At 50.3% G+C, this 142,864-nt stretch overlaps 1 protein-coding gene across 3 annotated transcripts; it reads left to right on the top strand.

The window, feature by feature from the left end:
- Positions 1 to 56,544: 56,544 nt before the first annotated feature.
- On the top strand, positions 56,545 to 127,126 carry ACSF3 (acyl-CoA synthetase family member 3). 3 transcript variants are annotated; one of them, XM_037040163.1, is made up of 11 exons: positions 56,545 to 56,631; positions 64,051 to 64,755; positions 66,139 to 66,294; positions 78,996 to 79,150; positions 80,821 to 80,969; positions 87,490 to 87,602; positions 106,615 to 106,741; positions 121,235 to 121,369; positions 122,088 to 122,199; positions 126,475 to 126,610; positions 126,880 to 127,126. In XM_037040163.1, exons 2-11 carry the CDS (start codon positions 64,075 to 64,077, stop codon positions 127,105 to 127,107), a joined length of 1,992 nt encoding a protein of 663 aa, XP_036896058.1. In that variant the 5' UTR covers positions 56,545 to 56,631; positions 64,051 to 64,074; the 3' UTR covers positions 127,108 to 127,126. The 3 variants fall into 3 exon arrangements, with proteins under 3 accessions (XP_036896058.1, XP_036896061.1, XP_036896059.1); XM_037040164.1 differs by lacking the exon at positions 56,545 to 56,631 and adding an exon at positions 58,717 to 58,757; XM_037040166.1 differs by lacking the exon at positions 64,051 to 64,755.
- The last annotated feature ends 15,738 nt before the right edge of the window (positions 127,127 to 142,864 follow it).

Below are 142,864 nucleotides of genomic sequence, written 5' to 3'. Positions count from 1 at the left end.
GGTCCACCCACATCCTGGGAACCTGAGGAGGTCCAGCTTCAGGAGACTCTATAATGTGCAGAGTTTCTGTGTGACTGTCCAGGGAATGGGCAAGTTCCCAGCTTACCAGGGTCCAGGAAGAATGACATGTGAGCTGTGGTGGAGGCCCCATGCGATGTGTTTTAGGAGTAGGGAGGCTGGGCAGCTGGGTGCCAGATTTTGGGTGGAAATTGAAGGGCTTCGCTGACGATGTTTTGGCCCTCTGTAAGGGGGATGTGGGCAAAGCCAGTGGGAGTAGAGGGGCTGGAGCAGGGGCTGGACTGCAGCCACAGAGCCAACGCTGCCCTTGGACAGGCTCATGGCCTTGTGTGCCATGAACTCTTTTGCTCGTGGATCTGGCACTCTGCAGAGGTGGCTCTGGGAGGGGCCTGAGTCCCAGCCTGCAGGGTTGGAGCATCAGGGAGACTCGCCTGACTCCCAAGCTAGTGCTCTATTCACAGCACCAGAAACACCCACCACCTCCCCAAGGTGAGGGCCGGAGGTCCTCTGGGAAGCACTCTCAAGCTGACTCCAGAGAAGAGGGCTGACAATGTGGATACACCACAGAAAGGCGCTTTTCAGGAGACTCATTGTTAGACAGGACTAGTTAGGGAATCATGAAGTCCACCTGTGCACTCGATTGGCTCCTTCAAAAATGTTATTCATAATATGTACCCCATTGCCTTCCAAAAGGAGTTTGGGACATGCAAGGAAGTAATAGAATTTTGCAAACAGAACTGGCAGGTTGATTACATAAAGTATTATACTCCACATCAGTCTGAAGTTTTATTCTGAACTTCCTGGTGCCTAAGGCAAAAAGAGAGGCAAGAAGAATGTGTTAGCTATAGATTTATGGGGTTTTTCAAACACTTTATTTATTTATTTTTAGAACAGGGAAGGGAAGGAGAAAGAGAGGGAGAGAAACATCAATCTGTGGTTGCCTCTCGTGCACCCCCTACTGGGCACCTGGCCCGCAACCCAGGCGATCAAGCTGGCAACCCTTTGGTTCTCAGGTGGTGTTCAGTCCACTGAGCCACACCAGCCAGGGAAGATTTATGTTTGTATGCTAAGGTTTTCAGGAAATTGCAGGAGAGGAAGGAGCTCTCAGTCAAAACCCATGAAAGGCCTGGAATGGGTCTCTTTTCTCTGACTTCAAGAAAATCAATTAGCTTGCCTAAAGCAGGAATAGTAATAGTGTCACCTGCTTTCCTAAGTGGTGGGCAGGCTTGGGAGTGCAGTACAAACTGTAAACTGATTGTGGGACTCTCCATATAAGTTACTGTATTACAGTAAGTTCCTGAGAGCAAGGATGCAGTCAAACCTGCTGGTCAGGCCAGCCACTCATCCTTGTGTTTTCAAGTCAGCCCAGGTCTGTGCCTATTGTCCTGAGGTAACTATCAGCAGACCCTCCTTTCCCATTCCAAGTGTCTTGGCTTAGAGGATAAACTTTATGGTTACCATATGTGTGTATGCATATATATTTGTTTTATTAATAATAGATCAATAAAATGGAGCTCCTGATTTCCAGAGGCACCGGTTATGAAAGAGTTACAAGACACTAAATCCAGAGGGCAGTCAGGGATGTGGTCTGAAAGATGTTGTGTTGAGAACATGAATTGATTCCACAGCTCACAGCGGCCTTTATTCTTCATCTTGAAGGTTGGGAGTAAGAAGGAGAATATGTGGGAAGCAAGGGCCAAGCAGCTCCTTGCACACGCCTTGCTGTGGGCACTTGGAGAGAGAGCTCTGCTACCTCCTGTGTAACCTTGACAAGAAATGGAACTGCTAAGCCTCTTGTCTTCTCATCTGCAAACCCAGGTTGTTGTGAGGGTGAGAAACGGTTGGGTAAATCACCAGGCGCCATGCCTGAAGCAGAAAGGGCAGGTGGCATTACGACTCCTGTCATTGTTACCGCATGTGCATTAACCTTTCCACAATTTTCTTCTTCAGCAAAACCCATGAATCACCCTTCCTGGGACCAGATGGTTTCCACCTTTTCCTGTGTGTGGCGGGAGAGGTGGTTAATTATAAATTCATTTTGTTATCAGAAATATGTCTTTTCAGAATTTCTATTTCTTCTTGTGTCAGTTCGGTAATTGGTATTCTACAAGGGGTTTGTCCATTTCCTCTAGGTATCAGATTGATTGGCACTAAAGTTGTTTGTAATATTCTCTTTTTTCACTTTTAATGCCTATAGGATCTGTGGTGATTCCCTATATTTTATTGCTTACTGGAAATTTGTGTCTTTCTCTCTCTGTGTCTCTCTAATCTAGCTAGGAGTTAAATTTATTAATATTTCAAAGAACTTTCTGGGTTTCTCATTTTTTTCTGTTGTTTGTTCAATTTCTATTTCATTGATTCCTACTCCTTATATTCTTTCTTACATTTTAAACTTAATTTTCTCACCTTTTTCTAAATTTTCAAGGTGGAAGCTTAGAGATTTAATTTAAAACTGCTGGTCTTTTTAAACACAAACATTTAAAGATATACTTTTACTTTAAGCACTGCTTTGGTTATAGCACACAAAATTTGATACTTCATGTTTTCATTAGTATTTAGTTCAAAACATTATCTAATTCTTTGTGATTTGTTTTGCTCATTAGTTATTGAAAAGCTTTTTGTTTAATTTCCAAACATTTCAGAGAATTTTACAGATATCTTAGTGTAAATGATTTCCAACTATAATTAGAGAACATATCTTGTATGATTTTAACTCCCTCCTATTTATTGAGACAGTTTATGGTAAATACTTCACGTGTATTTGAAAATGTACGTGTGTACTTTGCTCTTGTTGCGTGGAGCACCCTGTAATGTTGGTCAGGCCATGTTGTTTGACCGTGTTTACATCCTTGCTGGTCTTTTTTCTGTATATTCCATCAATTACTGAGAGAGTGGTGTTAAAATCTCCAACCACAATTGTGGATGTGCCTCCTTTTAGATCTCCTAGTTTTTGCATCACGTATTTTTTTAAACTAGTTTTTTTTGTTTGTTTGTTTTTTAAATATTTTATTTATTTATCTTTAGAGGGGAAGGGAAGGAGAGAAGGAGAGAAATATCAATGTATGGTTGCCTCTCATGAGTCCCCTGCCGGGAACTGGCCTGCAACCCAGGCATGTGCCCTGACTGGGAATTGAACCTCGATCGTGTGGTTCGCAGGCCCGTGCTCAATCCACTGAGCTATACCAGCCAGGGCTTGTATTTCGAGGCTCTTATTAAGTGCATACTCATTTATGACTGTTTTCGCCTTCCTGAAATATTGAAAATACCCATATTTCACTTTTTTTAAGACAGAGGGAGAGAGGGGAAGGGAGGGAGAAAGAGAGGAAAGGAAACATCAGTATGAGAAAAAAACATTGATTGGTTACCTGTCATACACGCCCTGACCAGGGACTGAACCTGCAACCGAGGCATGTGCCCCAACTGGGAATCAAATTGGCAACCTTTCACTTTGTGGGATGAGGCCCAAGCAACTGAGCCACACTGATCAGGGCTTACCTTTGTTTTTGAAGAAAACTTTTTTGTAGTATATAGAATTTTAGGTTCACAATTTTTTTTCTTAAGGATGTCATTCCACTGTATTCTTGCCTGCAAAGAAGTCAGCTGTATCTCTCATCTTTGTTCCCTTGTGATGTGTCTCTTTTTCTTTGGCAGCTTTTAAAGTGGTCTCTTTGTTTTTGGTTTTAAGATGTTACTCGGTATGTTTTTTTAATGTTTATGCTGCTTAGGTTTGATTGACTTGTGGGTTTATATTTTTCATCAAATTTGGGAAATTTACCAGTTATTATTTCTTCAAATATTTTTTCTGCTAACTCTCTTTCTTCTCCTTCTGGAACTTAAATTATATACACACATAGACTGTTTAGTATTGCTCCACAGGTCACTGAGGGTCTTTCTTGATTTTTAAAAAGGCCCTTTTTTTCTCCGTGCTTAAATTTGGATATATTTTATGGATCTCTTCAAGTTCATGAATTATTTCTTTCATAGTTTGATCTGCTGTTATGCTTCTCCAGTGAGACTTTCATTTCCGATTCTGCATTTTTCAGTTCTACACTTTCCATTCAATTCTCCCTTCTCATAGTTTCCATTCTGTTGAGAGTTTCCATCTCTTCACTCACTTTTATATTTTGCTTTAAATCTTTCTTTTGTCATTTTAATATTTTTGTCATTTGTGCATCTGTTCTATTGACCAGAGTTTTTTTTTATTTTCTAGTTAAACTTTCCTGCTTCTTGAAATATTTAATCATTTTTTATTGTATGCTAGACATTGTCAACCCTACGTTGTTGGGAGTCTGGATTGTGTTGTGTTCTTTACAGCAGGGGTGTCAAACTCACTTTCACTGGAGGCCACATCAGCCTTAAGGTCACCTTCAAAGAGCCTAATGTAAGTTTAGGGCTGTACAAATTAACTACTCCTTAACAGTTAAGTGAGAGCTCGGTGCTGCTGCGGGGTAGAAACAAGGGGCCGGGCAGATAAATCAAGGTGGAGGGCTGGATTCGGCCCACGGGCCTTGTGTTTGCCACCTGTGCTTTAAAGGGTGTTGAGTTTTGCACTGGTAGAGAGGTTACTGGAAGCTTGGCTTGATCTGTCAGAGCTTGATTCGGGGCTTTGTTAGGGCAGGATCTCAGGATAGTCCTACTCCTGAGTTCTGAGATGTTCAGTGTGGTCTGTCTGCTCTAGCTGTTTGGACTGCACAGTGTCCCCCAGCACTGCATCAACTTCAGACTCTCCAGTCCACTCGCAGCCCTTAGTGGTTCTCTGCCAGGTCTTGCAGAGTCCTGCCTTGCATATGCAAAGATTCAGGGAACACCTGTGCAGATTTCTGGGCCTCCTTTACATAGCTTCCTACTCCCTGTACTCTGCAAATTGCAGATACCTCAGAACTCTGACTTCCACCTGTGTTTCCTCTGCTGTTAAGACCACTGCACTGTATTGGAGCTCTGCATCCTCATGCTGGTTTCAGAAGGGCTTCCAGGCAGGAAGCTGGGGTGAATGTGAAGCTGACTCTGTGCATCACCTGAACACATTTGTAGCACATACCTTGTCCAGTTCAATAGTTATTTGTAGCAGGAGGGTACGTCTGATGCCCAGAAGCATGGCCAGAATTTTTATCAGGCCAGAAGCAAAAACCCACTATTTACTTTTGCAACCTATTGCCTTCCATTTGCAATGTCCTCTCTGAAAACACCCCAGAGAGGACAAAGCCCCTCTCATTCCTCTGGACCCTATCGAGATGCTCTGTCATCAGTTACTTTCCCCTCCATCCCTTTGTGGCAGAGCAGTCCCCACACCGAACCATATCACATTCTCTCGGGTGCATGGTTGGCTGTTTGTGCATCTTCTTCTGGACAGTGAGCACCTGGGAAGTCAGGGTCTCTCCACAGTGCTCTGGAAAAACCCTTCACAGTGTCCAGCCCACTTTAGCTTCAATAAATGCGAGTTCATTTAACTAATTACTAAAGCAGAGGAAACTGCTCTTCCTCTACCACTGACCTCTCAGAGCAGACATTGAAAAGAGTGAGGCTGAGAGTCCTCGAATACAAGAGAACTAGCCCCTTCGTTTTTTATATGAGGTAACGGACTCAGGGAAATTTGACGATTTACTCAATTATGTTGTTCATCTATTCATCATTTAACAAAAAGTTTTCAAACATCAACCATGTGCGAGGTGCTGGGGCTAGAGATAAAATAATTTGCCTTGAAAAATCTCTAAGACTAAGGTGAAGTGGGAGAAATAGAGGAAAACATAAGCGATGTCCACCCTAGCTGGGTGGCTCAATTGGTTGGAGCATTGTCCTGTACACCAAAAAAAAGTTGCCAGGTTTCAGGTTCTGTCCCCAGCTGGAGTGTGTGCAAGAGGCAACAGATCAATGTTTCTCTCACATTGAAATTCCTCTCCTTCTCCCTCTCTCTCCCTTCCTCTGTCTCTAAAATCAATGAACGTGTCCTCGGATGAAGATTTTTTAAAAAGTGACATCTACCCAGGGATCTTGCAAGGTCCACAGAGGTCCATAGAGGTCCATAGAGGGGCCTCGTCCAGTCTGGTAAAGACATGGGAGTTCTTCCAGAAGAAGGGATGCTAGAGCTCAGTTGTAAACACCTAGGAAGAGGAGCAGGATTCGTGCCAGAATAAGGAGAATGGACTTAATTCAGTGGCAGTGAGGAAGCATGGAAAGCTTTAAACCAGGGTAGCATGGTCAAATGCATGCATCACTCCAGCCACGGCGGCTAGAGGCAAAGAGAACTAGGAGGCAGGGGAAGCCATTGAGAATCCTTATGGCAAGGAACCAAGGTGGGGTCAGGGGGAGCAAGAGATAAATGGGAAAGATCTACCCACTGGATGCCAACCTGCTGTCCTCAAGCCAAGGCCAGCCCCAAGGGCACAGGGAAAAAGCAGAGCTTCACAACTTTTCATTCAACACGTGTTAGGGTGAACCTATTGTGAGCAGGTACTCCATGTGAACAGACAGACGTTTTACTCTTGGGGGTCACCTGAAGAGACTTGGGCTCACAGATAGGCAATATCTTGCCCAAGTTCTCACAGTCCAGCTGACTCAGCTGGGGCAAAATGCAGCCCCCTGACTCTCATTGGTTGCTCTGCTATGCACTGTCTCTCTTTGGGTGTCCATCCCCACAATAGAGGGCTCAGCAGAAACAACATGCAACCAGAACTCCACACACATGCTCGTATATGCACACATGTACACATCCTCATTGGCACACATGCACGTGCACATATATACAAATATGCATGTGTATGCCACCACACATACGTGCACACACGTGTATGCATACACCGTGTGCACATGCACTCACACAGGTGTGCTCACATCCCATGCACATGTGCATTCACACAGGTGCTCACACACTCACACACATATGTATGCTCATATGTGCCATGGTCACACATGCACATGCATATTCATGTGCACACTCTCATAGCTGCACACATATGCATGCATATTCACATACAGGCTTATGTGTGCACATGTGCACACACACACTCTTCTCTGCCTTTGTGAACACTCTACAGTCCATGCACATTCTCATACATGTACACTCATTCCCACAAATACACAAATGTGCACACATTTCACACACACATACTCACGGTCACACGTGTGTGCACACGTCCTCACAATGTGAGCTCACAATCCCATGCTTACATGCATGCACAATGCACAAAGGTATGTGTGCACACATTCACACATGAACACACATGTGAGTGTGTGCACACACCCACTCTGAGTTCAGGTGGAGAGGAATCATATGGGGAGCTTCCCTGGCCACTGAGTCTCAAGCAGGCAGTGGAGGCCGGGTTGGCTGTGGGCACAGGGTGGGAAGAAAGGGTGGTGGTGGGGTACACATGGGGAAACACCTGCCAGGTGTTGGTACCCACATACATATGCCAGGCTAGCTTTCCTCAGAGACCTGACAGAGTGTCTCACAGTGAAGTCCCCAGGTCACCCCAAGATAGCAGCACCATGAGGCAAGTGCACCCTGCCTGATGGTGGCCACCCCTCTTAGGAAAGATGGTGAGAAGGAGCTGGTCCCCACAACCTTGTCTGGCCCTGTGCTTGTGATAGTGAAAAACAACTCTGTTTTGACTGCACTTGTCAATAAGAGGGACAGGCACCCTCACATGTTCCCCTCAACATGTCCCTTGCCCCAGGGTGAATGTGCTCTTGGGTTGCTGGGGTGCCTGCAAACAAGCACTCCTCCCAACCCGAACCCTGCCCCTCCCCATACCCCACTCCCTATTCCACCTGCAGTTTCTTCTCTCCCTTTTCTTCTCTTTCTCTCTTCACTTTTGTCCTTTCCTCTTTCCCTCTCCCTTCAGACCCACCCTCTCCTCCTGCAGCAACAAAGAAATCGACTGTCAGCCACCCCTCCATCCCCACCCCATGGCTCTCTCCCAGAGACACTGATGCGCAGACCTGTTTATTAACTTGCCAATCTCCCTCCCCTCTGCTCCCCTCCCCTTCCTTTCCCTTTGCTTCTCTTCCTCCCCCACCCTCCCCTCTCCCTTTTCTTCTCTCCCTTATTCTTTCTTTTTCTTCCCCTTCTTCCTCTTTCTCTCTTCTACTCTTTCTGTTTTCCTCATTCTTCCTTTCTCTCTATCCTCCTCACCCCCTCCCTACCTCTTCCCTCTCTCTCCCCCCTCTTATAAAGGCATGAGGAATAGAAGTCAAGATCTTCTCTTGGTGATAATTATTGAAAAGTTCAGTGCAGAGACAGACAGCAATGCTGTGAGGAGGAGAGGAGGGGGAGAGAATATTAAAATGCATGTGCACAGCTTGGCTTTGCAGCAGATGTTGGCATAATTAGAGAGGAAAAAATTATGAAATTAATTTGTGGTTCAATGTAAATTTCAGCAATGGGGGAAAGCTGGGCTCAGTCACCTCATGTGAACAGATAGACACGCACACACGCACACACGCACACACACGCACACACAGCACACCCCAGCTGCTAGGGAAGTGGTAATTGTCAGAACCTATCCAGGGGGAAAGACTGGCATGAAAAACAGGGAGGAAGGAGGCAGTGGGGGGGGGGCGGGGGATTCCTCTTAAAGACACAGGTGCTCAGATGAGAACGAAGAGACATACCCCTCCCCCAAGGAGAGGGCAGGAGCTTGGAGGTACTGTCTAGCTGGTCAAGGTTGAAGCTCAAACCCTCTGTTATCACAACAGCCCAAGGAGGGCACTGCTGCCCTCAGCTTGGGAGAAATGCACACACAGCTGGGTGCTGCCTCTCGCCCTGCGGGTGTCCCTGCGCCACCACTGTGGCAGCTGTCCTCTGACTACAGGGCACAACTGCTCAGGACCATCAGCGTGGTGTGATATTGCTTCATGGCAGATCAGAAGGGAGAGAAATGAGCTCTGGGGACAGGGACAGCAGTTGAACTGGTTCTGGGGCTTCAGTCAGCCAGTCGGGGTAGGGCAGAGCCATCTAGGTACAAAGACACTGTGAGCAAATGCAGGGAGGCCAGATCGCGCACGTCTGGGGACAGCGTGCTGTCACTCCGTTTGGCTGGTTCTGAGGTGCACTGTGGGGTGGGTGCCCAGCCTGGGTGCCCAGTGTTCTGGTTCAGGGGGCCCTAGGGAGCTGGGGAACCCCTGAGCAGGGAGAGAGGTGTGAGCACACCCGCATGGTCCTTTCACCGAGCCTCGAGCTTGGGCTGCTTCCTTCTCTCCTTTACTCTCCTACTTGCCACCACTCCCCACCCTGCCACCTCAAAGAGACTGTGGCAGGAAAATGTGGCACAGGCTCCACCTCCCGTAGGTGAGGTCACCCCCGTCAAGCTGTCCTCTACCAGGCTGGGCTGGTTGAGACCCTCTGGGCCTCAGTTTACCTATCTGCTCAATGAGGGCTAGGCAGGCTTTCCACTTGCATCCTGGGTGCCCTAGGCCACGTCAGAGGTGGGAGCTGTGGCCCTGGGGGCCTCTGCCCTTCGCTCTAGCTGCCATCATGGCCTCCCCTGGCCTACAAATAATCAACTATTTGTAAACGCAGCACCTGCCATCTTACCAGGGCAATCCCCACCCCTTGCTAGCGAATCACCTCACAGCCCAACTCGGGAGCTGGTCCAGGCTGAGCCTTGGGCCCCCAGGGTCCTGCCGCCCACGTTCTGTGGCCTCTCTAGGATTCTAAGCCTTCCCATCACCTCCCTCAGTTTGGTCATTCCCAGCACGTCCCTTTGAGGCTCTCTGGTGCGTGGCTCTGAGACGGGACATTGCACCTCATGCCCCTCACTCGCTGTTCCTGCCTGTGCGTGCCTCTCCTGGATGCACTCTGAGTCACCACCTCTGCCTCGTCCTAACTCACCGGATACAACCCTCCACCGGCCTGGGTCATCCAGCCCTTTAGTTCTCCAGGCGAGTCCTCACCCCCATCCAGGAGGCCCTCCATGACCGTCCTCCCAAGAGCAGGCCCTCATCCTGCATTTTCAGTGATATCTGTGCCACTCCCCACAGGGCCATGGGCCTCTTCACACTCTACAAGTTGCACTGCAGGCCCAGGGTTCATGCCTGCAGGCTCCTGCTTCTGCTCTGTCCTATTGGGAGTCATGTTTGCACATGCTGAGATGCATTACAATGTCACTGGTTCTCCTGCAACCCTTCTGGGCCCTGAAGAGGCTGAGAGGATTGGCCTCCCCAAGACTGAAGCCTTGGAGTCCAGGGGGCACTTGTCCATGGGCATCTGAGCAGTGGCTCTGCAGGTGTCCAGCCGTGGCTCCAGCCCAGGTCCACAGGGTGGTTGCTGGTTGCAGAGTCACTCAGGAGTGGCTTTATCACAGCACAGATCAGGGGTTAAACATGGCCTCAGGGAGCCCCAGGCAAGTGCAGAGGAGACAGCTGGGCGGTGGAGGGCCTCCACAATTTGTCCAGAGCCATTCAGCTCATGGGGGCTGGAGCTAGGGCTTGATGTCAGGCCATGTGGACCCATACCCTGCCTGCTGCCCCCTCTGGATGGGGATAGATCTGGTGCAGGGCTCTGGGCAGATGCCAGAACCTCTCCTGAGACTCTCCTCGTAAATCAAGTCCCACCTGCAATCAGGCCTCAGACCTTTCACGGCCTCTGGCCCTGCCAGGCAGCAGAGCTTAGTCCTCTTACCACTACCCCCCCTCACCCCTGCCCTTCCTGGGATCAGGGTGCCCGGTAGTGTCTGGTCCTCCCCAAGGTGCCGAAGTAATACCAAGCTGGAGCAAGGGGCCTGGGAACGAGGAGCATCGATCGGCTTCCTCTCTTACTGCCTCTTATCCCTGCCTGCCCAGCAGACGGCTGATGCTACCTCCCCATTCTCTGATCTTGGCTCCCAAGGGTGAGGGAAGGAAAGAGCAGCTAGTCCCCATGCTGCTCTCACAGGACAGAGCTGTGTGACCTAAGACCACATCACCTGTCGGAATCTCAGTTTCCCCTGCTGTCCAGTGAGAGTAATGCCACCTACTTCACCCAGATGCCACAGAAGGAGGGATGATGGAGATCAGGGCTCAGGCTCCTAGACTTCCAAGGGGTGATGTTTGCTGCTCAGGCCTGCAGCTGGGGACCCACCAGCTCCCCCCCAATGCAGCCCTGAGCTCCCTCTAGTCCCTGGCCAGGGAAATAGCCTCACACTGTTGTTACCCTGGATTGTCTCATTGTTTCAGCTGCTCTAGACTTATATCCTTACTTATAAGTTAAATAAGAAGCTACAGAAAGGGAGGTTGAGCTGGTGAGGAATGTATCTGTGTGTCTCGTCCATCTCAGGTGGGAGCCTGTAGCCTTTTTGTGCACATGGGCATGCCCTCACTTGAGGGTAACCTGGAGTAGGCTGTATGTAGCGGAATGAGTGTGCCGGTTGGGTCATGGATCTATGCATCTATTTGTGCATGTGTGTTTCTGTAGACATGCATGTTTCGGGGCTATTCCCAGCAGCCCCCGCCCCACTCCACTCCCCAGCTCATTAAGGCTCTCCCATTATTCTGACATTTGTGCACATCACGTACCAGCAAGAAGTAATTTACTTAGAAGAAATTAAAAGTTCATTTTAATTGAGCTCACACTGCAGTATGCAAATGAGCACATTATGCACCCGATGCAGAGACAAAGCTATAATCAGCAGTTAACCCTTCACATGCCGACTCCTCAGCTCCCGCACTGCCTCTGCTCTGGGGGTGGGTGGTCCTGCCTTAAGGAGGTCTTCCTCTTCCCAAGTGAGTAGGGACTGGCTAGGCCGGGAGGGTCACATCCTCCCAAATCCTCTATGAACTTTTTCCAGATGTTGACAACAGCATGAACCCCAGCACCCTAGGCTCTGGGCCCACCGCAGGCTCCAGCCAAGGCCCGGGACAGCAGGGGCTCGGCCTGTCCCTGGGCTCTCCATGGGGCTGGCCTCACCCTGGCTACCAGCAGCCCTGGCCAACAGCAGAGAATGCCTGAGGCCTGATGCTCCTGTCCCATCACAGAGGGATGGCTTCAGGGTGGTGAGTGCTGAGGACCCACTTCCCAGATCTATGACCTGGGGACCAGCTTCCTGTGTACACTGCGACCCCATGAGAGACAGGGATGGTGGTGGGCTCCTCCAAGAGCTAAGTGCATCACTGCAGCCCAGGGCCTGGTGGAATGGAGCAACTGCAGGACCCTGAGATGATTTGTAGGGCCAGTCCCACCACACAGGCGGGGACCCGACACCCTTCATGTGCCCACACTGGGTACACCCACCTGCCTGCCACCATCTACCGTTGTGGCCCTGGAAGTTCAGAAGGGACATGTGGCTTGCCCAAATGATGGAGAAATCTCAAGAAACAAAGCTGGCATCTGTTCTTGTGATCTCCATCAGTGTCCCAAATACCCCTAGTACCGGGCCTTCTCTAATACCCAGGGAGGGATATTCCAGGTTTTTCCCCAGGGCCCTGAGAGACCCCCAACAGAAGATCAGGAAGACCTCCCCCAGACCTCCCCCCCAGAAGATCAGGAAGTCCGACAGCCTCAAGGACAGGCAGGTTTTAGCCATGTGACTGGTGCAGTGCACAACCTCTAACCACAGGCAGTGTGATTTGCAAGTGCGGCCCAGGGCAAGTCATTGCTTGTGTTCGCTCTCCTCCATCCCCTCCCTCTGCCTTTTCTCTGTGTCTTTTCTTTGGTCCTATTGTCTGATGGCAGGCCAACACCTGTTTAGCTTACCCAGCACACCCCAGGATAATGGGGAGCTGGGCAGTCTCCCCACTCGTCTCCCAAAGGGGCTTGGCCCTGGGCTGGAAGTTAGGCTTCCCCTGGAGCTTCAGTTGGTCCCTGGGTGGTTGTTTTTACATTGGATTTTCTCTACCTGTCAGACCTGGGATTTTTAATGACAGTGAAAATGAAGCTGGTGCACAGATGTGAGCTGACAGCCAGCTGCAGGAAGCAGACAGATTACCTCCAGACCCAGCCCATATCACTGAGCCAAACAAAGGAGCTACCCTGGCTCACTGGGATGAGCGGGGACGGCAGGGGGCCGAGCAAGCTGCTCCCGCCCCCCCGCCGGGCGGCACCCACACAACCAGTCACCGTTCCTTGAGGGCCTGTGTCCACATGCGCAGGGGCCCAAGCCCCACTGGCTTCCCTTCTCTGGCAACAGCCCCCCTCCTCTGCCCACGGCTCAGCTTTTGAGTCCATTGCTTTTTCATCTCACAGGTTCCCTGAAGGAAGAGATACAGGAGCGGGAGGCTGTTGCCCCACACGAGATGTGAGAGAACTGGGCTCTGGGAGGAGACAATCAGTCAGTGGGGCCATGACAATGGTGGATTCACTGGGCCTAGGTGGGCTGAGGAAGCTGCATCCTCAGCAGATGTTTAGGGAACTCCGTGAGGGTGGCTGGGGCACCCTGCAAAGCCCTGTGGACACCCTCCCTGAATGCCACCTGCTGACCCTGGGCCTCCTCACCTTCCTTTGCTGGAGGCAGAGGATGAGGGGTGGTGATGCTGGCCTGGACCAGACTAGGTGCAAGGCTGGGCTTTTCTCCCTCCCCCTCTACCAGATGCAGCAGTGATTTCAGCCATCCCACATTCCGTTCAGTGACTTTTCCCAGCCTGTGTGGAGGGGATGGAGCAGCTCTTCTGCCTCTGTACCTGCCAGGCTCCTGGGCTGTGCCCTGAGAACTCCTAGAGCACCAGCCCTCTCCAGAGCCCCTGCAGATGACACCCTGAGGGACCAGGGAGCTGGGGCAAGCCACTCTGCACTCGATCTGTGCTTTGGGCAGGTTGTGCCGCTGTGCCTCTCTCCTACACCTCAGACACACCTCTTGGCAGCTTAACCAAGTGTATAGGGAGGGGCTCTGCAGTGGCTGTATGTCCCAGCCCTATGCCTCACATCCAGCAGAGAGGTCTGGGCTGAGGGCCAGGTCAGGGGGATCCAGGACTTGTCCAGTTCTGACTCATTCTCACCGGCTCTGGGGTGCCTTGTTGCCTGCCGCAGTGTGGCCAGTGGGTGGTCCAGGGCCACCTCTCTTATGCCAGCCCTGCTCCTCACACCACAGCCAACAGCGCTGGTTCTGCCACTGCTCCTTGCTGCCCACAGCTCCCAAGTTCTGGGCCAGCCCCCATGTTTCCTTCACCCTCCTTTCCTGCCCCACCTCATCCCCACGTCCTCAGGCCTCACGCGCTGGGAGGGGCACATATCCAGGCCCCACTTCATGGCCTGCTGGTTGTTCTGCAGCTCTTCATTGTCAGCTTCATTGGTTGAACATGTGTGTCGATGCCCGCTGGCACTGACTTCACTGAGTGTGTGATGTGTGCCAGGCACATACATACCCCTTCAGAAGCCTCCCATCTGGGCCATGGGACAGTCAATGGTAGAGCCCAGGCCCCCCAGACCCCAGGTCTCTGACCCCAAGCCCGCGTTCTCGGTCACAGTGTGCTGCTGAGCCAGGAGGTGGGCAGCACGTGGGGCGGATTTTGCATCTGGTTCGGGAGGCCAGCCCGCCAGGTTGCAGACCCGAGAGTGTGCCGTTTGCCAGCTGCTTGCAGGTCTGGCAGCCATGAAAAAGCTTGGAGGGAGCAGGATGCCCACGGGTCCCTGGTCCAGACCTTCAACGCTGGCAGACATGTAGACTCCTCAGAGACCTGCGTGTGGGGTGTAGACGAGCCCTGAGAGCGGGTGTTTGGAGCTCATCTAACTCAGGTAGCAAAGACCAACTCTGGGAATCCCTAGGGGGTGTGGGAGAGATGCTGTGATTGATTAGCGATGTCTGTCCTGGGTCAGGATGGGCCAGGCCTCTGGTGATACAGAGAAACAGAGTCTTTAAGAGGGCAGGTGTCTGGCCCAGACTCTGCCCTGTGGACTCTGGTAGCCATCTATTTGGTCATCCTCTCCAGAGCCCTGTGTGTTGTGATTCATGCCCACAGCCCCCATGGATCCTAAGGGTGCTGCACCAGCTGCCCTCCAGCCCCCCACCTGGCCCCTTCCTGACACGGGGCACACCGTCTTGACGCTAAGGCAGGTGAAATGCTACATGACCTGCTATGGCTGAGGTGTGTGTGTGCACGTTAGAAAGAGCTTTTTGTTGTCCCACGTGTGGCTTGTGCTCCTAGTTGCTGCCAGGCACTGATAATGGGCCACTCTCATCCAGGCCACCACATGTGGGGTGAGCATGAGTGGGCTCTCCACAGCTTGCCTCATCTGGTCCTCACCAGACCCTGGGGGGATGAAATACTGTGCCCGTCCTTGTGTCTGCTGTGGCGAAAATCAGGCCTTTGGCTAGAAACATTGCTCCCATTACACATCGTCTCTGGGGACACGGAGCTGCCTGCATTGCTGTGATGCATTGCATTTTTTCTCAGTGGTCGCTGCTGTCCTAGTGAGTGGGAATCTCACCTGTAGCACACGGTGGCCTTGCCTGAGGACACAATCCATTCGGACCACACCGACATTTCAGGGTGTGTTATTCCTTCCTGCAACAACCTCAACGTTATTATTATCCACCTGGCAAACCAGACAGAGGTGCAAAGTGGTTCAGTTGCTTGCCAGGGTACATGCCTTGCTCAGTCCATCACCAGGGGCCTTTCTTTCCAGCTTCTGACACCTCACAAGCCCTGAATCTGGTCAGAACAAAGACTTCAGGTCCCCAGACAGTTCCCTGTGCCCTCTGCCTCCTGGGCACTTCACCAGCTCCATCACTTAAAAAGATATCCTTCCCTGCCAGTAAGAACACTCCTCCTGCAAGGCCCAGGGCAGATGCTGCCTCCTCCAGGAAGCTTTCCTTGACCACTCCAGCAGAAGCTCACCTTCCTCTTTGACATTAGAGGGCTCTCACGATTGCCTAACCTTCTGCTGGCCTACCTCTGGAGACGGGGGAGAGGATATCGATGAGTACCCACCATGGCCCCCACCACTGTGCTGAGACTGGTTTTGATGTGCTGTGGAGGTTGTGGAATAAACAAATGAAGATAAGGGGAGGCTAGGAGGACCCTGGTACCTCCAATTCCTGAAAACCATAATAAGGGCCAGCTGAGGAGAACAGTTTGGGGTCATTAGCAGATTTATTCCCAGTGCCTGTATCATCTGGCCCCAGAGGTGCCCCCCACATGGAACCTGACAAAAGAGCCGGAGCTGCCAGCCACCCTGGATGTGAGACTCAGCAGGAAGCCTGGGTGAGCCAGGAGGCTTTGGGTGGGCTGGCTGCGTCCTCATCCCACCCTCTTTCCAAGGCTCCAAACAGCAAACAGGAAAGAGTTAAGTCCTCTTTGAGCCTCTGGAGAAGGAAGTGGTAAACAATTTTTCTCTCCCTCGGCTAAATTAATATGCAAATTCCTAAACCCCCTCCTACTCCCTTCCCCTGCCTTGAAATTAGCGAGGTAGACTGCTCAGCTAATTATGCATTCAAACGAGCAGGCTGCATTCTCAGAGCTAAGAGGATGCTGAAATGATTGTGAGAAGGTGGAACTGACATTCGAGCGTGGCCCTTCTGGTACATCTGGAGCCGCTCCTGTGTGCCCAACAGTGACCACCAGTCACCCAGGCTCAGGAAGGGGGTACAGGGTCCCCTCCACACTCTGACCCCGGCAAGGGGAGACCACGAACACCATCATCCCTGAATGGAGACCCTGAATGGCCAAACCCCACCTTCTTCTCTGAAAACAAGAGTCTCCCCAAGATCCCAACGGTGCCTGTGGGCAGGACCAAACAACAGCCTAGAGCCGGGCAGGGTGGTCAGCTCTGCTGGACTAGGCCTAGGACAGTGGTTCACGCTGTGTTGGATGTTCCCTGGTGCTGCCCCACAGGCCTGCCTACGGGGTAGGCAAGGGTTGGCTGAACATGCGGGACCCTCACCCCCAACTCCCTCTCAGTGGTATGCCTCTCACAAGCTGTTTCACATGTTGTGGTTCTAGGTTAAATTTCATTCCAAAAGGTGTTTCCCTGCAAAGTGGGAGTTTGAACAGCAGGTCAGAGGAGGGAACAAAGACTGGGGCACCAGGGGTGGACGGTGTCATCAGGAAGCAGTGAGGCTTGGAGCTAAAGATGGGCCAGACCACCCCTGCCCCCCTCACCTACACACATACAGTTTCTCTCTCTTTCCTTGAAGGGCCCCATCCTTCCTCTGCCCATGAAGCCTGGGCTTTCTGCCCGTCAGTCCCAACCCTTCTGACCCATCCTTGCAGCCTCCTCCCGTGCCTGTCAGCAGCCTTGCCTTCCTCACCTCCACCTCAATCACCCCCCTGGGCCAAGCACCAGACCTAGAGCCCCATCCTAAGCCTCTGTCCCTCCCTCCCCCCAGGGTTCCCTAGCCCACTTCTCCTGAGAAGCCTTGTGATGCTGAATTTATACATGTTGAATATGGGGTTTAATGTCCTGCAGTCTGAGAGAGTCTCCCCAACTGGTCTGCAAGCCCTTGCCAAACAGCATCTGTGCTGGACTCTAACAACCAGGGCCCTCAGCTCTGCATGTGGAGGGGGGGTACAGTCTGCCCACAAAGAGGCCTGTGAGATGACTGGTTTGGTGCCCTATTCTGCTGGACACACTGGGAACCACAGAGGAGGCTTTTTCTCGCTGGCCTCAATTTCCCCCACCTGTGCTATAGGACTGTTGGACTAGGCGCTCTCCAAAGATCCTTTCTTATGTAAAGTTCTCAGTCCAGGACTCTGTTAATGAATGTGTCCATCTGTTCATCCATTACTCCATAAGCCCTCTGGATGCCCAGCACTGACCTCAGGAAGAAGAGGTGGGTGGGGTTCTGAGGGACAGGCAATTCCAGAGTGACCCTCCTCTCCATGGAGAAGGGGGGTAAGGGATGCAGGGAAAGCAAGGCCAGAAGGCACAGGTGCCCTCAACTCTGCCTGTCATGGGCTCTTCGGTCCCTCAGGCCCAGTGAGAATCATCAGGGCAGGCAGACACATCTTCCCTGTGCACCTGCCTTCTTTCTACCTGTCCCAGGAATCGCCTAGATTTCCAGAGTTAGGGGGTTCAGTCCAACAGGTAGATGGTCGACATTAAGTGTCCTTTGGTGCAATAAAGTGGCTGGCCTCTGCCACAAAGCCATGATGTGTGATGCAGCTTCCCCCTCACACCTAAGGCAGAATATCATCAGTCAGACAAACGGGGGGTGGGACGGAGCAGGGAGCTGAGGAAGACGGATTGCCCAGGAGAAGTTGGCCGTCTCAGAGCCGCTAACGTCACTACGGATCAATAAGGACCTGCAGCTCTAAGCAGCGACAGTGAGGAATAAATAAATAAGACAAATAGGCAGAAGGGTCAACGGAGCCTTGTGAGGAATGGGGCCAGAAGCTCAAACCTAGGGTGACAAAGGAGATAGGAGCGGGGGTGTCCGTCAAAGCCCCCAGGGAGAGGGGGACTGTGAGTGCAGTGTCCAAGCCTGAATTCATTTCTGGAGCCCAGTTGGTGATCGGCCATTGACAAAAGACAAGGCCGCTCTCCCTGTTCGAGGCTACCCAGTGAGACAAGGATCCTGGATGAAGGGATCCGATGGCCAGCTCCACCGGGCCACACAAAACGGATCCCACACCAGACTGTGCTGGTGCTGTTGGGTGGGCCCAGCAGTGGGCACGGGCCACTCCAGATGAGACCCCTGGCGGGGCAGAGGGGCCAGAAAGCCGCTCTTTTTGACTCCCGGGAACCAACCTTCTCCAAGAGGTGCAGGTCTGCCTGAGTCAGGGTTGGGGTGCTTTGAGTCTCTGGGGGTGATGCATGGCCCCACTAATTCACTGCACATGGCTGTTAATTCTGGCGCAGCTGCTGCCCCCACCCTCTAGGCGCTCAGTAACACCAGGCTACAGAGCGTGCTGCAAATTAACACCATTTGTTCTGCAGAACATATTCTATTTCTACACTACATGCATAGCTTATTACCTCCCCAGCAGCATAGGAGAGGGGCTGCTGGGCCTGGGGGCGCTCCCCCGAGCTCACCACCTGCAAAGGGAGGGCACTGATCCTAGAGCATCGGACCATGATCTTTGGACAGCTGGGGTCCAGCTCTGGGGGTCATTCCTGCAGGAGGGTCCCAGCTTTTGTCTGCCCATCTTGGTGACAACACCCAGGGCTCCGGGCCTGACACCCCCAGGCTGCTTCATCCCTGCACTGTCCAGCTTTGTGGACTTGGGGAGGTGCCTTGACCTCCCTGAGCCTCGAGTGTAAAGCCCTCACACCTGCCTCTCAGATGACGAGACAAAACCACTGGGGCAAAGCTCCAGCTCGACTCTCAGTAAGTGGCCCTGTGACAGAGTTTTTATCTTGTCACTCTAAGTGACAGAACCAAGCCCTGGTTCTGATCTGACAGAGTCTCCTAGAGCAGGGGACTCCCTGAGAGCACCCAAGGGACACATGTCACCTGAGGAAGCCTATGGGGCAGGACTTGGGCTTCCCTGTGGCCACCACCTGTGGACCAGAGCCCAGGCTCTGATGGACCCTCACATAGTGGGCCTCCTGGAGGATCTCGGGGGCAGCTATTTGTCCCCACTGCCCTCCTTTAGGCCGGGGAGACCCTGGTGAGCAGAGTGATTAAGTGAAGGAAGGACCACCTCTGGGTAAGGCACATGGGCAGGCCCCTTTCCCTCCTCCCGAGCTCCTCAAGCCACCCACTCTCGTGGGACTGCCCTCGGCCACTCCAGGTGTGGGGGCCAGAGCAAGGTGGTGCTTGGAAGCTTGCACACAGCACCCTATTCCCCCGATGAGAGTCAATGGGTCCCTGCAGAGGAGCTGGGTAGCCTTGATGGCTCCTCAGGAAAGGGTGGCCTGGTACAGAGTTCAAAGGTTCCAAGTCCCTCTCCTTGCCAACAGCACTAATGGTTCCTAAAGGCAGCTCAGGAACTGGAAGTTCCTCTGGGTCCATGCTCCCCTGTCTCCTTTGAGGGTGGACCCAGAGGACAGGTGGCTGAGGGGTTGTGTAAACTCAGGGCTGCTGATGCCAGGGGCCAGCCTTGGCAGAATGGGGTCTGGTCACTACCTCTTGGCATTCCCTGAGGGCAGTTTGGGCCAGGCACCAAGCCAAGACTCATCCTTCTGTGAATTCTAGTGAATTCACCATTTTACAGATGGGAAAGTGGAGGGTCAGAGGGGACAAAGCTCACACAGCAAGCACAGAGCTGGGGCTTGACCTGGGCCCAGCCAGCCCCAAGCTGTGCACTCAGGGTCAGCACTGCCCACCACACTCATGGTAGGTCATGTGCTCCTTCTGCTCTCCTCTGCCCCTGGTCACCACCCTGCCCCTGACTGTGAGCAGAGCACTAAGTGAACATGGGTACCGAATTGCAGAGAGGGTTTGTAGCAACCACCTGAGCCCTGAGTGTGCTATCCTTACCCTCCTCTCCTCTCTATTCAGCCCCCACCCTCTCATCCATCAACCCAGCCTCGAAAACCAACTGAATCTCACTCTCCTGGACAGACACACCCCATGGGTCCATGAGGAGGGAGGAGCACTGTGGCACCTTGGAGCATGAGTCAGATTCAGAGAGAGAAGGGTAGGGCACCCAAGTTCAGTCATTGCCCAAGCGGAGGTGCAAAGGTGCTGGCTGAAGGGCTGGGGTGGGGCCAAACCGGAGGATGTGGGCAGCCGGCATCAGAGCTGTCAGGGATGCACCTGGCACCACTGGGGAGTGTCTGCCCAGGGCTCACCCAGGCAGGTGGCTTTTAGCTGGCCCCCCACAGGCATTGACAGCGGGACTTGGGCCTGGAGCCCCAGCCACCAGTTAGTTCACTTGTTTCATAGAGAGCTACAGCAGGATCAGGGAGCTGGGGGGGGGGCACAGCACCCTATCTCCCCCCAGGCTGGGATGCACACGTGTGCAGCACCTGGCCCACATGTGGGAGTGGTTTGCACAGTGAGGGGGCCTGGAGAAGTGACCCCACCAAGGCCCCTCACTCAGCTGGCCCCAGTGCCAGCCCCCAACCACAGCCCCCCACCTCCCTGTACTCACTCTCCCTAGGCATGGCTAGGGAGTGGGCACAGCCACTGAGGTCCTGTTCATTGCATTTCAGAAACCTGGGGCGGGCACCCGAGCTGGCCACTGGCAGGCTGCAGACAGTGACTGGGACTCTCCGTGGGCTTCGTGAGGCCCTGGGGGATGCCCAGCATGACTGGAGCGTGAAGGATATCACATGTGTCTGGCCCAGAGCCCAGGGCCAGTCCATTTCCCTTGGCATTATGGCGCCTAATCTCCATGTACAGAAACTGCACGTAGTAGGCTCTCAGCTGATAACATACAAATAAATGGACAGATGGATGGATGCGTAGATGGATGGATGGGTGCCAGTGACTGAAGTGCCACCACAAAGCAGAAGGGACTTCAGTGGGCTGTGGGTTAGGTCTTGCTGGGGTAAAATGGGGCCATTGGAAGCTATGGGTCTCCTTCCTGCTGGGCCACAGAGTAGGATGGCTTGGCACCACACAGAGTGACCAAGGTTTGGAGAGGACATGGCGGGTGGGGATGGTCAGTGCCTGCTTACTCTCAGGACCCTCTGGGACGTGTGGGAGCTGCAGAGGCTTTTCTGTCAAGAGGCAGAGAGACTTCATGAATATTTCATTAGGAAAGCAATGTGGCGGTCGAGGAACATCTGGTGGGACTCTCCAGGGAGCTGGGAGCCCGCGCAGGAAGCAGGGCTGTGAAATCGGAGGTGGTATGAGGGGCTTCTGGCCCCCACCGCTGAGGGCAGCTCTCTCCCTGTCACACACTGGCTCGGGTCATCCACTCCAGTTCTGGGCACAAAGACCTGCCACGGGGGTGGCTGGGGGGGTGGGTCATGGGGTCAGCTCCCTAGTTCCCCCACACCACAGCTCCCTGTGCCCACTCTCCCCACCCAGGCCTGTGGCCAGGTCAGAGCTGCTCAGGGGAGAAGGGGTGGGGTCTGAATTTTCAGACGAGGCCACAGGCTGGGGCAAGACTGGGACCAGGGGCAGCCTAGGGAGGTAGAGGAGCCCACCTGAGCTTGATAGGCTTTGGGCAGTAGAATGAGGCTGTGGTTGGGGCTCTCCTGCCTCCCATAGCTGGAGGCACGGTGATCAGTCACCACTGCCTGCAGCCCCCCTGGTTCCAAAACCCCTGCTGGGTGCTCAGACCAGGGCTCAACTGGAATAGGGCAGCACCTACCCTGTAGTAGGGGTGTCAGAGACAGAGATGGAGAGTCCTAGGGGCTGGGCCAGGAAGGAGCCCCCAATCTCAAAGACCTGGACAAACCTGCACTAGTGGCAGGGCATGGTCCACGGGGCCGTCCTGGTCCACACCAGCCTGTGTGCTAAGGGGCACCCACCCACTTCACAGCCAACCAAGCTGAGGCTCTGAGACCTTAGGTTGCCCTCTTGTGTGCAGACCCTGAACTCAGCTCCTGGCCAGCACCCAGAGCCTTCCCACTGCCTTCCAGGGACTGGCCAGGCTGGGCCTGGGCACCCTCTTTGGAAGCCCCTTCCCTTGCCAGTCAGGGAGGATGGCCTACCACTGAGTCCCTGCTCTCTGCCTGCGTAGTCTTGTGGCTGGGCCTTGGCCTGAAGCCCCAAAGCACCTCTTGTTCCATCTCCACCTGCCTAACTCGAATCTTGTGTTCCCCGCACCCCTCAGCACTGGGTCACCCCCACAGTGCTCCCCCTCAGCCAGCCCAGACCTTGGAAGCTCCTCACTGGCCTCCTAGGCTAGGCTCCTTGGCCTTCACGCTCTAGCAGCCCAAACCCCTTCCTCTGTGGCCGAGCTGAGACTGGCCACTGCCCAGGGCACAGGCCCCTGGGGTCCATGCCTACATCCTTCCCTGCCAAGGGTACCAGGCATCCTTGTGCGGTACCTTCTTTCTGGATCTACTCTGGCTGCTCTGAGCGTCACACAGTACAGCATCCAGCCTAGACTCCTCTAAGAGGCAATGATGTCCCTCTGCTCCTGTGCCCCCAGCCTAAGGCATAAGTCCCTGCACCCTTTGCCTGGTGTGCTTGGAAGCTCCCTCCCACCTTCACTGTAGATCTTGCCCAGGGAGGGGTGGCTTGGCGCCGTGGCTGGCAGCACTCCACATGAGCCCTCTTTCCACCACCTCCCAGCAAGCAAGAAGCCCACAGAGCCTCTCCTACTCCCTTGGCCCTTTCTGTCCAGCAGGGCTTTGTCCGAGGAGCTCCCCCATGCATGGCTCCTCCCCACCCAGGCAGCTTGCCCCCATGCCCTCGGCAGCTGGGATCCTTGGCACAGCCGCCTGAGCTCCCTCTGATGGCCACATTTGGCTGTGGTCCCGCCAGTCCGCACACAGGCACAGCCGTGCCAAGCCAGGCTGCAGGGCTCTGGGCAGATGGGAGGGAGGGGAGTCAGATGCTTCTCCTGGGATCTCCCAGCCTCTCCAGGTGTCACCCTCCAGCCCTCCTCCATCCCCACCTGAGTCCCTGGTTTGGACGGCAAGAAGAAACAGACAGACATTCAAGGACGGTTTGGGGATACTGTTCCAAAAATGGGACAAAGAGGACCTTGCCCTAAGAGCCAGCGGGGCGTAGGCTGGAGGTGATAGAGCCACAGGACCCCAGAGGGAGGGGCCCAGGCTCTAGAGGCAAAGGCGCCCGTTGTGCCAGGGCCCCTGGGTGTGGCTGCTGTCCCCTCAAACCCTGATGCTACGCACACCCAGCCAGCCAGCCCTGCTTTGTTTCCTCCGTGCAGGAGCAGCTCCTGCACGATGTGAAGGGCTCCCGGCCACCATACTTGGCCAACGTGGGGTGCAGGGTGGTAGGTCACCTCCTGTGCCGTGGCAGTGCACAGGGAGCCAGAGGGGAGGTTGAACATGCTGGCCCAGAACCCCACTGCACAGAGGTGTCCCCTGCAGGCTGCTGGGCCACTTCACCCACACCCAGGCCGAGAGCCAGCCACCTGCCCAGTGAGCCCCCATCCGCTGTACCTGTGCCTCGCTGGTCACCACTGTCCACCTGCTCCCAGCTGGGTCCTCCACGGCTCTACTGCCAAGCGGCTGCTGCCTCCCCGGGATGGGCTGCTGGTGATTTTCTGTGGTTTTTGTTTATGGGTTTTGGCCCCGTGAGCCCACAGGCACCCAGGAGGCACCCGGCCCGCTGCTCGTCCATGGCAAGCGTCCATCTTCTCTCCGTGGCAGCGCTCACCTCTCCCTCCTCCTGTCCCCACAGTGCCAGCTCAGAGGCAACTGGCACGGACGGAGCCCGGCCAGCCTCTCGCAGCTGGGTGTAGCCACGCTTTTTTTTTTTTTTTGTATTTTAAACACACACACATACTCACACATGCACACACACATGCCAAGCCCCCCGCCCCTGACAACATGCATCCCTTCTGTCAGGAGCAGCCCCAGCCAAGAAAGCCCAGAAGCGGGCGGCGGCAGAGAGCCGGGCTGCCGAGCAGTGGAAACCCCAGCCCCAAGCCCGTCCCTTCCTCTCCCATCACCCTCCTCTTACGTAAGAACTTCACATTCGTGTCATACTTCGGAGCTTCCTGATTGGGTCCACCTTGTCACCATCCTGGTCTTCCATCCGCCCTGGCCCCAGCCACTCTGGCCTCCTGCCCAGCCCCCAGCCCCTGCCTTCCTGCCTCCGCTCCTTCCCTAGGTGTGTTTATTTATGGGGTGCCCACTGCAGGCCACATGCTGAGCAGCCAGCCAGGTGGACATGGGCCTGGCCTCCTGCAGCTGGTAGTCTAGCCAGGGCCGTGATTAAACAAGAGGGCTGTGAGGAAACATGATTGTGCCGAGATGCACAATACTGGCTGTGGCCAGAGCCTTGTACAGAGTCTACTGAGAGGTCAGAGCAGGATCCCAAGTGGATGAGAGGGTCAAGGCTAACCTCTGGCCAGGACAGACATGCAGGAAGAGGCCTTGATCTGAACTCCAGCTAAGAGGGCAACAGGGGGGTGGCGCCAGCTGTCCACTCAAAACCATGAGCGGAGTTGCTTATACAATCCCAGTGGGTGAGCCTACCCTCTGCCAGGTCCCTGGGGCAGGAAGTGGCTGATTCCAAGGATGAGGAAAAATTGAGGGCAGATGCCCCTGTCATGTGGCCCCACCCTCCCCACTCCCTGCTCTGAATAAAGTCTTTGTACCTCTAGGTAGAGCCAGAAGGAGTGGTCTGGGTGACCCTGGGAGGGGCCATTCCACAGACTTCCCACCTCCCGCCCTTCTCGTCATCCAGGAAAAACAACCCTGATTGCAGGTCCCCTTGCCAAGCCTCCTGTGAGCCTGGCAGGCGACCGACATCCTTGCAAACACAGGTCCGAGGGAGGCACCCATGGAAAGGTGTCGACACAGCCAGAGGGCAGGTGTGAGGGGTCCTCTCAGGGTCTAGCTGGGCCATTCTGCTTGTGGTCCATTTGGAAACACCAAGGCCAGGTTGGCTCTGGGTCAAAGGTCACCCCAAGCCAACTCACCTGCTGCAGATGGCCTCACCTGAACACCTCCCTGCAGCTGCAGATTGGAAGGGGTGGTGGATGGACCTCTGGGCTCTGGGTGGTGGAAGCCTCTTGTAAGCCTCCATCTTCAGGCATCACTTTGCTTTTCTGGGTATTAATTTTTTTCTTACCAGTTACCCTAAGGACTTGATAACCTTAATTATCTTCAAATCTCCTTGAAGTGCCCCAAATGGACAAGAAGGAAAAGCCACCACAGAATGCTCATTCTCCCATGGGGCTGAGGCCCAGTGACCACAGGGAAAATTCTAAATTGAATAAGTGCTGATTTGGGGGACTGAGTCAATGCCCATCCAAGCTCCAGCTGCTGCTGGTCACAACTGGCATTTAGGCTCTGAGGTGACCTCCAAGGGCAACCTCTGACCTCTAGGCCACTGAACCTGCCTCTCTGTAGGGTTTGCCCAGGCCATAGGCTAGAGGAGGTTCTAGAAGAAATGGCCTCACCTGGAGGCCTCCTGACCCTTTAGCCTCGCCTCCCTGAAGCCCCTCCCACAAACTGCCTCCCAGTGCTCACTGGGCCCCCTTTCTCCTCACTGCCTTCTTGCTGCTTCTGGAACATTCTGACAGCTCCTGCCGAGGTACCAGCTATTTCCAGATGTTTCTCCTTCATAGGGCCCAATGCCCCTTCTTCGTTCAAGGGTCCCTCACATGCCTCTCCCTTAGGAGGTCTTCCCCGGCCATTCTTTTTTTTTTTTTTAATTGTGGTAAAACACATGTAACAGTCACCACTGTCACCATTGGAAAGTGCACAGTTCAGTGGCATCTAGCACATTTAGCATTGGGCACCCGCTAAATGAGGGATCCTCTCAGGGACCTGGGAGAGGGTAGGCTCACCCTCCTAGTTCCACAGCACTTCTGTCACCCCAAAAGGAAATCCATCCCCGTCCCCAGTCACCCTCACCGCCCCGCCACCACAGACCAGCTTCCTGTCCATGGAATTCCCAGCTCTTGGCATTTCGCATGCGTGGAATCATCCACGTGCAGCTTCCCTCTCTGGGGCAGCACTTCCACAGCTCGTCCAGGCTGTGGCCCGTGTCAGAGCTTTCTTCCCTTTTTTTTGGCAGCCGATTTGCCTCCTTTATACGTGGCCCAGGCTGCTTATCCTCCTGGGCCTGGCCCGCATTCCCTCCAGGTTAGCCAACCTCAGGATTAAGCCGGGTTGGGGCCAGACTCATCTGAATGAGAAGAGAAGCAGATCTTTTATTTCTTTTTAAAGACTTTATTTATTTATTTTAGAGAGATGGGGAAGGGAGGGAGAGAGAGAGGGAGAGAAACATCAACGTGGGGTTGCCTCTAGCACACCCCATATGGGGAATATGGCCCGCAACCCAGGCATGTGCCCTGACGGGGAATCAAAACGGTGATGGAGAAGCGTTTTTAGAAACAGAGCACGCTCAGTCCCTTGAGAAGGGCTCTGGGCATGGGTTAAGGGATGGGAGGACTTCACACATTTCCCATGTGTAAACGCAGAGACCCAGGCTCAGTTGGGGTTGGGATGGTCATCCTATGCCAGTCCATCCCCCATCAGCCCCGTCCACCCCACCAAACTCTGTTTCCTGCATCCTGCAGGCACAGGATGGGCTGGAAGCGCTCCCGGGGCTGCAGCAGCACCCAAGGTCTATGGCCATGGTAGCAGCTGCCACTCTGCCGGGAGGGGACACCTGCTGTCTAGCCGTGGTAGTGGAAGCCAGGACTGGGGCAGGTCTCCCATCTCCCTGCACCCCTGCCCATTCTCAGTCATTGCAGAAGTGAAGGATGGACAGCAGCAGAACATCCTGCTAAGATGAAATAAAAGGAGCTCACTGATCTCTGAGCTGGGGAGAGCGGATGTGGACACAGGGCAATAAAAGACCAGGCGTCCAGTGGGGTTGGGACTGGCCATGCTTAGGGCAAGACTGGGGAGGGCAGCCACAATCTGACCACAGAACTACACCAGGCACAGAATGACCCCAAGCCCTGTCTCCCTTGGATGCCTATGTGTGAGCCTGCTGGTAGCGTAGCTACCCCCACACTTGCCTACCCCCAGCCCCCTTGGGATCCACCCATCACCCTGACAGTTGGGCTGAGACAGAGGACCCCCAGCTGGGGTCAGCACCCTGCTGGCTGAGAGGTTCATGCCTCATCCATCACTGGGGGCTGCTGGCAGGGCTGGCTACAGCAGCTGTCTGAGCCATGTAGGTGCATGCCTTTGGAGGCTACTCAGTGGGTACCAAGTACCTCTCACCCTCAGCCCCTCCCAAGACAGGGTAAGTGGGTGGGTGGCTGAGCCACACCTGCCTCCCTTGGCCCCCAGAAAACTGGCCAGGTGCCACCTTGGCAGAGGGGCTTCTTCTAGTAGTGGGGGTGCAGGAGGGTGCCCTGGCTTGCCTACTGCTTACGGCCCTGCAGCCACCCCAGCCCTAGGGCTGTGCAGTGGGTAGAACTGAGAGGTGAGGGGGAAGGGGCTGTCTGCACTCTGGTGACTGCATGTGCAGAGACATGCTGGCCAACAGTCTCCAGCCAGATCCGGTTTCTCTGAGGTGCAGCCTTGTAACATTGCACCCTTTATAAACTTTTGTGCCTCAGTTTCCCCTAGCCTATAATGATGGTACTCCTCACTAGTTAGGTGAGGCCTCAGTGGAACTCCAGACATAAATGTGGGAGCAGGTGAAAACCCCTGTTTTCACATGTAAGTGCAGGGGTGTGCCTGCCTGCCTGCCTGCCATGTGCTCTCGTGAGCATGCCTGGGCATGCCCTGGAGTGTGTGCATCTTCAGCAGAGCACGTGGACAGTGTGCCCGGGTCTTTCTTTCGCATCCTCTGCCCCTGCTCCTCTTCACCAACGGGGTCCCACACGTTGGAAGAGATCCTGGGGGTTGACTCGTCCAGCCCTGCAGGTAGTCATCAGCCCTGAGGTCGCCCTACCCCTGCCTTGGGCCCTTCCAGCTCTGTTGGGTGGGAGCAATGACACATCAGGGTAAGAGGCTACTCCCTAGGGTCTTGATGCGTGTCCCCACCTCCCCCACCCTAGATAGGACAGTCCACGTAGCCGTTCTGGCTTCCTAATCTTGTGTTTGCTTCTGTCCTCGTTTTTCCTGAAAGACTTGAGGAAGCATCAAGTACAGTAGTGACAGAGACTAAATGCAGGCTTTCCTCCTCCTGTCCTGTCTTCTCCCCTCCAGCCACTCAGGCCTTTGTGCTCTTCCTAGAACACACACTCCCAGCTCTGGTACCACCCAGGGCCTTCACTCATGTTCCAGAAATCTGCGTGGCTCTCCTCACATCTTCCAGTTCTCTGCTAAAATGCCCACTTTGCAACAGCACCTTCCCAGAGGAGCCTTCTCTCTATTTCACACGTGCTCAACCCCACACCTCTACCCTGCTTGACGTTTGCAGTGCTGACTCATCTTCTTTGCTGACTGTCCCCCACTAGAACGGCAGCTCTGTGAGTGGGAGGGTCTTAGTTCTGCTCTGACTGCATCCCCCATCACACAATGGGTGCCAGGTGGAGACTGAATGAGTCGTACAAGGGAGAGCTCCCAGACCCGGTGGCCAGTCCCCATTCATGGAGCTCCCACCCCTCACAGACCCCGACCATTGTAGCTATAGGGACAGAGCTCCTGAGGACAGTGGTGACCCCCCTGCCCTGCAGGAAGGCACCTCAGTGTGGCTGCCCTGGGGCTGGCCTGGGCGAGGCCTGTAAGGTGCTCCTTGGGGCTTGCCCTGAGGCCTGCTTGGTGACACACAGGACTCACAAGAAGCAGGCCTGATGGCACCAGCTCCTGGAAGGATGACAGTTAACATCTGTGGGGCACTCACCATGTGCCAACCATGCCACCCCCTACCCTAGGTGGGCTTTACCTGCAGTCAGTTTTCCTACCATCCCTGAAACACTAGCATGCTGTCGACACATGAGGAAACTGAGGCTCAGAGATTTGGTGAGGGTCAGACATGAGTTCAAAACTCAGGAAATCTGTCCTGGCTGCTGTAGCTCAGTGGATTGAGCGCAGGCCTGTGAACCAGACGATCGCGGTTCGATTCCCAGTCAGGGCACATGCCTGGGTTGCAGCCCAGTTCCCAGCAGGAGATGCATAAGAAGCAACCATACATTGATGTTTCTCTTCTTCTCTCCTTCCCTTCCCCTCTAAAAGATAAATAAATAAATATTTTTAAAAACCTCAGGAAATCTGACTTCGACACACTCCCAGCACCCCAGCCCCCTGCACCTACCTCCATGAGCAGAGCCGCGTGGGTGCTCTCAGCTGGGGTTTATGGTTGTGTGTGCACATGTGTGCACTGGTTTATGTCAGTTGGATTGTGGTAGCATGCTGGTAAGCAAGCATTGCAAAAAAAAAAAACCAAACATCAAAATGCCACTTTGCAGCATTTGCCAACTTCCAGGTATAAGTCCTCCCAATGTGGCTGATTTCAAGCCCCAAAATGATGTAACTGAACTTGGAGAGGAAGGGGATGGACACCAACAGCTCTCCCAAGCCAGTCTGAGCAGGCTCCAGGACCACAGGCTGCGTGTGCCTACCCGAGTGCGAGTGCGTATGTGCCTCACAGTGCAGGCAGCGTAGGCAACTTCTGCAAGTTGGGTGTGAGACTTCGCCCAAGCCTTATTTTATGCCTGTCAGGAAAGTTTCATACTTGTCTGTCGCATATTGGTTCTGCAATCATATCTGTGCTGGAAGGTTACTAAGGAGGTTGTTGTTTTATCTTAAAAAAGGAAGTTACGTGAACATGTTTAGGGTTGAAGAGGCATCTTGTCTGCAACTTACTCTCAAGGGTCAGAAAAATATAATAATATGTTCATGTTGAGAAAAACTGATAAAGAACTACAGTAAATTAACAATTGAGGAAACTGGGTGAAAGATGCATAGACATTCTTCATATGATTCCTCTAAATCATTTGTAGTTGAAAATTATTTCAAAATAGAAAGTTAAAAATAATAAACAAACACCCCCCCTCCAAGTAGTGAGTGATAATGTTATGTAATGGAATTTTCTCCTTTGGTGTGTTGATATAATGAATTATTTGAATTATTTAAATAGATTTCCTAATGTTGAACTACCCTTGGATTTCTGCATGAACCACATTTGATCACACTACAGTATTCTTCACTGCACTGCTAAACTCAGCGTCTAGTATTTATTTCCAGTTTGTTGGGTTTATATCCATAGGAAGAGCTGTCTATGGTTTCTTCTTTTTTGTGTGTTTGTTCTATTTTGATATCAGAATTAGGCTATTTTCATAAAATAAATCAGAAATTGATGATGTTCCTTGCCAGAAGAACTTGCCTATGAAAATTTTCTGAGCCTAGTGCCCTTTTTGGAGTAACTTTTAAATTATTTTTTCAGTTTCTTTCTTGATTCTGGTTCTGGTTCTAGTGTGTTTGCACTTTCTACTTCTTAAGATCCCCTCCCATGTCTACCAAACTATGTATTTTAATAATATTTTAGAATATATTAGGATAGAATTACACATATTCTCTTGTGATTTTTAACCTCTTAATTGGTAGATATATCCCCTTTCTTATTCTGTACTTTGTGCCCCAGTTTCTTATTTTCTGGATTAGAGTAGGTGTAAATCAAACTATTTGATTGTTTGTTTAGTTAATTTCTCAGTCAAAGAGCTGCATTTATCAATATGACTTTTTCTGTCTCCTAACTTATTTGTGTGATTTATTTATTTATCTATCTATCGATCTATTTTGCCTGGGTTTATCTTCTCTTTTATAACTTTTAATTCAGATGCTTTTTACCCCACACTTAGGTATGAAAATATTTCAGGGAACTACTATGTCTCTTTTAGTCTAATTTGAACTATAGCCTATAAGTATAAAAACCTAGGAACTTCATTATTTACTAGATATTTTGTAATTACAGTTCTGGTTTTCTTTTTGTTAAGATAATCAGTTAGGTTATGTTTTAAGTTCCAATTGAGAATTGTAAAAACCTTTTAATTATTTATTTAAAATGGTCACTGTTGGTAAGAATGCAGATTGCTACAGCCATTGTGGAAAACAGTATGGAATTGCCTCAAAAAATTGAAAATGGAACTGCCTTTTGATCCAGTGACTCCACTGCTGGGAATATATCCTACAAACCCTGAAACACCAATTCAAAAGAACTTATGCACCCCAATGCTCATAGCAGCACTATTTCTAATAGCCAAGATTTGGAAACAACCTAAGTGCCCATCAGTAGATAAACGGCTAAAAAAAAAACCCACCTGTGGTATATTTGCATAATGGAATACTACACAGCAATAAAAAATAGGGAATTCTTACCTTTTGCAATAGCAAAGATTGAAACAGAGACTATTATGCTAAGTGAAATAAGCCAGTTGGGAGGAGTTATGGCCAAGATGAAGGCATAGGTAGATACGCTTCACTTCCTCACACAACCAAAAGAAGGATAACAACCAATTTTAAAAAAAGCCAGAACTGCCAGAACATCAAATTGCATGGAAATCCAACAGCCAAGGAGTTAAAAAAGAAACACTCGTCCAGACTGGTGCACAAAGACAAAGAAATATGGCCCAAATGAAAGAATGAATCAAAACTCCAGGAAAAGGACTAAGCCACAGGGAGATAGACAACCAATCAGATGCAGAGTTCAAAACACTGGTAATCATGATACCCACAGGAATGGTTGAATACGGTCACAAAATAGAGGAAAAAGTGAAGGCTATGTAAAGTGAAATAAAGGAAAATCTACAGGGACCCAACACTGATGGGAAGGAAACTGGGACTCAAACCAATAATTTGGAACAAAAGGAAGAAATAAACATCCAGCTGGAATAGAATGAAGAAACAAAAATTAAGAAACATGAGGAGAGGCTTAGGAACCTCCAGGACAACTTTGAATGTTCCAACATCTGAATAATGGGGATATTATTATCCCCATTATTCAGAAGGAAAAGAGGAAAAATAAGAAATTGAAAATTTATTTGAACAAATAATGAAAGAAAACTTCCCTAATCTGGTGAAGGAGCTAGACTTGAAAGTCTAGGAAACTCAGAGACTCCCAAAGAAGTTGGACCCAAGAAGAAACACACCAAAACACATCGTAATTACATTACCCAAGATTAAAGATAAGGAAAGAATCTTAAAAGCAAGAAGAGAAAAGGAGAGAGTTACCTACAAAGGAGTTCCCATAAGATGGCCAGCTGATTTCTCAAAAGAAACTTTTTAGGGAAGAAGGAGCTGGAAAGAACTATTTGAAGTCATGAAAGGCAAGGACCTACATCCAAGATTACTTTATCCTATCATTTAGAATAGTAAGGCAGATAAAGTACTTCCCAGATTAGGTAAAGTTAAAGGAGTTCATCATCACCAAGCCCTTTTTATATGAAGTGTTAAAGGGACTCATCTAAGAAAAAGAAGAAGATAAAAAATATGAACAGTAAATGACAACAAACTCACAACTATCAACAACTGAACCTAAAAAGACAAAAACAAAAACTAAGCAAACAACTAGAATGGGAACAGAAATTAGAACCACAGAAATGGAGATCACATTGAGGGTTATCAGTGGGGAGGGGGAGGGGGATAATGAGGGGTAAAGGCACAGGAAATGAGCATAATTGAAGCATAATTGGTAGGCACAAAATAGACAGGGGGTGGTAAGAATAGTATAGGAAATGGAGAAGCCAAAAAAATTATATGTATGACCCATGGATGTGAACTAAGGGGTGGAGGCAGAATGCTGGAGAGTGGGTACAAGGTTGAGGGGGATAAAGGGGAGAAAAAAATGGGACAACTGTAATAGCATAATCAATAAAATATACTTAAAAAATAAAAAGTCCTCTAACTGAAAAAAAAAAAGCCAGTTGGTGAAAGACAAATACCATATGATCTCAGTTGTAAGTGGAATCTAATGAACAAAAAAAACCCTAATGAGCAAACTAGAACCAGTGGCAGAGATGCATGGAACAGACTGACAGCTGTAGGAGGAGATGGGGGAGGTGGGGGCTGGCTGAAAGAAGGTGAAGGGATTGGTCAAAGAACATATATGCATGACCTATGGACAATGGTGTAGGGATTGGCCATGGTGGGGAGGATGGGCTGAGTGGAGGGGGTAAAAGGGAAAAAATTGAGACTACTGTAATAGCACCATAAGATATTTAAACTTAAAAAACAAAAGTGTTAATGTACTGTGGTCTCTAAATTCTGCCTGGACAGTATCTGGCATGCCCATCCATCCTGGTCTTCCTGAGAGTGAAGGGCTTCCCAAGACGTACTGTAGGTGCTTTAGTGACAGGTAAACTGGAGTGAGCTGGTCACCCTAATAACCAAGGCTTTCTTTATCACCTAAAATGTGAATTGTTTTAGTACTTGCTACAAGGGAACTTGTAAAGAGTGTGTTTCCGGATTGTAGGGTGCAGAGTTTAAATTTAGGTCTACTTAATTAACCTAATTAATAATAGTTCTCAGTTCCTCTATATCTATTTTTTGGCTAATTTGATTAGTCCGAAATTGAGAGAAGTATACATCACACCACTGCTATTCTATCCATCATTTTTTCACACTTTTAAAAACAAACTTTGCCTTATATAGTTTAGCACTGTTATTTTCACATAAAAGTTTATTATTGTAAAATTGCTAAAACTCTAGCAAGACTGAAATCACCAATATCAGCAATGTACTAGGGAATAATACCACAGACCCTGCAGCCATTAGATAGTCAAGAAATAGGTCCTGGTTGGTGTAGCTCAGTGGATTGTGCACGGGCCTGTGAACCAGACAATCGCGGTTTGATTCCCAGTCAGGGCACATGCCTGGGCTGCAGGCCAGTTCCCAGGAGGGGACTCATGAGAAGCAACCATACATTGATATTTCTCTCCCTCTCTCTTTCCCTTTCCCTCTAAAGATAAATAAATAAATCTTTTAAAAAAGAAATAGTACAAGTCCTGGCCAGGTGGCTCAGCTTATTGGAGCATCATCCTGTACATCAGACTGTTGCCAGTTCGATTCCTGGTCACAGCACATACCTAGGCTATGTGTTTGATCCCCAGTTGGGGCTTGTGTGAGAGGCAATCAATGTTTCTATCTATCTATCTATCCAGCTATATCTATCTCTCTGTCTCTAAAAATCAATAAACACATCCTCTGGTGAGGATTAAAAAAAGAAATAATACAAAAAAGCTTACACTCAAACATTAGACAACTTGGAAGAAATGAACCAGTTCCTTGAAATGCACACACTACCAAAACTCAACCAAGATGAGATAGACAATCTTAATAGCTATACAACCATTAAAAAAATCTAATTCATACCCTAAAAGCCTGCCAAAAATAAATTTCCAAGCCCCAGACGCTTTCACTGGAAAATTCTATCAAACATTTAAATTCTCTCAAACTCTTCCAGAACATAGAAGAGAGAGGGAGCACTTTCCAACAAATATCTCTCATGAACTTGGATGCTAAAATTTCCAGCAAAATATTAGCAAATCAAATCCAATAATACATAAAAATAATTAAGCATCATAACCAAGTAGAATTCATTCCACCTATGCAAGGCTGGTTCAACATTAAAAAAAATTACTTGACAGGCTTTAAAAAATCATGTGATTATATCAATAGGTATAGAAGAAAAGCATTTGACAATATCCAACACTCATTCATGGTAAAACTCTCAGCAAATTAGAAATAAAAGAGAACTACTTCATGTGACAGCAAACATCTACAAACACCTACAGCTAACATCATACCTAATGGTGAACACTGAGTCCTTCCCCTGGGATCAAGAACAAGGCAAAGATTTCCACCCTTACAAATCTTATTCAACAGAGTCCTGAATGTTCTGGCCAGTGCAATAAGGCAAGAAAAATAAAAACCAGAGGCCTAAGTAAATGGAGATGCATACCATACTCATGATTAGAAGATTCAATGTAGTGAAGATATTAGTTTCCCCCACATTGATTTAGCACAATTCCCATCAAAACCCCAGGAAGGTGTTTTGAAGACACAGACAAGCTTATTCTAAAATTATTACATAAAGGCTAGAATTGTTAAAAACAACACTGAAAAAACTAGAAAGTGAAGGAATCATTCTACCTGATATTAAAGCCTAATATGTAGCTACAGCATTAAGAAAGCATGATGTTGGTGAAGGGATAGCTCATAAATCAATAGAACAGAATAGAGAACCCAGAAATAGACCCACACAAATTTGCCCAACTGATTTTTGACAAAGGTATAAAGAGCAATGCCAGGGGCTGGGGTAGGAGGGAATGGGGAGTGACTGCTTAGTGAGCACAGAGTTTACATTTGAAATAATGAAAAAGAATTAGTTGGTACCGAAGACTGCAGCACACTGTGAATGTACTTAATGCCAATGAATTGTGGACTCTAAAACGATAAATTTTGTTACCAGGATAAAAATCATCTCAAAATCAATCACAGACTTAAACATAAAATGTAAAACTATAAAACTTTTAGAAGAAACACAGGGAAAAAAATCTCTTGGGGCTACCTGAAACTTTTCACTCTTAGAGCTGACACCACCCACAAGTGGGAAAAGTGGATAAATTGAACCTCATCCAAATTAAAAACTTTTCCTCTGTGAAACACCTTGTTAAGAGGATGAAGAGACAAGCTACACACTGGACAAAATACTTGCCAGCCACAAGTATGCAGAACATACAGAAAACTCCCAAGAATCGACACTGTGGAGACCATCTGATTAGGAAAGGGGGGAAAGAGACAAGGAGGACAGCCCACATAAGCACAGGAAAACGTGCTCAACATCATTAGCCTCGGGGAAGTGAAAATTAAAGCCGTGGTGACATTTCACTATGCATATCTCAGGATTCTTGAAATAAAAAATAACGACCCCACCAAATGTTGATTGGTGAGATTGGGGAAAACTTTGGATCTCTCAGACAATGTGGCTGGGAATGTCAAATTGGACAGCCTCTCAGGAAAACCGTTTGACAGTCTCTCCTAAAACCAGCATGCAGCTTCCAAACGATCCAACGTTGCACTAGCAGGGATTGATCCCAGAGAAATGACAACTTACGTTCACACTAAAACCAGTGTTCATAGCAGCTTTCATAGTAGATTTATTTGTAATAGTAAAAAAATGGAAACAACGCATCTGTCTTTCCATAGGTGAAAGGTTAAACCAACTGTGGTCTGTCTGCACCAGTGCAATGAAAGGAACAAACAGGAGATGTACACAGCAACGCGGATGGACCACAAAAGAAATAGGTTGCATGAGAAAGAGCCAGTCCCAAAAGGTCCATACTGCGTGATTTCATTTGTATATCATTCCTGAAACGACAACATTAGGGAGAACAGGCTAAGTGGTGAAGGTGGTGAAGGTGGTGAAGGTGGTGAAGGAGAAGGTGGGAGTGTGAGGGAGCCTGAAGGGCAGCACCAGTCCTCCTGGGGTGGGGATGTTCTGTGTCTTGACTGAATCCATGTCACCATCCTGCTGTGGCCCTTATACTCCAGTTTTGCAACATGGTACCACTGGGAGAAACGGTATGAAGACCGCACAGAGCCTCTCTGTATTATTTCTTACAGCTGCATGTACATTTCTAATTACCTCAAAATAAAGAATTTAATTTAAAATTTTTCCTTAAGGACTAGAAAACATTGAAAACAGTCTATTTTGGGTGCTCTGCCTTCAGGATTGTCAAACACTGGATATGTAGTCTATGCAACTCATTGTCCATTTAATACATATGAATGAATACCCTTTGAATATCAATGAACATCTTTAAATATTAACGTGCACTGGTTTTAAGTGGTTATCATTGTGTTATATTTATACCCTTCATCCATAAGAATGTATCTCTGTGTGTTGTTTTAAACTCTGTGTGTGGAATTCCACTTTTCACATTGAAACTTTTTTTTCTTTCTGTTTGAATCTCCTGGCCTGCCTCATCTAGCTTACTAATTTCGATCTTTCTGATTTGCTTTCTTTTAGATATTTTCTTGTAGATTTCAGGTAGGTTTTCATTTTTCAAACCTGAGAGGCTTTGTCGTTTTAAAAGATGAGTCAAATGTATTTGCATGTATTGTCCCACAGCCAGTGACATGTTCATGACTCCTGCCATCCTAGGACTGTGGTTCCGTGTTTGTTTTGGGGGGGGCGAGCACACATGTATGTGCCCATATGGTTCCTTCCCCCTTCGTTTTCTAACTACTGGCAGATAGACTGTTCTTTGTTTATTTTCATTAGTCTCTTTGGAGGTATTCTTTCTGTTTTACATTATCCTCTAGTTACCTTATTTTTAAAAACATACTTGACTTCCTATTGTTCTGAGTAGCGGCATCAGTTATGAGTGCTGGAGCCGTGCTCTGAGGAAATTCACCCACACAGGCTCCTGCCCCAATCCAGCCAGTTTTGCCCTTCCCTAGTGTGATGGGTATGTTAGGAAAAGGAAGGCTCAGCGCATGTTACTTGTTTTAATATATTCAATTTTCTTTTAAAATTATTTTTGGCACTTGTATCCTATTTTTTATCCACACTGTAATGATTATTTGGATTTCCTTCTATTTTTAAATTTTTTGCTCTCAAATGGTCTTCAATACTACCATCTCCTTATTCTTATATGCTCCCCCTAATTAATTTCCTTGTTAGATTGGGGTTCACCTGTGGCATAATTTCTGCATTTTAGCATAATTGAGAATGTCTTTGTGCTAACAACACACAGGATAACATCTTGGTTTTACGTAAAATCTTGTATCAGGATTATTTTCTCTCAGAACTCTGATCGTATTGCTCTGTTTTCAAAAATTATTGTTTTAAAGAAGTGATGAATTTAATGTAATATTTTAAATGTTTTGGGCTCGAAAGTTAATAGAATTATCTTTTTAATCTCAACATTTAAAATAATTTTTCCTTGGCCCTGGCTGGTGTAGCTCAGTGGATTGAGCGCAGGCCTGCGAACTCCACGATCACGGTTCAATTCCCAGTCAGGGCACATGCCTGGGTTGCAGGCCAGTTCCCAGCAGGGGACTCACGGGAGGCAGTCATACATTGATATTTCTCTCCTTCCCTTCCCCTCTAAAGATAAATAAATAAATAATATTTTAAAAAAATAAAATAAAATAATTTTTCCTCTAAGAATCATCTAAGGTTTTTTAAAAAATATATCTTACTGATTATGCTATTATAGTTGTCTCATTTTTTTCTCCCCTTTATTCCCCTCCACCCTGTAATCCCCCTCCTACTGGCATTCCCCCCACCTTCATTCATGTCCATGGGTCACACATATAAGTTCTTTGGCTTCTCCATTTCCCATACTATTCTTATCCTCCCCCTGTCTATTTTGTACCTACCATTTCACACTAAAATCAGTGTTCATAGCAGCTTTATTCCCTGTACCTTTTTCCCCATTCTCGCCCCTCTTCCCCCCTGCTGATAACCCTCCATGTAATTGTGATTTCCATTTCCATGATTCTGTTCCTGTTCTGGTTGTTTGCTTAGTTTATTTTTATTTTTTTAGGTTCCAATGTTGATAGTTGTGAGTTTGTTGTCATTTTACTGTTCATAGTTTTGATTGTCTTCTTTTTCTTAGATAAATCCCTTTAACATTTCATGTAATAAGGGCTTGGGGATGATGAACTCCTTGAACTTGACCTTATCTGAGAAGCTCTTTATCTGCCCTTCCATTCTAAATGAAAGCTTTGCTGGATAGAGCAATCTTAGATGTAGGTCTTTGGATTTCATGACCTGGAATACTTCTTTCCAGCCCCTTCTTGCCTGTAAAGTCTCTTTGAGAAATCCGCTGACAGTCTGATGGGCACTCCTTTATAGGTGACTGTCCCCTTATCTCTTGCTGCTTCTAGGATTCTCTCCTTCATTTTAATCTTGGCTAGTGTAGTTATGATGTGCCTTGGTGTGTTCCTCCTTGGGTCCACCTTCTTTGGGACTCTCAGAGCTTCCTGGACTTCCTGGAAGTCTCTTTCCTTTGCCAGATTGGGGAAGTTCTCCTTTATTATTTGTTCAAATAATTTTTCCACTTGTTGCTCTTCCTCTTCCCCTTCTGGTACCCCTATGATTCAGATGTTGGAACATTTCAAGATGTCCTGGAGGTTCCTAAGCCTCTCTTTGTTTTGGCTTTTTTAAAATTTTTGTTTTTTCATTCCATTCTGGTTGAATATTTATTTCTTCCTTTTGTTCCAAATCTTTGCTTTGAGTCCCAGTTTTCTTCCCATCACTGTTGATTTCCTGCACATTTTCCTTTATTTCACTTTGCATAACCTTCACTTTTTCCTCTATTTTGTGACCATACTCAACCTTTTCTGTGAGCATCCTGATTATCAGTATTTTGAACTGTGCATCTGATAGGTTAGCTATTTCTTCATTGCTTAGTTCTGTTTTTGGAGCTTTAGTCTATTCTATCATTTGGGCCATATTTTTTTTGTCTCGTCAGGCCTGTTACGTTGTAAGGGGCGGAGCCTTAGGTATTCACCAAGGCAGGGAAACCCACTTCACTGCATCGTGGAGCTGTAAGTTGGGGAGAGGTCAGAGAGGAAACAATGCTGCTTGCTCAGCTCTCAGCTGGCTTTCAGTCACTTCTCCCGCTACGCAAAAGCAAATTGGGCTCTTCTGATGCTGATTCCCAGGTGGGTGGCTTTGTGTATGTTCTAGGACCCTGTGGGCCTCTCCAGTGAACTCTGCTGTGAGGCTGGGAGTTTCTCCTGCCTGCGCAACTTCCACAGATTTTTAGTCAGATGTTTTGAGGCTTTCCCTGTGCTAGAACCCTGGATTGCTCAGTCTATCTAGCACCCCAGTTGTTCCTCCTGGTTTATCTGCATGCAAAGGTGGGACACCTGGTCCACCAGCCACAGCCTTTCAGCCCTCTCTGCCCTGGCTGTCCATCTCTGCCCCTCCTACTGGTCTGGATGAATGTTGCTTTAACTACTTAGTTGTTGGACTTCCATACAGTTCAATATTCTGGCAGTTCTGGGTGTTTTTGATTTTAAATTTGTTGTTATCTTTTTAGTTGTGTGAGGAGACACAATGTATCTACCTATGCCTCCATCTTGGCTGCAGGTTCAGAGGTTTTTTTCTTTCTTTTATTAATTTCACAGATGCAAGGTAAGCTGCGCCTTCTTTAAATGGTGAAAGTTTCCTTCTGTCACATCAGATTGTTGCTTTTGTTTCACCTGTTTGTGGCTCTTCACAGGAAGGCCAGCCACCTGTGCAGGACCTGTGTGCTGCCCTGTGTATCCCCTGTCTTCTCCCTTGCATTCCTTCTCATGGCTTTCTTGCATATTCTTCAAGTTTGCTCTCCAGGCCATTAATACCATTCTTTAAACAGTGTTATTGAGGCATTATTGACATATGACCTACTGTACATGTTTAAAATGTACAATTTATGTTTTCCTTTATGCATTCAGTCACAAAACCAACACCACAAAGGGGACCGAACATGTGTATTTTCTCGTTTCCTTGTGTGCCCCCTTACAACCCTCCCTCCACCTCTGTCACCCAGGAGGAGGGCATGGAGCCTGAGCAACTCTAATTAATGGGTGGGAAGGCTGTGGGGAGAGAGATCTGTGAAAGGGACTCACGAGGAGGTCCTGGAGTCCAGCACATGGACAGACCCACAGGTGGGCATGGCAGGGAGTGCCATGGACATAGATGGTGGAACAAAAAGGACAAATGTGTCCCCTATTTGAACTATAGCTTCCAGTGCGGTCACTGGAGCCATGGTGACAGAGCAACCTGGGTGGGTTTCAGCAAGACCTCGTCTGTAGAGCCCAGGGAGGGAATGAGCTTAGTGAGAGCTAAAGAGAGGAAGGGTCCTTGAGTACAATCCTAGGAAGGCACACCAAAGCCCTTGAAAGAGGCTGAAAGTGCTGGGTCGCAGATGTCTTCCAGGGAAGACGTCAAATAAAGGGCAGGTGTCACTATCTACTCTGAGCTCATCTGAAGCTACCTGTAGGGCAGCAGTCAGTTCTGGGTTTTAGCTTCAAAGGGGTGGACATCGAGTGTGTCCAGGGAGGGCTGTGGGTGGTGCTCGAGTCTCAAGGTTAGTTCTGGAGGATGTGGGGACTCTGAGTCTGTCATCATCTTCAGTATAAGTGTATCCCTGGCAGCTGTTCATTTACTCAAGGACAGAGCCAGGACGTCTGGCCCTAAAGGGTCATCTCCCCATGCCTGATGGGTCCCCAGGTGGGGCCCTGGTCTTCTGGACCAGCCCCTCTAGGCTGGAACCACTAGCCCAAGGGTTGGAGATGATGTTGGCTCTCTGGTCGCAGGAAGGAAGCCCAGCCAAGTAAGGGAAGGTGGAAAGTGGAGTTGGGAGGCTAGAGGGTATGTGGTGCCCAGCCCCTGTTCCAGCTCCTGGACCTGGGTGTCACTTTCTTCTCTGGGCAGCAGGTGCACGTGACCTTACCCAGCAAGCATTAGAGCCATCTCAGGCCCAACACTATCTAAAGATGGGTCACCTGGGGCTCCTGTCTGGCTACATGGCTGGAGACAGGTGTTCTCCACACTCTGGGCCTCAGCCTCCCTTCTCTACCTGGAGGGGTGCAGAGGTCTTGAGAGAACGTCACTCCATATCCCCTCCTTGTGGGAAGAAGCTGGTGCCTTTTGAGCCCTTGGAGTTCTGGGGTGTCCACAGAGCCCCCAGAGGGAGACCTGAGTGGGTAGAGGCTAAGAAAAAGGAAGGCAGAGGCAGCAGGCCATGGTCCCCAGGTGTGGTCCAGCTACAGCAGGCCTGAGGAAAGAGGAAGGGAGACAGGGCGCGGGGAGGGCCTGCTCACGGGAATTTCCCAGCAGCACAGCCAGCCCTGTTAGACACCTCATGGGGTTCCGGAAATGTGGGCCAGCCTGCAATCAAGCTGAGCTTGTGACCCACCATGGCCTACCCACCCTATATCACGGGATAGCAGGACAACGGCTGGCCACAGTCTGGGGCCCTGTGTCACCAGGGGCACCTGGGGCATTCTGGGAAGGGAGACCACCCAAAGGCCCTGACTCTGACCTGGGATGCCCTAGTGGTCAGCATAGCAAGGACCTGGGGGGTGGAGGAGGAGCACAGAGGCTCCCAGGGAACTCAGGCCATTCTGCTGACCCCCAGCTCCCTCTAAGCCCCAGCAGCTCTGAGTCTTGCTTCTTCACTGTCAGAGCCACATCCCTGATTCCACCCCACCCTCAAGTCCAGAGCCCCATGAGCCACCACACCTGGGCCCTTCCTGCCACAGTCTTTGCTGCTTCCTTCAGAGGTGGGCATGGGGAATGGCTGGGGTCTCAGGTGCTCTGTGGGAAAGCAAGACCTCTTGGCCACCAAGGAGTCCAGCTGGACCTACCAGGGCCCCAACTGGACCCTGGGAAAATGACCATTGGAGTCTAATCCCTACCACCCACTTGCTGCCTATGTTTATCTCTGAACCTCAGTCTCTTCATCTGCCAGCTGGGAATGAAGGTCCCTAACATCACAGCTGGTCCATCTGAGATGCTCCCCCTGCTAGCTCCTGCTCCTCCCCTACCCTGCACAAGCATCAGTTCAGTGCCATGGGAATCTTATCCTTTCTTTCCTCTGTGAGTAAACTCTCTTTGAATGTAGTGATTCAAGGAGAAAATGTTTATTAAGCAAGTATCTTCTTTGTGTCAATTACACCGGACCCTCTAAGCTTTACAAACCTTCAAGCATGAGCACCATGTGCTGTCACCACTATTATTCCTAAGACACCCAGTCAAACCCCTTTTAGTGGCTCCCTTTGCCTATAGGCCAGGTTTAAGAATCCACTGGCCTCTGGGGCCCAGGGCTCAGCTCCAACCCTCAGCAGGGTCAAGGGCCCAAGGCCCGGGCAAGTTGACCTCTGGTTGGACAGTAGATTGCAGGAACATCAAAGGCATAGCCTGGACCCAAGATGTTCCACCAATGTCCCCTAGGCAGCCAGCCTAGAGGGAGCCAGTCCCCTGCCATTGTTTCATGGTTATCCTGAGCCAGAAGGGCCCCTGGAGACCCAGAGAGAGGAGCGCTTGTCCACAGTCTGCTGACTAGGACCAGGCCTCACATCCCACAGAGGAGATTTCCATCTGGCCTACATGGCCCTTCTTCCAGGGCCTAGGAAGACGAGGGGACTACAGGAGTTTATAGGAATTATCCTGAAGAGTTCTGAGGATGACCCGTGAGAGGGCTCAGTCTCTCTGGCCTCAGGCCAGGTCATCGCTTCTAGAAGGTTCCATAAACTTAAAGGCATATGCAGTGTGCTAATCACACACTCACTCTGTCTAGTGGCCTGAGGAGGGAGTCCCAGACCCTGGGCCTGGTTTGGAGCCCCTGGCCGGTCCTCCTCTAGCTTGTCTCTTCTGTTGCCATCAGCCCCGGGGAGGGACCATCTGCTCCTGTAGCGGCCCAGGCCTGTGAGAGCAGAGGGACAGTCCCAGCAGACCCCACGTGCTGGTAGCCAGCCCCATCTTAATCCGTGGGCCCCTGGAGGCTGACCCAGCCCAGCTGCGCCTGAACTGATGCATGCAGTGAGTGGGCGCAGGGATTTCTGCTTATCGCCAACCCACACCCACCCAGGACTAAGAAGTGAGATTGCTAGGCATCTGGGTGAGGGCCAATAGGGTCCGCCAGGCAGGATTTCAAGGAAAGCATGGGGGCCGGTCTTCTGCTTTGACTCTGGGTGTTCTCAGCACAGGATCTGAAAAGGCTGCACTTCAGGAGTGTGGGAAAGAGGCCTCACCCTGCCCGGCCTGCTGACACATCGCCAACCCACCTGCCAGAGGAAGAGGCAATTCTGCGGCTGGGTGAGCAGGGCATCCGTGCACATGCATGGCTTCCATGCCCCAGGGTCCCACGTGGGCAGCATGCTGGAGAGGGGCTACATGGCCACACTTCTGCACCAGGCCCTTTTCTCAGTGCCTGGCATGTGTCACTCGTCACAGCCCCAATAGCAGCTGTTGGCCATTACCCACCCTATCCCCTTCTGTAGATGAGGAAACTGAGGCTTAGAGGCAGGACAAGCTACATCATCTTCAGTGCCCATTAAAAAATGAATGTTTGGGCCACATGTTTAAAAAATATGAAGCATTTCAAGATTTTGACAGCAGAACATAAACCAAGCTTGGACCTTATGAGCCTTGCCAAGCACACAGGGTTTGCTTCTGATCAGACCTTCTGGTCTACCTCTGCACTCCAGAAAGAGAGACAGGCTCAGAGGGGCCCAGAGGGGTGGCTGGAAGGGTATAATGACAGGAGGCTGTGCTACACACTGGCTGGCATGGCACCTACTCTGGAATGGCCCAAGGTAAAGGGCTGTGACTGCTCAGCTGTCATTCTGATGAAACCCCGATGCCCTACTAGGGATGCAAATGTGCTCTGGGAGAATGTAAATGAAAAGCACGAGGATAGAGAAGTGTTCCTGGAATAGCTTCCTAGGGAGCCAGGGGGAAGGGGGAAGCTGCAAGAAGCAGACTGGAAGTCCCAAGCCCAGTGCATGGCAGCCCCTCCACCCACTGGCCTCTGCCAGCTGCTTCCTGCCACTAGAACAGCCCACATGTGCTGCAGGGCCAGGAGCAGGCAGGTGCTGGGACTGGGCATAGGGCTACCTGGCCCCCTACCCCAGGCTGCCCAGGGAGAAGCCTAGGTGGAGCAAGGCCAGCTTCTTCCAAGGATTCCATGTTGGGTCTGGAAATGGGGCACTGGGCCAAAAGTGACCTGGATTCAAAAATCCTTCTGATAGAACAGCAGAGGAGGCCAGGGGTGGTGTCTGAGTCCAGGCCCCAGGATGGGGGTGTATGAAGGCAAGCCCCAGCAAGCGTGATGAATGGAGGCTGGGCCAGGAGCTCTGTCAACAGGCTTCCTCAGGGCCTGGGCCTTTGCAGTGGGTGGCTGGAATTGCTGAGGGGCCAGGCAGGCCTCTGCGGACCAATACTGTGCTCTGATCACCTCCTACGCCACACCCACGCTAAGCCTGGAATGTAGACCTCAGCCAAGCAGGACCCCCTCCAGGGCCTCCTGCTGGATCCAGACTGTGGCAGAACTGGGCCATGGAACTGTCTGGAAGCTCCCCAAACCCCTCATTTTCCTGACAGTACACATGCTCTTGGGTATTGCTGTTAAGCCCGGTGCCCAGGCATCCTCTCCAGCCACTCAGTCCCATGGCTCTGCCCTAGGCAACCTCAGAAATTCCTGGACCTACCCAGAGCACTGTGGCCTCTGGGATGCATCCCAGATGTGTCATCTGAGGGACACATCCTTCAGCTGCTGGTCCCCTCCTGGAGCGCTCAGTTCATGTTTAATGGTAGGAGAAAGGGCTCTTTGGGTGTCCAGGTGTTCAAGTAGTGTAGTCTGGCTCACCAGCCAGGAAAACTAAGGATAAAGCAGACTAGCCCCGCCTGCCCACAGGGCCCACACACTCCACCTCACTGCCCCAGACTCCTGGCTCACTTCCTCCTGCTGTGCAGAGACCTGCAGGGGGACATCTGAGCGTGCACAGTGAGAGAGAAGAAAGAAGGGGAGGGGTATCTGCACAACCTCTCCCTTGGACCTTGGCTCAGGGTGGGAGCCCACATTGACATGCACGAATCCAGTTGGCAGCTCACTCTGTATACACCCCCATTTTCAGGGACTCCAGGCACCCTGAATGTAAGGGAGAAACATGCCAAAAAGAGGGGGAGCACCTCACCCCCATCCTGTTTCCCACCCCATTCTGAGGCAGCAGAGGCACTGGCCTTTTCCTGCAGCCCTGGTCCCAGTTTCCTGGGGCCTCTCCACTTTTTCTTAGAACGATTCTTATTTTTTAATGACAATTGTCCCATTTTATAGGCAGGGTTTCACCTCACTGCTTTTAATGCACCTCTCCCTCCCTCGGTAGTTCATTCCCTTTGTCCCAGCCCATGGCCAAGGGGCCCGGGCCTCTCTGACCTACCTCTGGTGGCTGGGCACGCCTCAGCCTTTGGGCCAAGGCATCCTGACAGCATTCTGCAAATGAGATGGTTTCCTAGGGCCTGACCCACCTCTGGGCCTCTTCCCCATTCTACACCCCAGGTGACTCCATTTCCATCTAAGGCTTGATAGTAAGAAGTGAGGAAAATTCCTTGGCAAGTGGAATGGGGAAACTGAGACAGGCGGCTGAGTCAAACTGGCCCCATCCCGCCCGTTGACTCCCCTGCCCCCTCCTCTCTCACACAATCACCCCCTCCCTGAAGCATTAATTCCTCAGGACAATGAGGTTCTGATCAGCATCAAATCATCTTAGAAACAAGGCCTCAAGTCTGTTGGCCACAGAGACAGAGTTTTGGTCAAACTAGAGGGAACATCTGGACCTCAGTTGTATTCAGCACCAGGCCCAGAAGAACAGCAAAACCAGATGAACCAATACCGTGGATGACAGCAGGACCAGATGCAATGACCAATGGCCCCCTACCCTAGCACCAACCAATGAATAGAGATCACGAACCTGAAAGGACACACCTGGAAAGCTGATGAATATTCTATTGAGATCCTCCCCCGAGACCTCTCCTAGAACTCCTGCCTTTAGGAAACAAAATCCCTTAAGGCAAAGGACCCAGTGCACACACTCTTTCTCCCTCTAGAGCACACCTGTGCCTTCCTTCCCCCCGCTTCTTTCCTAAGGCACATACCTTTGCTTTCTTTCTCCAAGGGCCCCTTGCTGCCTCGGCAACTTGTTTCCTGAGTCCACACAGCCCAGCTGGCTCACTTCTTCTGCCTCTGAGCCTTTCTTTCCAAAGGGCCAAGGCAGCCCTGCCCAGGCTCACTCCTGTTGATATGATCTTGCCTTTTCTCTCATAGGCCCTTCCTTGTTTCGCTGTCCCCCGCCTTAATCAATGTACTCTCAAAATCACCTAGACTTGTGTTGTGAAATCTTTCCTGCTCGAAGTCAAGAACTGAGAGCACACACAGCTTCCAACACATTTTCATCCTCACCCTACCCCCCACATATTGGTTGAGGGGAAGAATGAATGAATGAGCACCTTCCTTCTCGGACGCTCCAAATGCAGCCAGACTTCAGCTCAAAGGATCAGATGCTGTGCCCAGAGAGACCCCCTGCCCCCACCTAGAACCCCCTTCTCAAGATTTTTGTGGAGATGGCGGTAATTCTGAATGCTGTGAAGATCAGTTCAAGGGGCTCAGCATCTGGGAATGAGCTTTGTAAATTGGAAAGTGCCAAGTGAGGATATGTCCTCCTCATATCTGGGGCTCAGGGGCCATCTGGTGTGCACACATTGAGATTCACAGGAACTTCCCTGGCACTGGCTCCGTGTTTCCCCATTAAAGTCCAGGGTTCCCTTGGCTCAGAAAGAGCCCTGCAATTTTCCAAGGTTTCCTTCCAGACACACCCACTGCGTCTGCCTCAGAGGTACACATGGCACTGTGCAGTAAGAGGCATGTGAGATGGGGTGGGGATGGGTGGGTGCACGGGGGTGACGGTGGAGGAAGGATAGAGGGCCTGAGGAAGAAGAGGAGGACAGTGGGAGGAAGAGGAATTTGGAAACAAGTTCGATTCTCAGTTGCCAGAAAATTCATCTCTAGCCACAAGTAGTTGCTGAGGTAGTGGCCCCCTTCCAACCTGCATGGCTGACCACTCTTTTTTTCCCTTTAATCTTGACTGGAGGACACGCTTATTGATTTAAGAAAGAGGAAAAAGGAAGGGGGTGGGGAGAACCATCAGTGTGAGAAAGAAACATCAATTAGTTGCCTCTCATACATACCCCCTTGTACATGCCCCAACCGGGGACTGAACCTGCAACCTAGGCATATGCCCTGACTGGGAATAGAACCTGTAACCTTTTTTATAGGATGGCACTCCAAGCAAGTGAGCCACACCAACCAGGGCAGGGGCTACTCTTGAAGTTCTTCTAAAGCTGGTTGCTGGGCCACGTGCAAGGAGCCACACTGGGCGGTCTAGAGACACTGGCACAGTTTCACCTCTCCAGGCTCCATGGAGGAAGATGTTGACAGCGGGGGACTGGGACTGTGGCTCACCAGTGCAGGGGGCTGCTTCATCCCACTGGGCCTTTTTCTGGGTGCCTATATCTGTGGTGCTGGCCCTGAACAGTCAGCCTTTTTGATCATACCTCTGGGAGGGAGGTCAGCCACATGGCCTTGTCCTCATGGTTTGTGTAGCTCTCGGTAAAGGCATGAGCATCCAGTGGTGCTCGGGCCCTTTGCAAGGTGCCAACAGGGCTGAGCCTGGAAAGGATGGGTCTGACGCAGGACTTCCGCCAAGTCCAGGTGGGCAGATGCTCTGATCAGGTTCTGTAACCCTGTCTCCTTGATGTGGCAGTAAAGGAAGAGACAGGTGGAAGAAAATAGGGAGATGCTCACAGATGTCCCTGTGAAGTGTGTGCTGGTACACACAAGTGCACCCATATATACATCTGTGACATGCATGTATGTGAGCTCATACATGGTGTGCACGGCCATACATGGGTATGCACGCCAAACACACATGTATGGAAGCTGAGAATTCTCCCAATCTGCCATCTGCAACCTAGAGAACCAGGGAAACCTGTGGTGTAATTCAGTCCAGGTCTGAGGGCCCAACAACCAGCAGGGCTGGTGTGAAGAAGGCAAGAGACGACGGACAGCCCAGCTCAGAGAGCAAATTTGTCCCTCTGCCTTTTTGTTCAATTCAAGCCCTCCATGGAAGGGATGAGGCCCACCCACCTTTGGGAGGGCATATCTTCCTCCCTCAGTCTACTGACTCAAATTTAATCTCTTCCAGAAACACCCTCACAGAGACCCCCAAATTAAAGTTTACCAGCCACTGGAGCATTCCTGGGCACCGTCAGGCTGACGCATAAAATTAACCACCAGAACAAGTCTATGTTGACTTCTCCTTTTGTCACAGAAGATATTTTAAAAGGTGATTACTCAGGGTTGAGTTTAATGGACATCGTCACTTTGCTGCCTCACCAAGGACAGTCTCAGGGGAAGCAGCGTGTCTTTGCATGTAAGAGTATGAAAGACGCAGTGACCATAAGTGTACCTCGGGCCCAAGGCCTCAAATGAGCTCAGACAGCTGCACTTTTGTCAACTTTGCATCTATACCATCGGTGCAAAGGTCAACTTGTAAAAAATGCAAATGATGTCGTAGTGTTATTATGCAATGGGTTTTGACCTCACAGAAGACCAAGTTTAAGATGGGCAGACCACAAGAACTAGGTGTGGCCTTGCCATAAAGTGCCACACCTTGGGGTTCCTCCAGGTCCCCGTGGCTGACTCAGAATCCGCCATGGGCTTCCCACTGCCTACAAAGTACATTCTAGGCCCCTTTAATCCAGCACTCCAATCTGACCCCAAGCAGCCTTCACAGTCCTCTCCCCCATAAGCACCTCTTCAAAACCCAAGTTTCCACTGAGCCTGAGCTGTCCACAGCGGGCCCTGCCTGCCCTCTCTTCCCCTCTCTCCATGTGCAAGTCCTGCTTATCCTTTACAGACCAATTCAAATGTTCTTTTGTCCACAAAGTTTTCCTTGAACCTACCTGTCTGAACCTAGGTCTTCCTGACCCTTTCCTATCTTATGATACAGATAGTTATATAAAAGTTTTATTGTGCTAGTGAATATTTGTTCAGCATTTGATAGATTCTAGGCACTATGCTTAGAGCTTCACATGAAATATCTTCTTTAATTTTTATAGCATCCGTCAGAGGTAGGCATTCTTCAGATGAGAAACTGGGACTCTGAGAGATTAATCTGCCCCAAATCACATGGCTATAACTTACAGAAGCAGTTGTATTAGTTCTCTATTGCTATGTTCAAATTACTCCCAAAGCTTTGTGGCTTAAATATTTTAAAAACATTAAATTTAAAAATATTTAAAATAACAAATATTTACTACCTCACAGTTTCTGTGGGTCAGGAATTTGGGCACAACCCCAGCTGAGTGGTTCTAGCTCGGGGGCCTCTTGAGTTCACAGCTGGAATATCAGCAGGAGCTGCGGTCTCATCTCAAGGCTCAACTGCAGCTGGAGGAGCTGCTTCCAAGGTAGGCAGAAGACATCTGTTTCTCCCCATGTGAGCTCCCTGCTGTGCTGCTTGAGTATCCTCACAACATGGCAGCTGGTCCCTCCAAAGCCTGTGGTCCTAGAGAGAGCCAGGAGGAAGCTTAATGCCTTTTACAACCTCACCCAGAAGCTGCTCACCATTCCTCAAAACCCTGTGGTTGCCACAGTCAGTCTTATTTAGTTGCACTAGGACTACATGTGGGCACAGATACCAGGAGGAGGGGTCCACTGAGGCCGTCTTGGAGACCGGCAGCCACTGACAGGGTCAGAGCACAGGTGTTGCCTGAGTCTAACACGGGGGTCTGTAATCCCTACCCCAGGCTGCAGCTGACTAGAAAATCCTAAGTGCTTCCAGAGCTGACTCAGCACCATCAAATCCTGTCTCCTGAGCAGTGTGAGAGCTGCAGCAGGAAAGTAATGTGTTCACAGTTTGCAGAAGCTCCCTTTGTGAGGAGACGGATGCCAGCCAGATTGTGTTTTACTCTAATCAAGTGAAAAGGTGTGACCCGGACGCCCCCAGCAGTTTGGGTTCATTAAGCTGGAGGTGTAAATGCAATTGAGGGAAGAGTAGGGGGGAATTCCTACCCTCCTCTGTGCCAGTTCCTGGGATGTTCCATGCAAGGATTCCCTCTGGGAAAGGCTGTGGGTTGGGATGGATGGGGGCGAGGCTGAGCCACACCGAAGTTCTGCCCAAGTCATTGGCACAGACGGGAGCCATTCACCCTACACAGAGGCTACAGCCTCTCTTATCTACCTCCAGAGAAGCCATCCTCATCCCTCAGTATCCATTTACTAATGCCTGCGCTGGGTTCTCTGTTTGAGGGGTTGGCCATAAGGATGCTAACAATGACAGCGGTGAAGAGGAGCAGCAGTCGCTATTTATGAACAGCTTTAAGTGTCCTGGCTCCTTGATTCTCACAGCAGGATTAAGCTGGGACCTGAGGTGGGCACTGTCATTAGCCCCTGTTATAGATGATAGCAGTTGGCCAGCAACAATGCTCCTTACATTGTGTGGGGGGCTCCCAGCTTGACGCAGCTGTGGACAGAGAGGCACACAGCAGTGCCAAGGCCACAGGCGCACAAGGCTCTCTCCCAAGAACATCTCTCCTCCAAGGTCAGATCCAAGTGCAGTGCAGGTCCTGAACAGAGGGGCCCAGGAGTAGTGAGGAGCTCAGCCCAAGACGGCCTCAGTGGGCTCATCTCCTTCCTCCTGGATGACAAGGGCCTCCCAGCTCTAAGCTGCAGAGGTGCCAGATGGTTTTCAGCACTTTTACATTCAGGGCCCGCTCTCCACCAAATTGAAGGGCCCCTGAGGCCACGCCAGCCCCTGACCACACCAGCAGCTGGTGGGGAGAATGCATGGATTCATGAGGCAGAGTTAGCAGCGATCTCAGAGTCTGTCTCTCGGGAAGATGAACTACTTCCGTTTTTCATGCTCTCCTTTAGAACTTGTTCAAGTACAGTGTGGGAGATCCTAGTGCACACACAGTTTTGTATCTTAATTTTTAAATTGCAGAATTTAGGGAATTATTTTATGCCATTTTTATTCAACCGCAGATAGCTATGAGCAATTCTAGTGTTTCTATATAGCTTCACTATTATCCTTTTAACGACTATGTTATCTCTCATATTTTGCTCTCTCCTAATTTACTAAGCCTGCAGGAGGATACTTAGGTTGTTTCCTGGTCTGTGGCTGTAATATATAACACTGCCACAAACACCTCCAAGGATGCGGCTAATGGAGATGATTCATTCTCTATGAAAGGGGTTGGTCTAGCGTTGTGTGGGGAACAGTTTGATTTGAAGCCCATGGTCACCCGTATCTGTTCATTTATGCAGTCTCACAGCCATGAAAAGGTGAGAGACATACAGCAGGGACACTGGACATGGAGTTATGGATTCTAACTCCATCTCTGTCACTTTGCAGGAGTGTGAACATGGACACAGGACACAATTTCTCTGAGCCTCAGTTTCCTCATCTGTGCAATGGCTACAACGCAGCCCTTTCCAGGGAATCCCATGGCTCATGGCCTCGCCGCTTGAGGCCCCTGGTCCAATGGATGCCCTTCCTCTGAGGGACCCTGGGACCTCTGTGTCCGAAAGCCTTCTCCATCACTTTGCCTGGCTTGATTTCCCTTCAGAGCACTTCCCCTCTCACTTCATCAGCTAGATGGCCAACACAGAATCCCACTGACTGTGCGCTTAAACAACAGCTACTTAATCCTCACAGTTCTGGAGGCTGGAAGTCTAAGATGGAGGTGCCAGCAGATATGGTATCTGATGAGAGCCCACTTCCTGCCTGTAGATATCATGTCCAAGCTGTGTCCTCACCTGTTGGAGAGCAGAGAGGAAGCAAGCTCTCTCGTGATGCTCATAAGGCCATTAATCCCATCCCGAGGCCTCTACCCCTCCAGACTGCATCTGCTCCTAATTGCCTCCCGAAGCCTTCACTTAACACCACCACATTAGGAAGTCGAGTTTCCACCTGTGAATGTGCGGAGGGATGGAAACATTCAGTCCATAACTTCATCGCATGGCATATTACTTGTTTCTTTGTCTATTTATTCACGTTTCTTCTCCCTGCACCTGCACGAGCAAGGAGAGCAAGGGCTCTGCCAAAATGCCCATGCCTGGAATATGCCTGGGGACACACTTCGCCTGCAGACGGCTGCCTGTCTGTCTTTTGCACTTCTGGGAGACGAAGAAAGTGGAAGCGTGGGAGTCTTGTGTCACTCAGTGGAGGTCAGTGCATGATGATAGGATATGCGTGTCTGTAGTGACCTGGTTCCTCTTCCGATTGTGAGTCTGGTGGAAAGCAAATTCTTAGAATTCTCTTACAAGGTTCAGGGAATCAGAGGCAAGAGTGCAGCCATGGTGACAGTACCAGGCAGGGTCTGCCTGGAAGCTGAGAGGAGCCACATACACATGGACACCCCTGAAGCACTTCTTTGTCCTGTCCCCCGTAAAATTTATTTCATAGTGTAGCTTAACTTTTAGGTTTTATATATAGCTATACACCCATAGCGTAAGGAAACACCCTCCCCTTCCAAATCACCAGAGGCACCAACTTGCAACCGATTCTTTTCATAGTTATCTCTATGTGCCCAAATAGTCTCTTTGCCCCTCCCTTTCAATTTGTTTGCTACTGTGATGGGCAATCTGGGTACCTGTCTCCCACCACACCCTGTCCTCCAGCCCACACCCTTCCTGTGGCCCCATCCCTCCCTCTCTCCCTCCCAGAGTCTACCACGAACTCGGTTAGATCAACATCCATGTTTGCATATTAATGTTCCTATTATAAATGTTTACATTGTTGTCACTCTATCAACACTATTGGGAATGGAGCCTCCTAAAACAACATGATTGCTTTGCCTTTGCTGCACATCTTCTGTTTTCCCAGCATTTTATTATTGCCTCATGTTTTTAGTTTATCAGTTTTCTATGTATATACTTAATCTCTCTTCTATGCCCAAACTCTCTCTCAGTTGTTCAAACCTCCTCTCCATAGAGCAAACACATCAGATATTCCATCAGTGTGGCCTTCCTGAGGATGACTGTTCCCATCTGTCAGGTGTGAAGGCCGGGGGAGGGGCAGGGGGGCCCTCCGTGGTGTAGGGGGCAGGGCCAGTGAGCAAGCTAGGATCTGACTCAGGTTATAACTGGGCCACCCCGGCCACTGTGCTAGGAACAGACTGAGGAGGGCAGCAATTAGGGAGACCAGGAGGAGACTATTTTAGCAATCTTGGTATGAAACAAGGGTTTCCCAGGGCCCCTTGGGGTGGTTGCAGTGGAGATGGTAGGGAGTGGCTGGTTCAGAAAGATTTTGAAGGAAAGGCCAGGAGGACTGGATGTGAGGCAGGAAGGAAGGAGAGGAATCTGTACAACCGAGCACCATGGATTAAGGATGAGAGGGGAAGGCTGTGGGCAACTGCTTAGGGAACCATCTCAGTCCATTCCACCTGCTACAACAGACCCTACAGACAGGGGAGCTTATAAACAACAGGCATTTTTTCCCCTCACAGTTCCGGAGGCTGGAAGTCCAAGATGAAGGCACCGGCAAATTCAGTGTCTGCTTCTTCCTAGGTGGCCATCTTTTCCCTGTGTCATCCGCACATGGTAGGAGGGACAAGAGAGTTCTCTGGGGTTTCTTCTATAAAGGCACTAATCCATTCTTGGCATCTCTGACTCGTGACTTAAGCTCCTCCTAATACCATTGCACCGAGGGTTAGGTTTCATCACAGGAATTTAGGGAGACACAAACTTTCAGTCCATTACGGGGAAGATCCTGAGTTCAGGTGGGGCTTCATCGGGTGTTGTGCTCTTTTGGACATCAAGTGAGATGTTGTGCATGCAGTTTAAGGTCTTCCATACCATACCCCTGTATTCTGAAATATTCCATGTTACTTGCTCAGTTGCTGTGGGCCCACTTTTCTTTACTATACCAGGCACTCTGTGATCCTCAATCCAGAAGCTTACACCCCTTAGTTCTGCTAATTTTCTTCAGTTTGTTTGATTATTTCCTCCCTTCTATCTTCTCTGCTCTCCTTTTCTAAAACTGCTATAGTTTTTGTATTGGAGCTCCTGGACAGGCCCATTTGCTTTTCTTTCCTCTCCTGTTTTCCATCTTTTAGTATGTTTATTCTATTTCTAGAAGATTTTTCATCCCTTCCCTACTTGGGCTATAGCATTCTTAATCTCCAAGAGCCCTTTTATGTCACTGGAAGGTTCTTTCTTAGAGCTTCTTACTGATTTATGACAGAGAATCAGACTCATCTCTAGGATATGGCACCTAGTAGGGTGGCAGCCAAGGCCCCACAAGTTCAAGTTTGGGCCCATGTTCAACATCACAACCTTCCCTGAGATCTACCTTTTCTTCCTCCCAAGAAAACCATCCCCAGCCCTGGCTGGTGTGGCTCAGTGGATTGAATGTTGGCCTAACAACCAAAGGGTTGCTGGTTTGATTCCCCATCAGGGCACAGGCCTGGGTTGAGGGCCAAGTCCCCAGTATGGGGTGCACAGGAGGCAACCGCACACTGATGTTTTTCTCCCTCTCTTTCTCCCTCCCTTTCCCTCTTTCTAAAATAAATAAATAAAACCTTAAAAAGAAAAAAAAAGAAAACCATCTTCAGCCTCCTGAGGGATCTCTGGGGCTCTCCCAGGACTGGTCAACTGCCTCCTAAACAGTCATCACCAGGGAGGAAGAGGGACACTGAGAAAATACACGTGCTACATGTTGCATTCACCAACCGTGAGAACAAATGTCGGAGACTTTCAGGGTTCCAAAGATGTAACTTTATTGGCCAAGTTTAACTTGCGCAGGGGCGAACTCTCCAAAGTGTCCGGAGACACGGTGCCCGCAAGGGCTGCAAATAAGAGTCGCGCCAAACGCTTACAGGCTTAGGGTTTTAAGGAGGCGGGCAAGCAAGCTGGATACAGAAGCAGACATGGAGGTTAGCGGTTGGCTCAGGGGCACAGTAGGGTTACTTATTATTGGTGAGTTAACTCGTGCACTGGCTCGTGCTCCTTTACTTGATTGGTCAGTTGAGCTCCTGTACTGGCTCGTGCTCAGGGGTAAAATTTTTCCCCCTAGTGACTGTCTAGATGGCTATCTGCCTGACTGACCATTGCTCTGGCACGCCCTGTTCTTCGGCTGTGTCCTGGAGCCTCTTTGCATTAGTTAGCAAAACAACTTTTACTTCCTTATAGCTACGCTCTGGCTAGTTCCCCCTTGCCCTCAACACTACAAACTGTGTGTGTGGTTCTACAGGTAATTTGTACTTACTGTTTAACAGCAAAGCCGTCAAGGTGTTATTTTCATTTCAGAAAAAAAAAATAAATAACCCCTTTCAGCCAACTGAATGAACTTTTGTGTCTGGCTATAAACGTTTTCCTTTACTCACCGGAAGTTTAAACATCTGTTAACTTAGCTGAGTGTTAGTATCCTGGCTTCAAGTCCTCCTAAACACCAAAGGAGTCAATTGACCCGCAGACTCTCCCAATCCTAGTAAGGGCTGGGGGCCAAGATGGGTTTTAATCCGCTGTACACTGTAATTCGGAGACGCTTTTGGACTAGAGTTGCGCTCTAAATTAAAATGAGGGATACTAAATTAAAATGAGATTAAAACCAAAACCCTTCGCCGGCCTTACACAGTATTAGTGCCACAGGGTCGCACACGTGGACCCAGGGGGAACGTTCGCTCCCGGAACCCGCTGCCGTAGCGCTGCGCAGCGCGGACAAATGAGCTTGGGCACCGGACGTGGGGTACGCGCGCAGCCGCGGTTCCGGTTTCGACCCGGCGGGAGGCGGAGTGGGAAGCCGTGCAGGCAGAGGTAAAGCTCGCTGGTCTGGAGCCCCCTCCCCGCCCGCCCGGCGCCCAGGCTCCTGGTTATGTTCCCCCAGCCGCACAGATGTCCTGTTGAGTTCACCAGTTACTGGCCCCGCGTCCCAGCGCCCCCTTCCTGCTGCCCTTGTCCACAGTGACCTCAGGTGCCCTTGTCCTGTACAGGGAACCTGCCCTTTGCTGGGTGTTCAGGGGCAGGGTCCCTCTGCACTCAGTGGTCCCAGAAGGGTGTTGCAGTTAGTGGAGTCAATGTTTAGCCATTGTTTGAGGGAGGCTTGGTCTTTTGTGTCCAAAATCCATTCCGTTCTCATTGGACCTGCAGGAATCATCCTTGAACTACTTACTACTTGGGGTCAGGGGCATCTCTAAATAAACATGGCAATACGTAAGTGCAGGTGTTTGAAGGCCTTGTGAGCAGGCCACTTTCCGGAGAAAAGGGAGACTTTAAAGAGGAGGTGATATTAAGCTGGGCATTGAAGGATGATTAGGAGTTTGCCAAAAAGGGAAAGGACGAGAACTTAAGATGTGGGAACAGGAATCACATGTTTGGGGAGTTGTTGATTCCCCGCCGGGGAGGGGAGATGTTTGTGCTTTGGGCTTAGGTGAAGCCAGTGGTCAGAGGGCTACAAAGCTGGGTCCAGGACCACAGGGGTTACCAGTGGATTTCAGGGGTCCTAGGAGGTTCCCGTGGTGAAACCTGACAGTCTAGTGATCTTTCCACAGCCTCCCTGTGATTGTTATAAAACGAGGCTTCCTTGCTCTTACCCCATATCCCAGGACCTCTCATTGGGACAGACTGAATCGGTGTATTAAGTGGTGGACCTGGGATTGTAAGCTACATCCCTCTAGGTGGCATTTTTAAAATAGTATTGTACTTGCTGATAAGGGCAGGGATTTAAGGGTGTTTTTTCCCTTTTGGTTTTTTGATTTGAGTGTAGTACTCATGCAACGTGAATGTCTGTTACTTAAAAATATAACTTTGAGAACAACCTGCCCCAAACCGCATGCATCATGTTGAAACAAATGCCCTCCACCACAGGGAGAGTGTGGTCCACTTCTTGCACCCCATACCTTCCTCAGGCAGCAGACAACAGGAAGTGCTGGGGTCGCTTCAAATTCAGGGTCAGGGGGGTGTTAGTCAGGTGCCATTTTATTCATTCTGAAACCAGCCACCTTCATTTGAATGCAAGTATCATTCTTATCAAGTAATTTTTGTCATGCAGCTCTGCTTGATTCCCCCTCGGTGTGTGCAGGTCATTCTCACAGAGTTCTGTGTGCAGGTCTTCCTATTACTTTATCTGTTGATGGAGAATTGAAGGCTTAGGTGAAGAAAACTTGAAAGAAAAGAGGATGTTCCATATCTGAGACTGTGTTGACCCTAAAATCTGAACTCCTAACCAAAATATGTAAACTTCCTGGTTTTGGGTGAGGATTCTGAGAAGTCTGTGTGCCCTGACGGTCTGACCCGAGAATCTGGATAGTTAGAACACCCAGTGGTCTTCGGGTGTCTGGGTGGTCCAGGAGAAAACCGTCCTGGCTCACCAGAATACAGGTTTCTGTGCATTCACATTGGTACACGGTGATGCTGGTAATCTCAGATTGGGTGGGGGTGCTAAGAGCAGTTTTATGAAGCGTGATAATTGAAATAGAGAAAACCCATGGTCCAACAGCATTTACATGGTGGAAGCTGTGCCTCTGGTGGCCGTGGGGAGTCTCATGGCTAAAGGGGGCCTTGTGGTCGGAAGGTGGGGGCTGTCTTCCTGAGGGAGCTGTTGGTCTTTCTGGAGCTGGAGTGTTCAGGACACAGTCATCTTCCCTGAACCAGTTTCTTTTTTTTTTTTAATTGTTCAAAGCAGGCCCCAATACGCATGACTGAAGATTTTGAAAGTGTTGTGATGGAGTGTTACAATGTCACATGCCTAAGGGACAAAAAAAGCTATTTTGAAGAGGTGGTGGCCCCTTGCTCTTACTGCCCGGTGGGAGAATAAATTAGCACAACCTCTCTGGAGGCTATTCTGGCACTATTTACCAAAATTAAAAGTGATTTTTGTTGTCAGGCTCTGTGGGGAGCACCATGCAGGGCCACTTCGCAGCATCTGCTCCACAAACACCCAGGTATGAGCACAATTAGAGTTGCTACCTGTAGCTCTTTCTTTGCACATTTACTTGGCTGGCTCCTTCTCACCCTGAGCCCAGCTCTACGTCTCTCGGGAGGGCCTGCTTCAGGGGCACTCTGCTTAGAGACCAGGACTGTGTCTGTCTGGCTCACGCCCAACCCCATGTGGAACCCAGCTGGGTGTTGTCACCTCCCAGCCACTCAGAGGCTTAACGGCAGCCCATGCGGTGTGGGAGACACCTAGGTCTCTTGCTGCTGCAGATACATGACCTAATTGGTGTCCGATGTTAGCACAGCGTGTAGTCGAACCACTTTTGTCAAAACTTTTTTGTTGTCTGCATAGACCTTTTATGAACCAGTAGCTTTAATTAAAAGAGGAATGCTGTTATCTCATTCTTTTTCACTTCTATCATTTTAAGAAATTAAAAAGCTGTAGATTCATCCACCACACCCAGAGCCCACTTTTTGTGGCTTTGTTTTTTTGTGTGTGTAAAAGAAAAAATTAATGCCGAAGTTGAAGCATCTCCATTGTTAAAAAATAAATGACACTTAATAGACTTTTAAAATTTGATTACAAAAGTCATACATGCTTATTGCAGAAAAGTTGGAGGAAACTGAGAAGCACTAAGAAGAAAACGAAAATCACTAGCAGCCCTGTAACCTTGTGAACATCTGGGTGTTTACCTCGAGTCTTCTTTTTAACTCTGACCATCCTTTTCCATTGGCGGTGTTGCGGGAGTCCCTCCCAGTCAGCTCGTGCCACCCACGGTGGGACTGCAGCCCTGACACCTCACATGTATTTGCCCTGACTCTCTTAGACCTCTTCTGGACCACTTGGGTTAGTTCTAGTTTTTCAGTATTATAAGTAACACTGCAGTGAATGTATATGTGCATCTTCATGTTCATCTCTGATTATTTTCTTAGGATGCATTTTAAACTACAACCGTGGAACAAAGGACCCACATTTTCTGTTTTCATATCTCATTTTGAAGTGATTGGAAAGTGCCTTTGGGATGGAGGAGTTGATGCCATGGGCGTCACCTAGACTGGCTCAGCCCTGCCAGCAGCCTGTGAGACACTGCGGAGTTAATATGTGAAGTTCTCTTGCAACCAAACAAAACAGATTTGGCTGCCAGCTGCAACAAAAGTTATACTTGTGAGGCAGGTGCTGGTACAAAAGGAGAGAGGTTTCATTCAGGTGCCACACAACCTGGGAGAATGGCGGACTCCCTTCCCAAAGACCATCTCAGTCTTCCTGCTCAACCTTGAGGTTCTTATAGGGATAGAGAGGGGAGGGCTTTTTTTCCTATGCAATTGTCTTGCTAGCTTTTGGCACCCTCGGGGCCCTATCCGTCTTCCTTTTTAGCTTTCCCAGTGCACTGGACACTGTCCATTCATATTTTTAGCTTTTGCCACTGTGGTCCTGTCCATTCAGATTTCTAGCTTTTGGTGCACTCAGGCCCTGTCCATTCACCTTTCTAGCTTTTGGCCCACGTGGGCCCTATCCATTCTTATTTCTAGCTCTCACAGCTCTCAGTGTAAGAGCTTCCCCATGCCACTGTCTTGGCCAATGGGGGAGACCCTCCAGTGCACCTACTGACTGTCTCTGTAACCCTCTGTCAGTGCAGCTCCCCATCCCTGACTCTTCTTCATCACCGAGGCTCCTCACCACTAGGGTGTGACAGACAGGTGGGACCAGCCAGGCTCGGGTGTGGATCACCACTTCACCTGTTATTACGCAGCCTCTGTTCCCTTGCAGTTGTTGGTGTGACTGCTCACTGCATCCATTCAAAGTCCACAGTGCCTTCACGGACATCCAGTGGACCTTAACCACAGCCCCAGGCCTGGGAGGGAGGGCGTGTCAGCCCTGTTTTCCACTTTTCGTCTGGCGCTGACTGCCCTCTCCCCCAGCACAGTGCAGCTCCCGGGGCTCCAAGGGAATGAGGCAGAGAAGGGAGGTACCTGTTCTCTACGGCCCCAGAGAGGAGGCCTTGAGGAGAGGAGAACCACATTGATTTTGATGGCTGCAGCTGTGACATTGCATCTACAACCCCTCTCATGCCTCCTGGGGAGAGGGGTGGGAAAGCAGTCACTTCCTAGCTCATTGGTCCAGCCATCTTCCTTATCCGTGTGAGCAGCACCTGGCTGCCGGAGTATTCTGCTTTTCAGCACCCCAGAAAGTGCTGTCACTTCAAACTGGTACCCCCAGAACATCTCTCCTGTGCTCTCACCAGCAAGAAAGTACCCAGAAACACTGCATAGTATGTTTTCTGTTTTCCGTTTGCAAATTTGCTTTGTTTTATTCCCCCTTTCCCCATCCCCATTCTACCCCCACCCCCCCAAAGCAAATAGAGATGAATTTGCTAGAAGTCAAAAAAGAAAACATGTTAAAGCTGCCCTGGTTTGCTTTCCCCTGGCTTTTCTTCTTTCTCTTTGAAACTGGCATATTGCACATGTTTATTACATTTTTTGTTTTCTCTGGTCAAGCCTAGCTGTACTCTTGTAATATGTCAGGTTTTTTATAGTAACAGAAATCCAGGGTGTAAAACTAGAAGTGAGCCCACCATGTGTAGAGGGCAAAGCACAGAGAAGTCCTAGAGCACAGTCTGGCTTTTGACAGGTGACCTCTTTCATATGGAAACAGTGTGGGCAAGTGGATTTGGGAGTGAACTTTGTTAAAGGCCCTGGAGTCCCATGGAATATTTTCCCAGGACATGGGAATAGCCAGCCAGAGCTGAGAGGCCTCCGCATGAAGCCCCTGTGGACAATGAGGGGTGTCTCTGAGGTGTTGGGTCTCCTCCCACCTTGCATTGAGGTTGGAGCTGTTCCCTTCCTGGCCAGGCTGAGAGACTCTTATGAGGAGCCTTTGGCTGTAGAAGAAGCCAGCTGAGGAGACTGGCAGGCCATTCCACACACTCAGGGTATCAGTACAAAGCATAGCTCGGCTCAAGCCATTTTTATTGTTGTGGAGTTGTTTTGTTAAGTAATTATAAAGTGTTGTATATAGTCTGTTTTGTAAATTAAGAACAGACAACAAAACTGTTTAGTGCATACATATAATGAGAGCAACATTTGTTTTTTCCCTGTAACAAGTTCATGAAAAAGAAAAGTGAGGATTTGTCAGGGAAAACATGCTGAGCGAGGGAGAAACAGATCCTGCAAAGCCACCCTAGAGCTCTCAGGGAGGCAGCCCCAGCCTGGGGACAGCCTGGGCTACCTCCTGCTGGGCAGGGCCACCTGTGGGGTGATTCCTGACCTTCCTTGATTTCAGGGCCTTTGGAAAGGGGGATGAGACTTACAGTTTTTATTCTATAATGTTGCTGGTGGCCCATTGGAAGGCATCCTGTCAGCCCCTGGCATTCAGGAGCACCCTCTGGGGTCTCTATGCCTGTCACCACCCTTCGGGACCAACTCAGCTGTCCCACTTGTCTGCTCCTGTCAGGGACACTGCTCTGACCCAGAGGCACAGCTAAAGCTGAGGGGGAAGCAAAGGCCACAGGGCATTTGGGGAGGGGGAGCAGAAACCTTTCTTAGCTCCAGAGGCTGCAGTGGGGAGGAGGAATTCTGAAGGAGTTGTAAAATTGGGGGTTTCAAACCAGGGCAAATGGCTATTGACCTTAATGACTGCACTGGCCCTAGGCAGGACCCATTTTCAATTAAGCTACTAGTAAGGAGTCTAGGGGAGCAGGTGGTTTCCTTACCTCTTGAAATGAGCTAAATTTCAGTTAAAACTGCCATTAGTGCAGAAGCAATTTGGAAAGTGTGTGAGCTCACGTGGGACTGTCACTGTGGGAAAGTGTCCTAGAGCGGAACAGGAGCCCAAAGTCAGACTTGCCCTCGAAGGCAGGTACTTTGGACTGACCAAGGTCCCCGCCCAGGTCTCTTTTCTCTCTGCCTTCAAAGAATTCTAGTTGAAAGTCAGCTGGTCACAGCCTCTCCCAGGGAGTTCTCACTTCTTGCTGACAGTTTTGGTCATTATTTAGTAATCTTTTGGGGGAGAGAAGGAAGAAATTTCAGCTTCAAAAAACAGACTGACTCCTTGGCTAGTGTAGCTCAGTGGATTGAGTGTGGGCCTGCGAACCAGAGGATCGCGGTTCGATTCCCCATCAGGGCACATGCCTGGGTTGCAGGCCAGTTCCCAGCAGGAGACACACAAGAGGCAACCATACGTTGATGTCTCTCTCCCTCTCTCCTTCCCTTTCCCTCTAAACATAAATAAATAAAATCTTTTTTAAAAAAACAGACTGACAATATTCAGGCTTGTGAACTCGCTTTATTTAAGACCCTGCACATCACCGTGTTCCCAGACATTCAGCATTTGGGAAGCATTTGAGAGTAGAATCAAGCCCTGGGTCTGCGTGGGATCCCTGGGGCCCCCTGGCCTCCCCTACTGATGGAGAGAACGTTTCCTTGGTGGACCATAGTACTTATCCCTCTTAGCTAGTCTTTTTTCAGGCTCAGATTTTTAAAAACCATTATTCAGAATTTACCTTAAGTGCGAGGACTCAGAATGAGCTACCCCAAGTGTGCCTCAGTGCTATGTTATTTTGAACTAAAGGCACCTGGGGCCCCGTGGGCTCAAGAAAAACTTCTGTCCCCCATTTCCTCTTAACTATCGAGAGGAATTTGGATTTCCCAATTGCCCATAAGAAGGGGTTTCCAGTTGTGACCTCTCATGCTCTGTCTGTATGACAGGGCAGACTTCTAACTACTGCTCCTCTGCTCTTCTCGTCATCCTTCTTCTCAGCCACCTCCCTCCCCTCTGAAGCCCTGAGGTGCCTGACCTCATCCTTTGCTCAGTGCCGTGCACACCTCGTTTTCCCCTCTGTCTCCGAAGCTCTTATGTATGTAGGGTCTCTGACTTCCTCATATATGTGAGACTTCTGTGCACATGAGAGTAAATTTGATTTTCCCTTCTCATTTTCTTTCTCTTTGATTTGATTCTCCATCTAGCCCCCCCCAAAAAAAAACAGATGAGGGAAAGGAGAATTTTCCCCCTTCCTCACAAGTGCATTGAATTCTATATGCTTCTCCTTGGTTTTACCTATTTTAGTTCATTGTTTTAGATTCTTGTCTGTTTTTGAAATCCTTCAACTTGCGAGATTAAATGTTGGACATTTAAATTCCAAAGGTGGTATATTGTGAGAGTCAGCATTTCTCACTTAGGAGGTTACTTTATGAGGAGAAGGTAGGCCAGCTCATTCCGGTTGGGTATTGCATATCTTCTGGTGGGGGGGGGGGTTAGGAGGGCTGAGGCACAGTGGCATGTGGTACCCTCTTTTCCTCTTCCAGCCTCACCCCAGGGAAACCAAGTCGATGTTTGTCGGTGCAATGCTGTCCCACATGGTGATACCCTTCCGGCACCTGGTCTGTACAGTGGCTACCCGACAACTGGCTCCCCTAAGACATGGAGGAAGCCGCCCTCTGCACATGGCCCTGGCAGCCTGCTCTGACAAGAGTGCCCCAGTTTTCACCCGCGCACTGGCCTTTGGGGACAGAGTTGCCCTCGTTGACCAGCATGGCAGCCACACATACAAGGAGCTTTACTGCCGCAGCCTCCGCCTGTCCCAGGAGATCTTCAGGCTCCGTGAGTGTGCTGGCCAGGACCTCCAGGAGGAGAGGATCGCCTTTATGTGCTCCAACGATGTCTCCTACGTGGTTGCGCAGTGGGCCTCGTGGATGAGTGGTGGCATCGCTGTCCCTCTCTACAGGAAGCACCCCCAGGCCGACCTGGAGTACTTCATCCAGGACTCCCGGAGCTCTGTGGTCCTTGCTGGCCAGGAGTACGTGGAGCTCCTGGACCCAGTGGTCAGGAAGCTAGGGGTCCCACTCCTGCCTCTCCCACCTGCTGTCTACAGTGGGGCAGTTGAGGAACACAGGGAGGGGACGGTGCTGGAGCGGGACTGGAGAGACCGGGGTGCCATGATCATCTATACCAGCGGGACCACGGGGAGGCCCAAGGGCGTCCTGAGCACCCATCACAACCTCAGGGCTACGGTGAGTGCTTGCATGGGCCACCACTATTGGGAGGGGTCACTCATAGCCACAGTTACAGTGTGGCCGCTGGGGGGTGCTGTGGTGTTCATTTACTTTTCTGTAGGGCCATTCACCATCCTACCAACCCCATCTGAAACATGCAGCAGTAAGGGGTCACGGTGCCTAGTCACCAACAGTGCCACTAAGCCATGCAGGACACTGCCTATCAAAGGGCCGAGGGGATGCAGCACTCAAGTGTAGAGAAAGTTGCAGACCCACTGAGGGGCTGCCCCAGGGCTGTGTGGCATGGGAAGGACAGGTTAGACCACTAGACATGATATTAAGGTGGTCTTCAGACGTGAGCCGTAAAGCAAGTGTCAGGGCGTGTGGGCAGCACTTAATAATGGGGCTTATCTGTGAAACCTGAAAGCGGGAACTCATATGTGCCAATGTCTTGAGTACTATTTTTGTGTTCTGTAGCCCTAGTTACTATCTTTGCAAAACTCCCCAGCCACATTATTTGTCTGTAATTTATACCTTTTGTCCTTCCAAAAAACTGTTCAATGCACAATGAAGACTGTTATACAGGAGCAGTAAAATAAAACAGAAGCCCAAACCACAATAGGAAGGAAGTCAAGACCACTGAGTCTTAGGCTAAATCAGCCCCGTAAGTCAGTGGTAAACTGATCCAGGCTAGCGGCAAGGGAGTGCAATGATATATGACTTTCACCTCCTAGGGGAGACATACTTTTCATCTGGAGAGACAGTCTCTTGACTTGTATTTCTAAGAGGAGTGATAATCTCAAATGTGTTTGCACATAGCAGTCACTGAGGCATGCAGGACAGTGTGCTCAGAGGTGATTTCAGATGATTCAAATGGGTGAGTCTGACAGCTTCTCACTAAAAGCTGAGGATAAGCCCAGAACACCCAGCACTGGGCTCCCTCACGGCCAAGCTGAGGTGAGGATGGGGCTGGAAGTGGCAGGGAGCCCAGACAGGCCTCAGAGGTTGTACAACTGGACACAGCACTGGCCTCTGGTGAGGCCTGAGGTGCCAGGGCCTGTCAGAGCTGAAATTGCACCTCTGACCATTGGGGAGGGAGCCACCAAGAGGGTTTGTACCTCTTCCTCTAGGAGGAAGCCATGGGACATCAAATTAAAGACCCATTCAAACTGACTAAAGCCCTTGACTGCGACTCTGTTCTCCACAAAGGGGGAGCGGGTAGACCCTCAGTCAGACCTTCATCCTTCCATCACCACTTCCTGTAGATGACATTAAGGATGGGGAGAAGAGGAATGAGCCTTCCTCTCCCTCCTCCTCCTCTCAGCTGGAGAGGCCCCCCCTGTGTTCCTCCATCTGCCTGGTGGCTTCCTTCCTGTCTGAAGATGTGCTATTGTCCTGCAGGTGACGGGGCTGGTCCACAAGTGGGCATGGACAAAAGACGATGTGATCCTTCATGTCCTACCACTGCACCATGTCCACGGTGTGGTCAACAAGCTGCTCTGTCCGCTCTGGGTGGGAGCCACCTGTGTGATGCTCCCGGAGTTCAATGCCCAGCTGGTAAGTTAGAGATGAGCTCTCGGTGTGGTCAGTTGTGCGCCCGAGGACCAGGCACCTTCCTCTGGTGTAGATGATGCCAGCAGTGCAAGTTTTCTGTTGCCATCGCAACAAATGATCCCAATCTGAGGGCTTAAAACAGCCCAAGTTTATTCTGTAACAGGCAGAGGTCTAAAACGAGTCTCATGGATCCAAAATCGAGGGGTAGGCAGGGCAGGCTGACTCCAGTGGGAGGCTCCAGTGGAGAACCTGTTTTTGTCTCTTCCCGTGTCTAGGCACCATGGTCTTCTCCTTGTGGCTGTATCACTTCCATCTCTGCTTCATGGTTGCCTACCCCTGTGCCTCCCCTCTTAAGGACCCTGGGATCACACTGGGCCCACCCAGATATCCAGGGCAAGCCCCTCATCCAAAGATCCTTAACTGAATCACATCTGCAAAGTACCTTTTACAACATGAGGTGCTGCAGCTCTGGAGAGGAGGACATTCGGGGCCATTCTTTAGTCAGCCGCCCTGGCTTTCGGCAAGTCTAGAGTGGATCGCTCAGCCAGGGACCCTTTGGTAGGCTCCTTGCTTATCGCCTTTTCAGCATGTTCTTCTTTCCCAACGTGCTGTGAGGTCACAGGGACATGCACAGGTGGTTGTGGCTGTGTGGAGAGGGAAGTGGGGACAGAGCCATCACTACGGACCAGAGCACAACCGTGAAGGATGCTGTTTTGAAGGGGAAAGGACCTGGGACCTGGCCTTGCCACTTGCCACTTGTGACTTGGCATGTAGCTCTCCCTTGGAGCCTTTTGGACCCTGTCCTGAGAGCCCTGGCACAGCTCCAGATGGGATCTAGCAGGCAGGGCTCTGGGACTTCCTCCTATCCTCCTTCGGCCACCAAGCTTTGCCTTCATCTTCTTATGTTTTATTTTTCAGCTGCAGGACTCTAAATGTTTTTAGGCGAACAGAGTCTGATGCTGCCTCTCAGGGCAGAGTGCTGAGGCACCATACGCCTTCAAAGATAAAGGCCTGCACACGGCCTGCTGGTCCAGGGATCAGGCCGCTTCCTCTACCCTCTTTTCCTTGTGGGTCTCTGACTGAGGGTCCTTCCAAGTCTCTGATTCTCAGCACTGCTTCCTCTAACCCGCAGATCGTCATACTGAAGGGAGGGATGGCCAGCTGGGTTGGGGGTTGTAGGGGCATCATCTGAGGCTGGTGTCTGCTTGGCAGGGAGTGACTGCTAAGGGCACGTGGGTGTGGTCACAGGGCCACATGAGGAGAGCTTCACCTCCAGCGGGGAGGCTTACCTGACCAGGAGGCTAGTGCACAAGAATGCAGCTGTTCTTTGAGCTCTCCGAGACCCCTAATTCTCCAATCACTAGGAGGGCCTCCCTGGACCAAGATGGTGTACAGGGAAGCCCCGTCCTTGTGTGAGTTACTACACGCCACTCTCCCAGCATAGCCCACTCTGCTCCACCAAGTTTTCTCAGGAGCCAGAGCTGCGCCTGCAGACTCCTGCTGCCCACACGCCAGTGTTGGTTAATTACAGGGGAAAGGAGGAAGAGCTGAGTCTCTAGATTCCCCATAAACACGGGGAGAGCAGTCCTTGCCCTGGAAAGAGCCCCAGTGACCAGGAACTGAGCGGCCAAGCCCCAGTCACTGGTGGACTTCTCAAGTAGATGTTGCCAGAGTCCTCATTTCCCAGTGCTGCTTGAGGAGTCACATGGACACCCAGCAGGCCTGGCAGGGGTGTGTTGTGAGATGGGCACAGCAGTGGAACAAATAAAAATCGACCAGGTCTTCCCCAAACACAGAGACCCAGGAATGGTAAACAGAAGTGGGAAGGCAGCGTGGCTGGTCTTCCTCCCTGGCAGAGCCAGGCCTTGTTCCCTTCTCACCTCTCCCAGCACCACCATTTTTCTCCAGGTGCACTGGCTGCCCTGCTGTCCACAGACTCCACACGCCCATTCCGGTCAACACTCTGTCCCTGTCCATCCTCGGCCTGTGCTTGATTTGCTCACCTCTCTGCAAGTCTTTGCTCACGCATCACCCAGCAAGGCCCAGCCACTCACCCTGCAGCAGTCCCTCCCCAGCCCATCCTGGCCCTGACCCTGACCCTGACCCTGCACTGTTTATCTGAGCACTTACCACCTTGAATCCCTGCAGAATCATCTCCTCTATCGCCCCAGCGGGCCTTCCCTGAAGACACAGGTTTTCCTCAATTCACAGTGTGTCCCCAGGGCCTAGCGCATAGAGGGTCTGAGTGTTAGTGAGTGGATGGATAGTGGGTGGTTATTGAGGTGATGTATGGGCTCCCAGGCCTCTCCATTCTCCACTGGCTCTGAGGATCCTGAGGGCACACTGGTGGGCAGCAGGTCCATACCCCTCTGTATTATTTAAATAGCATGGCAGGCTGGATCTGTGCAATAAGCATATGGAGACAAAGTCCCATAAATCACTTAGGGGAGAGGTTATTTGTTTAATAAAGTTTTACTGTATCAACTTTGAAAGCAGAGCATAAATACATACAATGTAACACGACTGTCTACTTAAGATTTATTACCATAGTTCCTTAAAGTGATAAACTTCTCTGCAAAGCTCTGCCTTTGTGCATGTTTATAAAGGCCAGGACAGCAGGATCCAGCCTCTTGTGTTCATGGCCCGTGACCATGGACAGTGTAATTCATGGATGGGCTCATATGTGTCATCGACTGTGGGAGAGTTCACATGGATACATGGCAAAGAACCTCATTCTTGGCGTGCAGAAGGCCCCACCTGCCATCCTTGGTGGGGAGGCCCCACCTGCCATCCTTGGTGTTCCACCCTTTGAAGAGGTCTTGTTGAAACCAACAAGCTTGATGGAATTGACTTTGTTGAATATGTTCCTGTGTAGTATAGGTGTTGTGAAATGAGAATGCATTTTAGACAATTAAGCACTCAACAGAGAAAAAAACTACAGGGTTTTCATATCTGCCCCCAGAGCTCCAGGTTTTATATATTCTTTGGCCAACTGGGCATTGTCCTGCCTCTCCACAGGCGCCCCACCTAGGGGCCTGGAAGCACATGGGTGCCTTAAACACCAAGCCTGCCACACTTTGAACAGGAAGGGCTATTGTCTGTCATTAGGATGCTCCTTTCTCCTGTTGAGGTGTTGGGGTCAAGAGAGGCCACCAGGGTAGTTCACAAGGAGGGTCAAATCTCGGACCTTTGAGCTTCTTGGCACTAACTTGGAATTTCTCAGAACTGTGCAGCAGAGCTAAACATTGAAACAAAGTTCATGTGGTGGTTGATAAAACTGCAACCCTGAGTTTCAGGATTTTGTGAACTTAGAAATTTATGATAGTAAAGTCCTGCTTTCGGCATTCTTAAATATTGGGGGTTATTTAAGCGTATATTTAAGAAATTAGTGTAAACCAGTGTATGGGGTGACTAGAAACCTGCAGTAGTGTTTAAGTGGTAGATCCCAGGGTCCTCAGGTCATCCCGCTGAACAAAATGCATGCTAACAGTGGGGTGGCGGGCTGCTACATCCTGTGAGGCTGACTGATGAGGTGACAGTGACTTAGACGGGAAGATGGATGGGCAAACTGCCTGATGTCACCCCTGAGGAGCAAAGTCTGGATGTTGATGAGCTGTCCAGAGTCTCGATCGATTTCTTGTCTCAGCTGACTTCGCTCTGGCCAACTTCCTCAGGACCCAGAGGCAGGAGCACTAAATCAGGGCAGGACCACAGAGCTGGTATGTGCTCCTCTGTTGGCCTCCTGGGTGCTTCCTGAAGGGCAGGGGCTCTGCCCTGCAGGCAGCGGGGGAACCATCAGTGCATTCTGCTGAGGCCAGCACCCTTGCCCGGGACACCCTTTCCTGTGGTTAAACATGCTACCCTGTCTGACTTGTGGCCCCAGACCAAGTTTACTCTGGGATCTGAGAAACTGGATCTTGTTTAAGTGGGTGGGTGACAGGGTGGTGATTTCAGGCAATGTGTGTATCGAGGTACAGGCAGAATTTGGGGGTGAAGCAAAGAACACTATGCTGCAGTGGCCCCATAGATCTGATCCACGGTGTGGGCTCATTGGGCGTGAGGTGCTCTCATCCCGTCAAATCTGCTCCACAGTGTGCAGTCGCTGGTGAGGGGGTGCTCACACCTCAGATCTGCTCCACAGTGTGGGGGTTACTAGGGCAAGAGACACTCGCAGGCCTTAGGAGCAGTGAGTCTTAGGAGCTGCGAGACAGGCAGCCGTTTTCCCATCTCCAGTTTCATTATGGAGTGCTCTTCCTTATTGCCAGATTTTGGCCAGAGCAACTTAAAAACAGAACAAGAATACCTTCCTGTGTGTGGTGAAGAATTACCAAAAACCAGGTGATGATTTTATCCGTGGGGGTCATTACTTTAAGCTGGTGAAGTGTTGCAGTTTCTCGCCTGCAGTCAATCCTTTCCTTGCCTTTGCTCAGCATGGCAGTACTGCCAGTTAGGGTCTGAGCCCGGGTTTCCTGTCCTGGCTGCACAGCAGGGTCACACTGGGGAGAGGATGAGTGGAAGAAGTGCCTGCACCCTTCCCATGCATTGCCTCGCAGGACCCCGACTGCCTGCAGCCCAACTTGGGAACTGCGGTTTGGTCTTGCTGTAACAGTTCACATCAGAGCAGATAGGAGAGTTTTCACTAGTGAAGTGTGGGGCCCAGAGAGGGAGCCCCCAGAGCTGTAATTTTTAAGTTACTGATGTGTTGGAACAACCTGGAGGAGGAATGCTGCTGATTTAATTACCTGCTTCAGCACAGCAGCTGCCATCTTTACTGATTTGTGTGACTCTGAGAATGGCGAGGACTTCCAGCTGCGTGTGCGTCTTGGGCGGATGCCTCTGTGCCGGGGTCAGATGTCTCCATTGATGACCACAGGACCAGTTAGCATCCTTCATTTGGCTGAATGTGCTCCATTCTTCCTGTAGCCCCCTGCGGGAAGCCCGAGTGGGACCATGTGTGTGGCCAGTGGAGGAGGCCTGGCCAGGACCACAGGTCAGAGTGGACAGAGGGCCCACAAGGCCTGTCCTCCCTCCTCTCATGCCAGAGCATGTGCCTTACCTGGGACATGAGCAGTTTAATTCTCTGCCATTTTTTGCCCTCTTGTCCAAGTGCTCATGGTAACAGGTGAGCTTTTGGTAAGTGGAATAAGGACCAGGCTCATGCGAAGTTGTTGCCAGGACTTGGTGGTGGCGGGGTCTACGCCCGGGTCAGCCACACTAAACACAGCCCAGCTGCTCACCTCTAAAAGTCGTGATGGGCGAGAAGAAGATAGGATCCCTGAGGATGCTCCTCCCCAACTAGATCAGGATACTGACCTCTCAGGAAGCCTGAGTGGTGTCTGGTGTGTCCCCTTGGCCATGCACGTCCCAGGACCCATGCCTTTCCCAGGGACAGGTGTGCAACCTGCATTTATTTGTAAGCCAGAGAGAAGTACAGTAGGATGCCACACAAGAGTTTCCAGCAAATCTGCATTTCAGAGCTTGCAAGGGACCTGAGGGATTTAGTCCAAATTAATACCATGTTGTGAGAATAGAGAAGTTGAAGGGCTTTGTCAAGGTCATAGCTGCTCCTGGGGCAGTGAGGGCAGCCTGTCAGTGACTTTGCTAAGGCCTAGATTTCCAGCACTCTGTCACTGCCAGACTGCTGCTTCATGTGCAGATTCTGAGCCATTAGTTTTTTTGGCCTCTCTACTCTGCATAGGAAGAAGTGTGATTATAGAAAAGGGTAATCCATGACCACATTTTAAAAAAAATTTTCACTTCTCACTTCCATACACACTGATTTCCTATCTACTCAGCAATGGAGAAATGGGGGTGGTGCTAACATAAGTGAGCTCCCTCAGTTAAAGCAATGTGTATTGCTTTAACATGACTTGTTAATATTTTTCTCATGAATAATATAAGCTCACTTCTTTGCCTGTAAAGAATTATAGAATGTGAGTTTTAAGGACCCTTAGAGGCATAACCCAATCTAACCCCTCTTTTCATTGCAGTCTTAAAACTTTTTAATTATGTGATGTTTCAGACATCTACAAGGGAAATGAATACCCATATGTCATTGCCCAGCTTCGACAACGATTAATTCAGAGCTGTTCTTGTTTCATCTAGAAACACCTTTTCCTAAGTGGTGGTCCTTTTCAAACAAATCCCAGACAGCGTATCATTTTAGCATCTCTAAGAGGTAAGGAACACTTTTTTCTGAGAGCTGACTACCTGATGGGGTAATGTGCAGGAATCCCATAATGTCACTTATGACCATCGACACTAACCCCATCAGTGACCCTCGTTTCTTCAGTTTGTTAGAATTAGATCTAAATAATTCCTGCTGTGAGCCTGGTCGTAGATGATGCTACTGTTGCTTCTCATGCAGGTTTCCCCCTGGTCTTTGCCATGCATTTTCCTGTTTGCCTAAGAGAGCAGGCCGTGTGTCCTACAGAATTCCCATTGGTTCTGTGGGTGCATCTCTGGGGTGTCATTTCACATGCATTTGCTGAAAACTGGGTTTGATCTGAAGGCATGATATTTGGGAGTTTTGTTTCATTTTGTTTCGTGAGGTGGTATTTATGTTCCTGCGGCAGGGACACATTTGCCTCATTGTCTCTTGTGCTGTGATAATCAGCACTGACCGATGCCTAGTACCTAGAGCCATCAATTCTCTGGGATTTGTAACACGGGGACTGTTGTCATGGCTTCTTTTATTTTAACCGAGGTGTGATTTACATGAGTAAATGTATGTGAACCACATACACAGCTGATGCATTTCCGTCTCTGTATGTGTCTGGGTAGCAGTCACCACCCAGACAGAGATAGAGAATAGGCACCTCATCCCAGAAGGCTCTCTCGGGCTCTTCCTCATCAGCACGCCTCACCTCCACACGTGCAGAGGTAACACTAATCTGGCTTCTGTCTCCCTGGGTTACTTTCACATGTTCTCCATGTAAATGGACTCGATAGTGTGCGCTCCTCTGTGCTTTTTAGTTCATCATACTATTTTAAGTGTTTTTTCTCATATTACATCAGTCATAATTTGTTCTCTTTGATACCGCTCTGCTGTATGAAAGGCCACAGTTTATTCATTCAGCTATTGAAGGACATTGGATTGTTTCCAATTTGGAGATGTTACGAACAAAGCTGCTGTAAACACTCTCACAGATCTTTCTTTGGACATTTGTCTTGGACCAGTGCCTGCTGTGCTAGATACCAGCTGGCTGGGTGTATATTTAGTTTTGGTTGAACAGCCAAAGGATTCTTCGAAGTAGCTGCATGGTTTGTACTCCCACGAGCAGAGGGCATACTCCAAGTAGCCACATCCTACCCACAGGTAGTTTTTTCAGTCTTAGCCACTCAGGTTGGTGTGTTTTCATTTCCTTTTATTGAGGTATAGTGCACATACAGTGAAACACACAGATCTAAGTGTGTGCGTTAGCACGTTATGATGAATGCATCTGACTAATACACACCCAAGTTGGGTGAGTAAGACATATAAGACATTCCCACACCCCAGAAGTTCTCTCACGACTCCTTCCAATACTCCTCCTACTAGAGGAAGCCACCTCTTTTGGTTTTTGTTTTTAAAGATTCTGTTTATTTATTTTTAGAGAGATGGGGAAGGGAGGGAGAAAGAGAGGGAGATAAAGAGAAACATTGATGTACAAGAGATGCATTGATCAGTTGTCTCTCACACACCAACTGGGGACCTGACCCACAACTCAGGCATGTGCCCTGACTGAGAATCGAACCGGCGACCCTTTGGTTTGCAGCCTGGAGCTCAATCCACTGAGCTACACTAGCCACTTTACACTAGCCAGGGCCACCTCTTCTGATTTTTATTGCTATAAGTTAGTTTACCTGCTCTTAATCGTCACATAAATATATAATAGAAATATAGCATTTGTACTCTGTCTCACTTCTTGTGCTGAGCATATTTTTGAGATTTACCCATGCTGCGTGTATTGGCAGCTAGTTCCTCTTTATCATCAGGTTCCCACTGTTGTTCATCCGTTCTCCTGTTGGTTCCCACTGTTGTCCATCCGTTCTCCTGAGTTGTTTACATTTTTGGCTTTATGAATAGAGCTGCTAGGAACACTCTCATATAAGCCTTTTTGCAGATGTTTGTTTTCATTTCTTTTGGGTAAATACCCAGGGGTAGAATCACTGGGTCACAGACTCGTGTGTGTAACTTTCTAAGAAACTACCAAACCATTTGCAGAGGGGTGGTGCATTCTGTGCTCCTGGCAGCAGTGTGAGAGCACCAGTGTTCCATACCTTTGCCAGTGTCAGACTTCTGAAATTTCAGTCACCCTACTGGGTGTGTGATGCTGCCTCGTTGTCATTAAAATTTGCATTTTCCTGATGATGAATGATGTTGAGCACTTTCCATATAGTTATTGGTCATTCAGAGACTTTCTAATATGAAACGCCTCTTCAGGTCTTTTTATCCATTTATTCATTGGGTTGTGTTTCCTTTTTTTATTAGTCTGTAGGTGTTCTTTATATATTCTGGGTGAAAAAAAAGAAAAGGTGAGAAATAGGTTTTGAGAACCTTTCCCCCACTCTCTGTCTTGTTGTTTCACTTTTTAAACAGTCTTTTGATAAAGAGAAGTTTTAATTTTGGTAGATCTAACTGGAGAGTGGTAATGGTGGGCATCATTGACCTCTCAGTCTTGGGAGAAGCAGTGTGCTTTACTGTGATGTCTGGTGTTAGCTGTGGTATTTTGTAGATACTGGGTGTTAGTGTGTTTTTATTGTGGTGTGGTTTGAATAGTATTACATTGTTTTTCTTATCCGTGGTGATGCTCATATAGCTTTCTCCCTTTATTTATTCTTTATATATTTCCCCCTTTATTCTGTTGATGTGGTTAGTCACACTAGTTTAAGTTTGTACAGTTTTTAATTTCCTGATCTTGTGATCCTTCAATAAACCTTCCATGTTATTCTTTTTATGGATTGCTAGGCTTGACTTGCTAACATATTTTACGGGCTTTGCATCTGTGTTTCTGAGGAACACAGGTCTGTAGTTTCCTTGTGGTGTGCTTGCTAGGCTCTGTACAAGGTCATGCTCCCTTCTGGAAGGGATTCGGTGTGCTCCTCTCTCCTGTCTCTGGGGGCGTCTGTGTAAAGCTGAAACTGCTCTTCCCGCGTGTGGTTGGTAGAATTCACCCTTGAAGACATGTAGACTGGACTTTTCCAGGAAGGGTTTAAATTAAGGAGTCCGTTTCTTTAATAGATATAATACTTCTATAATTTTATTCTTCGTTTCTTGTGTCACTTATGATTAGTTTTTGTTTTTAAAGGACATTGTTTATTGGGTCAAAATTGTCAAATTTATTTACATATAGTAGTTCATAATTCCTCTCACCTTTTTAATACCTCTAGGATTTGTAGTGATGTCTCCTTACTAATTTAAGTGCCTGATATTATAGGTTATGTTTTCATTCTTTTCTTAATCCTTCTTGTTTTAGAGGTTTATCAATTTTATTAATCTTTTCAAAGAGCCAACTGTGTTGATTTTTTCCCTAATGTACCTGTGCTTTCTGTTCCATTAATTTATTTATTTCCTTCCTCCAGCTTCATGATACATTGCCGTTAGTATTGCTTTAAACGGTCACGAGTTTCTGTTTTGTGTGCTGTTTCCCAGAGTGCTGCATTGTTCACACTCTCGCCAGCAGTGTACGAACAGTGCATTTCCTCTACATCCTCACCAACACTTGTTTATTTTTTTAAAATTATTATTATAGTGAATATAAAGTACCTCACTGTGGTTTTAATTTGCATTTCACCAATGACTAATGATGTCAGGCATTTTCTCGTGGTCTTATTTAGATCCATAGATCTTCTTTGGCAAACTGTCTATTCAGATCTTTGGCCCACTTATTTATTTATTTATTTATTTATTCTCACCCAACAGAATATTTTTTCATTGCTTTTAGAGAGAGGGTAAGGGAGAGAGAAAAACATTGATGTGAGAGAGAAACATTGATTGGTTGCCTTCCATATGTGCTCAGACCAGGGATTGTACATGCTCAGACCAGGGATCAAACCCAAAACCTATGTGCCCTGACTAGGAATCGAACCCACAACACTCGGGTCATGGGAAAACACCCCAACCAAATGAACCACACTGGCCAGGGCTGGTTATTTGTCTAATTATCGTGAGTTGTAAGGGCTCTTTACAGATTCTGGACACAAGTCCTTTATTAGATACATGGTTTGTGAGTATTTTCTCTTTGTCTGGCTTGTCCTTCTATTTTCTTAGTGGTATTTTGAAACCTATGTTTTTAAATTTAATGAAAACTATTTTATAAATTTTTAAGTTTCATAGACCATGGTTTTGGTATCATGTCTAAGAAAACTTTGCCTAAACAAAGGCTATGAAAATTTTCTCCTATGTTTTTTCTTAGAAGTTTTATAGTTTTTAGCTCATACATTTAGATCTCTGATCTACTTTGGGTTAATTTTTTGTGTACAGGGAGGTAAGGGTCTAAAATTCATCTTTTTGCCTGTGGATTTCAGTAATTTCAGCAGTTAGTTGAAAAGATTATCCTTTCTCCCATTGGAGTGACTTGGCTCCTTTGTGAAAAATCAATTGGCCATCAATGTATTGGTTAATTTCTGTCTGTTCTATTGATCTTTTTGCCCAGCCATACTCTAGCATCACGCTACATTGATCATTGTTGCTTTAGAGTAAGTTTTGGAGTGGGCAGTGTGAGTCCTCCACCCTTGTTCTTCCTTTCCACACTTGTTTGAACTTCGCTGGGTCCTTTGCCATTCTATGTAAATCGTAGAGTCAACTTGTCAGTTTCTCCAGAGCAGCTTGTTGGGCCTTTGGGGAGGAACGCCTTGAAAGTCTAGCTCAGTTTAGGGAGAATCGCCACTTTAACAGTATCGAGTCTTTCCTTCCATAGACAGGAGTATCTCTCTGTTTATTTAGCTCTTCCTTCTTCTCCTCCTCTAGGACTATAGTTGCAGTATGTTACATTGTTTCATGTTGTCCCACACATGGCTCATACTCTATTCTTTTTTTCTTTTCTTTCTTGTCTGTTCTTCAGTTTAGACTCCTGTTTTCATTGACTAGTGTTACACTTCTTTATTTTTTTAAATCCTCACTGAAAGACATGTTTATTGGTTTTAGAGAGAAAGGAAGTGGGGGGGATAGAAATATACATGTGAGAGAGAGACATCAATCAGTTGCCTCCCGTATATGCCCCAACTGGGTATCGAACCCACAACCTAGGTATGTGACTGGGAATCAAATCTACAACCTTTTGGTGAACAGAACAATGTTCCAACCAATTGAACCACATTGACCAGGGCATGTTTCACTTCTTGTATCTTTTTTTCTGCTGCAGCTAGTCTGTTAAGTCTATCCAGTGAATTCTTAATTTCAGATACTATATTTTTCAGTATTTCAGTGAAGGTTCTTTTTTGCTCTTCTGCTTCTGTGGTGAAATCCTTGATTATCTCTCATTTTGTTCATTTTTCCTTCTAAATTCCTTAGCCTATTTATTGTAATTATTTTAAATTGCTTGTCAGATAATTCCAGCATCAGGATTTTCTGGAGGGTCTTCTTCTATTGACCCCTAATCATAGGTGATATTTTTCTGTTTCCTTACATGCTTTGTAATTTGGGCATGGAAGGATGCCAGTCATTGTCTTTAAGAGAATATGATTTAGCCCTGGCTGCTGTGACTCAGTGGATTGAGCACTGGTCTGCAAATCAAAGTGTTGCTGGTTCGATTCCTGGCCTAGGGCACATGCCTGGGTTGTGGGCCAGGTCCCTAGTAGGGGGACCCAGGTCCTTTGGGTGCGCGAGAGGCAATCACACATTGACATTTCTCTCCCTCTCTTTCTCCCTCCTTTCCCCTCCATCTAAATAAATAAAATCTTTTTTAAAAAGTATTATTTTTTTCCCCAGAGAATTGTCCCTTTCCTCTGTCTAGCAGCTGAGGTGGGGAGCTAATTACTGCCCTCCAGTTAGGAACTAGCCTGGGTCAGTGTTGGACTGCAGCATTAGTTTCCATTTATCCCAAGTCTCATGCCTTAGGGACAAGCTCTGTCTGCATTCAGTGTACTGGGCTCCCTCCCAGCCCCTTAAGCTCTCCGTTCTCCATCAGCTCACATGGATCTGCCTGGAGAGAACTGTAGAATGAGCATAGCATGCCGGCTTTTCTTGAAGATTAGGGTAACACAGAAGCACTTCACCTGGTAAGAAACTTGAAGCATCTTTATATTAAAACAAATATTTGTTACAGATTAAAATACAAAATTCACTTGACTTATCCAATAAAACAGATGTCATCCTTTCAACATCCGTCACCTGCCTGTCTGTGCCAGGCGCTGTGCTGACTCTCAGGCTCACCAGTGGCCACTTGGAGGAGTCTGAGGTGCCATACACCCCCCGATGGCAAATCCGAGGCTGGACCTTGTCTCTCTCTGCACTTCTCTCTTGGCCATCTCTCTCCTCACAGGTCACTCTGAAAGCCAGATGTGAGTGTCCTCAGCACAGGGTGATTTCTGTAGGAATGGCCAGAAACATTATCACCCTGTAAAAGTGAGATGCCCTTTTAGGTAGAAGCTACTTACAGATCCTTTAATGCTTCAGAAAAGGAGAGGCCTCCATTAAGAGCACTGTTCCTGGACCTGGAGGCATCCATACACGTGTGCGTGTTTTCTAATCTTTTCACTATGTACTTCCTTTTTTTCTTTAGGTTTGGGAAAAGTTCTTAAGTTCTGAGACTCCACGAATTAATGTGTTTATGGCAGTGCCTACAATATACACCAAGTTGATGGATTATTATGACAAGCATTTTACCCAGCCTCATGTCCAGGATTTTGTGCGTGCAGTTTGTGGAGAAAAGATCAGGTAAATGAAAACGATTCATTTCTCACCCAGAAAGACTTAAAGATCAACAAATATAACTTATTTCTAATAAATCGGCTCTGCTAGTTGTAGGAAGCAGTGTTTTCCATTTCCTTTAAAATATACATTTACATATTTATATCTACGTTCTCTGTATATCTGTGTGTATTCTGTATTGGTATCTCTGTCCTTTTGTTCCATAGATCTACCTGCATGTGTCTCTCTGTCTGTGTTCTCTCTGTCTTCCTCTGTCTGCCTGTTCTGTAGCAGAGTTGGAAAGGTGAGGGTCAGGCCAGTGAACTGACCATCTTGCTCCCATCCCTTCTGACCCCATGTTTGCATACCCCTGCAACTTCTGCTATATCATTTCTGTCCACCAGTCTGTGGCTCCTCCTGGCCAGGGGCCCCATCACACCCCTCCTAACAGCAGTGCACTGCCTCTTTTGGGTCCTCAGTGGTGTGAAGTATGGACCTGTAGTCATGACAGCCTCCTCTCCCTGTTATACTGAAGTATGGCCCACTTCAAGTGCACACCTCAGTGGGCAGCTTGTTGAGTTTCCACAGGCCCAATAGACACATGTCGCCAGAGAGACATGGCAGGCTATGTCTGTGGCAAGCACAACTTTTCAACACTGCAGTGAGTGAGCTGCTAGACAGATGTGAATTTAAAACTCCAGTGTGTTTGTGTGTGTGTTTCTGTGACCTCTGAGCCACTCCTCGAGTCTGATTCCCAGTCCTTAAGAACACAGGAAGGGGCACCATTGTTCCCCTAAGAGCATTCTGGGTTATGCAAGACAAATATTTGATATTGTTATGATTTTCCTCCCATCATGCTTTTGCTCCTCTTCTGTAAAGACATTTTGGTGGAACTACAGCTCTTGTCTGGTGTTACTTGCTACCCATCACCTGATGGCTCACCCTCTCCCCAGCCACTGTGGGGCTGGGCAGCTGTTGATGGAGGTGTCCAGTGTTCCGCCACCAGTACAAAAGCAGGATTAGGAGCGTGTTCCACCCAGAGAGATATCAGAGAGAGAGAAGAAATCAGAGGGGTTTCTGGGCAACAGAGATCCCAAGACCTCCCCTGTTTCAGCTCGTGGTGGGGTGAGTCCTTCTGAGGAAACACAGCAATTGTTTCTCCTTTAGTTCAAACTAGAGCCAAAAGCTTCTTTCTACATATAATGCTCAAGTGACATGCTGTATACCAGAGTATTTAGGAGCTCACAGGTGTTATAATAATGTCACTGTCACCTCATGGGCCCTTTAGCACAAGACAGTGTGGAGGACCTCTGCGTGCACTCTCAGCGAGGGACTATTTCCTCTCATCTGCCGCTCTTACCTCTCAGACCTGGCAGCATGTTACCCATAGTCTAAGTTCTGTAGGAATCATCTTATTATTACTGTCAGTTAGGATTGTTTGTGAGCAGCGTATTGTTTGCAAAGAGTGCCACCAAAGAACCTAAAATAATTTTTTTCTTTTACCTTGTTTACTCATTCCTTTTGAAGATCTATTCACATTCCAAAGTATACCCAACAAATTCTTTTCAAAGAACAACGTTAATTGTTGGCCCCCAACTGTGATTTTTTTTAATCATGAATTTTTAAATAATGATGTTTATTGGACTGAAGATGGGTGTTATCTCAGAAGCTAAGTTTGCCTCTGGTTTGCTGGGTAGGTTGATGGTTTCAGGATCCGCCGCCCTGCCCCTGCCTGTACTAGAGAGGTGGAAGAAGGTCACAGGCCACACTCTGCTGGAGAGGTACGGGATGACAGAGATCGGCATGGCCCTGTCCAACCCCCTGACCACAGAAGCTCGCTTGCCAGGTACACACAGTGCCTTCTCGGGGTCGCTGGCCAGGTGGCCACAGCCTGTTCTTTCTGGGCACTCACTTTCTCCAAAGTGGCCAGTGAATGGGAGGACAGAAAGGTGTTCCTCATACTAGGGCCTTTTCCCGGTTACCTGGGGGACAGGTGGGAACCCTGAACTGCCAGAACCCATGTGCTCATCAGAGTACCTCCCAGAGTGGGGCACTGCTTATGTCCAGACTGAGTTGGCTACTGGTAGGAGCCTCCTGTCCAGGTGCCCTGAGCCACACAAGGCCAGTTGCAGCAGGAGAGGTGGCAGGTGTATGGGGAAGGGGCGAGAGAATCCACCACCTCTTAGTGACCTGTGCACATCTAGAGGACACACTGCTCTAGGCAGAGATTCTTGTCCAGCCTTCTCTAAGGTGTCCTATTCTGACCTTCATTTAAGTAGATCTCTACATCCTGGGTCCGTGGAACAGGGGATCTTCAGACAGAGCCCTAGGCCTGAGATGGGAGCATGCTCTGTTCTGTTCTTGGTCCTCTGTCCTCAGGAGAGGTCGCCTCCAGTGTGTACCGCACACACTGGTATCTCATTAGATGTAAAAGTAGAACAACCCTGCATCTATAATGACATCAGCACATGCGTTCGTCTCGTATATGCAGTGAAATTCCTCCCTGACGCCCCACTCTGTGAGCGGTCATGAAGCCGCCGTCTCACCTAAGACCCAGAAGGCGTCCATCGCCTCAAAACCTCTCCCTTTTGTGTGGTCAGCCCCTCTCCACCCCAGGGCCAGGCAGACACTTTCCTGTTTTCACCTCCTATAATCGTGCTCTTTCTAGAATGTCATATGACTAACCCCTGCAGGACGTGGCTGTTTGGGTCTGGCTTTTTGCCCCAAGCATGATATGCCTGCATCACGTCTGTGTCGTCACACATCTCTGTCCATTGCCATGTAGGAGTTGTCTTGTGGCCAAGTCACTGTTTATTAACCTGTTCACCAGCTGAAGGCCATTGGGTTATGTCTAGTTCTGGAGAGTGACCAGCAAAGCTGTTGTAGATGTGGGGATTCAGGTTTTGGGGTGAGCGTCTGTCTTTATTTCTCATGGGTAAACACCTTGGGGTGGGATTGCTGGGTCCACTTTGTAAGAAGCTGCCAAACTGTCTCCAGAACAGCCCCCTGATACAGGGGTGACCTTACCCACTGACAGACGAGGGGACGGAGGCTTTGAGAAATCAGGTAACCTACCCAAGGCCATAGAGTGGGTGTGTGAGCAGGTGGACATTCACACCATTAGAGAGAGATGCTCACTTTGCTGGAGCATAGTGGCACAGCCAACAGCCCAGTTTGAAGGAAGAGAGAGGAGGCAAAAAAAATGAACAGGAGACCTCCTGGGCCTTAACTACAAGAGCAAACACAAGTCCAAGAAGCCAAGAGACCAGGGGCTGAAGAAGAAAGAGCAAGCAAAGGGCAGTGTGGGGACCATCTGCAGGAAGGAGACTCAGGGACTGTGCAGACAGGTGTAAAAGTGTAGATCGGCGGTCCAGAGGCCCAGCTGGAGGCTCACCCTCAGGTGGCAGAGGGACCAGGAAAGCAGCTGCTCTGGACGTAGGTACACCAAGAGGGTCCCCCACTGACTTGGCCTCCGGTTCCCTCTGAAAAGGCCTGAAATTCAAGGTTTGCTGGGCAGAAGTTTCTGAATCAAATTATGGCTACAGCTCTTACTTGGGTCACAAAAGACTGTGGGACATCAGAACAGGGACTGACTGTAGTCTCTCTTCTCTACACTGGAATCAAATATCTGTGATTGTTTTTTTTTTTTTAAGAATTTATTTACTTATCTTTAGAGAGGAAGGGAAGGAGGGAAGGAGAGAAATATCAATGTATGGTTGCCTCTCATGAGTCCCCTGCTAGGAACTGGCCTGCAACCCAGGCATGTGCCCTGACTGGGAATCGAGCCGCGATCGTGTGGTTCGCAGGCCTGTGCTCAATCCACTGAGCTACACCAGCCAGGGCTGTTTTCTTGTCTATAAAACAGGCCTCTAACTGTTGAGTCTAGTGCTGGTTTCTTGGTTTGCAAAAAAGTAAATAAGGTAACCCTCAACCTTAAATTCAAGTGTGCTACATGAAAATCCCTAAAATATCATCTCTGAGCATCATTTCTGAAGAAATCCGGTGGAGGACGTTTTCTTGGAGCCCTTTTAGGTCTTCTCTGCGCTGTACCTCCTGGGGAAGGGCTCCTTCCAGCTGGAGGCTGGGAACTTGTGTTGGAGCCCTGGCCTGTGTCCCCTTCATACTTGGGACACAGCTGAGCCACCTCTCCTGGCTTTCCCACACCTCCCAGTGTGGGGTTCGTTTCTGGAGGGCCCTTCCTTTCTGCTGCCTTCACAGCCTCTGAACATTGCTCCATCTAAATGACCACTAGGATTTATTTAAAGGTGCTCAAAACCTGGCAGGGGGCACAGGGGGGCAAGGGTAGCCTCCAAGTAGGGACATGCTGCACAAGGGTGAATGTTTGCCATGTGTTAAGCTCTGGGTCAGCTCCGATCGTTCATTCCTTATGTCCCATGCGGTTATCATGAAGGAGGATGAATAATTCATGACGAAGTGCTGCTGGGCCTAATGACGCTCTAATTGGAGGCTGAGATCAGAGGCGCTAATGGCTCCTTCAGTCGGGCTGCATGGCGCGTTGACAGGAGCTCCTGGACGTTATCAGCCTGTTTCCATTCTCTCGGGACCAGCTGCAAAGCAGCCTCTCGCCCCAGATGCTGGACCGAGCTGCAGGCCAATTAGAGTTATCTAGGAAGAGCAGACAACTGTTTTTAGAGAGAGATGGAAGAATGACATGCCAGTGACTGGCCAGCACTGCTGCCCAGATGGACATGTGAAGGACAGCACTGTCTGCGTGGTGCTCAGAGGGGCACTGATGCTAGGACGGTGCCACTGCCCGGCTGAGCCTGTAGTGCCAGCACTGGCTCAGACTGGGGTGTGACGTTTCCGGAGCTCCAGGGCTGTCCCGCCCCTGCCTTCAGTCTCTCCTCTGTGTGGACCTCACTTCCACCTATCAGCAGGGCTGTGAAACTCAGGTCGTTGTCTCTGCGGTGAGAGCTGAACTCTGCTGTTGCATTTGTGATGCCACGGGTAATTAGGATTCTGTCGGCACTTTCACTGTAGATCTTAACAGTTTGTAGCTTTCACTTTGAGGGGGAGAGAAAGTCTTACTGAACAGAGCAGAGAGGAACAGGAAGTGTGTGTGTGGTGAAAGGCAGTTTCTTGCTTCAAAAAAAATATTCAAAGGACAAATGTGTGGATTAAAAAGTGGCAGGTAGAAGGTGGTCGATGGGGAGGCTGGCCCTTTTTTGCATTTGAGAAGGAAAGCCATAGGTCCCTCTTCTGATAAGAACTCTATAATATTTGGTCTCTGTTCCCATTCCTGGCACAGAGCCTAACACCCTTAAATTTCTTAGGACATGAGTATCTTTTATTTATAACAAGCCTCTTTTCAACCACACCTGAGTTTATGTTAATAGTACTTTTGGAAAACTCCTAAGGGTGGGGGCTCATTGCCAGGGGAAGTAACCAGGTGATTGGAGGTTGGAATTCAGTCCCACCCTGACCACCCAGGAGGAGCAAGGGGCTGAGGTTGAGCTGATCACCAGTGGTCAGTGATTTAATCTAATGAACACAAGGAGGTGCTCAGAGGGTGGTGCACGTGGAAAGCATGGAAGCCCGAAGCCCCTTCTGCCGGAAGGGATCCCTAGGCATCCCTTCCATCTGAACACACAGAGATTGTATCTTTTATAACACACTGGTCTTTTAGTAAGTAAACTGTTCTCCTCGGTTCTATGAGCCACTCTAGCAAAATATCGAACCCCGAGAAGAGGTTGTGGGAACCGCCGATTTGTAGTCCAGTTGGACAGGAGCTGTGGGTAACACCACTTGTGACTGGCAGTCCTGAAGTGACCCACTGACGGTGGGGGGCAGTCTTGTGGGACTGAACCCTTACCTTTCTCCACATGAGCCCCCAGTGGCTACTGTAGGTGGTCAGGCATGGCGTGGGGTGGCCACATACCTCTCTTGCACAAAGGCCTCCTGGGCAGACCCAGGAAGACCCCCTGTCCACACGCCGCTCTGCTTCCTTTCTGGGGAGGTGACCTCAGGGCTCATGGTTGGGCAGGCGGTAGCATCTGAGAGTCAGACCTGAGCACACGTCACAGCGCTGCCGAGGTGGGCTCCTGGGGAGGAGGGGAACCGGGAGCAGGCTCTTACTTCTGCGTGAGACGGTTGTCCTGCTTTAGATTCTGTACTTAAGTTGATGAAGTGCCTCCTGATGAAATAATCACATTCTGCCTGATTACTTACGGTATGTTTATGGAACTCTTTAGCTCTGGCAGGTACTTGAAGAAATCATATCTGACCAGTCTCAGAGGGTAATCAATCAGTTTCTAGTATTTGATGTTTTCTTATTATTCAGGCTAATCACCCTGCTCAGCACTGTATCACCCTTGTTCAAGCAGCAAGAAACATTTTTACTGATACAGATTTCAAGAGCAGTGTCAGCTCCATGGGGCCTATGGCAGTGCCAGGGGCACTGGGTCAGGGTGGCCTCAGCCCTGCCTTTCACACACAGCCTTTCTCTTCTGCACATTATCTGCCCAGTTTCTCTCTTGAACCCTTTGTTCTGTGGCTTGTACACACACACACTTATCATAAATTACGACAACACTCTAGTCACTAAGGGCTAAAACCAAGGTCAACCTCTTGAAGTTTGACCATAAAACACGAGCAATTGGGAGCATCTGGAGACCCGGCCCAGATGTCCAGGCTGTCAGGCTATGGCCCTGGCTGGTCGCTTTTTCAGCATGTCTGTCAGTCCTCATCAGACCATGAGGTCTAGGGAGGAGCAATGTAAATGATAGAAGTTAAGCTTATCACTAAAAGGGGACATCAACAAAGAAAGGGATTATTTAATCTAGAAAAGGTAATGACCTTGAGGTCAACTGGAAACCTAATTTTGAGTGTGCAGAATGGAAGCTGGCCTTGACTATACCCCAGGGTCAAGCTAAGCCATCAGCAAAAGCATAGCTTGTGAGGTCCGGGGGGCTGGGCTTTTCATCCACCTCCGTATTCACAAGCTCGTCCTTGTCTCTGGTCCCCAGGTCTTATCTCCTCACTGGAGATGAAATGCCCCTGCTTCCAGGCTCTCTTGAGTCTTGAGTCTTGAGTGCCCTGATGCCTGTGTGGCCACTGACTTTAGCAGTATGTACCACCAAGAACAGACAGGAGGACACATGCCATATGGTTCCTTTTATATGCAATGTCCAGAGCAGACAAATCCATAGAGACAGAAAGCAGATTAGTGGTTACTGGGATGGGGCTGGAGTGGGGGTGGGGAATGGCTGCTCATGGTCACAGGCTTTTTCTGGGGTGATAAGAAGTCCTGGAGCTAGATGGTGACAGTGATTGCACAACACTGTGAGTGTGCTCAGTGCCATCAAATTGCCACTTTATAATGATCAATGTGTCTTACATGGATTTCACTTAAATTTGGAAAATCTTTGGAAGCAAAAAAAAAAAGCTGGGAGGATGTTGGTCTGTCTGCTTCCAGCCAGGACACGCCACAGATTTCTGACCGGAGTACAAGAATGAGGCCTCCAAGAGCTGGAGAGCTCGCCAGAGTTATAGGGCGCAGGCCCGCCCAGGACCTCGAGCCAGGGAGGACAGGCCAGTGCTGTTCTGGCGAACAAGACTGATACAACAAACGTGAAGAGTTTGGACCCAGGACACTAAGCAAATTACAGAAAGTTTGCTGACTTGGCTTCTAGGGATATTTATCCCGTGACAAATTCTCATTGATTCCAGATGTTACCATAAAGGCCCTGAAACCTTGAGGTGAATTCTCTTAGACCTTTGGAGTTTAGTCTTGGAACCTCTGCCACGCCTTAGTCATTTATTACAGTGGCTATAAAAAATCACATCCAAACCCCCTGCCTCACCTTTGTAGGTTTAAAGTTTGTTTATAAGCTAGCCCATCATGCTGGGGCCTTCAAGTTGAGTGAGGACACCGAACAAACCACGGGTGCCCAATACATGCACCAGAATGCCAGTGATATTATCCCCCTGCTGTGAAAATCCTTGCTCCAACTTTCAGCATCAGTGCCTCTAAGGACCTTTTCTGGACAGGTGCACTTCAATGCCCTTACTGCTCAGCCAAGTGCTGGACTACAAGTGGAAGCCATCCCAGCATCCCACCTGGGTGCTGGGGGGCCTTTCTACGATGACTTGAAGGCTCTCTGGACCATTTGGAGCCTTACCTCACACACTGTTGGCAGCTGCGAACCCTGGCTGCTGCTGTGGCAGAGTGGGCACCCACTGCACTGAGTGGGGCCCCATGCTCTCAGGTCTTCTCTCCTCTGTGAGTGATGTCCAGGGAGGATCCGAGTGCCTCGGGTGTTCAGCCCTCTCCTTCAGGATCCCTCTGACCCATCTTTCAGCATGAAAGGTCCCATCTTTCTCTCATGTTTCCCCTCTCCTTGCAGGTTCTGTGGGGACCCCACTACCAGGTGTTGAGGTGCGAATTGTCTCAGAAAACCCACAGAAGGAGGGCTACCCCTACATCCTCCACGTGGAAGGAAATGAGAAGGACACCAAGGTAAGTCACTGTTTTTCACTGGTGGCACATGAGTATTGCATAGTCATGACCTCTCAGCAGGCTGCACAGAGGTCAAGGGTCGCCACTGTGCAGAGATGGCCCTGCTGGGTGATGGAGATGCTGCCTGTTGTTTACCAAAGGTGCCCACTGGTGTTTCCAGGCGCTGCTCACCATGTGGACATTGTAAGAAGGCAAACAGAGCCCAGCTCTGCCCCAGCATCCAGTGCTCTGCCTGGCTTTTCCCTGGGCTCCCCGGACACAGAGGTTGCTGTGAGGTGGGTCGCAACAGCATTGACTAAGAATGGCCCAAGTTAAAACAAGTCATTGTAGGTGGGATCTGGTTAAAGATTCTGTGCTGGCAGGACCCTGGCATCCACTCAGAGTGGACGCAAACTTCAGGGAAGGTGTGGCCACTCCAGCAGACTTGGTAAGGCTCTTGGGGAAGATTCACAGAACATTGTGAATTAAAGTTACCCACTTCTACTGAAATCACTCATAGCTCTCTTAGTTTCTGCATTATTCTAAAATTCACAAGGGTGAAGAAAAAAGGAACACTATTGTCTTATTCAGCGAAGATTTTAATAACTACAAATGTGCTGGTCATAAGTGAAGGGAGTCACAGAAAAGTTTAGGGATTAGTGGGAAATGGAATTTTGATTTAAAAGGAATGATCTTTTCTACTGCTGAGATCCATACTAAGTGTCACATGTGATTGATTCTGTTACTCAGAGGTTTCAAAAGATGACAGTAGTGGGTCCTTTTTCTAGCTTTGTTTTCTTCATGAGCCCATTTGGGCTGGGCAGGGTCCCAGGGCTACACCTCACCTGTGCCAGCAAGGGCTGGGTACAGGCCATGCTCTGCGGGCCCCAGTTTCCACGTCTAAAATGGGGGGGTTGGTGAGATTGTTGTTGAATGTTTTCATGCCAGCAAACGGTAAAACTTGGATGCTCTTAGTGTATGTGCTGCCAGAGCAAGCACAGACTTGGATGCTTTTAAAAGTAACTTTAAATGAATATTTTCAGAATGACCTCGAAAAGTAGGTATTCTGGACTTCAAGATGGAGGCATAAGCAGACACGCTTTGCCTCCTCACACAACCACAGAATGAATTACAATTAGACCTCACGACAAATAACACTCAGAACCATCAGAAAATCAAGCCGTATGGAAGTTCAGCAACCAAGGATTTAAAGAAGCCACATCCATCCAGATGGATAGGAAGGACAGAGACACAGAGATGGGTGGAAAGGCACAGAGATGCAGTGCAGTGCGGAAAAGGGGTGGCGGTGGGCCAGGCAGTCCCACATACAGGTGTGGTGGAGAAAAATCAGGAAGGATACCTTGGGAGTGAGTGATCCCAGCCAGGGCAGGCCAGACCTCACAGCACAGGGTTCCAGCACCAAGAAGATAAATCCCCATAATGGCTATAAAAACCAGTGGGTGTTGGGGCAGCAGAAGAAACTGCCAGATTTTTAGGAGAGGCTTAAACGACCCACATGGACTTAAAACATACACAGACCCACCCCTCTGGGATTCGGCACCAGGGCAGCAGTTGGAAGGGTGTCAGCCACACAGGGCAAGTGCCAGGCAAACCTTCAGAAGACAGGTAATGGCATTGTCCCCTCTTCGAGCCCTCTTCCACACAAAGCCACAAAGCAGTGAAGTGGGTTGCCCCACCCCATACACTTACAGGTGCTTTTTCTATAATAAGCTACTAAAACAGGGAGTCAAAGCAGCTCTACCTACTACACAGAAACCAACACAGGGAGGCTGCCAAATTGAGGAGACAAAGAAATATGGCCCAAATGAAAGAACAGCACAAAACTGCAGAAAAAGAACTAAACAAAATGGAGATAATCAACCTATCAAGTGCAGAGTTCAAACGACTGGTGATCAGGATGCCTAAAGAACTCATAGAGTATAACAACAACATAAAAAAGACTCGGGAAGAAGTAAAGGTTACACTATGTGAAAAAAAGAAAAATCTACAGGGAACCAGCAGTAGAGTGGATGAAGCCAGAATTCAAACCAGCAAATCAAACATAAAGAAGAAATAAGTATTCAACCAGAAAAACAAGAAGAAAAAAGACTTTATAAAAACAAGGATAGCATAAGGTGCCTCTGGAATGCCAGAAGGGAAAGAGAAAGAGCAAGAAATTTAAAACTTATCTTAAAAAATAGTGAAAGAAAACTTCCCTAATTGGTGAAGGGAATAGACATACAAGTCCAGGAAGCACAGAGAGTCCCAAACAATGACCCAAAGAGGGCAACACTAAGACACATCATCATTATTATAGTGCCAAAAGTTAAAGATAAAAAGAGAATCTTAAAAGCAGCATCAAGAGAAAAGCAGTTAGTTACCTACAAAGGAGTTCCCATAAGACTTCTCAGGTGATTTCTCAAAAGAAACTTTGCAGGCAAGAAGGGACTGGAAAGAAGTAATCAGTCATGAAAAACAAGGACCAACAACCAAGACTACTGTATACAGCAAAGCTATTATTTAGAATTTAAGGGCAGATAAAGCGCTTCCCAGAGGAGAAAAAGCTAAAGGAGTTGTTCATCATTGTCAAGCCATTATTATATGAAATGGTAGAAGGGACTTATTTAAGATAAAGAAGAAGATAAAAAACTATGAACATTAAAAAGGCAACAAATTCACAACTATCAACAACTGAATCTAAAAAAACAAACTAAGCAAACAACCAGAACAGGAACAGAATCACAGACATGGAGATTATATAGAGGGTTTTCAGCTGGGAGGGGGAAGGGGAAGAATGGGAGAAAAGGTGTAGGGGTTAAGAAGCATAATTGGCAGTTACAAAATAGAGAGGGGTCTGTTAAGATTAGTGTAGGAAATGGAGAAACCAAAGAACTTATATGTATGACCCATGGACATGAACTGGTGGGGAGGGGGCGGGGGTTGCTGGAAGGAATGGGGGGGACCAGGCGTAGGGGAGCAAAGGGGGAAAAGTTGGGACAACTGTAATAGCATAATCAATAAAATATGATTTTTTAAAAAAGTACATATTCTGTTTACCCAATTGAAACTCCACCTGGGTAAACAGAATAACTCCACCTCCACCTCTGTTCCTAGATACGATGACCTCTAGACACAGCCTTGGTCCTCCACTGCCACCCCGAGGGTCCTGAGCCATTGCTCTCTCTCCCTAACCATCCTCTGACAAGGATCTTTCCTCTGCCCTACTCAGCCACACTCACCCCTTGGGGCCCTTCTCTGACTCTCAGTCTGTGCCCTGCACACTCCTCCCCACCCCTGCCTCCTGTGGACTCACACTTATTCCCAGGTCACCAGCCCACCCTGCATTTGGTGGTTGCCTCCGCAGATGGATACTCAGCCTGTATGCCAGGTCAGGGATGGCCAGTAGAGAACAGACTGGGTGTGGGTTCCAAGGACATTGCTTCATCAGGGGGTCCCCAGAGAGGGAGGAATGGTGGGAGGTTGTGAATTCATCAGATGCTAGTGGCACAGGCAGCATCATCCGTGACTGCGCCCCCCCGGCCGGATGCCAAACACGTGCACCTGTTCTGCCAGAAGTGACAGCGATGCTGCTAGAGAGAGGGCGTGGGGGTGGGGAGCATCTCTTCCTTAAATTACAATACAGTTTAACTAACTTGCACCTGTGGTGGCAAGCAGCGGGCCATCTGACAGCTCCTCCCATCTTTGATTGTTTCTGTCTACAGAGTTGTGCACTGAAACTTGCTTAAAATAGAAAGTCAGCAGCCCCAGGCCAGAGCGCATGACCGTCAGGGAGAAGGAGTGCTTGTTCCACAGGGCAGGGGCTCTGGGGTAATGGGTGCCACTGGCGGAGGCTCTCAGGGACCATGGAGACAGGAGGGAGCAAGGGAGCCAGGGTCTTATCCTCCCTGCATGGGGAGCTTCATACAGATGCACCCCCGCCATCTAAATGTGAAAGTAAGGGGACTTAGTGCTTGTGAGGATGTGTGCTAGAACATTCTCAATTTCCGTGAAGGGATCAGTATGACAGACAGTCCAGACAAGAGCTGCCTTGATGGCTACATGGAGTCTGAGGACCATGCCAGAAAGCCTGGTGTCCCATACAGGGGTTAAGGTGGACCTGGACCTAGTGTTTGGTCTTGTGACCAGTGAGGTCATGCTCTGCAAAGGACCCCTGGGGTGACCAGGGCCCTGGTTAGGTCCCAGCTGCAGGGACCTGATTATTTCTCCCTGTGTCTTTCTTGAAGGAGCCCCTCCCTCCACGGCACTGTTTGCCTGACCCACCTGCAGTGCAACAGGACACTTGGTCTCGGGTGTGTTACCTTCAAGGGCCGCAGACCAGAAATGGGGTTTTGTGGTCTCATGGGTAGAGTGACGACATTTGTCTCTTGTGTTTGGTAGCACTTGTCAAACTACCTTTATCCTTTAAAAGTGGGGACTCAGAGGCATTTTTTACCCTCTACACCCAGCACTTTGTAGAATAAGAACAGAGCAGGACTCAGACAGTCACCTACATGGAACTTTCCATCTGGGAGTCCCACTCCTCGAGATACGGCTTCAGCTCCAAGCAGACCACGGCCACCCACCCATCAACACTACGGTGTGTAGGACGAGCTCTGGGCAGGCTTAGGCCTGAAGGTGTGAAAACGAAGGCCCAGGCCGTCCTGAAGGAAATGCATTTCTGTCCCTTTTAGTGACATGTCACAGTGGAAACAAGTGGGGAAACAAGGAGGAACTAACACTGGCCTCCTTGGGGACCATGGTTACTAACAAGTAAAGGAGGAAGCTATGCTACCTGTGCACTGTCAGTAGGAGGCTGCCCTGTGCTCAGTTCCTACACAGACTGAGCAGTGCTGATACTGTCTCTTACAAAGAGATTGTTCAGGCAAAGTCCTTCCAGCTACACCGTCAATTCTCAGTGCAGCCCGACCTGGTGAGGGCTAACTTTCTAATGTTCAGAAGTCAGGATGGCTGAGATGACTTGTTTCCAGTGGTGTTTAACTTTTAATTGAGGATAAATTTAAATTCATAGGAAAATTGTAAAAATAATAGTACAAAGAGTGCCCACTCACTCCTAGCCCATCACTCAGTGTTGACAACCACTGCTCTTTCTCCGCACACAAGGGCTCCCCTGTGCTGGGCGCCACAGCCCTTCCCCCCAGGATGCCCCACAGTGCAGCGACCGGGGCACAGAATTGCCTTCTTTCAAACTTCTCTCCCACACCATGGTGTTCCTCTTGTCTACTGACCTCGTGATGTCACATATGGCATCTTCCCTCCACTGCAGGTTCAGTCTGGGACAGGTGTCTCCTTGGCTTGTCATGAGGACAAGTCTTGAACTTGGAAATGCCTCCTTATTAGCCACATAATTACCAGGCCCTTACACTTGAATGATAGACATGAGTCAGTGCAGGCAGTGTTTGTCCAAGAGGAAAGTGCTGCCTGAGCAGAAGTGCGCCACGTGGTGATGGTGAGCACAGAACATGGAGGTCTGGGGAAGACATCTTTGCTGAGAACCTCCCCGGACCCAGCCTGCCGTGGGCACTGTGGGCTCAGCTTCTCCTGTCCACGCCTCCCTTCTTTCGCCCAACTGTTGCATGAGGAGACCCCTTGGGACTGGGCACCAAGCCCCATGTCGCTGCCAGGATCAGCAGACAGGTGTCAGCAGTACTGGCACCTATCATGGCAGATGCAGTGCAGGGTGGGTGTCCCTCGGGCCTCTGTCTGCCCTGAAAGGGGAGCCCCTGGGGAGGATGGGAGACCTGTCAGGGCAGAGGGGCAGCTGGGCCATGCAGTACTTCCCAGACAAGAGGAGGGTCCCTGTTGGCTCCTATGGGCCCAGAGCAAGGGGTTCTCACAGGCCCACATGACCCAGCAGCTGTGAGGCCTAAACCAGGGTCAGGGGGTTGGATGCAGGTCAGGAGGGTCACTTGTCCTGGGTGTATGGGAAAACTTACTCGTGTGCCCCACAGAGCACAGTCTGGGCTCACTGTGGGTTGTCATGCATTAATACCACCGTGTCTCCATGTCTGCAAGTGTTTGTGGCTGTGACCAGCAGCTATCTGTGGCTCTGCTGCCAGTACTTCCTGAGTCTTGCAACTTTGTCTGATGGGACTTCAGGTCCTGGAAGAGCAGGCGCCCCCCCACCCTCCCCCACCCCCCCCACTGGAGGGTTCTCTGGCACCGTTCGAAGTAGTTCAACCCTCACAGTTCCTGTGGCTGCTCCCCCTCTGCTGGGCTGGGTCAATGCGCACACGGCTTTGTTTGCTGTGGTACATGTTTCATGTGCTGCGGCCTCCAGCTGGCTCCTGCCTGTAAACTCTGCATGTCGAGCACTATTTATTTATGTATTGGTTTGTTCGTTTAATTTTTTTGAAATTGCTTGCTTACATGAGAGCAGAGTGCCAGCCAGCAACAGTGGGGTCCATCAGCAGATAAAGGGCTTCACGGCTACATATGACGCACAGGGTAAGAAGGCCTTTACCCAAAATCATCTTCTCTTGCTGAGGCTACAGAGAGACCTATGTGGGATGGGCATGGGCTAGAGCAGGACCGTGGCTGAGAGCTCTGCTTCCTTTTATTTCCCTTTAAAAATGAATTATCTCAGTTTACCCATATGCAGGATGTCACCGTGGACAGCAAACTGCTTGGTTGCCTCTCCTTTCCACACCACCGGCGTCTCCGGCCCTCTCCCCTGTCACTGCCATCTGTTTCTATATGTGCTATAATGGCTACACATGACCCATCGTGGGACCTGGAGACACTGCCCACAGTGGAGATAGTGGTATCCCCACAGAGGCCCTTACTTCAGAACAAACAGTGGATAGTTCCTTGCCTCTTGTGTTGTGGTTGCCACCTCTGTCAAGGGCCAGGTGGAAGGCAGCCTGAGCCTAAAAGGGGAATCTCACATGGAAAAGAGCATCTGTTCGGCAGCCTCATTGCCAGGTGACTGCCCATGAGTGAGTGCTTAGCTGCCTTCTCTCTTCCTGCAGTCAGCCAGAGCCTGCCCCAAAATGCCCTGTAAAAGCACACTCTGAAGCACAGGGCAAGAAGCCCCGCCTTCCTTTCATTGGCTCATCCCTACGGGTATGACCAGTTGGTTCTTTCTGGTCTAAGCCCTGGGCAGTGCTGAGCTAGATGGCCTTTCATTAGGGTGCAGTGGGAGCCACAGTCGAGGAGGGGCCGTTAGGGACAGGCACTCTGCCATGTGTCCTACCCTTGCTCACCTGCCTGGATTCCAGCACCTTCTAGCGTGCCGTCCACCACAGAGGGGCAGAGCCATCTTCTCCTCTTGAACTGAACAGGTGTCAGGGGCTCCACCTGAGGGCTTTCTGGCCAATCTGCTGCTGACAGAGGAGAGTGGAATGTGGTTTAGAGTTGGGGCAGACCCTGCAGTCTTTGAAAGTGGGATTGTGCTGCCTCAGGTGCGGAAGTGTTCATTCTCAGGTTGGCAGCTCTCAGGCACGGTCCTGGTGGCAGTAACACGGGGAGGCCCTTGTGTGCAGGTGCGTGTGCCTTTACTCGCACTGTGTTCCTATGGGCACGAAGGCAGGGAGTCCTCTCTGAACGGAGCCAGGCTTTTCACTGCCATGTGGGAAGCAGGTGTGGCATGACAACACCGGAGACTGCTGGGCACCTGGGGTCTGGCTGCATGCCCAGAGTATGGGGGTGGCCCCCACTGGCCACCCACCCAGCCCTGCTCCTCATCCCAGCAGATGTGGGTGTCGGCCCCAAGGAGTCCTGAGGACTCCCAGCAGAAACCCCTGCAGGGCTGTAGCTCTATGTGAGGCCCAGTGATGTGAGTGGTAAATTTTAGTTAAAAGCAGTGTTTGTTTTTATATACTATTTTAATTTTTTGATTTCTCTGTGATATTATTCTCCTTACATTGTTCCCCTTCTCCTAGTTTATCTTCACTCTTGGTATTCTCTTGCACCCTTGTCTCTCAAATTTATGTCAGCCACCAAAATGAAACTGATCTTACTGTCAAGGTCTGTCCAGTGCGTTAGTAGGACGTAAGCAAATACATAACGGGCAGGTATGTGTTTAGAGCTCTGTCTGGTCGCTCATTTTTCCCCTCTCCCCCAAGGAATGAAAATGCCTTCCCTTTTTTGGCATAAAGAAAAAGATGATACATTTAAGTTACTTGATACTTGCTTTCTGTACACCAGAAACTCCCTTGGCAGGTCTGTACAGAAGTCAGGGTCAATGACTCTGCCTGTCTATGTTTATGCGGGGGTGGATGTGTTAGGCAGACCTAAGAAGGGGCTCAGATTAGGTGCTGACTGGGTTTGAATGCTATTCAAGGGGCTCTAGTTGAAAGAGAGGCGGCTCCGGTTTCAGAGGACCCCAGCTTTGCACTCTGCATGTCTGTGACCTCAGAACCCAAGTGCTGGCAGCCACTGTGCTTGTGGGCTTGTCCCTGTGTCATGGGACATCAGTGGGACACCTGCAGACAGCAGCCATCCTCTTTCACCATATCCAAGTCACCATCGATGGTGAGACACAGCATGGTTTCAGAGATGCTAAATATATAAAAATGCCCCTCAAAATTAATAGAATTAGTATCTCTTCACTTGATGCAACTTACCTGGAATAAGATCATGAATATTTTTCTTACTGTGTGAAGTCAGAAATGGAGAACACAATGCTGGGATGTGGGCAGGAAGCCCTGTCTGGCCTCATGAGCTCTGGTCCTCACTTCCTGCCCACCGCACAGACCAGCTTGTGTGTGGTCAGTGTGCACATGGCCGCGGAGACAAGGGCAGAGCATGGCTTTGCTGGCTGTGGACTTTGAGGTCCAGCACAGATAGAGGAATATAGAGAGGGTCCAGAGGTGGAGGGGCAGGAGTGACCATGGCACAGAGGAGGGTGGTGTGGCATGTAAATTGTTAATGCACAGGGGGTAGAGTCTGCGTTCAGTCATGGGACAAGCCACACAGTGATCTGAACAGGTGACATTTAGTACCAAGAATGCCTACACTGTGACAGAAGAGTAACTCTGTGATGTCGGAGGCCTCTGAAGGGCACCCAGGACTGGGGGAGACTGAGGCAGAGCAAGGGTGGGACGTTTTCCTTCGGTTATTGATTTCTCACTTAGAACAGAACCTAAGTAGAATTGCTCCCTTCTATTCTGTCATTTTTTGCTTCATATACAGGATCTGGCAGAAGTCACACCTGCTTGAGTGTGGTTGGTAGGGTAATAATATGGGTGTAATAATTTATAGTTTTAATTTGAACATTTCTCCTAAAATGTCCTATGGTGTGCTTGAAGGTGATATTGTTATGTTACAGGGTAACATACTTATGATTTTGGTTTTTTTATGATAACATTTTATTATAATTATGGTAGCATTTCCTTTTCTAAATTTTATTTATTTAATTCTTATTCAAGTACAGTTTTCTGTTTTATGTTCCCTGCCCTGCTCCCCCCCAGTGCTCCCCACCTCCCTCCCATTTCTGTGATTTTGTAATAAAGTGGACATTATTTGTGCCAGACCCTGTATTCTGATATATAAATGTTTTAATTATTATATCTTATTCCTATATCAAACCTTTTATTAATATATCATGTCCTTCTTTGACTCTTGTAAGCTTTTTTGACTTAAAATCCATTTTGTCTGACATTAGTGTAGCCACCTGCTCTGTTTTGGTTACTCTCTGCGTGGGATGGTTACTCTGCGTGGGATGTGTCTCTCCATGCTTTCACTTTTACTCCTGCTGTCTTTGGGTTTCAGGTGAGTCTCTTGTAGGTTGTATATAATCAGGTCATGTGTTTTGGGTTTTTTTTTATTAAATCATTTAAAAAATTTGTTGCATTATAGCTGACACACATTATTATATTAATTTCAGGTGTACACCCCAGTGACTAGACATTTCATAACTTACTAAGTGATCATTCTAATAAACCTTGCATCCATCTGACACTATACAAAGTTATTAAAATATTATTGGCTGTATTCCCTGTGCTGTACTTGGCATCCCTGAGACTATTGTATAATAAGCAGTTTGTACTTCTTCATCCCTTCACCTTCTTCCCCCATTCCCCAGCCTCCCTTCCTCCCACCTGGCACCCATTAAAATGTTCTGTGTTTATGAGTCTGTTTCTGTTCTGCTTCTTGGTTTATTTTTTTTTTAGATTCAGTTACTGATAGATATGTATTTATTGTCATTTTATTATTGTTCATATTTTTAATTTTTTTCTTCTCTTTAAAGAAGGCCTGTAAACATTTCATGTAATACTAGTTTTGTGGTAATAAACTCCTTTAGCTTTTTCTTGTCTAAATGATGATCGCTTTGCTAGTTAGAGTAATGTGGTTATAGGTCCTTGCTTTTCATCACTTTGACTAATTTCTTGCCAGTTCCTCTGGCCTACAAGGTTTCTGTGGAGAAATCGGCTGATAGCCCTTATGGAAGTTCCCTTGTAGGTAACTAACTGCTTTTCTCTTGCTGCTTTTAAGATTCTGTGTTTAAGCTTTTGCATTTTAATTGTGATGTGTGTTGGTGTGGGCCTCTTTGTTGGATCACATGTTTTTATCCACTTTGCCAATCTCTATGTTTTGATCAGAGAGTTTAAGCCATTTATATTTAAAGTAATTACTGGTAAGTAGGGACTTGTGTCATCCTGCTTTTTGTTTGCTATATGCCTTGTAGCTTTTTATGTCCTTCATTTCCTGCATTCCTGCCCTCTTTTCTCTTTAGTTTATTTCTTGTGAAGTATTTAAATTTCCTTCTCATTTTTTGTGTATATTCTATAATTTTTATGGTTACCATGAAGGTTCCATTTAATATCTAAAGTTATAACACTAATTTGAATTTATAACAGCTTGACTTCAATAACATCCAAAAACTCTGCTTCTTTACTGCTCCAGCCCCACCTCTTTCATCAGAATTACATCTCCATACTCTGTGTACCCAAAACCATAAACTAGTTATTTTAAAGGTCTTAGTCTCCTAAAATTATGTAGGAAAACAAGATTTGGCGTTACAAACCAAAGTTTATAATGCTAGTTCTCACACTAGTAATTGTTTTCTTTTTTCTTTAAAAGTGTTAGCCTCTTAATCATGTAAAACACAAAAATTGCAATTACAAACCATTGTTACAATAATACTAGCTATTATAATTGCCCATGTACTAACTTTCATTAAGATCTTTATTTCTCCATACAGCTTCAGGTTTCCATCTAGTATTCTTTCTTTTCTTTTCTTTTTTAAAATATGTTTTATTGATTATGCCATTACAGTTGTCCCATCCCCCCCCTTTATTCCCCTCCACCCTGCACACCCACTCCCCCTATTACCCCCTTTAGTTTATGTCCATGTGTCACAAGTTCTTTAGATTCTATATTTCCCCTACTATTCTTGAACTCCCCCTGTCTATTTGAACCTACCGTCTGTGCTACTTAGTCTCTGTACCTTCTTCCCCCTTCTCCTCCTCCCACTCCCCTGTTGCTAACCCTCCATGTGATCTCCATTTATGTGGTTCTGCTCCCAATCTAGCTGTCCTCTTAGTTTGCTTTTGTTTTAGGTATGGTTGTTAATAACTGTGAGTTTGCTGTCCTCTCACTGTTCATATTTTTCTTTTTCTTAGATAAGTCCCTTTAACATTTCATATAATAAGGGGCTTGGTGATGATGAACTCCTTGAATCTGACCTTATCTGAGAAGCGCTTTATCTGCCCTTCCATTCTAAATGAAAGCTTTGGTGGATAGAGCAATCTTGGATGTAGGTCCTTGCCTTTCATGACTTGGAATACTTCTTTCTAGGCCCTTCTTGCCTGTAAGGTCTCTTTTGAGAAATCCGCTGACAGTCTGATGGGAACTCCTTTGTAGGTGACTGTCCCTTTATCTCTTGCTGCTTCTAGGATTCTCTCCTTCATTTTAATCTTGGCTGATGTAATTATGATGTGTCTTGGTGTGTTCCTCCTTGGGTCCACCTTCTTTGGGACTCTCTGAGCTTCCTAGACTTCATGCAAGTCTATTTCCTCTTCCCCTTCTGGTACCCCTATAATTTGGATGTTGGAACGTTTCAAGATGTCCTGGAGGTTCCTAAGCCTCTCTTAATTTTTTGAATTCTTGTTTCTTCATTCTTTTCTGTTTGGTCGTTTTTTACTTCCTTCTGGTCCAGTCCATTGATTTTAGTCCCAGTTTCCTTCCCATCACTATTGTTTCCCTGTGCATTTCCCTTCATTTCACTTAGTTTAGCCTTCATTTATTCATCTAATTTGTGACTAAAATCAACCAGTTCTGTGAGCATCCTGATCACCAGTGTTTTTGAAGTGTGCTATCTCTTGGTTGCTTCGAAGTATTGGCTCTGGGGCTTTGAGCTGTTCTTCTTCTTGAGCTATAATATTTTGGTCTGTTCCCGCCTGTTACATATGAGGGGCAGAGCCTTAGGTGTTCACCAGGGTGGGGCAACCCAGGTCACTGGATTGTGACACCGTATGTAAGGCGGGGTCAGAGAGGGGCTATGGCAGTTTTTTCTGTTCTCTCTTGGATTTCAGTCCCCTCTGCTGCTTCCCACAAGCAAATTGGGCCCTTCTGGTGCTAGTTTGCAGATGTGTGAGCTTGTGCACCCTCCAGAACCCTGTGGGTTCCTCCAACGAACTCTCTGTGAGCCTGGGAGCCTCTCCCGGCTCCTCGACCCCCAAAAGTTTTTCCAGTTGGTACTTTTAGGCTTTATTTCCTGGCACTGGGGCCCTGGGTTGCGCGGTCTATCTCGCTGCTCGCTCCTTTGCCTGGTTTATCTGCATGCGAATGTGTGACTGTGGTCAGACAGCCACCTTGTGCCCTCACTGAGTCTGCCCGTTGCCACCCTGTGCCTGGGTGGGTCCGGCCACTTTTTCCTGCACAACCCCTCTCTGCCAGTCACTGACTTTGCCCCTCTTACAGATCTGGATGAATGGTTCATTGTTGTCAGACATCGGTACAGTTTAATTTTCTCTCTGTTTTGGTTGCATTCTGGTTTTTAAATACTTGTTGTTCATAAACCTGATTGTGCGAGGACGTACAGTGTTTCCACCTACACCTCCATCTTCGCCAGAAGTCATTGTTCTTTCTTTTCATCTGTGGGACTCCCACGAACATTTCTTGCAGGGCAGGTCTAAAGATTACCTTTTGTTTATCTGGGCATGTGTTAATTTCTCCCTCACTTTTGAAGAAAGTTGTACTGGATATAGGATTCTTGATTGACAGGATTTTTTTTACTTTTAGCACTTTGAACATATCCATGCACTGCCTTCTGGCTTCAAAGGTTTCTGATGAGAAGTCTTACTCAGGATCCCTTGTATGTGATGATTCTTCAGTCTTGCTGTTTTCAAGATTCTTTCTCTTTTCAATTTGATTATAGTGTGTCTTGGTGTGGGACTTTGCAAATATCCTCTCTCTTCTTTTGGGACTTGCCCAATGCGTATGTTGGTCTGCTTGATGGTATCCCATAGGTCCCTTAAGCTATTTGTTTTTCTTCAGTCTTTTTTCTTTTTATTCCTCAACTCAATCATTTCCATTGTCCTGTCTTCAAATTTGCTGATTCTTTCTTCTGCCTACTCATATCTACCTTTGAATCCGTCAAGTGAGTTTTTCGTTTCATTTCTTGTACTTTTCAGCTTCAGAATTTTTTGAGATTTTCTCTCTCTTAATTGATAATTCCATTTTGTTCAGACATTTTTTTTAATTTCCTTCACATTTTTCTTTAGGTCTTTCAGCATCATTAAAACAGCTGTCTTAAAGTCTCTGTCTGGTATATTTCCCATTAAATCTTTTTCAGGGATAGTTTCTATTGATTTTTTTAAATATTTATTTTTAGAGAGGGGGAAGAAAAGAAGAAAGAGTGGGAGAGAAACATCAATGTGTGGTTGCCTCTCATGTGCCCCCTACTGGGGACCTGACCTGCAACCCAGGCATGTGCCCTGACTGGGAATTGAACCTGCGACCCTTTGCTTCACAGGCCCATGCTCAATCCACTGCGCTACACCAGTCAGGGCTGATTATTTTTACCTTTGAATGAGCCACACTTCTCAGTTGCTTTGTATGTCTTGTGATTTTTGTTGAACACTGGACATTTGGATCTAATAATGTGGTAATGATAGGAATCAGATTCACCACCTTCCCCAAGGTTTGCTGGGTTTTCCTATTGTTTTTGTTTATTATTTATAAGTATATTTTATTATTATGCTATTACAGTTGTCCCATTTTTTCCTTCCCTTTATCCCCCCCCCCACCCAGTACCCCATTCCCTCTAGCATGCCCCACCTTAGTTCATGTCCATGGGTTGTACATAAAAGTTCTCTGGCTTCCCCATTTCCTACACTATTCTTATCCTCCCCCTGTGTATTTTGTACCTACCATTTATGCTCCATATTCCCTGTACCTTTTTCCCCATTCTCCCCCTTCCTCCTCCCCAGTGATAACCCTCCATGTGATCTCCATTTCTGTGATTCTGTTCCTGTTCTGGTTATTTGCTTAGTTTGTTTTTCTTTTTTTTAAGTTCAGTTGTTGATAGTTGTGAGTTTGTTATCATTTTACTTTTCATAGTTTTGATTGTCTTCTTTTTCTTAGATAAGTTCCTATAACATTTCATATAATAAGGGCTTGGTGATGATGAACTCCTTTAACTCTACCTTATCTGGGGAGCACTTTATCTGCCTTTCCATTCTAAATTATAGCTTTGCTGGATAGAGTAATCCTGCAGGTGATTCCGTCAGGGAATCACCAGGGTGGTACAAATATGAACCAGGTTGATTGAAATCTCAGATATGGTGCCCACCTGCTAGCTCTGTGGGGAGAGAGCTCATCAAAGGAACAATGGTTACTGCCAGCACTTCTCTCTGGGAGAAAGTTGCCCCTTTGGCTCTCACCCTGATGCCAGACAATTCACTTCCCATCATATCTCTGGTGCCTTTCAAGCTGCTGCCCCAGCACTGGAACTCAGAGCGAGCAAGTCTGAGTAAGTTGAGAGTGGGCCCCTTAAGAGGAACTGCCTGGGGTTTCAGAAGCCTTCATCTTCCTCAGCCTCCACTCCGATTGGTTCTTACAGCCAGAAATCATGGGGTCCTTTACTTTCTGGCACTGGAACCTTGGATTGGGGGGTCCTGGTGTGGGGCTGGGACTCCTCACTCATCAGCGGGGGCCTCTGCAGCTGAGATGGCCCTCCCAACTTTGGTCCACCAGTCATGGGTGTGGTACCCGACTGTACTGTGTATCGAGCCCCTCTTACCAGTCTCAGTGTGGTGTCTTTAATTCTGTAGTTGTAGGGCCTTCATTCCTGGATTTCAGGCAGTTCTGAATAATGGTTGTCTGGTAGTTCAGTTGTAATTTTGATGTGGCTGTGAGAGGAGGCTAGCTGTGTTTACCTACATTGTTTTTTCTTCATTAGGCTGCTAGTACAGGATTGTATTGATTGATTTTCTAATACTGAACCAGCCTTGCATTCCTAGGACAAACCCCACTTGTTTGTGGTGTATCATTTAATTTACATAGTGCTGGGTTTGATTAGCTAACATTTCATTAAGGATTTTGCATCTGTGTTCATGAGGGATTCTGGCCTGTAGTTTCCTCGCACTTTTTGTCTGATTTGGGTATCTGTAATGCTCACATCACAAAACGAGTTGGAAAGTGTTCCTCCTTTTTCTGTTTTTGGAAGACTTTGCATATAATTGGAGTTATGTATTTTTTAATGTTTCATAGAATTTACCAGTGAAGCCATTTGGGTCTAGAGGATGGTCTTTTTTGGAAGATTTTAACTGAATTCAACTTCTTTAATAGTTATAGGACTATTCAAGTCACGTACTATATTTTGGGTAAGTTTTGGTACATTGTGATTTTTTTAAGGAATTGGCCCATTTAAGTTGCTGGATTTATGTGCATAGTTTTTCATAGACTCCCCTTACTAACATTTTAACGTGTAGAATCTGAAGTGATACCCTTCCCATTGATCATAGTGAGCCCTTGTGTCTTGTGTTTCTTTTTTCTTTGTTATTCTTGATGGAAGTTTGCCCATTTTCTATCTTTCTTCAAAGAACTAGCTTTTGGATTTATTAAATTTCCTTTATTGCTTTTCTCTTTGCAGAGAATCTTAGTTTCAGTCTTTGGTTTTTGTCTATTTGCTTTAAAATTTTTTTCTCTTTCTAGTTTCTTTTTCTTATTACACAAAGACAAATATTTAAAACCTTTATTAACAGGTGCTTGGAGTTTGTTGATGTTTTTGAAAAAATTAGGTTGTAAACTCTTACAAATTAAAAATGCGGTTTTTAAAAATCTCGACTAGACATGAAGCAATTTTAAAACTTTTAAAGGTGTATTGAGAAAAACCAGGCTCTAAAAAAATTGTCATTACCTAAAAGAGACATCTTTAGATAAAAGTAATAAAAACTCCATGCTGCAGAGATAATTCAAATAATTCTAATTGTTCAGTCAACAGGCAGAAAGCAGGCACTAAGGTCTTCAGCTCCAATCTTTTGTTCGCTTCTCATTGCTGCAGTGATACTCATTTGATACTCATTTCTTCTTGTTAGATGACTAAACAAGTGATGGTAGAGATGGTAAGCTGGCATTTGCTCAGCCTCAGGAGTGGACAAACTCTCCGCTAGTGAATCAGCTGCTTTTGTTTCTTTGCCATCTTGTGGTTTAGGATTTTTGGCGGGGGATCTGCATCAGTAATTGAAGTTTTGGGGGTACAGATATTGAGGTGGTGGTTGATCTTAGGTCTCATCTCCTTGAGTCTCCTTCTTTGCCATGTTCCCTAGGCTGTCTTTCAGGAGGAGGGCCCCTGCCAAATTGTGGTCTATAGCCTCATACATGATCTGGCTCACTGGCCTACCTTGTTCTCTGGCACCTGGTTGTCATGACCCTCCATCCCTTCTCCCCACACAGGAGAGGTGGAACGCTGTGGTCGACACTCACAGGGTTTCCGCTTATTGTAAGGGGGAACCGTCTCCTGCATTAGGTGTCGGTCCTGTTGGGTCCAGCCTTCAGGAGCACGCTTTGATCCCTCATCCTTTTCCCCACTCTCACTGTTCTGGTAATTCTGTTGGCAATTGCGTGGAGGACCCCTGCAATGTGGATAGCATCCATAATGGTTACAGTCTGCTGCATGTATACTATCTATCACCTGTAACATTTGCTGCCTCTGCACCCTTTTCTCCTGCAGCAATATCGCACTCCACAGTCTCTCCACCCCCTGCACTGCGAAGCTATTTCCTGGGGTTATTCTTCTTTACGGCAGTCTGATAAACAAATACATCTTCCTCAGCATCATTCCTGTTGATGAAATCATATCTGTTTCTTACATTGAACCATTTTACTGTTTCCAAAACCTTCGTCATTGTGATCTTTTTGTCCCTGCCAGCAGGTGCTGCCAGTGTGAGGCCACCAGGGCCGCTACTCCCTGCACGGGTGCCCACTGTGCTTGGAGTCAGCGGCGCTGGGAGTGGGGGCGGTGGGCCGCTGCTGGGTCTCAGCCTCGCTGCTCATGGTCGCGGTGATGGTGACTGGGGCTGCTGCGCCACTGCTCAGGGTTCTCTGGGGTCTGCTCTCTGCTCCCACTACCGATTGAACTTCTGGTTTCTTTTCCTTTTTTAATATTTTATTTATTTTTAGAGAGGAGGGAGGGAGAAAGAGAGGGAGAGATACATCAGTGTGTGAGAAATGGGCGAGAGATACATCTCTCTGTTGCCTCCCACACACCCCCCAGCACCTGGCCCACAACCCAGGTGTGCCCTGACTGGGAATTGAACCGGTGACCATTTGGTTCGCAGGCAGGTACTCAATCCACTGAGCCACATCAGCTGGGGCCTAACTTCTAATTTCTTAAGGTGAAACTTTTAGGTCATTGATTTGACACCTTTTTTCTAGTCTGTGCATTTATGATATAAATTTCCCTCTAAACATTGCTTTCGCTGTACCTCCACCAATGTTGACATGTTGTATTTTCATTTTCATTCAGTTCAAAATATTTTCTAATTTTCCTTAAGACTTCCTCTTTGACTCATGGGTTATTTATAAGTGTGGTATTTATTTTCCGAGTGTTTAGCGATTTTTCTGTTACTGATTTTTACCTTATAGTCAGAAAACATACTTGGTATGATTTCAGTTTGTCAAAAACTTTGTTAAGGTATGTTTTATAGCTCAGAATATGTGCTCTCGCTTGGTGAGTGTTACTGGTTTGTGTTGGAGTGTAAATGTCACTTAGATACTGGTGGTGGTGAGTTCTTCCACAGCCTTGCTGATTTTCTGACTACTAGTTCTTTTGCTAAGTGAGGAGTGTTGAATTCTCCAACTAGGCCAGCAGTGACTTACCGAAGAAATGCACACAGGGCCTCCTCTGCATGTGCTCTTCCTAGCACCAGGGAAGCCCTGCTCGATTTCTTATAAAACCTCCCTTCCTCCTGCCCTGTGGTCACATTGGAGAAACACTGAGAGTCCCTGACTTCCACGACCACATGAATGCCAGTGCCACTCTCTCCTGGCACCCAAGTCTTCCTCCTGAAGCTGCCCTGTCTCAGTTGACTACTCTGTCAGCTTCCTTTTCAACAAGCAAAGTAACCCCACCCCCCACCCCTCCCAGAGTTGCTACCATCCTGGAGCTCCTCCAGTAGCTGCAGGCAGGGTGCGGGCAGCTGCTTGCTTCTCCTGTCTGTGGTTTGTCCAAGAAATGCCCTGAACACAGGATTTCACCTGGAGTCAGAAGCATGGCTTTTTAGAAGTTGACAGGTAGCTAATTCAGCCAGGCCCAAGCTCTGAGACCTGGCCACTTACTCACATCTTCTAATCTATAGCATGGAGCTGTTTTAGGGTGAAGAGATGACCCACGGCCCTTCCCAGGGCAAGGCAAGCTCAGGGCATAGCTCAACACCATCATCATCGAGTGTCTGTGTTGAAAGCTGTGTTTCTCAATCATTTCTAGTTTGAAATGATTAATTTCAAACAGTTTAATTTCAGAGAAGCATGTGGGCCTCAGGTTGGGCAGGGCACAGGGAAGGCAGGTGGAGACCCTATCCTGGGAGGTATTGCTCTGATGTGTTTGTTTCTCTCCACACCACAGGTGACCCCAGGGTTGAAGGAGAAGGAAGGGGAGCTCTTGGTCAGGGGACCCTCCGTTTTCCGGGAATACTGGGGCAAACCAGAGGAAACGAAGAAGGCATTCACCTCGGATGGCTGGTTTAAAACAGGTAGGGGGCACAGAGAGGGAGGGGGCACTGGAGCAGGGGTGCCTGAGGGGAAGGGAAAGGACCACAACTTTTAGGTCATGGTCCTTTCATGGTCATGGTCATTCACGACTTGGCTACCCCATGTTGTCACCACACCTAGATACCCCAGAATCTTCCATCAAGGGCAGAGACAGGGCCTGGGAGGGGGTGCACTTTGTGTCTCTTATCTTCCTGGTTGCACCCCCCAACCCAGTGCCTCCACACCCTGCCAGCCTCTGAAAGGAAGCTCCTGAGGCCACAACCCCCAGGAAAACCAGCAGCCCCTGCTTGGTGGTCCTATTACCCCTCTTGGGTCAGGACGCCTGCCCCTCCCAGTCACCACCGCACTCTAAGTCAGAGAGCCTCCTCACCTTCTCCCTCTCACCCTCCCCCTTAGCCCATCATGCTTTGTAAATCTGCCCCTCCCCTACTCAGAATCAAGGTTGTTTTGATAGAATGTGGTTTATTTTTGGTGTGGGTCATTCATTTCCCTGTTCCCTACCAAAGTCTGCACTCTGTGTCATCCGCCCGAGCAGGCTAATATAAACCCGTTGCCAGAGCCTGGGGCCCCCGTGCCCGGCAGGAGGAAGTATCACTGCTGAAATGCACTGGCGGGCCCCCATGCCAGCATCCTCTCACCTGGGGTGCACACCCTGAGCTTGTTCCAAGGAGCCTCCCACCCTCTGTGCCCCCCATCCCACATCCCCTCCACCATTCTGTTCCTCACCCTGTCCCCTTGTGTCCCCCACTCCCAACCTCCTTGAGCCCAACAGTCGAGGCGGCAGCGGATGGGAGTGCACAGGTGTGCAGCTGCACCGGTTCACTGGTGTGTGTGCTCATCCAGAACGCGCACCAGAACCTCAGCTCCCTACCTCTAGAGGGGGCATTCTGGGTGGTTTCTCCTTTTCTTTTTGTCTCTGTAGTTCTAAAACTTCCATGCTGTACACACAGTAGTTCATAATGATCTTGAGGCAACATTTTCTAAAAAGAAAGGCCTGTTTTCACATGTCATCATACGTGGGGTTATTACATCACACCTGAAGTCAGAAATGTGCCTTAATGCCTGCTCTTCTGTGGGGAAGAAGAGCGCAGGAGAAAGGAGGCCACCTGCAGACAGAATGGGATGCCTCCCGGGGTCACTGTGCCACCGTGTGTTGGGCCAGGAGAGAGGGTGTGGAGAACACAGCTGTGGCCCTCAGCCTGCTCACCCTCGTGGCATGTGCTGCTTGTGGCTGCCACCCACACAGGTGTCATCTCACCAGGCTCAGGTCAGCATGGGTTCGTGGGGGATGGATCCTGTGTCCACTCTCCAGTCTGCCACTGTCATGAGCCTGAGGTCACCAAGTGACAGAGCAGGGGGCTGCATGGGTCCACCGAGTCGGGGCTTGAGGGTGGAGGGGCAGATAGAGAGTACTTCTGGGAGGTATCAAGCAGCCCCCCCTTTGTCCCCATGCAGGTGGCACTTTGGACTGGACTTGCTGATCCCAGCTGGCCCCATGTCCACCCTGTGGTCCCACAGTCATCCATAGCTTTCTGTCTCACACACCCTCAGAAGTGTATTTCCTAGTGGCTGTGGTTGGTAGTATCCTGTCCCCCCAGTCCCTCCATGCTGGGTTCTGAAAGGTTTGCAGATTGTGTGTCTGTTGGCCCCCAGAATAGAAGCCAGTGCCCCAGGAGTGCTGGCGGGAGAACCCAGTCAGCAGAGGGCCCCCAGCTGGGGGCCCAGGAGCCAGGTTGCCTGTTTTGGGCCCTCTGGTTTCTGCCTGTGACAGGATGTGGTCAGTATGTTAACACACGCCTGTCTGGTTTACCTTCTGTAAACATCTGCAATAATACACATCAGTCTGGTGGAAACAAAGCTCTCTCTGATACTGTCTCTCAAATGCAGAATTTAGGAAATACTACTTTTGAACTAATTGTGCTTTTTACACATCCCTATGAGTGGTTCCAATTTGGAAACCTGACTGACTCTGTATCCATCTTCTTTCGTTTTAAAATTCCAATAAAAAGCTGCAGATTTTTTTCTTTAAAAGCACAGGAACCAAACCCTGCGGACTTTGCTGGCAGCAGGGCTGACTGAGCACAAGGGCAGCAGCAATGCAGAATGTGGGGCAGTCCGCGTTCAAGCGTGTTAGCCCTACTCTTGATGAGTGTTTCAGCTGAAAAGGAATAGTATGCATTAATTATTGTAAAGAGATGTCTTTAGGAGAAAATGATTTTGAAATTCAGTTTAATTTCATTGTAATGCACTGCAAACAGGAAGGGAGTATGTGTGTTTAATTGGCTCTCGGGGGTAAGGCCTGGAAGCCGCATGCCTTTGTCACAGGCCATTAGCGATACAGACTGCATAATGAGAGCGCACAATCAGCGCACAGCTGCCGGCTCCTGCGGGGAGAGCATGATATTAAATAGAAATCAGGATAAATTAAACTTAACCCTTTCCCTGGCCAAGCCCTCCCGCCATGTGAATTCTGACCAGAGCTGGAGAAGAGCCGAGTGGGCCAGCTCCTCCTCAGTGGCCTCCCCATGGCCAGGTGGCAGGAGACAAGCCACTTTGCTTCCAGCCGCTCTGGTCCTCCCTGCCCTGTGTGTGTCTGTCTTCTTTCCCACACCCCAGCTCTGCCAGGGAGCACGTGTGGGCAGCTCCGCACAAGCCCCAGGGCGCCTGGCTGCCTCTCAGGGAAGAAATCAAAGGCCTCCCCCAGACACTTCCCTGACAGCCACAGTGACCCCTCACCCGCTGAGTTCTACCCAAACCCTGCCATAACCTCAGAGACGCAGGCCGGCACACACAGGTGCTGGGGCCGGTCCAGGGCAAAGGGACAGGCAGTTCTGGGACCCAGGCTCCCGCAGGGTTCCACACTGACCCTGCTGTCAGAGCCAAGGACATGGGGATAAGGACACCGACCTGAGGACATGGATGGAGATGAGAACACAGGGTGCATGTGAGAATACAAGGATGAGGACACAGGACACCGCTAAGCACAGGGAGAGGAGGGCGTGGGATGGAGCTGAGGACACAGAGATGAGAACACAGGACAGACATGGGGACACCAGATGATGATGGGGACGTGGGGCAGCGCTGAGCGAACACTGTAGCTCCTACTGTGTTCTTGATGCTTTTACCCTGAGCAGTTTTATCATTATAAAGAGACTGATAACTGAGTATGAAGGGAAAAAATGGTATCTCTGATTTATTTCAAAGGATATGTATGCATTATACACTGTTGAATGTTGAAAAGTGACAGTAAACAGTAAACTGTATTTCCCTAATTTTAGATAGATACATGTATAGAAGGTATGTAGGTAACTGGGAGAAAGAACCACAAGAAAATCAGACTTCCAGCCAAGATGGAGGCATAGGTAGAAACACTGTGTCTCCTCACACAACCAAAATTAAGGACAACAAAGATTTAGAAACAAAAACACAACCAGAACACACAGAAAACTGAACTGTACGGAAGTCCGACAACTATTCAACCAGACCATTAAGAGGGGCTGAGTTGGTGGCCAGCGGAGAGGGGTCACAGCAGGAAAAGGTGGTGGCTGCCAGACCTGGGAGGCATAGGGCTGACTGCAGTCACACATTCGCACACAGATAAACTAGGCAAAAACGGGCAGCGAGACAGACCAAGCCACCCAGGGTTCCAGTGACGGGAAATAAAGTGTAGAATTACCGATTGAAAAGGTGCCTCACAGGAGAATTAGTTCGAGAGACCCACAGGATCCTAGAATGTACACAAGCCCACTCACCTGTGAACCAGGATCAGAAGGGCCCAATTTGCTTGTGGCATGCCGCAGAGGGGACTGAAATCTGACAGAGAGTGGAGCAAGCCCCATTGTTCCCTCTCTGACCCCGCCCCCACATACAGCTGAGCTACTGGGTTACCCCACCCTGGTAAACACCTAAGGCTCCGCCCTTCAGTACGTAACAGGAGCAACAAGACAAAAAAAAAAGTGGTTCAAACAGAAGAACAGCTCAAAGCCCCAGAGCCAATACTTTTAAGCGACCAAGAGATAGCCAACCTATCAGATGCACACTTCAAAACACTGGTGATCAGGATGCTCACAGAACTGGTTGATTTTGGTCACAAATTAGATTAAAAAATGAAGGCTACACTAACTGAAATGAAGGAAAATGCACAGGGAGCCAGTAGTGATGGGAAGAAAACTGGGACTCAAATCAATGGACTGGACCAGAAGGAAGAAAAAAGAAGAAACAACCAAACAGAAAAGAATGAGGAAACAAGAATTCACAAAAATAAGGAGAGGCTTAGGAACCTCCAGGACATCTTTAAACGTTCCAACATACAAATTATAGGAGTACCAGAAGGGGAAGAGGAACAGCCACCAGTGGAAAACTTATCTGAACAAATAATAAAGGAGAACTTCCCCAATCTGGCAAAGGAAATAGACTTCCATGAAGTCTAGGAAGCTCAGAGAGTCCCAAAGAAGGTGGACCCAAGGAGGAACACACCAAGGCACATTATCATTACATTACCCAAGATTAAAATGAAGGAGAGAATCCTAGAAGCAGCAAGAGATAAGAGGACAGTCACCTACAAAGGACTTCCCATCAGACTGTCAGCGGATTCCTCAAAAGAGACCTTACAGGGAAGAAGGGCCTAGAAAGAAGTATTCCAAGTCATGAAAGGCAAGGACCTACATCCAAGATTGCTCTATCCAGCAAAGCTTTCATTTAGAATGGAAGAGCGGATAAAGCGCCTCTCAGATAAGGTCAAGTTCAAGGAGTTCATCATCACCAAGCCCTTATTATATGAAATGTTAAAGGGACTTATCTAAGAAAAAGAAGGTGAAAAATATGAACAGTGAGAGGACAGCAAACTCACAGTTATTAACAACCATACCTAAAACAAAAGCAAACTAAGCAAACAACTAGAACAGGAACAGAACCACATAAATGGAGATCACATGGAGGGTTAGCAACAGGGGAATGGGAGGAGGAGAGAGGGGGGAAAAGGTACAGAGAATAAGTAGCATAGACGGTAGGTAGAAAATAGACAGCAGGAGGGCAAGAATAGTATGGGAAATATAGAATCTTAAAGAACTTATGACACACGGACATGAACTAAAGGGGGGGAATGTGGGTGGGAGGGGGTTTGCAGGGTGGAGGGGAATGAAGTGGGGGGAATGGGACAACTGTAATGGCATAATCAATAAAATATATTTTTTCAAGAACTCACCAAAAGAACAGCAGAAGAGAGCACCCTTACATGGACTGATTGGGCTGCCAGAGGTTTGCAGCCTCTGTGGAGTGTAGAAACTCTCTAAGGTGTTGCTGTCATCATCGTGGTGAATGAGGGCCAGCCATGTAGCCCAAAGAGTCACCCACAGAGCCCAGACAGCCTTGAGCAAAGACAATGGGCAGGCCCCAGAAAAGAAGTACGACTGGCAAAAAATGTGGGACATGTTTTACTTCCTGGTGATGAAGGAAGGAAACGTGAAAACAAAGATTGAATCCTTTCGACCAAATTGGCAAAGAGTCTTAAAAAGCTGACACTCGATGCTGTAAGGCCAGCGTTTCCCACACACAGGTGGGCCTGGGCATTGAGAGTGTTCCCAGGAGTCTAGTTAAAATAATCAGAGGTGGTCAAAAGTGGGTGTGTCAAGATGTCCATTACAGAGTTATCTATAATGTGAGAAGTTGGAGCCCCTTTCTCAGTGTTGGGGAGTGGTACACATAGCATGATCCATCCAAACAGCGGAGTGATGTGAGACCTTGGTCGCCATGTTCTGAAGAACAGCAACATGAGGGAACCCTGCTGGTGTGGGTCATGCACACGTGTGTGGGGGTATCGTGTGAGGGGTGGGCATGACTGGGTTTGTATATGCCGAGCACAGAACACTGGCTCTTATTCCCACTGAATGACCTACACGTCCTTCTCTGTTTTCTCAGTATTTCTTTAGTAAGTTTTGTACTCTTATAAACACAGATAAGTACAAATTGCTCTTAAATTTTATACTGATGTTTAAACGTTATCACGTTAAGAAGGCCTCAGAACAGCACTCAGGAGTGATGTTGCTCCACGTACACCTTGCCAGGGCAGCTTACTCATGGCTGCCTGAGCTCTGACGTGTTTCTCCAAAAAGGAGACTTTTAGTTTGACCAATAAGTCATAATGAGGGATCCAGCAGAGTGCTGAAAGACAGGGACCACATTAGTGGGGTCCTGCGATAGCACCGGTAACTGGAGGTTGTCCCAGCCTGCACCTGGGTGACCAAGAATGACCATTCGTACACAAGCCTTGCTTCTCCCCGGGAGGCAGGGTCACTGTTCCAAAGACACTTAGTGTCATTGGCTGTTCAGTTTGCAGCTGCCCTGGGCCTTCCCTGACTGCATGAAACTGAGCCCTGCTGTGGCTGTCATGGTCCCCTTTGTCGGTGGCACCTTTGTGGGCAGACACTGTGGTGGTAGTGTAGTCCTGTCCGGCAGGCAGCTCCTTTGTGTGAGCTTCATTTTTTCATGCTGCTTAAAAATCCTTTGTTCCCCATGGTCATAATTATCTTCTCCTGTATTTTCTTCTGAAACTTGTCGGACTTTACTTTCATGAAGTGCAGTCTTCAGTCCACCGGGATCTGTCTTTCATGTGGAGGGATGCAGCAGCAGCATGGTGTGCGTTGCCCTGCCCAAACTGCCCTGTGCCCTGCCATGTGCTTGGCTGCACGTACCTGCTCCTGGGCCTCCGTGCTCTTCCTTTGGCCCCCTTTTTTCCTTTTTGCACTGGTCAGTCCCAGAGCTCTGGCTAGAGGGTGAATGTTTTTGTTTTTGTTTTTCATAAAAGCTGGACGTCACGGCTGGAAGATGCCATTGGTTTCACCAGTTTTGGAAACAACAACTACCGTCCCCCAAGACTTGTTAGCTGTTTCTTTAATATTGATCGCCGGGTGCTAAATGACCGCTGACACGGTCCACCCATCGCCCCCACAGCACTCTGTCCTCAGTGGTTTGTGTGCAGCCTCTGTGGCGTGAGGCCCTGCACATTTGCTCAGAGCTGGGCTGTGTGGGGACCGTGGCTCATTTCCCCAGGTCGGGAAGGCCCGTCTGTTCATCCCCCACTTCCACACCCCAACCAGCTCTGCAGCACAGGCACGTGCTGCCACCCTCCCTCCTCGAAGAACCCCTCGCCAGTGTCTTGCTGCCCTCAGCTGGGCTGTCCCCTCTGCATCAGCACACAGCTCCCACCTGGCCCTCCATTGCTCACAGTGCCCCCCTTCCCCCAGGCTAAACCTTCTGTCCCTGCACCATGACTTCCTCCCTCCTCTTCACTCTTCAGGTTGGGGCCCACATCCCCCAGGAGCCTCCTGAGAATGGATACATATCTGGCAGTGTCTTCATTCTGGTTGGGCTGGGGACGGATTTCCAGGTTAGGGATCATCCCTTTACTAGTCCCCAGCGTCCATGTCTGCTGCCAGCTGCAGCCATGTCACTCTTGGTGCTGCATGACCTCCCCTTCTGTGGAGTGCTAGGGAGTCTTCTTTGACCCCAGAGCCCTGAAGTTCGACAGGCTATGCACCAGGGGCACCACGACTTCCTCCTCATGCCAGCAACTCTGGAAACTGTGTCCTGTAGCTCTGGGAATTGTTTGGCTGATACTGTCCCCTCTGATGCCCAGCGACCTCTTGGTGGCGTAGAGTGAGAAGGGTGCGTTGGGGCAGCTGAGCCCTGGGTGCTCACAGGCCCACCGTTTCCTCCTGCCTGGCCACCCAATCCCCTCCGTCCCCAGAGAGCGAGCTACCACCACGCTGCAAAGCGGGGCTCCACCTGCCTCTGACTTTCAGTTCGTCTTCTCCACCTCCCCGCAAAGGCCTCTGCCCAAGCCCTTGGTGTGAATCAGCATCCTGTCGCCTTTCTCCACGCCTCACAGGGGTCCACTTTTGGGGTCTACATAGTTCTTACCACTAGTTCATCTGCTTTCCAGCTTCCAATATTTTTGTTAAATGCAATCTCCTTTCCTGTTCTCCCTGTTTAGAACTTTGGGCCATAAAAAAAGTGACTGTTGATTTTGTTCTAGGGAGACAACTTGTGTTCACCCTGCCATTTCGCCCTGGCAGTTTTCAGGTGAGGTTTGTGCTCCTGGAGGTTGCCGTGTCTTCGTTTCCTTCTGGTACCATCCTCCGTCTTGGTCCCCTGGGAGTAGGTCAGGACAGCAGCTGCCCGAGTCTCTGCATGGCACACAGGTAGCAGCGGCGCCTCTCTTACACCACAGGCACCCATCTCTGGGTCCCACGGGATAGCTGCACCACCACCCAGCCTGTTGGGTGACGTGCAGGTAGAGCCGAGGCTCTGAGTGGGCACACAGGGGGCCGCAGGGCAGAGCAGCCGGAGCTGACGGCCTTGGTCTCAGCTCCCTCAGTTTCGTCAGGGACCAGGAGCCCCAGTGCAGGATGCCCCGTGGCCACAGTGAGAGCGCATCTGGGTCTCCGTCACTTTGTTTCTTCACTCTCCTGCCCCAGTTTTCTGCACAGCCGGGGACGCAGCATCTGGGATGCTGTCATGCCCCACCCACAGCTCAGGGTCCTTATGGGGACAGGGACCGTACTCTTCCTGTGTCACTCCAGGGTCAGGACGCTCACCCAGCTGGGAGTACTTCACCTAAGGACCATACACGGGCAAGGCCAGGCCTTGTACCCATGGTTTACCCACACATCCAGAAAATTAGCCTCTGAGTACTGGGAGGTTCAATTACAGGTTAGGGCAGAGGCACAAAATAGCATTGGTTTAGAGAGCAGTGTCCAAACCCTTCTGGACATCAGTGTGCCCGAGCACCGTACAGCACCCTGTGTTGACCGCTCTCTGAGTACGGCCAGGTGCCAGAGCCAGGAGGCGGGACACTGCTCATCAGCAGGAGACCGATCCCAGGATCAGTGCATTTTGATAAAGGGGTTGTTACAAAAGTGAGAGTTGTTGATTTGTTTAGGGTCTTTGTCTGAAGCTCCCCCTCAGCAGCACGACCCTCGCCATGGGGCTGACCTCTGTCTGCCGTTCTGTTGAGACTGTTTAGCTTCCATGTGCCAGGCCCGGAGGTTAGGACTGGAGCCCTAAAGAACATAGGGACAGTCCTCAGCCTCGCTGATGCTCATCCAGTGGCCCTGCACTGAGAAATCAGAAATCACACGGAGAGCTGGCAGAGCAAGCAGGGAGGTCCGTTCAGACCATGGTGTCCAGGGGCCTCTGAGAAGGCAACCGCCAGTGGGAGGCAGAGGCACAGGTCTCTCACTCTGTGTGCAAAGCAGGAAGGGATGTGATGTCGGTGCAGAGGTGGAGAAAGACTGTGCTGGAGAATTCTGCCCTACAGTCTCCCCTCAGCTTTGTGAGAGGCCAGGAGGTGGCAGGGCCCAGTAGGCACATCGGGAACTTGGGATTTCTTCTGTGGGCCTTGGGAAGTCATTAGGAGGGGACAAGTAATGTGCAGAGAGGTCTTTGTGTCTTCACCCGATTTCCCCAGGAGGCAGTGCCCATGTAACTGGCGCATCACCAAAGCCAATTCCCAGGCTCGCTGAGGTCCCACTGCCCCACCCGCACTGGTATGTGCATAGGCAGGTGCGTGTATTCCACTCCCGGCCTTTACTCTGTGTGAGGAGCCACGTAACTATCACCGCCACAATGAGAACATTTCTATCACCACAGGGCTCCCTTGAGCTGCAGCTTGGTGGCATTGAACCTGTTCCCCTCTTCCGGCTGTCCCTAATCCCTGGCTACCACCATTCTTTGCCTTTTAGGGATGTCATAGAAATGGAACCATATAAATATGACCTTCAGGGATTGGCCTTTGGCCTCAGCACAGCTCCCTGGAGATCCGCACCCGGGGGCCAGCCCCTACCTCCCACAGTCAGGCCCCTGGGGACACGGCTGCTCAGCAGATCTTGTCAGAGAGTCTTGCAGGCCTGAGCCTTCCGGGACTGGGGGCCACTGCCCACAAACCCACACCTCATCAGAGGCGGGACTGGCCGTTGGCCACAGGCCTGCCGCTAGTCTCCCTGGTGGGGTGGTGAGGCCAGCCTCACAGGGCCTGCGGTGTCTCCTGCGGCTGGCAGGCAAGGGCCCGGCAAGCACTGTCACTGCTCCCTGTGTGTCTGGAGATGCCGCTTGTCAGTCAGGGCTGCTTCCGGCATGAAGGCCAGGGCCCACTGTGGCCTTGCACCCTTCGTCCAGGCCTGCCCTTCCTCACAGTTTGGCTGCCCAGAGGTTCCAGGAGCACAGCGTCCTGCCTCAGGGCACTGCAGAAATCCCCCGCCATGCTTCCTTCTATTTTTTAAGTCTGCCTCCCCTGGGCTCTTTAGGGGTTTGGAGACTGGCTTTGTTCCTTAGCTCCTTCTCTCCTGGACACTGCCCAGTGCAGGTGCTTTCAGGGCCACAGTGGGAGCCGAGGGAGGCGCACCCTGTCCTGCTGCACCGTGCACACGGCTCTGTAGTGCTGGTGGGGGCAGCTAGGGCGCCACCAGTGGGTGCCACACTCAGCAGCCCCACTGTGAGTGGCCCCCACCCTTGCAAACACATGGCCCCCACCCTTGCAGGCCAGCTTCCATGCTGCATCGTTCCTTCAATACCTGTGAAGGCCGAGGACCCCTTTTTCTGACACTGCTTCATCAGCAGCACTGGGCACACTTGTCACTGGCCTATGGGCAAGCCTCACCCTCAGAGAGAGACTGGGTCAGAGGCTCTCTGGAGCTCTGCAGAGCACCCATTTCAGACAACACCCAAGGAAATAAATGTGGAGGGGTGTTCCAGGTCCCTGTTTTTCAGAGCCTAAGGCAGCCATGTGGTCGTCACCTCTCGATTGAGCCTGCCCCCAGGTACTTGCGTGATCATCCTGTCCCACCAGTCCAACCAGGTCCCCTGGAGAGCAGAGCGATTCTACACTGGCATCTGGTGGACCTTGCACTCCACAGACCCTCTATTCTCACCCCTCATCCCCCTGACTCTCCCCTAGTGCCCTCACCCCAGAGAAGGAGAGCGCCCCAACCCGGCCCTCTCCCACCTTCCTGGATCCTGGCCATGCCTCTCCCTCTCTCCAGGGTCCCCTCAGAGCCAGAATTCCTTGAGTCCTTCCTCCAGTCTCCCCCGCCCTTCATCCCACTACCTCCCCTCCTTCAGTGATGGCCCCATGACCTTTGCACTTCTGCAAGCAGTGGCAGCCCCCGGCCTTGTCCTCGACTCCTCCCGAGCACGCCCCTCTGCCTCTGCCTCTGCTCCTCTCCCCAGCGAGCCACCAGCTTGATGAGTGTGGGGAAGCTCCAGGAGCTCTGGGCTGGGTGGGCCTCCCACTCTGTCTTTCACTCGGCCGTGGCCACTCCCAAAGGACTCTGAGAGGTGAGGGTCCATGCCAGGCACTTCCTAAAGACACCGACAGGCTGTCTGTGCAGCTTTCCTAGCAGCCAGGAGACCCAGCACAAGCTCCAGAAGGGTCCTTATGAGACAGGCTTTCTCTGAACTGTTTTCGGCTCCTTGGTTCCTGCTCAGTGTTTTCCCTGGGTGACCACCGTTGATCCCCCAGGTTTCCTGCCCATCCTGTAATGCCCCCCGTGCATGTGTCTAGCCCATCTCTACCCCGGGCCCTCAGTGCGCCCCACCCATGGGGTGAGCCAAAGAGCTTGGACTGCTTCCTCCCTCACCTGTTGGTCCCGATCCGGTCCTCTCCTCCCAGGTCCCCTCGCTCTGCCTGCTGTCCCACCCACCCTTACTCCCAGTTGGGCATGGCTGCAGTCACAAGCCACGTACAGCTTCCGCAGTGCAGTGGGAAGGAGCTTTGAGAGGCAAAGGCTGTCTCTCTACCTTGGGCCAGACCCTCCCATGGCCTGCAGGGCTCTCAGTGAAGACAGTATCGGGGCATGCCCTGCACTGTCCACCCCACCACCCTCCTGGCTCCTCACAGCCTTGCTCCTGCTCCCACGGGGGGTTGCATGCACATGCCCCACTCACACTGGGCCTCAGCCCCCCACCCCCTGCCTCCACTTCATGTGCTTCTTCCCCTCCAGACCGAGATCCACAAGGCCAGCGCCCTGCCTCTGCATGTGGCCGGCCAGAACTAATGTCTTGTGCCACAGAGCACAGCTCCTCACCTGGTGGGGGTGTCTCAGGGCTGCTGTAACCACTCACCACTAAGTGGGGACTTCTAACAGCAGCAATCCATCTCCCACCCCACGCTGATTCCGGAAACCAGAAGTCTGAAATCCAGGTGTCGCAGGGCCGCGCTCCTCAGGGGTCTCTGGGGGAGGATCCTTCCTGTTGCTTCCAGCTCCTGGGGCTCTAGGTGTTCGGGCTTTGGTGATCGCCAGCCTCTGCCTCCACCTTTACCCAGCTTCTCGGCTTCTGTGTGTGTCACGTTCCCCCTGTGCCTCCCTCTTTTAAGGATTATGGGATCACATGTGGGGGCTGCTGGGTAATCCAGGATGACCTGGACTGTCATCGTCATTCAGACCTTTTCTGCCTGACAAGGGTCCAAATAAGTGACCAGAGCTGTCCCTCATGTGCGTCTTTCCTTACGTGGCACACAGAGCCCCAGATCTCGCCGTGATACAATTGCCGTATGTCTCCAGCACCGTCCCTACCACTCCAGGGCTTGACTCTCCGCAGGAGGAGACCCTAGTTCTCACTGCTCTTCACCAGGCTGGTGGCAGGAGACAGGTGCTGAAGGAAGCCGTTGTCCACCACAAGCTGATGTGTGGGAAGGGGCACCTGGAGATGCCAGAGAACTGGGGTGTGAATAGGGCTGAAGTGGGGGAGGCAGCAGGTGGGGCACAGGAATATGGCAGACAGGGAGCCATATCCATGCCCTGGCGTGAGGGGATGCGGTCAGGGGCTTCGGAGTAGCAGAGTGGCCAGTGGGTGCAGCTGCAGGAGGCTTGCACCGTGACTTAAGCTGCATTAACACAGCAGGACTGAGCGGTTCAAAGAGGGCTCAGGTGACCTTGATGGAGGCCCCAAAGACACATGGGCCTTGGTATGGGCAGCGGAGGGGGGTGGTCTCCAGCAAGACCAGGTCAGAGGCAGAGCCCAGGGCAGGCAGCAACGCCTTCCTCTGCTGGGTCCCTGGGCTCGCCAGGCCAGTGGGATTGGGGTCAGGAAACCCCTGGAGGGACCTGAATGCCAGCATGGCCTCACCCTGGGCAGTGGACCGATGTGACGGACGTGAATGGACTAGGGCTACTCTCTGCATTTAAATGAGGGGCAGCTGGCAGTCAGGAAACTGGTGAAAGGCCGTGCATCTGTCCAGTGCGAAGAGTACACATCCAGAGCCAGCTACGCAGCTGCGATGGGGAAAGGCTGCTTAGGCCCGCCGTACTTGGAGCAGGCTGCGCCCCCCCCCCCAGTCCCCACGGCCCACGCCTGTCACTTCACGCCTGCACCTTCAGGCTGTCCCCGTGCCACGCCGCAGCTTTCTGACGCATCTCGTTTCTTTCGCTTCCTATCAGCACAGGAGAGGGAACCACCGTGCTCGCAGCCCTGTGCTCTTGGAGCCTGGCCTTCCCGCTGCACTATAAATAAGTCCATCCAAGCACACCCATCCGTCTTGTTTAATAGACTGGAGAGTGCCCCGCACCGCGGCAGGTCTCCAGGAGTGGTAAAGTGATGGATGGCTCCTTCCTATGTCAGACGGCATGATATATAATGAGATATTTATGATTTATTTCAGCTGATAACCCAGCACGAAGTGTAGGGTGTGAGAGCCGACAGGTGAAGCAGCAGTGCTTGCGGACAGTGGGGTGGCAGCGGCCCCTGTACACGTGCCACGCGTTCACACGTGTGTGCTCACACCGCCCACCTCATCACCCCCTCGACACCCCAGGATGTAGTGCAGACCTCCAGCTCCTTGTTGTCCTCCATCCCGCCCCCTCCCATGCTCAGTGGTGTCTGAGAAAGGACATTGGATCTTCAGCCGGGGAGGGCTCCTGGCAGCATGATGCCCGAGAGGAGAAGGCGGGAAAGCAGGCGGTCAGCTAAAGGATCAGGAAGGCCCTTTCCTCCTGTCCGAGACCCACAGGGCACCTCATGTGGCCCAGGAGCACCCCATCAGAAGAGGGGCCATGGTGATACCCAGCCCCACCAGGGCCCTGCCGCAGCTAGAACCCCACAGCAGATGGGCTAAGGCAGCCAGTTCTCTCATTTCTTCTCTGTTCTCACAGACTTGAGAGACAACTGGTAGGGGACTGGGTCATGACTGTGCAGACCGCAGCCATTCTGCCTTCATCGGGACACAACCAGAGAGGGCTATTCTGGTGTCCACATTGCAGACTGAAGTCAACAGCCATTGAGCTCTGTGCTTGCTGCCTTGTCCCCAAATTGCCCCCCCGTGGCCAGCATACCAGCGGTGTTGATGCTCACAGATGCAGGCGCCCACTGCTCCCCGCCCAGGTACACACGTCCTCTGTGCCTGTCCCTGCAGGCACAGGGACTGAAACGCACTGAGTCACAGCCCCAGCACGCCTTCTGGTGACCGGAGACTGTTTCCTCAGGTGACACAGCTGTGTTCAAGGATGGCAACTACTGGATCCGGGGACGCACATCAGTGGACATCATCAAGAGCGGTGGCTACAAGGTCAGCGCCCTGGAGGTGGAGCGGCTGCTGCTGGCCCACCCGAGCATCAAGGGTGAGTGGCCACGGTGCTGCCAGGTCAGCCCAGCTACACTGGGTCTGGACCCTCTGTCTCGGGAACGTGCTAGGTGTGTTTTCCTCTGTTTGATTATAGATGAAACGGGGACCAGGTTGTCCCACCGTGGGACACCACACAGGGGGCTCTGCCAGCCCCACATCGTGGTTAGGATCTGGCGCCCCACACCTCAGTGCAAGGAAGTGGCAGTAACTCCATGCTCAAAAACGACAGCGTGATCAGGTTAGCTGTTGGCTGAGCATCCTGGGCAGGACCGGAGGCTGCAGCTGGGGTGCGAGTCTCAGGCTGTGAAGACCCGTGGATGGTGGAGGCAACTCTGTGGACCAGGCCTAGTCATTTCACTGGGACTCTCCCAGATGGCCTGGCCATGGGAGCCTGTAGGGATGGGAGGCAAATGTTCTAGGCTTTTAACTGTCTTCAACCCTTTCCTCAGTGACTGCCCCAAAGGACAGGGAAAGGGCAGGAGTGGTAGGCAGGCCCTCTCCCCCTCTGCTCCCAGCCCCACAGAGACACCGTGGGGAGCCCGTCCTCGTCCACCCCCAGCAAGACCTCTGCACTCCCTAAGGCTGCTGGGCAGCTGCTTCCCAGGACTCGCCCCAGGGGCCCCACATCCCTGTGTTTCCTCTATGTTCCTGGCTGCTTTTAGCCAGAAGTGGTAATTTGGCATTTAAGGTGCCCCACCCTGTTCTGTCCATAGATGTGGCTGTGATTGGTGTTCCAGACATGACATGGGGCCAGCGGGTCACCGCAGTGGTGACACTTCAAGAGGGACACTCACTGTCCCACGGGGAGCTCAAAGAGTGGGCCAGGTAAGGGCTGTGCAGGCAGGGCCGGGCCGGGCGTGTGGGGTCAGGGCAAGGGGTGGGGGAGGCGGGAGCTGTTTCACCTCAGAGGCATGGGTGGTCAGGGGCGTGGACTGTCCTGTGGTCTGGGGGACGTGTGGCTGGGAGTCTTGCGCCTCACTGTCATCCATCTGAAGGGGGACCTGGAAGGTCAGGCAACACGGTACCTAGATGAGGCTGCGCTGACAGAGGACGCCCGGGAGGCTCTGTGAAGGTGGCAGAGGCCAGCCCAGAGCCTGTGCGTGCCCACCACCGAGGGGCCGCAAACACTTACAGGGGAAGAGGAATACCTGCTCCCAGCTGCGTGGCTCTGGTCCGAGGTCCGGAGGAAGGTTCCGAGGTGGCAGAAACACATGCCCCTGGACGGGGGGCCCCTGCGGTGAGCCAGCAGGTTCTCCCCCGGGTTTAGGAGCAGTGTGACTGGGGTGAACTGCCGGTGAACCTGCAGCGGAGATCCAGAGCCCCCAGCCTGGCCCCGGGACACTGGGGTGAGCCAGCTCCTCTCTGGTTGCTCTCTGGTTGCTCACTGCCCACCCAAGGCCAGAGGTCCACCCTCCCTGTGAGTGGCCAACCTCCCCACAGCAGTGCAGTCCCTGTCCCTCCCTCACCCTGCACGAGGGTCGCCCTTGCCTGACCCTAAACCCTCCCCAGAGCCTTTCTGCCATCTGCCCAATCCCGGTGGTTTCTGTGTCCCAAGGCTCACAGGCCCCTTTCCTGTGCCCACAGAGTTCAGGGGTCAGTCCAGGGCTGAACCCAAACCTCTTGTCCCATCCTTGTCAAAGGCTGGACAGGAGGAGACAAGGAGGGTCTGAGGGAACCACAGAGCAGTGTTCCTGTGAGCTCAGGAAGGAGGCTGATAGTGATCTCCACCACCCCCCCTTCCTTAATCTCAAATCCAAGAATTTCCTCCTCCCTGTGGAGCTCTTGGGGAACTCTCAGGACAGGGCGTGTACACTCGTACATACACCCCCCTCCAACTCGACTGGCCTCCTTCTCGGCGTTAAAGATATTTTTGGCTTGTCTAACATGATTTCACAAACAGCAGGGACACTTGTTTCATCAGGGACAGCGCAGCTGGGCAGTTAGACCCCTGGAATTTGCAGAAGCGCCGTTGGAGCACTGCCGCTGAACAAAAGAGGAGAAGCCGCTCTGATTGAACAATTACTCTGTTAACAACTGCACAGGGAGGTGTGCACGTATGAGTGTACGTCCCCTGTCCTGAGAGCTCCCCAAGTCCCAGGTCCGAGTCCATAGCCTCTCACTAACCTCAGGCAGGCGCCCGCGCTCCTGGCATGGATCTCTGCTCCTTCATGGACCTGTGCTCTGTGCTCGTCTCCCCATCTCCCTAAAATTCAGCTCCAGCATCTGGCCCAGCCCCCAGCAGGGTCCTGCACTGACGGTCACGATCATGGCTTGTGACCATGGGTGTGAGAAGACTCTGAAATTGGGTGCTGTGTGCAGAGAATTTGGGGGCACTCTGGGGAGATGCTCTAAGGGGGACGGAACTGAGCGGAGCAGGTGGCTACCCTGTGTGCCCCCGTGAGGACTGTCTCAGACTGAGGCTGGCATCTGGGCCATATGTCCTCCAGTTGGGCGGCCACTGCACAGTAACACAGAGGCCGCCCACCCCGAGGAGGGAGCCGCCCTGCGTCCCTGTGCGTGTCGGGGGGTGGGGAGTGGGTGCTGGCTTCTTAGCAAGGCTGCTGTTTCTTTCTGTGTCATGTTTGCCACCATTTGGGGTCCTTTTGGAAGAATTTTAAAAATAACTTTTTCCCTTTGACTGCCGTCTTTTCATTTCTGAAGATGCTTGCTGCCCCCTCAGTCTCTCTGCTTCCCAAGTAAAGGACTGTCCTCCTCCCGGACACTGTGCTTTAAAAGGAATCCGGAAGCTGGCAGCCCCAGCTCAGGTGATGCATCTCCCTGAGGTGCATCGTGGCCTCAGAGCTGGGTCACACCACCACGTGGGCAGGGTCTAGGCCACGGACAGCCTACCACCCTTCCATCCCCCCAACTGCCACGTGGAAATGGGTCAGGTGGGACTTAAACACCTGGGGAAATCCTCCATGTCATCATCTGATCAGACCATGATGAGTGATGAGCAGAGTCCTGTCCAGCTGTGCCCCACTGTCCCTCCTCCAAGGAGGCGAGTGTGGAAGGCGGTAGTTAATGCCTCCGCTGTCCGGGTAGATTTCTTCACAGGGAAACTTGCTCTTAACAAACAGCTCAGCTTTGGCGGATTCCTGTCTGAGGTCTTGCTTTGCCTGGAAGCAGCAGTCCTGAGAGCTTCATGGTAGACCAGTTGCTAGGCTGGGAGGAAAGCAGGCCTACCTCACAGACTCTGTCCCTACATGAAGGTCTCCTTCCCAGAAGGACCACTGTTCTTGGAAATGGCAGGGTCTGCAGATTTTAAACTACCTTCTTCACAATGCCTTAAGATCATTTTTTTCATTTGTATAGCTTTTGTTTCCTTTTACGGTGGTTGCTAAGTTAGGGTTGTTGATGTGAGTCTCTGACTTTGCCACAGTCTCCCTCCCGCAGTGACGGTGGCTTCATCATGCACAGATGTCCTGCGTGCTGCTGTTGCTCTGCACCTACTTTTGTATTTGTCACGCAGCCACAGCACACGCCTTCATTCTTGTTCGAATGGCTGTCTCCTACGGAGAACTAAGCGAGAAGGAGACGGTGTCTGTTCCCCTCTCTGCTGCTTTCCTGCCATGGCTGGCCCTCAGCTCCCGTGGGGTACGGGTCTGCTGGCAAGGAACTGTCAGCATCTGTGTGTCTAAAACTGTCTTTCATTTCACTCCCCTTCTTGAAAGATACTTTCTCTGGACATGGGATTCTAGATTGGCTTTTCTCTTAGTCCCTGGGAAATGGTGCCCCACCACCACTCAATCTGTTCATCTTGGGAATTGGCCATCATTTGGGGCCCCTTCTCTCTGAGCCCTGGCACCCAGCTCACTGCTGGCAGGACAAAAGGAAGCCCGGCATGGGGGGAACCACAAAACAATATGCCACCTGGACACCACTGGAGACACTGAGTTTAGGCAGCCAGGCTGTGGAGCAGGGGCAGCTATGTTCCAGGGGCAGGTGGGAGTGTTGGGCCCTCGGGGCTTACCCTGCCACACTGTCAGGGTCCCCAGGTCAGTCCTGGTGGCCTGTTCCAGCGAAGTCCAGCCTCCCCCCACATGTCGTCTCAATCCTAGTGGGCAGTCCCAGCCACCTCCTGCAGCTGCCAGGACCACAGGTGGTGGCAGTGTCTCCTCATGCGCCAGCAGCAGCCCGTACCCTGAGCACCTGGCTGGAATCGGAGCCACACCACAGCCCTCGGCCTGCAGCAATCTGTATGGCAGGAGCTGGCTCGAGGTAGCAGTGTGTTCAGGACTGTTATTGCTGATGCTTTCTGCCTGTGGGCAGATGGACCCAGCCTGCAAGGGCAATTAGGCCCATGTTTATTCATAAGCACCTGGCTGCGTAGGTGAGATTTGGGGTTTCTCTTCCACCCCCACCACTGGCTCCTTGCTACAACTCATTCTCAATGACCAAGGCTGCCCCACAGCTACAGCCTGGAGGGCACCATCCTCCTGTTGGCCCTGGGCAGACAATGGGAGGCCACGTGTCCTGCTCCCCACTATCTGCATCATTCTGGCCTGGCCTAAAGGTCTTTGTCAGCAGCCCCAGAGGCTGGAGACCCTGTTGCCCAGGAGGCCCTGGGAGATAGGAGGCCAGGACCTACCACCCCAGGCAGCATCCTGTGCTTCTGCAGTTTCCTTACCAGGAGGCATGCGGCCCCGTGTGTAGCTGTTAGAGAGCAGGGAGCAGGCAGCTCTTGTCTGCCCAGAAAAGGCCTCGGGAGGAGAGTGTGGGCCTGCAGCCTAAGGAGGAGTTCCAGATGGGACCTACGGATGCAGGCCCCCAGCAGGTGGCCCCACACGGGGGAACACATGTAACGGGGTGCGCCTCGTGGGAGTGGGCGGGGCTGGGCTCTGGTGCGGGGAGGCCACCATCTCCGCCTGTCTGGCTGAGGCTGCTGCAGGGACCAGGGTGCAGAGTAGGACTGGCCCTTTCCAGCTCCAGGAGACCTGGCCCCGAGTAGAGTTCACCCTTCCCCCCGGTCCCGGTGGGCAGAAGAGCATCTCTGTGTTAGCGTGCCCTGCAGCAGGGCACCCTCCCGGGACAGGCAAAGACGTGGCTGGGCTTCTGGGCCCAGAGTTCCTGCCTCTCAGGCCACATTTGTCTCTGCAGAGGCGTCCTGGCCCCATATGCCGTGCCCTCGGAGCTTCTGCTGGTAGAGGAGATCCCGAGGAACCGGATGGGGAAGATCAACAAGAAGGACCTTGTCAGGCAGTTCTACCCGCACAGCCAGGGAGCACCGGAGGCCCCTGTGACCCAGCATCTGCTTTGAACCAGAACCTCCCAATCGAGTGCAACAGAGGCCTTCTCTGCCCTGTCCTTGTCCCACNTGGCTGGGCTTCTGGGCCCAGAGTTCCTGCCTCTCAGGCCACATTTGTCTCTGCAGAGGCGTCCTGGCCCCATATGCCGTGCCCTCGGAGCTTCTGCTGGTAGAGGAGATCCCGAGGAACCGGATGGGGAAGATCAACAAGAAGGACCTTGTCAGGCAGTTCTACCCGCACAGCCAGGGAGCTCCGGAGGCCCCCAGGACCCAGCATCTGCTTTGAACCAGAACCTCCCAATCGAGTGCAACAGAGGCCGGCCTGGTGGGATGAGATTGAAGCAAGAGGCCTTCTCTGCCCTGTCCTTGTCCCACACCCACAGCCCTGTCTGACCCCTTGTGCCCCGAGGCTGCTGGTCAGGTCCGGGGGCAGGGGGTGTCCAGCTGTCACCCAGGGATGCCGCAGTTCGGAGGAAATTCAGTAAAGCTGCACAGAGAAAAGAACACCCGTGCTGTGCTGTCTGCCCGGGGCCTGCTTAGGGGCTGTTCTGTAGGTGCAAACAATGTACTCGTCTGCACACACATGCGTGTCACACAGCACGGGGAGTCTCTCGCTCTCTAGGACGTCCGTGTTGCTGCCCGATGTGACCTGCGACCCCTACAAAGTCTCCTGATTGAACCCTGACTGTTCTGAGGAGCCCACCCTGAGGATGGGCCTAGTTTCCAGGTGAGGGGGTTGGGCTTGCCGTCATCTCTTCTGTCCTCCCTGGGGTTTCCCTGTGTGGCTCCAGGGTGGTACCCATCTCAAGAGTGGCATCATTATGCCCCCGGAAGCCTGGTGGAGGCTCATGTAGGCCTTCGGGGCCAAGCTGACCACCGAAGGGACAAAGCTCAGGGTACTAGAGGGCCAGGGAGCTGTGTGCAAATTCTCAGCCCCCACAAAGGGAGCCTTCTAGACTACGGGCCTCAAACTTCTGAGATGGACAAGGTGGTCAATGTTTGAGTCTCTGTGGCCACGTGGTCACTATTAGAACCACTCACCTCTGCTGCAAGGGCTTGGGTTCCACTGTTCTCCTCTGGAGTCCAGATCCTCCCCCACAGAGTCCAGGAGCTGCCCGCCAATGGCCCTGCAGCTGTTCCGCCTTGACCCTTAACCCCCCACCCCTCCATGCTGCTCCCTCCATATACCCCTGCACTCCCCAACCCCTCCTTTCAGTCTTTGTCTGAATGCCACCTTCTCCTTCCCAGATGCCCCCCAAGGCACCCCCCACCCCCCACTAGACAGGCCCTGGCCCCCGACCCTCCCCAGACCACTGAAGAGCAAGCCATGTGTCAGCATTCCCAATTCTCACTCTTGGCATTGATTCAGACACCTGAGTGCCCCATGTGTGCTCCGAGCAGAGAATCCAGAAGCTTCTGAAGTTTACCAAAGACCAGGGTAGCTGCCCTGGCCAAAACCAGTGGGAAGTGGCACTCACAGCACCCCAGGAGTCTGGCCTTGGCTGTCCCCAAAATGTGTGTCTGAAAGAGCAGCAAACGGGGGGCTGGAGGAGCCATCCTGCCCGTGCAGAGGTGCCAGGCCTTGTCGAGAGGCTGTAGCTGGCGAGTGCTGGCAGGTCTGGACCACTCTCCGCACCCCAGCGCTGCATGTGGCCTGCGACACCACCCAGGCCTGATGCTGGGTGTGGCGTGTACTCGCAGGACCATCCGGCTCCACGCTCCCTTCTACCCTCGGTCCGGTCGTGCATGCCAGCCGCCCACCCACCAAGCAGGCCGTCCTCAAGGGGTTCAGCGGCTGTGCCCACCGCTGGCTTTTCTCAAGGGAGGCCCCCAACACCGAGGTGGACAGCTGGGCCTCCCCCGGTCCTTTGGCCTGTGGGAGCGAGGGAGCCACTGAGCCCAGCCAGGCTCGACACTATAGGTTCTTTGTTTAATCCCAGTGACTTGCCACTGCATGTCTCCATGCTACAAATTTTGTTTCCTCAAAATGTTCACCTAATTATTTGTTTTATACTATAATCTATATCAAATGCTTTCAAAAAGTTGCGGTCATCTTCGGCTAACAACAAGACTACAGAAGGATGTTGCTGGTTTGTCCCTGGAACAGGTCTTTCTAAGGTACAGAACCCTGGGCTCCACTTGTTAAATTAATGTGACCGAGGATCACAAGACTTCGGAAAGTTCCCCCTTGACTGAAAATGCCCCCACCCCCACACTCCCACCTGCGACAGCCCGCCCACCCCACACCAGCTCCCACAGGAAAGCCAGAAGCAGGCACCGGAGAGCTGAGCTGTGACAGCCCCTCTGCCTGGGCCTCCCTGGGAGGGGCCCAGCTGGGTCCAGGCTTGTTGGCGGGCAGCCTGGGACACCCAGGGCTCCTGGTGGGGGCTGCTGCACAGACAGGCTGCCTCCTCAGAGCAGACGGAAGGTCAGCCTTTGCCTGCAGGGTCCCCCAGGACCCCGAGTAGAGGGAACACACCTGGCTTGACTGGTCCCCGAGTTCTAGCACGTCCCTCCTTCTGGACGTGTGCTCATGAGCAGGTAGCATGTGTGTGTGCAGGCCCAGAGGACCAGCCAAGGTAAGAGAACCCCCATGGGTGACAGGCTTGAAACGGCCACAGAAGTGTCGGGGCCAAACTTCCCAGGCTCTTCCCAGCATTCAGTCCCATACCCTTCCTGCCCAGGTTCCCCTAATTCTGTGATCAGAGGCTGGTGCCTCTCTGGGATCTCTGGGTCCTGACCAAGGACTGAGGGCTCTGTTTTGTCAGAAGTTGAGTCTGGGGCTGGCAACCCTATACAGTTTCCCACCTGGGAGCTCCCCAGCCCTCCTGGCTCCCCAGAGGAGGCCCCAGCAGCGTGCCAGGGCAGGAATGGAGTTCCCACCACTGGGGTCAGCAGATCCCAGGCCCCCAGCGCCCACTGCCCAGGCACCAGGCATTTCCATATCCACCCAGCCACTGCCACTGCTCAAACCTGTGCCTAATCACCACTCTGGCCCTGCTGCCATGCCTATGGCCTGAAAGTCCCAACAGCCGGCGGTGCACCCAGGCCTGCCTCAAACCCACAGCCACTGTGCACACCCCAACCCTCGGTGTCTCCCCCTGGTGAGACATGGCCCTGCCACGTTCACACTTGGAACCTAAAAACACCCTCACCCGGGCCAGCTTCCCCTGGAACCCTTCTCCCGCGTCCCTCCCAGAGTCGGGGAAACAGCAGGGAGGGTTGCAGGTGCAGACGCCCAGCCAAGAACAGAACTGGCACTGGGCCTCAGGGAGCACAGGTGCACCTCGTGTCCTGGGGTGAGTCCCCACCCCTGAGGGCCAGGGGGTCGGCGCTCCAGCTGTGTCCAGAAGCAGAGCTGCCTGCCACTCTGGTCCCCACCGTAGAGCTGGGATCCACTGGCAGCCCAGGGCCCCTGGGGAGCAAGACCCTATGTCTGCTCAGAGAGGGGGCGCCCAGTCCTGGAGAGCCAGGTCATGGGGCTCTAAGGCTGGGGTTCCCGTCTCGGGGCGGGGCTTCTGGCGTTTGTTGCTGCTCCAGTCCATGGGAGGCAAAGTGAGACTCGGTACCCAGTTTTTAAAATTGACTTATTTTCAATCCTCACCCAAGGATAATTTTTTATTGTTTAGAGAGAGAGTCATTGATGTGAGAAACACTGATTGATGGCCTCCCACATGTGCCCCAACTGGGGATTGAACCCACAAACTAAGCATTGATATGTGCCCCGACTGGGGATCACACCCACAACCTTTTGGTGTACGGGACGCCGCTCCAACCAAGCCACCTGGCCGGGGCACAGCACCTAGTTTTAGATGAGAACTGTGTAAAAATAGGTGCAGTGCCAGGCTGACTTCAACCAACAGTGAATAACAGGTACTGCCTACAGGTGCACATACCACACACACATCCCTGCATACTTGTGTGTTCACATGCCTGGCCACATGCCTGTGTCTGTGTGTGCTCACAGACCTCCCTGCATGCATGCCTGTGTTCACACACACACATACACATGCCCTGTGACGACCCCCAAGTTTGGGGGCTGAGTGAGATCAAGATTATGAAAGGGTTTTCCAAGAGTCCCTGGAATCACCTTGAACTTTGACATTTGAACTCTTCCTGTTTTATGTTCAGTTTTTACATCTAAAAAATTTTGAAGACAGATTTCAGCACTGAACAGTAAATTTGAAAATGGCAGTTCCGTCCTTAGAGGTCCTGTGATGCAACCTCCTTCTGGAGACCCTGGGCACCTGAGCTACCCCCGCCCCGCCTACCTCCTGCTGTTCTTTACTCCCTGGGCCTGCGTGCCCACCTGACCCTCTGGCCTCTGCACAGAGCTGTGCCAGAGTTCCCCGTGGGACCCCCGGGACTCCCCAGCCCTCCTCAGCCCCTTCCTTGTCAGTCCCCCTACCCCGTCCTGCACATCCAGCCCTGGTCCCTGTGTCTTCAGTGGTGGTAGTGGGGCCTCTCTCTGCATCTCTGGTCAGTTGCTCAGGGTCACCTTCGTTGAGGTCCTGTGTGTACTGTTAGGGCTGCTTGGTGGCCCTTCCAGCATCTTTCTGAACCAGAGCAGCCCGCACTTCACCAGGACCCCTACGCCCTGCCTTGGGCCCTTCCCACCAGGCGGTGAGCAGTGGTCAGACCAGCCCTCTATCCTGCCTACAAGAGTGAGGCGTATCCTTTGTTAAAATATCAAGGATGCAGTAAATTCTTAGCTCACCAAATAGATCAATATCAAATTATCATGTTCCACATTCATGACTCTCGCACACGCGACAATGGGGGACAAGGTCACTGGAGAACAAATAGCAGCAGGAGCGCGTCGTGATCCGTCACTGCAGACAGCTGCCGGCGTCCTGTGCGGCACTGACACGGCCATTAATAAAGCGGGGAGATGGATGACTGCAGGGAGGGGCCGGGCCACCTGCCTCGCACGGGGGAGACTGCCTGAGCCACACCACAACGTGGGAGGGGCTCCTCCTCGCCTGAATACAAGGGAGAGGGGCATGGGGGGTCCCACTCCAGACCCCAGCATGTTCACATACCTGATGGGACCAGCTGCTCTCCTGGCCACAGGGACCATGTGGGGGGAAACACATCATGGGATTGCTCTCAGCCCATTTTACAGATGAGGAAACTGAGGCCCAGTGAGGTAAGCAGCTGTTCAGGGCCTCAGGAAGAGAAAGGCTGTGGCATAGCCCATGCTGTTTGGGCCCAAAGCTCTGGTTCTCCTACCTTCAGCAGCTCTGTCCGAGGGATGAGGTCCGACGCACGAGTAACTAAACCAAGTTGCTGATGGGCCCTCTCAACATACATGGTGGGCCCTGGGGGGGCGGCAGGCACTTCCTCAGGGGCACTCCTGGAAAGGAAGTGGCATTTGAGCTGGTCTTGAAGGAGGCAGCCCTAGAAGGAGGTGGGGCAGCATAGTCCAGGGCACAGGCCTCGATGAAGCCAGCAGGCCCCTGGGCTGTTGTGCGTGTTAGAACCTGGGAGAAGAGACTGGACAGGAGGTCAGGAGCAGGGGGGCTGGAATAGGGTGGCAGCATGCTGGAGACATGCTTTGCGCAGAGAGGAGCCTGGCGCAAGTGCCCCAGAGGACAGGGAGCTGGCCCCAGGCCTCACAGCCACAGCCCACCCCTGGGGTGGCCTAGTTCCATCTTCCCAGATAGGGGGCTCATCTGGAGCTGATCGGGAACTGTGGAAGCTACCACAGGGCTGTCTTGAAAGAGCCCGAGCCCACCTCTGCCAGGTTCTAAGGGGTCCCCAGCTGCCCTTAGATACTGGGACCAGCAGTGAGGGCCCCCCAAATTGTCCAAATTCTGGTCCCTGAGGCTGAGCCTATGAATACGTTACTTCACCGGGCAAAGGAGTCTTAAAACAGGCTGGTCCTGGGTCCCTGGGTGAGCCCAGGGTCATACAGCCCTAACATTTGAAGGGCCAGAGTCAGGGAGACGACGGGACACTTGAGTGGCTGTTTCTGGCCTGGACCATGGACAGAGGGGCCAAGGATGAAGAAGCCAGAAAAGACGAGGAGGCGGGTTCTCCCCAGAGCCTCCAGGAGGAGCCAGCCCCAAGGCCCCTGGTTTTACCCCAGGAGGCAGTGCTGGACTCTACCCTCCAGCTGTGGGAGTACAAAGTGTCAGTTTAGTCTCCAGATGTGTGGCGATTGTTAAGCGTCTTCCATGTTTCCTGCATCTTGCACCAACTTCCTGTTGGTGGCCATTTAAGAAGATGGCAGAGGGGGCTGTTGAAGGATTCTTTTGGAATATGGCCCAGGTGGCCTCTCTGTGGCTCCTGCGTTCTCTCCAACCCGCAACCTGGGGTCTCAGGGCCAGTGTGGTCACAAGGCCTCTGCCCCAAGGGGTAAACTGAGGCATCCTTCATAAGCTCACAGGTAATGTTCCCTCAAGAGATGGAGAACATGGGAAATGGGTGCAGACAGGCTTGTGGAGGAGCATCCGGGTGGACAAGTGGAGGCGTTGGGGCAAGGGGTCCCAGGGCATAGAAGGGGGAGTCTGGCTCCTCCAAGGCTAGGGTGGGAGGCCCCACTGTCATCCTTGAATTGCCCCTTGCAAACCTTTCCCTTCCCTCTTCCGGGTCCCAATTCCTCTGGTCAAGTGCTGAGGCCGCATCCCAACACACTCATGGTCGTGTGCCTCTCAGCCCGTTTCCTCATCTGTGAAGTCAGGGTCGGGGTGCCCATGCCTGAGGGCAGGAGGAGGCAGTAAAAAACACATTCCAGGTTCCTCCAAGCTCCCAGCATAGACTGCAAGCCTGGCAAAAGTTGGCTTTCTTAGCCCTCAGCTGCTGTCATGTGGTTTTCAGGGTCCTTTCCATGAAGGAAGTGTGGTGCCTGGGTGCCAGCCAGCAGAGGCCACCCCAGAATGGGGGGCACAGAAGCACAGGACAGGGCAGGGCCCCGGGGTGTGGGCAAGCAGGGCCAGGACCACAGCTGAGGGGCAGAGGCTGGTCCTGCAGGCACAGCTGCATCGGAGCACGGAGCAGGTCCGGGAGGGTAGCTCCCACATGACTGTGACCACACTGGTCACGGCTTCCCCCCCTCAGCAGCCTCCCTGTTCTCCCCTGAGGCCATGCAGCACCCTAAGTTGGGGACTGGGCAGGTGGCCCACGGTGACCCACTGGCAGGGGAATTGCCAGTCTCTGACCCCTGACCTCAGGCACGCTGAGCACTTGGCCCAAAGGAGCACAAGCATTTCCCTTAGGCATCTCCAAAGACACCATCACTCTGCATCTGCTGGTGCGTGGGGTTTCACATGAGTGTCTAAAGTGCACAGCATGTGCATGTGTAAGAGGAGTGGGTACATGCACGTGGGGTTGTGCACCCATTTGCAGGCTTGGGCATGAGCAACCGTGTTTGTGGGCCACATGATGGCTTCCAGGCATGATCTGCCTATGTGGGAATTTGCGCTCAGGCACAGGGCTTGACCCCAGTGCATCTGCACTTTGCTTGCCGCCCCAAGGTATCCCCCGAGACGGAGCTGTGCCCACCTGGCAGCCCCTGTCATCATCAGCTTGCAGTGCACGTCGCCCGTTGACAGTCTGATCATATAGACACAGCCATTCAATTACTTGGTAATGGCTATGGGCCATTAAGCCAACAATCTACTTCATTCCACCCTGCCAGCCCTTTCCTCACCACCGAGCAATAAAACCATTAAAACAACAGCAACGAGCAGGAGCATCCTCCGTGCACCGGCAACACTCTGCTTAGCACCGCTGGGAAGAGCTGCCCCTTAGAAAGCAGGTGTGACACTGCATCGGCCAAACTGGTTGCTTCTGCCCACATGCACACACATGCATACAGACACATGGACACGCAGACATGTAAATGTATGCACATGTGGACATGCATATACACAGGGGTACATACTCACCTGTGCACACATGCACACACTCTAGCACAGAATTATGGCTGTACACACATGGACATGAATACACGTGCATGTGCTACACACATGCATTTGGATGTGCATGACCGTGTGTCTGCATGATGTGCATATACACATATGTGTGTGCACACATAGGCATATGTATAACCACACACGCTTACACGTGCACACATAAATGTCCAGAAGCGACACAGATCTGAGCTCTGAGGCTACTCACCGGGCCTGATCTGCTGCCCTTGGGCCCCTTGTGGCCAGTGACAGCCAGAACAGGCTCAGGGGACATGCTGGGAGAGCTTGGGGACATGCTGGGAGCTGACAGCAGCTGGCACCAAACCCCGTTCTTTCCAAAGAGGCTGTGCCTGTGCAGAGCTGCCCAGCACACATGAGATCCAGTCGCACCTCTGTGCCAACATGGATGCTCGGATTTTCAGTTTCTGCCACTGTGCTGGGTGTGGAGTGGAATCTCTTTGTTTTAATTTGCATTTCTATAATTACTCATTAAAAGAAATAATTTGAACATGTTTATTGCCCGTTTGTGTTTCTTGTTTTGTGAATTGTCTGTTCATATTCTTTGCCCATTTCCTATTGGTTGTTGCTAATTTTTTTGATTATGCATCAGTTATGTGGCTTGCCTTTTACTTCGTTTAATGATATTATACAATATGCATAATTTAAAATTTTTCATGTATTCAAAGGCACTAATATTTTTTATGGTTTGACTTTTTCTTGCCTATAAAAGCCTTTCCTACTCTAAGCTCTTAAATATATTTTTCCATATGTTCTTCTTAAAGTTATAAAGCTTTGCTTTTCTCATTTAAGCTCTTAATTCACCAGAAATTTATTTTTTGCATATATGTGATATGAAGAGCCCTGACGTTTCCAACACAGAATAACAAGTGCTGCAAGCTACAGAGCCCTCGGTCTCCCCTCCTTGAGCTGCACTTGGCCTCTGTTCTCTGGTGGGCACCCACCTGCTCTGCCCTGCACTTCCGGTCCCGTTCCACTCACTCCTTTCTCAGCTGCTTGCTCCCTAAGTCTTGATATTAGTTAGGACAAGACACCGTTCCTATTTCCTTTCTCAAAACAGTCTTGGCTCTTCTTGGTCCTTAGCTCTTCCATCTAATTTTAAGAGTAGCTTCAAGTTCCTTTTTAAAAAACCTCATTGGAAACTTGATTGGAGGTGATTAAATTTATAGCCTAATCCACCAAGACTTGACATCTTTACAAACCGAACCCTCCAGTCTGTGAACATGACCCAGCTCCACCATGTTCTCTGTTATAATTATACACAGCCTCTCAGAGGTTTAGTCCCAGGGAGGGGCTTTATACTTTTTGTTGGAAACCTGAATGGAATTTTTACTTCTTTTTTCATTGGTTATTGAAATGGTGTGTGTTGATTTCCAGCCTTTAGCCTTGCTGAATTTGTGAATTTTTTTAGGGGTTATCAACATCTGCCTATTAGCACAGTTATCTCTCCTCCTTTACAATTCTTAGCCTTCCAATTCTTTTCTCCTCTTCCTGCTTGCCGAAATCTCCAGTGGAATAAAAACTACAAGAAGGAGGATGGGCGGACCCCTCCGGAGCCACGTCTAATTCTGAAGGTGGGTGCAGGTGGATTCCCTGACTCAGATCAACTCGTGCATTGCTGCCCCTACTCGAGAAGATGTTTCATGAATGAGTGCAAAATTTTATTGAAATTTTTTCCTTGCTGTCTTTAATCTGTTAACGTGGATGATTTTCTGACATTACACTTGTGCCTTTGAGATAAACTCTACTCATGGGGGTGGGGAGCTGAATTAGCTCCTGTTTGATATGATTATTGATCTAGCACCATGGTTTCTTGTCTACCATTCCAAAATCAAAACTCTGAACACCAGAGTTTCTTGTTCGTGGCTTTATTTTTTTTTTTTTTACGTTTGTGGTAAATTCATGTGACAGGTACCAGGGACTAAATATCGTGTCACCCAAAAATGTATGTTGAGACCTAACCCCCAATGTGATGGTGTTAGGAGGTGGGGACTTTGGGGGCCAGTTAGGTCATGAGGGTGGGGCCACCATGGCGGAATTCGTGCCCTTGAAAGGGACCCCAAGACACAGCAAGAATATATGGGCTGTGAGCCAGGAAGCCCTCACCAGGTGTTGAATGGACCAGATGTCAGTCCTCTCTAGAGCTATGAGAAATCAGTGTTGCTGTTTGTAAACCACCCACCCAGTCGTGTTTTCACAGCAGCCTGAGCGGAGCCACACAACAGACACACCTGAGCCGAAGGGACGTGAGGCCACGTCGGTGTTTGCGCACTGGCCGCACATCCCTAGGGAAGAACACATTGTGCGGCAAACTCACCTTTGAAACATCAGAAAAATTCTTAATCCCAGACAGCACTTTTCCTGCCCAAGGAGTTTGGTAGAGGACTTAGGCCTGCATTTCTTTTTTTATCATCACCCAAGGACATTTTTTCATGCGTTTAGAGAGAGAGGAAAGGAGAGAGAGAGAGACAGGGAGAGAAACATCGATTGGTTGTCTCCTGTATGCATCCTGACTGGGGACCGAACGTGCAACCTGCTGGCAATCAAGCCCAACCTTTTGGTCTGTGGAATCGTGCTCCAGCCGCCTGAGCCACCCCAGCCGGGGCTGCATATTATTATGATTTTGAAGGGGGTGGGGGTGGGGTCCTATGGCCTGGAGAGCATTCAGGCCTGCTGTCCTTTCATGAACATGTGGTGTCTTTGATTACTGATTTGGCCTCTTTAATGGTTACTGGTTTATTCAACATCGTCACTTCTTTGTAAGGCCACTTGATTACATGTATTTTCTATAAAACCATACATTCATTGAGGTTTCAGACTGATTGGCACGAAGTTGTGCCCGGCCTTCTCTTACAACCGACAACCTCTGTCCTGCCCGTAATTAAACTCCTCTCCTCACTGCGCTCAGTGTCTTCCTCACCATTCTTTGCTACATTTGTCCGTTTGAACTTTCTCTGTGTTTTGCTAATCCTCACTGCGTTCCTTTTGTCTCATCAACTTCCCGTCATTGTTCTTCCTTTCCTGCTGGCTTCTGTTGGACCCTCCCTCACTGGCTTCTGTCTGGCTTGCTCTTATAAATAAATACATCCCGGGTCCTTAGGCACCAGCAGCTCCAAACACTTGGTCATTTCCACTTTGAGTTAACGTCTCAGGGCGGGGAGCACATTTCCAGCTGCCATTCCCCTCCTGCTCTCCATGTAACTCCACAAGAACACGGGCCGTGTGATTCCAGTCCTTTGAAACCTGAGGCGCCTTTGTGGCCTGTGCAGCTGGGTTTGTTTCAGGGTCGAGAGGCTGAAAAGAATCTTTTAGATGAACATTGTTGGTTCGGTCTCCTCAGTGCCCTTGTGCGGCAGTGTGTGGCCGGCTCGGCCCCCCGGTGTGAGGCACGTTGAAGTCCTGCCACGTTCCATGGTTCCTTTCTCCTTGTCCTTCTGTCAGTTTCTCCTCGTGTATTTCAACACTGTGTTCTTAGGCCCATATCATACTTGGTTATTATATTTCTTGGTGGATGTTATTTAGCATCTCTCTGTACCCCATTTGTGGATTTTCCTTAAATTATACAGGGTCCGGCAGAACTAAGGCCTGCTTGAGCGTGGTTGGTAGGGTAATATAACAGGGTGCAGCCAAGAGGGGGCCCCCCAAAAAGATTTGGAATGGGGTCCAGAACTCAAGGTGTCCAGGAAATATTAAGATGTCCTCCCCTCTCTCCCCCACAGGTGTGAGTTGGGTAAGGGACAAATGGAGCAGGGCCAATTGAGAGCTGTTTTGTACAGCAAAGGCTTTGCAGCTAACATCTGGCATGGTCATTTAACATATCTGTAACCTTTAACTGCCTGCATAGATAGGTTAAATGGCTGCTGCCGTGCTCTGGGCCAGGGGGGTGGAAGTGACTTCCACCCAATACGTAACTGGGGCCTGGCCCCTGAGTTACAGTGCCTGCATGAGAGCTTGGAGATGGTTGGCTCCAGGGCACGGGGCCACGCCTGCCCAGACTCACGATGGCAGCCCAGTAAACTCGGAATAATACGGGAGTGCTGGCAGGTGTAGCCGATTGTAGGGGGAATCGGAAATGGGGCTGCCAAGGAGGACTGGTGTTAGTACAGCATCCTTGGGGGGGGTGCCTGTTGTTCTGTAACAGTGTTTTGCATCCCTGGGTGGGCCAAATATTGCCCCCCTTGGACCTCTGTTCTATAACAGTAAGAGAATATAAGTGTAATAATTTATAGTTTTAATTTGAACAGTTCACCTAAAATGTCATATGGTGTGCTTGAGTGTGATATTGTGATGTTACAGAATCACATGCTTATGATTTTGTAATAAAAAAGACTTTGTAATAAAAAAGATTTTGTGCTAAAAAGGGGCGTAATTTGTGCTGGACCCCGTATCTGCCTGAGGCTAACGTTGCTGGTCCAGCTTCCGGGGCTCCCACTTCAGTGGCTGGCCAATGGCGTCCCACTCTGCCCCCCTCGGTGTGGCGTGCGCAAGCGTCTGGTAGGCGGCACAGCCAGGCCTGAGAGCGTCTGTTTACTGTGGTTACTGATGTATTAGGACTTACCCATATTTTGCCACGTAAAATTCACATGCACATTTTTGGCCCAAACTTTCAGGGGAAAAAATCTTTCGTTTTAATTTTTTAATTTAACGTTTTATTTATTTATTTTCAGAAACAAAACTGATCATCATATTCCAGGATATTATTTTGCCTAGGGATATTGTCATTGCTTTCTATAGCTACACTTTTAATGCATAAGCATAAATAAAAGAATTAAAAACACTTGTATAGATACAGAATTAGTACTACCCATGTATATTATGCACCCTTATTTTTCCCTCAAAAATTTGGGCAAAAGAATGTGCATTATACATGGCAAAACATGGCATTTCTGCAATCTTTTTAAAAAATGTTTTATCTATTATTTTTTAGAGAGGGGAAGGGAAGGAGGTAAAGAAACATCAATGTGTGGTTGCCTCTTGCACGCCCCCTACTGGAGAGGCCTGCAACCCAGGCACGTGCCCTGACTGGGGATCAAACTGGTGACCCTTTGATTGGCAGGCTGGTGCTCAATCCACTGAGCCACACCAGCCAGGGTATTTCTGCAATCTTATTTTGCATTTTCTGTTTACCACCTTAGGGATTTTTGCTTTGTTGTTTCTACCTTCTATTTTGTTGTATGAATAACCACCTCAACTTTTTTCGCTTTATTCGGAAATTATAAATTAAATGTCTTTTCTTTGGGAACCCTTAAAATTTTTTAAATACATACTATAAAATCTATCGTTCTTCTTAGCACCAAGTGCATGGTTAGGCCGGGCCAGGAGAAAGGCTGTGACGTGATTGCTCCTCCCTCTCAACACTGTCCCTCTTGGACAATCTTTAAAGTTCCAATTTGGGGTTTGGTTTGGGGGACAAAAATGAATAGGATTTGTTTTTACAGTCAATGGGTAAGTTTACTGGCATTTTATCAACTTCTTGGCTCAACGGACTTCATCTTAATAAGGAATGTTTTGTAATAGTTCTCTTAAAAGCACGTGAGTGGGGAACTCGGTCGACCTCCGTGTACCGGAGTCTTCATTTTCTCCTCACTCCGGAATGGCAGCCAGGCTGGTATGAAAGGTGAGCCATTTTCCTCTGCTTCTTGGCATCTTGACCTTTGTGGCTTTCCAGTTCATTGGTCTTTTCCCTCAGGTGCTCTTAAAGTTTTCCTGTTGTGACTCAACCACGTGGCTGCCCAGGTGGGAACTCTGCCTCTCATAAATGGGCCGCTGGTTCCTGCGCCCTCCCCAGCAGGGTTCCTGGACTCTCCCATTACCTGAGGTTCTCTGGGGGAAGATGTTCCTCTCTAGACAGCACGTCACAACAGAAGTGCTCTCGGCCCTGCCCTGCCAGGAACACACCTTCTGTGAATGCGGCTGCAGAAACCCCTCCCCCAGCACACAGCCTGCTCTGGGTTCGCCCTGCACCTGGAGCCACCAACGCAGCCTCCCTGCCCGCAGGTGTCAGCTGGTCCAGACTCCCAGCTTCCCCCCATCTAATATGTTCACGTCTCAACAAACCTCTGTGTTCATTTAACCCTGTTAGTGCCGCTTCATCTGGATGCAATGAGCTAGTGTGACAAGGCCTCTAGAGCATTTCAACTATTGCCTTTGTCACAGTCACAGAGCCTCAGGCCACCTCCTGCAACTTCATTCCAGGCATTAACGGAATTATTAACCAGGGCTAAATGGAGGGCCCGCCCTGCCACACCTTTCCTCCAGGTGCAGACACCTCTCTGGCGGCGGCCACTCACCCACATTCACACCATCACTGCACAGGTGAGGATGTCACAGAGGTGCTTTGCAAAATCATTATTCTTTGCCTGCAGAAGTCCCCTCCTGTACCCACCTGGAGCTCATGCGTATCTGTGAGGTACAGTAACTCATTAAACCCAGGATTAACCACACACAAGTACAGTCCTACCCTAAGGAGCTTCTCTCTGGGGGACAAGGCACAGTGGGACATCTGCTGGACCCCAGCTGGCCACAACCCTCCTTGTCTGGGGAGAACAAGATACCTTCAGGGGTGAGAAGCAGTGTCCTGGAATGAAAGCTGGGTCCTCTATGGACCAGGGAGGGGTCTGGGGGGTAAAGAAGAGAGCCCGGGGCGGGGGCAGGATCAGAGCAGTCTGGAAAAGTCATGACCTCAGAGGGCCACTGACTGGCAGGAGGGAAGAGCCAGGAGGTACCGCTGGCTCTGAGGGGCGGATAGAGGAGTCTGGAGGGGTTCAGGCTTCCAGCTCAGCAGCCTGGAGGAGGACTGGGTGGGACAGAGAGGAGGGAAGGTGGGGGCTGGAACTTGCAACAGAGGGCATTGGGCACAGCATGGACCCCCACAAGACACTTCCAAGGAAGGGGACATTGGGAGAGGGGCTTCTGCTCCCAACGTTCAGGAGAGAGCAAGGAGCATCAGGACCAAGAAGAATCACTGAAACGTGCTGATTCTCTCCAAAGAGGTGCGGAGGCCGTCAGCCAGGCGCTGCTCAGTGTGGCCCTGGCTGCCCTTATCCAGCAGCTGGGTTGGCCCCGTGTTCCCACTGGTTGGCCCAGCACTGCGGCCCTGTCCCCCATGGGGAGGCTCCTGTGCCATCCACCCACTCTTGCACTGACGTGGGCATGGCCTTTCCAGGCCCGTCTGACCAGGTTTATCTGGAAGAAAAAGGCCAGCAGGGGGAGCTCATGGCCCCTGGGGTTCCTTGGGCCCCTGGCCCCTGTCACTGCAGAGGGAAGCTCTGCAGCCCCACAGAGACCCTGCCCCTGGGTGGACAACCCGCCTCCCACCAGTGGCCCCAGAATGGAGGGTGAGATTAAATGCAGCAACGGTGTCGTCAGAGTAAATTGATTCCATTACAGCAATTGATTTCATCTGAATGGTCATTAACGTGATTTATACGGCTGTTTGGGATTCTTTGCTCCCAAATCTGTCACCAGTCCCCTTGATATTGATTGAAAGACAACGGTGCTGGTGCCAGTGGAGCAGGCTGAGGGCGGGGGGCGGGGGGGGGGGGCGCGCCACTGCCCCTGCTGGTTTAGGGACCTCCACACTCCTCTGGCACTCTCCGCACTCTGCACCACAACCCCACAGCAGTGTCCCCTCCCCCGCCACGTCCCCTCCGCCCCCTCTCCTGGCCTCCACTCCTCTGACTGAAGATGTGCCAACACACAGCTGTGCTGGCAGCTTCTCCAGGCTGTTGTGGGAAGAGGAGTCAGGCAAAAGAGGGAACCCATGCCCTGCAGCCCCAGGCAGCCCAGAGCGCCAAGGGGACAGACCCTGGCCTACCCTCTTCCGGGGCCTGGAAGAACCAGCCACCAAGTGTCCTCATTTGCCTGTAACCCATCCCACCAACTTCCTCTTGACAGGGTCTCTCCACAGCCCCGGCTGTGCACCAAGGGCCCCATGAGATGGTATGTTGTGACAATGCAGGAAACCAAGTCACTGGGACCACCCCAAGGGACTGAGAGCCGCAAGGACCCAGGCAGCTTTGGGAGCAGAGTCCCCCTGGTCCCTCAAGAATACCTCTCCATGCAGCTCTGTGTGTGAAGCCAGGCCAGGATGTTTACTGCCAGGGGGTGGAGTCACTGGGGATGTAGGCCCAGCCTGGTGCACACACCTGAGGCGGCTCTCACACCGCCTTTGTCCTGCCCCACCCAATTCCCCCCAACAACTTGTCTGGGGCCCGTACCACTCCTCCCTCCACACCCTCCTGCCCAGATCAGAGGGTGGCTGCCCACGCACCCTCTATCCTGGGTCCACAGCACCCTGAGGCTTTGC

This window comes from Sturnira hondurensis, unplaced genomic scaffold (assembly GCF_014824575.4).
Source record: "Sturnira hondurensis isolate 20B ecotype Veracruz unplaced genomic scaffold, ASM1482457v3 Scaffold0002597, whole genome shotgun sequence".
Classification (NCBI taxonomy): Eukaryota; Metazoa; Chordata; class Mammalia; order Chiroptera; family Phyllostomidae; genus Sturnira; species Sturnira hondurensis.
Note: the sequence above shows the minus strand (reverse complement) of the source record. Positions and strands in the feature narration are given on the sequence as shown.

What these genes read in the sequence shown, in the direction of transcription:
- ACSF3 (XM_037040163.1), top strand. Translation starts at nt 64,075, where the DNA reads ATGTTTGTCGGTGCAATGCTGTCCCACATGGTGATACCCTTCCGGCAC. An exon ending in GAAATGAGAAGGACACCAAG is followed by an intron (nt 87,603 to 106,614) that starts GTAAGTCACTGT and finishes TCCACACCACAG; the next exon opens with GTGACCCCAGGGTTGAAGGA. An exon ending in GCCAGGGAGCACCGGAGGCC is followed by an intron (nt 126,611 to 126,879) that starts CCTGTGACCCAG and finishes AGGGAGCTCCGG; the next exon opens with AGGCCCCCAGGACCCAGCAT.